Source organism: Aegilops tauschii, chromosome 4 (genome assembly GCF_002575655.3).
Source record: "Aegilops tauschii subsp. strangulata cultivar AL8/78 chromosome 4, Aet v6.0, whole genome shotgun sequence".
In the NCBI taxonomy this organism is placed as follows: Eukaryota; Viridiplantae; Streptophyta; class Magnoliopsida; order Poales; family Poaceae; genus Aegilops; species Aegilops tauschii.
In genome coordinates this window covers 219,842,715-219,986,893 of record NC_053038.3, presented here as the reverse complement: position 1 = coordinate 219,986,893, position 144,179 = coordinate 219,842,715, and the positions used below count along the sequence as shown (strand labels likewise).

Here is a 144,179-nt window from a genome sequence, read left to right as displayed (position 1 = left end):
CCGTGCCACGTGCCTACCGCATCACAGCCCACCCCTCGGGTCAGCGCTGCGCACGGCCTACAGCATACTACAAACACCAGAAACTACTTGCAACTCCCGGACAGAGGACATGGGCGGTTAATAACTCGAGAGGGTCCATTGGTTTCGGGCCCAACGCGTGGTAGTAGCTGTTCATGGATCACAAATACAGAACTCAGCTCCTGAGGACGGTTTCAATGAGACAACCCACCATGTACTCCTACATGGCCTCTCACCGCTACCTTCACCAAATCGTGTTCACACACTTAGCTCACACACAGTAGGACATGTTCATCACCATTCCAATTCATCCCCGATGAATCAGGCCTGACTCAACTCTAAGCAGTAGCAGGTATTGACAAACAAGCATGAATGAGTAGACACATCAGGGCTCAAATAAATCCTACTCATGCTACTGGGTTTCATCTATTTACTGTGGCAATGACAGGTCATGCAGAGGAAAGGGGTTCAACTACCGCAACATGTAACAATTGAATCGTTGTTGTCCTAATGCAGTAAAAGAGTGCAGGAGCGAGAGAGTGGGATTGTATCGGAATGAACAAGGGGGTTTTGCTAGCCTGGCACTCCTGAAGATAGCATTGGGTCGTCATCAGTGTCAACGATCACAGCGTCGGTACAACGTCTACCGAAGGGGAACAACACCGGCAGACAGAGAAGAAACACGATCAATGCAATGCACAATATGATGCATGATCATGACATATCAATATGCTGTGATTGAGCTAATGCAGCTAGCAACAGGTTAAATGGAGTTGGTTTGAATCCAAGATTCAAATTCAAACTCCATATATGAAATTTAAATGCCATTTATATGATTTGTCCTAAATAGCATCCATAAGTTGTTCTAACATGCATCAAAACTACATAAACAGATTCTTTGGATTTTTATGATCATTTTTCATATGTAATTTATTTCATTTGGAGTTACGGTTTAATTTCTATGATTTTTAGAAGTTTTAAACATTTCCTGCAATTTCCAAAATAGAACTAATCCAGAAAATCATTTATCGCGTCAGCACTGTGTCATGCCTGCGTTGGTAGTCAATACGGTCAGCCAGGTTAAACCTGACCAGTGGGGCCCACTAGTCAGTGTCGCAAGCTGGCTTGGGTCACTAACGGGTGGGGGCGCTCAAGGGCCACGTCAGCCAGGTCAACGCTGACGCGTGGGGCCATGGTGATTAGTTAAAACTAACAGGATCTAAACTGTGGTTAACTAAGGGCATGGGGCCCGTGTGTCAGTGGGTCAGGGGTAATTAATTCGGGTAATTAGCCCCTAATGACAGTGCCACATCATCACCACCGGCGTGTGAACGCCGGCGACCAAATCCGCGACGGAGGGCCTCGGGATTTTGCTACGGGGTCCTGTTTGGCACGCGGGAAGCATCTACGGGGAGCTGGCGGAGTGGCGCATCCAGTGGTGGAGGCTGCTGGAGCTGGGGTGGCCTGTAGAGGCACCGACGACGAGCTTTGCGGCGGACGGAACTCGGGAGCACGCGGGGATGGCATTGTGGTGGGTAAACGAGCGAGGCGAAGAGCTAGCGGGGCGCTACGCATTGCGGGGAGCAGGTTGGGCATGCCAGGGTGACCGTTTGCTCACCGGAGTTGTGTCGTCGACGAGCTCAGGCGGCAACGGCTACTGTTGGCAGTGGGGCAGTGTCTACGGCTCGAAATCGAAGGGGGGAAGGAGGGAAAAAACGCAGGTGCTCACGGCGCGTGCAGGGGGCGTCGAAGCGGGCTCGAGGACGGCTTGGAGTAGGCGGAGTGGCGAACGCGATCTCCGGCGTCCGAGCTTGAACGCGATGATGATGAGGACGTTGCGGCGCGTCCGGCGGCGTGCGGTTCGTCGAGGAGGTCGAGGGAGTCGCGGCAGAGGTAATGGACAGCACGCGGAGGCGAGGGAGCATGGTGGCTGCGTCTACGGCGAGCGGCGGCGACGGGCGCACTCGGGTGCGTGCGAGGGAGAGAGCAGAGGAGGGGGAGAGAGAGAGGGAGGGAGAGTGAGAGAGGGTCCAGGGGTCGCGTGGCATTGAGAAGGGGCTTCGAGGCGCCCGATGAGGCAGGCGAGCAGGGAGGAGGTGTGGCGCCTGGCGCGCGCGTGCGCTTTCTCCCTCCTCTGCCTACTGGCAAAGGTAGGTGATGACTGGCATGGGCCAGATGGGCCGGCCCAGTCCAGGTAAGTGGCCTCTGGCCTTTCTCTCTCTCCATTTTCTATTTAGTTTCTGTTTTCTATTTTCTGCATTTGTTTTAGCTTTAAATAAAATGCCGGGGCATTGTCAAAAACCCTGAAAATAATTGTGGGCCCTGTTTGGAATATATCCAAGAGCCCTCACTTAAGTTCAGAATTATTTGGACATTTAGATTATTTAATAGTGTTTAAATGTCCAAATTCCAAATACTTATGATTTAATTCAGTGACCCAATGTTGTCCTAGAAAAATGTGAGCCATTTTTGACAGAGGTTCTAGACCAAGGCAAATATGATGAACATTTTAGAAGGGCATATTAGGTTCATTGAAAAAGCATTTCAGTAACCCTAGTTGGATTAAGTGGTGCTGGGGTTTCTTTCATCCCCATTTCATGTTTCTGAGAAATTTAAACATGATGCACACATGAAGGGCTAGCCTAGTGTATACCAGAACTAGGGATGTGACAAGGACTTAGGTGTGGAGCCATCGCTGTCGGATTCGGGGCTCTGCAGACCCAAGAGCGCGAAGAACTCAATCTCTCCAGCCAACCAGCTCGTCGCCCCACGGCTTAGCTCAATGAACAAGGAAGAAGATGAACACGACAGTTTACCCAGGTTCCGGCCACCTTGCGGTGTAAAACCCTACTCCTGCTTTGTGATGGATTGGCCTCACGAGGGTCTGGGGATGAACTAGTACAAGGGATGAACAACCTCGCGATGTCTGCTCTGGTGAGGGAATGAGTCAACCCCTTCTACGGTGGTGGCTAACCTATACTTATAGTGGCCTTGGTCCTCTTCCCCCAAAACGTAGGCGGGAAGGGATTCCACAGCGGTGAATTTCAAAGGGGACAAGTAGTACATCTTATCTTGATGAATGGTGGTCTTCGCCTGCAAAGCCTCTGGTCGTGACCTTTGCCAGATTCCTCGGGAACCCACGCCTACGCTTGCCTCCTAGCACCAAAGAGGAAACTGCTCCTCTTATGCCTGTTGACGCCCGACTGCCCTTGGTCGTCATGGCTTGAGTCATCGCAACCTCAGGAGGTTGGGCACCTGCATAGGAATCTCCGCTCCTCGGGAGGTAGCCTGGGGAGGCCGCTCCCTCTGGAGGTCTTGGTGTCGTCCGCCTCGCGAGGCCTGGCCCCTCGTGAGGGTATTGTCTTGGCAATCTGGTAGATGGGTCAAACCAGGCTGTTAGTGGAGCCACGCCGTGGGCCGCAGGAAGGCAAGTCTGAGTGCCCTAGTTCCCAGAACACCGACAATAGCCCCCGGGCCCAAGGCGCGCTTGAACAATGCTTTGAGGCGAAGCCAAAGGGCAAGGGCGAAGTGCTGCGGGCCCCAATCACCTGCGGGCCGGGCTGACGCATGGCACTTGATGGGACGTGGGCGTCTCCACTTGCCCACGCCGCCTCGGCAACTGCCCGACTTGACAACTGCCTGGTGCATTGAGGGAGTCCTTGACTAAGGGGTCCTCGGGCGTCCGGCCTGTTGGACATGGGCCGGACTAATGGGCTATGAAGATACAAGACCGAAGACTCTCTTCCGTGTCCGGATGGGACTCTCCTTGGCGTGGAAGGCAAGCTTGGTGGCCAAATATGAAGATTCCTTTCACTATAACCGACTTTGTACAACCCTAGTCCCCTCGGTGTCTATATAAACCGGAGGGCTTAGTCCGGAAAGATGGACATTTATACAGGCTAGACTTCTAGGGTTTTAGCCATTAACGATCTCGTGGTAGATCAACTCTTGTAATACTCATATTCATTAAGATCAATCAAGCAGGAAGTAGGGTATTACCTCCATAGAGAGGGCCCAATCCTGGGTAAACATTGTGTCCCCCGTCTCCTGTTACCATCGACCTTAGACGCACAGTTCGGGACCCCCTACCCGAGATCCGCCGGTTTTCACACCGACATTGGTGCTTTCATTGAGAGTTCCACTGTGCCATCCTCAAAAGGTTTGATGGCTCCTTCAATCGTCAACAACGATGCTGTCCAAGGGGAAACCTTCCTCCCCGGACAGATCTTCGTTTTTGGCGGCTTCGCGCTGCAGGCCAACTCGCTTGGCCATCTGGAGCAGATCGATAGCTTCGCCCTTGGCCATCAGGTCAGATTTGGGGGCTTGAACTACATCGTGGATATCCATGGAGACATGATCTTCGACGGCTTCGAGACCATGGCAGCCGCTCCCTGTCCCTACGATGAACATGTCCTAAATCCGTCATCGGACCATGCTCAGGAAATTGCACCTGTAACTACTCTGGCCTTAGATCCAGAGCAGATCGCGCCATCCGAGGACGGGAAGCTCAATCCCGCCACGGAGGCCGCAGATTCCATGGCGTTGGAACCGCACACAGACCTAACCTCAGGTGATATCCGTGTCTTCGGAATCTCAGATCCATTTCCGGCCATAAGTTCCGAACCATGTGTGTCCGCACATGTCGAGCTGGATCGGTCGTCGATCGTCGAATTCAGTGCCGCGAACATCTTCCGACACTCGCCTTTAGGCGACATATTAAACTCATTAAAAAATCAATCATTAGCGGAGGGCTCACAGCCGAACTATGTCCGGTTCGAACTGGAGGCTGATGACGGGGAATTTCGCTTCCCACCCGCCACCCACTACATAGCCACTGTCGAGGACTTGACCGACATGCTCGATTATGGCTCCGAAGACATCGACGGTATGGACGCGATGTAGATGAGGAGCATGGCCAAAACCCACCGTTTACCGGGCGCTGGACGGCCACCTCTTCGTACGACGTATACATGGTGGATACTGTAACGCCCCGAGACCGACGCTCCAGACGGCTTTCATGTTTTTCGTTGTCGCCGTGTGATTTATTTGTGTGTTGCATTCATCATCGCATCATTTGCATTGCATCGGCACTTCGTTGCCGCCATGCTTTAAAACTTGCATCCCCTCGTAGTGGCCGCGCCCCCCTTGCTTCCGCTGACCCTTCCGAGACCAACCTCGTTCTTCGTTTTCCCTCTTGCTTAAACCGGAGTCCCTCTTTGCATAGTGCATCGCCCCCTCGCGCGCGTCCGAAATTTGTCCCGAACCCGAACCGGACTTTCGTTACCGTTGGGTCCGGATCATCCCCTAACATCTACAAAACATCACCGTTTTCTTTGTTGGACGCTCTACCCTACTTATTCTCGACCGCCCGATTATAATCGGAGGGCCCGAGTAGCCCCTAAACTAATCTACCTGCTATATAATCAGACCAAACCCTATTTTCTAGGGATCCTCCCCTGTCCCATCCATCTCACCGCCGCCGCCACTGTTCTCTCGGGATCCATCCCGAGCCAACCACCGTTCCTCCTGCCTGATCCATCCATCCAGCACTCCCCACTGCTCCTCCTCGATCTAGGTGCCCGTGCCCCCGATCCAAACTCCCTCTCGAGCTCTCCCTGCCAACTAGTGCCTCCCCTGGATCCCGTCTTCTTCGCGTGCCATGCTGGAGTTCCACCTCGCCGGAGCACAGGACCCCTCTGCCGCCGGTGAGATGCCCTGCTGCTGCTCCTCCGTTTTCCCCTGCACCTCCCATGCCTCACATCTCCCTCTCGACCTCCTAATGCAGCGCCATGGATGGCTGCAGCCCAAGCCGCGTCCACGCCGGGTCTCTCGCGCGCCCGAGCTCCACCTTGCGTGTCCGCCTCCTCGTCCTCATGGCCGAAGCAACCGAACAGGAGGCCGAGCGCCCAAGCCCAGCAGCCGTGCGCCTCCTCCCTCGACCAGCCGGAGCTTCTTCCAGCCTCGCGCACCCGAGCCCCCGAGCTCCTCTGGTCGCGCACGAGCTTCGTGACCCCCAACGGCCACTTCGTCAGCCTCGTCGCCGTCACGTGCCCCCTCCTCCCGTCCTTCTCCTGCTCGTCTTCCCCTCTGTCTCTCATCCCTCTCGTTTCCTCTCTGACCAGGAGAACTAGCTGCCGCCAACATCGCCGGAGATGGACCCCCGACGCCCAGATCCGCTCGCCTTCACTGCCTCGGCGCCGTCCCTGTCGCCGTCGTCTTCATCGGTTCCTGACGAGGACGGCGCCCCTCCAGTTCGTCTCGAGCGCCAGTCTTTGCCCGATCTGGTCCCCGTTGACCGTGAGCATTGGCTGGGTCACAACTGCGCAGGCCCAGCTCCCTTCGCCCGCGAGCCCAGCTCCGCGCGTCCCTGCAGGCCCAATGTGAGCCATAGCCCAGTCCCTGGCCCAGCAGTGTGCTAACTCAGCCCATGTTGTGTTTTTTTCCTTTGGACGAATTTGTCTATTTATACAGGGAATTACTGTTTTACAGAAAACCCCTTGCACTTCATGCATTTAATAACTCCACAACCGTGCATCGGATTAAAACAAATTAAATATGTAAAATGCTTAGAATTTTGTGTAGTTTAATAATATGCCACTTTCACCCATGTTAAAATTGTTTAAAATGTTGTTTGATTAAATTTGCTCGAATAATATGTTAAAATGATTTATTTCATAACTAAATAACCGTAGCTCGGATTTTAATAAACTTCATATGTAAATGGGATAGAAAAATGCCTAGTTTAACATGGTGCACTTTATTTTGCTTTTTAACAACATTAAAATATGGGTTTAGGCAGAACAGTACCAAATCTAAATTATGGACATGAGGATTTTTTGGGAATTGTTGTTTGTCATTCCGGCCTCATTTAAATTTCCTAAAATGTGTAGTTTACTTATGTCTCACCTCTTGCCATGGTAATCAACATTTAACATTGTTGGGTACATAAATGAGAGAGAACTAAATAATTGTTGTGGTGTTTCGTCAATATGCAACTCGTTGCATATGGAGCTCCATTTAATTTGTAGTATTGTTTATGCACTTTGCCATGCCATGCCTCATTAAACCGGACATGCATCATACTTGATTGTGCATCATGCCATGTTTCTGTGGTGGTTGTTTACTATGTTGTTTGTTTCTTTCCGGGTTGCTTCTCTCGTTAGCTTCGGTTTCGTTCCGGAGTTGTGAGGATTCGTTCGACTCCGTCCGCTTGTCTTCTTCATGGACTCGTTCTTCTTTCTTGTGGGATCTCAGGCAAGATGACCACCCCTCGAAATCACTTCTATCTTTGCTTTGCTAGTTGCTCGTTCTATTGCCATGCTGCGCTACCTACCACTTGCTATATCATGCCTCCCATACTGCCATGTCAGCCCCTAACCTTTTCACCCTTCCTAGCAAACCATTGTTTGGCTATGTTACCGCTTTTGCTCAGCCCCTCTTATAGCGTTGCTAGTTGCAGGAGAAGATGAAGATTGCTCCATGTTGGATTCTATTTATGTTGGGATATCACAATATCTCTTATCTTATTTAATGCATCTATATACTTGGTAAAGGGTGGAAGGCTCGGCCTTATGCCTGGTGTTTTGTTCCACTCTTGCCGCCCTAGTTTCCGTCATACCGGTGTTATGTTCCTTGATTTTTGCGTTCCTTACGCGGTTGGGTGGTTTATGGGACCCCCTTGACAGTTCGCTTTGAATAAAACTCCTCCAGCAAGGCCCAACCTTGGTTTTACCATTTGCTACCACCTATCCCCTTTTCCCTTGGGTTCTGCAGACTCAAGGGTCATCTTTATTTTAGACCCCCCCGGGCCAGTGCTCCTTCGAGTGTTGGTCCGAACCGAGCAGCCTGCGGGGCCACCTCGGGGAAACTCGAGGTCTGGTTTTACTCGTAGCTTGACTTATCCGGTGTGCCCTGAGAACGAGATATGTGCAGCTCCTATCGGGATTTATCGGCACATCCGGGCGGCTTTGCTGGTCTTGTTTTACCATTGTCGAAATGTCTTGTAAACCGGGATTCCGAGACTGATCGGGTCTTCCCGGGAGAAGGTTTATCCTTCGTTGACCATGAGAGCTTATAATGGGCTACGTTGGGACAACCCTGCAGGGTATTATCATTCGAAAGCTGTGCCCGCGGTTATGAGGCAGATGGGAATTTGTTAATATCCGGTTGTAGAGAACTTGACACTTGACCTTAATTAAAACGCATCAACCGCGTGTGTAGCCGTGATGGTCTCTTCTCGGCGGAGTCCGGGAAGTGAACACGGTTTCTGGGTTATGTTTTACGTAAGTAGGAGTTCAGGATCACTTCTTGATCATTGCTAATTCACGACCGTTCCGTTGCTTCTCTTCTCGCTCTCATTTGCGTATGTTAGCCACCATATATGCTTAGTGCTTGCTGCAGCTCCACCTTATTACACCATCCTTTCCTATAAGCTTAAATAGTCTTGACCTCGCGGGAGTGAGATTGCTGAGTCCTCGTGACTCACAGATACTTCCAAAACAGTTGCAGGTGCGGATGAGACCAGTGCAGGTGACGCAACTGAGCTCAAGTGGGAGCTCGATGAAGATCTTGTTCGTTGTGTTGTTTCTTTTCATATTGATCAGTAGTGGTGCCCAGTTGGGACGATCAGTGATCTAGCAGTTGGGTTGGCTTCTTTTATCTTGGTTCCGTAGTCGGACCTATGTGTGTATCTTGAATGATGTATGATTTATTTATGTATTGTGTGAAGTGGCGATTGTAAGCCAACTCTTTATCCCATTCTTGTTCATTACATGGGATCGTGTGAAGATGACCCTTCTTGCGACAAAACCACAATGCGGTTATGCCTCTAAGTCGTCACAATTTTATCATTGCAGTTCTGGAATACCTGAGTTTCGCCGACATCGAAATCTCTTTTATGCAGTTGTTGGTGAGATCACCTAGACGCCACCCAGTACTGGGGCGGGAGTTCGGGAGTATTGCCATAACTAGTATAACGGATGCTTTTCGAAGGTTGAGGTAAACGATTTCCGGAGTCTTCTTGGTTATGTGTTGACGGATGGATACAGCTGGATCTAGGTATTGTTAGTTTGGGTGATATATTTTGTGTCCCCTGTATCCCCAACACCAGATTGCATAACCAGAAAGTTTCGGGAGTTTATAAGTGGGAATTCAAGTAGCCTTAGGATATCTTTCCGATAGATGCATGATATGAGATTGGGGTTCGACGTCTAGTGGTCCGCCTGTACACGATTGGTTTTACAGTGGTCTCGTAGTGTCTTAAAGAGTCCTTGGCTATGCCGACTCGGGGATGCTTCGTATGTCATGTGCACTGCCTTGTACATGATGGTGCTGTACGATCGAGCCCGTGTGGGCCCCACCACAAAAACATCGGACGAAATCTCTATCATATGTTTGTTCCGGCTTATTCTGCGAGCCAATCCTTTGTTTTGTTTTTATTTGTGGTATTCGAGTTGCTTCGAAGTCAAATGTTGAATCCATACTTTTCCTAAACGGTGTTCTCATATTTCTATGCGGATGATAATCCTTCTTGATCATCGAGATCGTCATGTTAATTCTTTTCCAACCGGCGTGTTTCTCTTCAAGTGCATCCAGTCATTCCAACGTTCGCAAGATCAATTCTAAGCTTTTCTCAACGGTGTTTGTTTCATCTGCCCCAAGTTGCCTTTGTTTTCCCATCCTCCCACCCTTTTTTTCAAGGACTCAGATTCTTAACCAAGTATCCATTTTATTCACGTGAAGTCTCTTCATTCTTTTCAATCAATGTTCTTACCCGGTGGTTCTCATGAAGATGTTCTTCAAGTTTACTATTCTTCGTTCTTTTTCATCTCCGGTGGATTCAATTCAAGCTTTGTCGATCATGTCCTTTCCTCGTTTCAAATGTTTTCTCATGCCGGTGCAACTCTTAATCATTCCCCGCTTGCTATTCAATTGTTCCGGAGTGTACAAGATATCTCAGAAGATTTGTGTCTCCATTATCAATCTGTTCAAGCTATTTTGAGGTTGTTATCTCATTAAAGCCATTTAATTCAACCGGTGTATTCTATCTTTCAAGCAATCTTTCCAACGGTGTTTCTTTTGAGTGGGCCCTAACCCACAGGTCTTTTTTCCAGGATCTTACCTGACTCTTCTAATTCTTTCCGGAGTTATTCTCAAATTCATTGCAAAGTTTGACGTAAGAATGAATTTCCATCAGTCATATTTCTTTCTCCAAGATCTTTCAAATTCTTTTCATCGTTGGTTCAACCTTTCTAATTTTTCATCCCGGAGTACCTCAATAATTCATGGTGGTGTTTCTCATCATCATTCTCCACATTTGAAGACCGAAGGAGAATTTCTCCTAAATCTTGATCCGTTCTCTTCAAGATTCATAGTTATAGCTTATGCCATCCTCTCATAATTGTTTTCGATTAAGAGAATTCTTTTCACCCATACGGAGCATTTCATGAGTTGTTTTCGCTTCTTGATCATCCAAAGGCCATCATTTCAGAAGATTTCTTTGTTCTCAGCTTTCAGCTCTCGTTCTCCAAATCTTACCGGTGCATCATTCAAATATCCTCTATTCAGTTCGTGTTCTCTTCGTTCTCATAGATTTATATTCCGTCAAGTATCTTTATTCATTTTTCTAAATCTTCTCGGTGAATTGTGCCTTTGCTACTTTCATTTTCAATTCTTACGGTGGTTCCATCAAGACCTTCCCAAGTGTGCGCAATATCTATGTTAATCCTTTCTACGAGAATAAGTAGTATGCCAAATCCATTGCTTGTCATCAATTTATATTGGTGAAGGATACGCATAACATAATTCTTATTATTGTTTCATCCAAGTGATCTAATTTCTTCTTTCCGGAGTTGTTCATCTTTTCTTTCCGGAGCTTCAAGTTATTTCAATTATATCATTTCAAAGCTTCATCTAATCATTGCAAGGCTTCTCCCGGAGTTCTTTTTAAGTTTCCATTTCGTTTGATCATTCTTATATTACCGGAGTTCTTCATGGAAGCTCTACATGGGGGTTCATCAAGGATTCTTTTCATTCTTCAATTGTTCTTCAAGATTTCTCTTGGAGTCAAGATCCGCCAAGCTATACTCAAAAATAAACATGGTGCTCAACACATGTGTTGTTTTGAGGAGTTTAAACATTCTTCATCTTGCATTCCGAAGTGCAATTCTCTCTACCTTATCTTTTGGGATGGTGTTATGTCATTTTGACAATTTCCTTCATGTTTCATGATTCACAAGTTGTCAGGAATGAGATAATTAAATCCATCATTTTCTGTTTCGTTCAAGAGATCTTTTCGACCAATCAATCTTTTGTTGGAGTTATATTGGGTTATAATTCACCTAAAGCCTTCCCTAAGGAATGTAGCTATTTGTGGTGGTTATCAATGATCCAAATTTTCTCCTTCTCATCTCGGTGTAGAAGTTTTCATCTCCTTGCTGATATCAATCCAATCATTTGTTTCCGTTAGTGGCGGGTTGTCACCTCATAATTTTGAGAAGTTTTCCATAAGCCCACTACAAGCTTATTCTTTTCGTTGTTGATTTTCCAACAATTCCGTTCTAACCTTCTTGGAAGGAAGCTTTCCAAGCTCATTTGTGGAAGGTGTTGTCATTTCCTTCTCCGTATCTTATTCTGACGATCTATCTTCTATTCGTTCGTCCCGGAGGCATTGTGATGTTGCTCTCTTCGATCAATCATCTTGTTTTGTCAAGAACATGTAATTTTTCCCTTTCTTATCCATTTAGCCGGAGTGTCGTGTTTTCACTCGAGTTCTCTCATCTTATCAAGTTTTGCCTCCCTTCTCAACCGGACTGCTGTCTGAAATCTTTCTTACCCCTTGTGCCATTCTTTCTTTAGTTCCGGAGGCAATGTGTTGTTAATTTCATCGAGTATCCTCTCATCTTGTCAAGATCATGTTCAATTCCTTCCATTTACCGGCGGAGTGCAGCCCAAATTATATCATTCTTATCCCTTCCCTATCTTGTTTTAACCGGAGTGTTGGTGTCTATCATTCCTCTTCTAACAGGAGTCTCATCCAAGTGCTTTCATTTTGCCAAGTCCATATTGTACCCCCTTCCATTTTCCAACCGGAGCGTTTTCGTAATTGATCATTATCGTTCCTTGTACATCTCGTTTCAACCGGAGTGCTCGCATGTACTTCTCATCCATTGTTCTCGTCATTCATAGCATTGCAAACTCCAAAGTTCACATGGTGTTCCTTGTTCTCTTTTCTACCGGAGTCTTCTCAATTTTGTTCAACTCTGTCGTATTCTTCTTTCAAGTTTTCAACCTCTCAAGGTTCTTTGGTTTCACTCGTTTGTCAAAGAAGCAATTTAGTTTTACCTCTTCTCCTCATCTTCCGTTTCCCTCCGGTGCCATCCTAGATCTCGGGACGAGATCCTCTTGTAGTGGTGGAGTGTTGTAACGCCCCGAGACCGACGCTCCAGACGGCTTCCATGTTTTTCGTTGTCGCCGTGTGATTTATTTGTGTGTTGCATTCATCATCGCATCATTTGCATTGCATCGGCACTTTGTTGCCGCCATGCTTTAAAACTTGCATCCCCTCGTAGTGGCCGCGCCCCCCCTTGCTTCCCCTGACCCTTCCGAGACCAACCTCTTCGTTTTCCCTCTTGCTTAAACCGGAGTCCCTCTTTGCACAGTGCATCGCCCCCTCGCGCGCGTCCGAAATTTGTCCCGAACCCGAACCGGACTTTCGTTACCGTTGGGTCCGGATCATCCCCTAACATCTACAAAACATCACCGTTTTCTTTGTTGGACGCTCTAGCCTACTTATTCTCGACCGCCCGATTATAATCGGAGGGCCCGAGTAGCCCCTAAACTAATCTACCTGCTATATAATCAGACCAAACCCTATTTTCTAGGGATCCTCCCCTGTCCCATCCATCTCACCGCCGCCGCCACTGTTCTCTCAGGATCCATCCCGAGCCAACCACCGTTCCTCCTGCCTGATCCATCCATCCAGCGCTCCCCACTGCTCCTCCTAGATCTAGGTGCCCGTGCCCCCGATCCAAACTCCCTCTCGAGCTCTCCCTGCCAACTAGTGCCTCCCCTAGATCCCGTCGTCTTCGCGTGCCACGCTGGAGGTCCACCTCGCTGGAGCACGGGACCCCTCTGCCACCGGTGAGATGCCCTGCTGCTGCTCCTCCGTTTTCCCCTGCACCTCCCGTGCCTCACATCTCCCTCTCAACCTCCTAATGCAGCGCCATGGATGGCTGCAGCCCAAGCCGCGTCCACGCCGGGTCTCTCGCGCGCCCGAGCTCCACCTTGCGTGTCCGCCTCCTCGTCCTCATGGCCGAAGCAACCGAACAGGAGGCCGAGCGCCCAAGCCCAGCAGCCGTGCGCCTCCTCCCTCGACCAGCCGGAGCTTCTTCCAGCCTCGCGCACCCGAGCCCCCGAGCTCCTCTGGTCGCGCACGAGCTTCGTGACCCCCAACGGCCACTTCGTCAGCCTCGTCGCCATCACGTGCCCCCTCCTCCGGTCCTTCTCCTGCTCGTCTTCCTCTCTGTCTCTCATCCCTCTCGTTTTCTCTCTGACCAGGAGAACTAGCTGCCGCCAACATCGCCGGAGATGGACCCCCGACGCCCAGATCCGCTCGCCTTCACTGCCTCGGCGCCGTCCCTGTCGCCGTCGTCTTCATCGGTTCCTGACGAGGACGGCGCCCCTCCAGTTCGTCTGGAGCGCCAGTCTTTGCCCGATCTGGTCCCCGTTGACCGCGAGCATTGGCTGGGTCACAGCTGCGCAGGCCCAGCTCCCTTCGCCCGCGAGCCCAGCTCCGCGCGTCCCGCAGGCCCAATGTGAGCCACAGCCCAGTCCCTGGCCCAGCAGTGTGCTAACTCAGCCCATGTTGTGTTTTTTTCCTCTGGACGAATTTGTCTATTTATCCAGGGAATTACTGTTTTACAGAAAACCCCTTGCACTTCATGCATTTAATAACTCCACAACCGTGCATCGGATTAAAACAAACTAAATATGTAAAATGCTTAGAATTTTGTGTAGTTTAATAATATGCCACTTTCACCCATGTTAAAATTGTTTAAAATGTTGTTTGATTAAATTTGCTCGAATAATATGTTAAAATGATTTATTTCATAACTAAATAACCGTAGCTCGGATTTTAATAAACTTCATATGTAAATGGGGTAGAAAAATGCCTAGTTTAACATGGTGCACATTATTTTGCTTTTTAACAACATTAAAATATGGGTTTAGGCAGAACAGTACCAAATCTAAATTATGGACATGAGGATTTTTCGGGAATTGTTGTTTGTCATTCCGGCCTCATTTAAATTGCCTAAAATGTGTAGTTTACTTATGTCTCACCTCTTGCCATGGTAATCAACATTTAACATTGTTGGGTACATAAACGAGAGAGAACTAAATAATTGTTGTGGTGTTTCGTCAATATGCAACTCGTTGCATATGGAGCTCCATTTAATTTGTAGTATTGTTTATGCACTTTGCCATGCCATGCCTCATTAAACCGGACATGCATCATACTTGATTGTGCATCATGCCATGTTTCTGTGGTGGTTGTTTACTATGTTGTTTGTTTCTTTCCGGGTTGCTTCTCTCGTTAGCTTCGGTTTCGTTCCGGAGTTGTGAGGTTTCGTTCGACTCCGTCCGCTTGTCTTCTTCATGGACTCGTTCTTCTTCCTTGCGGGATCTCAGGCAAGATGACCACCCCTCGAAATCACTTCTATCTTTGCTTTGCTAGTTGCTCGCTCTATTTCCATGCTGCGCTACCTACCACTTGCTATATCATGCCTCCCATACTGCCATGTCAGCCCCTAACCTTTTCACCCTTCCTAGCAAACCATTGTTTGGCTATGTTAACGCTTTTGCTCAGCCCCTCTTATAGCGTTGCTCGTTGCAGGAGAAGATGAAGATTGCTCCATGTTGGATTCTATTTATGTTGGGATATCACAATATCTCTTATCTTATTTAATGCATCTATATACTTGGTAAAGGGTGGAAGGCTCGGCCTTATGCCTGGTGTTTTGTTCCACTCTTGCCGCCCTAGTTTCCGTCATACCGGTGTTATGTTCCTTGATTTTTGCGTTCCTTACGCGGTTGGGTGATTTATGGGACCCCCTTGACAGTTCGCTTTGAATAAAACTCCTCCAGCAAGGCCCAACCTTGGTTTTACCATTTGCTACCACCTATCCCCTTTTCCCTTGGGTTCTGCAGACTCAATGGTCATCTTTATTTTAGACCCCCCCGGGCCAGTGCTCCTTCGAGTGTTGGTCCGAACCGAGCAGCCTGCGGGGCCACCTCAGGCAAACTCGAGGTCTGGTTTTACTCGTAGCTTGACTTATCCGGTGTGCCCTGAGAACGAGATATGTGCAGCTCCTATCGGGATTTGTCGGCACATCCGGGCGGCTTTGCTGGTCTTGTTTTACCATTGTCGAAATGTCTTGTAAACCGGGATTCCGAGACTGATCGGGTCTTCCCGGGAGAAGGTTTATCCTTCATTGACCGTGAGAGCTTATAATGGGCTAAGTTGGGACACCCCTGTAGGGTATTATCATTCGAAAGCCGTGCCCGCGGTTATGAGGCAGATGGGAATTTGTTAACATCCGGTTGTAGAGAACTTGACACTTGACCTTAATTAAAACGCATCAACCGCGTGTGTAGCCGTGATGGTCTCTTCTCGGCGGAGTCCGGGAAGTGAACACGGTTTCTGGGTTATGTTTGACGTAAGTAGGAGTTCAGGATCACTTCTTGATCATTGCTAATTCACGACCGTTCCGTTGCTTCTCTTCTCGCTCTCATTTGCGTATGTTAGCCACCATATATGCTTAGTGCTTGCTGCAGCTCCACCTTATTACACCATCCTTTCCTATAAGCTTAAATAGTCTTGACCTCGCGGGAGTGAGATTGTTGAGTCCTTGTGACTCACAGATACTTCCAAAACAGTTGCAAGTGCCGATGAGACCAGTGCAGGTGACGCAACTGAGCTCAAGTGGGAGCTCGATGAAGATCTTGTTCGTTGTGTTGTTTCTTTTCATATTGATCAGTAGTGGTGCCCAGTTGGGACGATCAGGGATCTAGCAGTTGGGTTGTCTTCTTTTATCTTGGTTCCGTAGTCGGACCTATGTGTGTATCTTGAATGATGTATGATTTATTTATGTATTGTGTGAAGTGGCGATTGTAAGCCAACTCTTTATCCCATTCTTGTTCATTACATGGGATTGTGTGAAGATGACCCTTCTTGCGACAAAACCACAATGCGGTTATGCCTCTAAGTCGTGCCTCGACACGTGGGAGATATAGCCGCATCGTGGGTGTTACAGATACACCCAAAGAGAATAACGGCGAGGACAAGGAAAATCCATCTGAGGATGAGCCTCCTAAGACACAACCAAAGCGCCGGCGTCAGTGGCACCGCTCTAAATCCCGCCGCAGCAAGGACAGCAACACCGGCACAGGAGACGATCACACTCCGGACGGCGCCGAAGACAGAGAAGACCCCAACAAACAAACGGCCGAACAGGACGGACGGGATGATGGGCAAGTTAGCCCCGATGAACAGGCCATAGACAACGACTCAGAGGGCAGCACTTATCTTGCACCCTCCGAGGATGAGACAAGCCTTGGCAACGAGGATTTCATCATGCCTGAGGAACCTCTCGAGCAGGAGCGCTTTAAGTGCCAGCTAATAGCCACTGCAAGGAGCCTGAAAAAGAAGCAGCAGCAGCTTCAAGCTGATGAAGATCTGCTCAACGATAGATGGACTGACGTCCTAGCAGCCGAAGAATACGGCCTTAAGTGCCCAGCCAAAAGTTACCTGAAGCACAAATTGCTACCCCAGTTCGATGACGAGGCGCCAGAGCCCGTACCATCATGCGGTCGGGATAAAGCGGCAACTCAAGCCGAACACCAGACTGCCCCACCTCGCCGTAAAGGTAGGGATAAAACAGCTCGGGGTTATACATATGACCTTCGGCAGGACCTGGACAGTAGAGCAGGAGATACAAGATCGATCTATGGATCGCGAGGAGGCGCCTCGACATGCGACGACGGCTATCTATTCGGACGTGACAATCCTAGTCACGCCCGGGCCGAAAACCGCAGACGGACTCCATCGGAGCTACGTTGTGATGCGACCCGGTATAGAGGCGCCGCACACCCTCTTTGCTTCACTGACGAAGTAATGGATCATGAATTCCCGAAAGGGTTTAAACCCATAAATATCGAATCATACGATGGAACAACCGATCCTGCGGTATGGATCGAGGATTTTATTCTCCACATCCATATGGCCCACGGAGATGATCTGCATGCCATCAAATACCTCCCACTAAAACTCAAAGGGCCAGCTCGGCACTGGTTAAACAGTCTGCCTGAAAATTCTATTGGCAGCTGGGAGGACTTGGAAGAAGCCTTCCTCGACAACTTCCAAGGTACATATGTTTGGCCACCAGATGCCGACGACTTAAGTCACATAGTCCAATAGCCTGGAGAGTCAGCCAGGAAATTCTGGACAAGGTTCCTCACCAAAAAGAACCAGATCGTCGACTGTCCGAATGCCGAAGCCCTAGCGGCCTTTAAACATAGCATCCGGGACGAATGGCTCGCACGCCACCTCGGCCAAGAAAAGCCAAAATCCATGGCAGCCCTCACGGCACTCATGACCCGCTTTTGTGCGGGTGAGGATAGTTGGCTGGCTCGTAGCAAAAATATGGCCAGTGAAGCAGGCACCTCCGAGGCAAAAAACAGCAACGGCAAGCTCCGACGCAGCAGACACAAACGCTGAAGCAATGGAGACAACACCAATGACACGACAGTCAACACCGGATTCAGTGCTCCAAGTCCGGTTAGCGGAAGAAGCCATATAAAAGAAACAATCAGGGACCATCCAGCTTGGACCTGATACTCGATCGTCCGTGCCAGATCCATGGCACCCCAGACAAAGCAGCCAATCATACCAACATAGATTGTTGGGTTTTCAAACAGGCCGGCAATTTAAATGCCGAGAACAAGGAAAAGGGATCGCAAAGCGAGGATGATCACGAGGAGCCCCGGCAACCGAACACAGGGGGACAAAAGAAATCTCCCCCTTAGGTCAAAACGGTGAACATGATATATGCTACACACATCCCCAAAAAGGGGGCGCAAGCGCGTGCTCAAGGACGTCTATGAGATAGAGCCAGTCGCCCCAAAATTTAATCCTTGGTCGTCATGCCCGATCACTTTTGATCGTTGGGATCATCCGACCAGTATCCGTCATGGCGGTTCAGCCGCACTGGTTCTCGGTCCAATCATTGACGGATTCCACCTGACGTGAGTCCTCATGGACGGTGGCAGCAGCCTCAATCTGCTCTATCAGGATACAGTGTGCAAAATGGGCATTAACCCATCACGGATCAAGCCCACAAAGAGCACCTTTAAAGGAGTCATACCAGGTGTAGAGGCCCGCTGTACGGGCTCAATAACGCTAGAAGTCGTCTTCGGATCTCCGGACAAATTCCGAAGCGAAGAGTTAATCTTTGATATAGTCCCTTTTCGCAGTGGCTATCACGCACTGCTCAGACGAACCACATTTGCTCGATTCAATGCGGTGCCACATTATGCTTATCCCAAGCTCAAGATGCCCGGACCGCGCAGCGTCATAACAGTTAATGGAAACACGGAACGCTCCCTCCGCACTGAGGAGCACACCACTGCCTTAGCAGCAGAAGTACAGAGCAGCCTTCTCAAGCAGAACCTCAATTCAGCGGCCGAACTCTCGGACACCGTCATGAGGGTTCGGACTATTCTGCAGCAGGATAGCTCGGCTCGTCGAGAGCTCGACTAGTAATTCGGCCTCCGTCACAATCCCGATCAAGTGGTGGGATTCGCACCGCGCGTACATAACTACGCACTCAAAATACCATGGGCGCAGACGAAGGCATACCTACCTTATGATCCACAATACGGCTCGACCGCTCTCGGACACATATACATTCACTGTTTCTTTTTCCCTTTTCAGGTTGCTTTTCCATAGGCCTTCCCTGATGGCTTGATCGTAGTTCATTTCGAAGGACAAATACACCAAGACGGCAGTCAGCCTGGACGTAGAGGGGAATTTCTAGGTGGTTTCTTTAACGACCACTCTACCTGTTTTCAGGGCCCACACACAGCTCTCCCTTGGTGATGGCATGCTAAATAGCCTATTTCTTATCGCACTATTTGTATCAATGCACTTTGATGTAATAATCAAATTATAACGGAAACAGATTGCGGCCCATATTTTAAGGCCCATGCTCATTACCTTTGCTCCTTTTCTATTTTCCTTTTTCTATTAATACCTTTATCAGATAGCACCCGTACGCTATGGTACGTTTCAATTTGCCAGGGGCTTCATAGCGCCCCGCACTATGGCAACAAAGTCCGAACACTGTTTATAGTATAGTTCGGCACCCCGAATTTAGCACTATATGCATTGGTTCCGAATCATGTCTTTGGTCAATAGTTGGGTTGCCCGGCTCCTGTGCTTGCTACCTTACGTTCCGCTATATCGGCTAAGGTAGTAAAGGGAGAACTACTGCGATTGTGCCCTGGTTTACCCAAAGGAGCACCTCAGTAGAGAAAGCCGAAAACTGACTGTCATGATGCGGCGAGAGCCGGTCAGCTCTTCGGAGGTCTCAAATCGTTAGAGATTTTTTCCGCATTATGCGAGGGATCGGCACTTACCCGATCAGGTGATTTCAGCATACTAAGTTCAGAAATTAGGGGTTGTGCCTACATTTTTTATTGTCAAACTCCTATGGCTAAGTGAGGGTGCTAAAGCCGCGTAGTCTGATTGCCTGGTTCGTTGCGCTAAACACCTCCTTCAAGGACCAAACAATTGGATCAAGAGTGTTTAGATTCCATCCCGAACACCCACGTACTACCTACGTGGGGGCAGAAGCTGACGACTGGCCAACTCTCAGATTTCATACAACACGGCCGCACCGGAGGTAAAATTCTTAAAAAAAACATAAACACATTATATTACATAACAACTTTGTTTCATCATACAAGGCAGAGACAACATGAATGTATTCATTCAAAGATAATGTCTTTCACACATTGCGTCGCCACAATGCGAGACCCCGCCAGGACTTCTTCAAAATATCGCTCGGGCGTACGGTGCTCCTTGCCCTCAGGCGGCCCCTCGGTCACAAGTTTGACGGCGTCCATCTTCGTCCACCACACCTTGACACGGGCGAAGGCCATGCATGCGCCCTCGATGCAGACCGACCGCTTGATGGTATCCAGCTGAGGGCAGGCATCTACCAGCCGCTTCACGAAACCGAAGTAGCTATCGGGTATAGCTTCGGCAGGCCACAGCCAGATTATCAAATCCTTCATGGCCAGTTCGGCCACCCTGTGCAGCTCGACCAGCTGTTTTAGCTGATCGCTGAAGGGCACCGGATGTTCTGGCGCAAGATATTGCGACCAGAACAGCTTCTCCGTGGAGCTCCCTTCTTCGGCTCGGACGAACTCCGCAGCGTCGGACACACTGCGCGGCAGATCAGCAAACGCCCCAAGAGAACTTCGAATCTGGGTTAGTAAGAAATATTTCTTCTTCACATATTTTCTTTGCATACTAAGCGCCTTACCCGCCGTGATCTTCCTGGCCTCCTGGATCTCCTGGAGGGCACCCTACACCTCAACCCGGGATTCTTTCGTGATTTGGCGAGCCTTGGCGAGTTCGGTCTCTCGAGCCGAAACATCGCACTCCAAGGCCTCGCATTTCTTCACAGCGTCCTAGAGCTTTTGGTGGACCTTGTTAAGCCTGGCCTTGACCTTCTTACGGGCGGGTTGCTCCTTGGCACCTTTTTCCTCGGCTTCGGCCAGAGCCTTTTTAAGGGCCTCGACCTCGGTCGTCACTCCTACACATATCATGACACTACGGTGAAAACACATCATTTATTCTTTCTAAATATATAGCAAGTCATTAGGTACCTTGCTGGTCCTCTAGCTGCTTCCTCGCTTGGCCGAGCTCGACCTCGGCCCGCTCTAGTCTCTGCTTTAGTCCGTAGACTTCGGCAGTGTGTGAGGTCGCAGCCAGTAGCGATGCCTGCTTATTCACATACGACACATTTAGTTAGTTTCCTGCGAAACTTAATTGATCCTCTATCCGGCTTCTCTTTCCGAACACCGGACAGTGTCTCAGGGGCTACTGTCTATATTGGGACTTTTCTCTTTTGTGTCGCTTACCTCAAAGCCTGTCAGCAGGGCGCTACAGGCTTCGGTCAGTCCGCTCTTGACGGACTGAACCTTCTCAATCACCGTACCCATAAGGATACGGTGTTCCTCCACAATGGAAAAGCTTCGTAGCGCTTCTAGAAGATTTTCCGATGCCCCTGGTTGGACAGAGGCCACCGGTGGGATAGGCACACCTCCTTCTTTCAAAGGAGGCTGCACGTCGGACTCCGGAGCTGTATGGGTCTCCAGAACCGTATCCGGATGTGGGCCGAACTGAACATGGCCCCCATCGCCAGTCTCCATGGGGATCTGCTCCCCCATGTGTCCGGCGGTCGAGTTGTCGCCCTCTGGCGCCGCCCTGACGGCCTCCTGAGACTCCCCCTGGCCTGGGAGAGTCCTTCACGACAACACCTCGGCATCGCCCTTGGCCATGGGAGAGTAAGCGGCTGGCGGTGACTCGCTGGCCATCGCCTTGGAATCCAATGAACCTCTTGATGAGGATCGCTAGGAGATGTCGTGGGCCGGATTGCAATAACGTGATTAACCATATTAATATCATAAAGAAGAGAGGCCGGATACAGTGATGCATCTGGGCTTTATTAATACTTACGATGCGGCCAGGGGCTTTCTTCGGGGGGGTCGCTCTGGGCTGCTGTCGACATCCCACGCGGAGTTATCCGCGAGGGGGCCCTTCCCCCTCTTGGGCGCCTCGGCCTCCAGATTTGTGGAGGCCGCCCTCTTCTTCCTCCCCCCATCAGGGGGAGAGTTGCTTTCCTCCTCCTCGTCATCATCTTCAGCGGAGGAGGAGTGAGTCTTGTCTTCGGACATTACGTCCGAAGTGCCCTTTCGGCGGGGGCCACCTAGGCCCCACTTGGCCTTCTTCTCTGGCTGCTAATAGGGCGCCGGGACCAGCATCTTCGCCAGGAGCGGGATGACTGGTTCTTCGGGCAGCGGAGCCGAATAGTGAATCCGCTCCGCTTTCTCTGCCCATACCTGAAAGAATAAATTAGTAGAGTTTAGTTACCCTCCCTGGACAAGCAAGTAGAGGGTACGCCTTGAGATGTGAAGGACTTACCGCATTGGCGGTGTGGGCAAGATCGTGCCCACAGTCCGAGTCTATGGCCGGCAACTTCTCATCGCCCTTGAAGAGCAGCTTCTAGGCATCTTCGTGGGTGGTTCCGAAGAGCCTCTCCAAGGTCTGGTGCTTCTCCGGATCGAACTCCCATAAAGGGGAAGTTCGGCTTTGGCAGGTGAGGATCCGGCGAACTACCATCACCTGGATTACGTCGACGAGCTTGATGTTTCTGTCCACCATGCTTTGGATGCGCGTTTGCAGTGCCATCAGCTCGTCCGATGAAGACCAATTCGGGCCCTTCTCCATCCAGGAGGTCAGCCGCATTGGAGCTCCGGACTTGAATTCGGAAGCCGCGGCCCAGGTGGCGTCGCGGGGCTCTGTGATGTAGAACCACAGCTTCTCCACAAACGTGCCTTTGGGCCATGTGACATTGGGCATCTTGCTCACCATGGCTCCTCCGCACTCTGCGTGTTGGCCATCCACCACCTTCGGCTTCACATTGAAGATCTTGAGCCACAGTCCGAAGTGGAGCTGGATGCGGAGGAAAGCCTCACACACGACACTGAACGCTGAGATGTTGAGGAAAGAGTTCGGGGCTAGATCATGGAAATCTAGCCCGTAATAGAACATAAGTCCGCGGAAGAAAGGGTGGAGTGGAAACCCTAACCTGCGGACGCAATGAGGGAGGAACACCACCCTCTCGTTGGGCTTCGGTGTGGGGATGACTTGCCCCTTGGTCCGAAGCCGGTGGGTGATTTCCTTCGCCAGATACCGGGCCTCCCGAAGCTCGGCGATGTCCTTCTCCTTAACGGAGGAGGCCATCCACTTGCCTTGCCCTCCAGATCTGGACATGGTTGAGTGCTTTCTTGAGGTGGAAGAGACGAGAACTTGGGCACTGGAGCTCGAGAATTGAAGGGCAGAGGAAGAAAGAAGGCGTGGGTGAAAAAAGGGAATCCTTATCCCCTTATAAAGGCAGTGAATATCGAATTCCTCCCCACTCGCCTTAAAACTCGCCTATTCCCAAGGGTTGTGCGAATGGCACGGTTGGATTACCCACGCCGGTATTGATGAGAATCCTGCAATAAGGGGACACGATCTCTGCTTTGACAAGATGTGCCAATGGAAATCACGTCTCGAAATGTGGAACGGCAGAAGAAAACGGTTCGAAATAATGACCGGGCAGACGTGATGTCATCTTGCGAAAAATTGTCTGCCAATGGGACTCGTGAAATATTATACTCTACGGCTGTGTGTGTGGTACTTATGTTGCAGATCGGGACACGTTCGTTGCGTCCGAGACTATCTTGGGGTATTCGAAAGGAGGAACCCGCCTTGCAATGCCGAAGACAATCTGCACGCCGGACACCTCGTCATTGAAGCCTGGTTCAGGGGCTACTGAGGGAGTCCTGGACTAAGGGGTCCTCGGGAGTCCGGCCTGTTGGACATGGGCCGGACTAATGGACTGTGAAGATACAAGACCGAAGACTCTCTTCCGTGTCCGGATGGGACTCTCCTTGGCATGGAAGGCAAGCTTGGCGGCCAAATATGAAGATTCCTTTCTCTGTAACCGACTTTGTACAACCCTAGTCCCCTCCGGTGTCTATATAAACCGGAGGGCTTAGTCCGGAAAGATAGACAGTCATACATGCTAGACTTCTAGGGTTTTAGCCATTAACGATCTCATAGTAGATCAACTCTTGTACTACTCATATTCATCAAGATCAATCAAGCAGGAAGTAGGGTATTACCTCCATAGAGAGGGCCCAAACCTGGGTAAACATTGTGTCCCCCGTCTCCTGTTACCATCGACCTTAGACGCACAGTTCGTGACCCCCTACCCGAGATCCGCTGGTTTTGACACCGACCTGCATGTAGAAAGGCCATCATTGCTTGGAGCGTGGGAGGTCGGCGGTTAGCCTTCCTTCGGCTATAAATGGGGAGGGGGTGGAGCCCCTAGCTGATCTCCATCTTCTCACTGCTCGTTCTTTCTTCTTCGTGGTCCCTCCATCTTGCCAAAGCATCCATGGCGCCAGTGAGGAGGTTCTCGGCCACCAAGAAGGGAAAGGCTCCCAAGGAGGGACCAGGTTCGCCACAGCCCAAGAGGGGTCGCGGCCGTCCCCGTAAGTACTTCGTGATGCCAGCGGTGGCTTCCCGAGGGCGTGAGCACACCCCCTCGAAGGCTGGCACCGCCTCCGGCAGTCATGTGGGTGCTCCCTCCCACGGCGGAGGCTCTCACGGCCGGGGTGACCGCGGCCAAGGAGGAAGGCATGTGGCAGCCATTCGGCCACCGCGCCTGCGGTCCCATTCGGCCGATGCGTCCTCAGAGTCCGTGGTGTGGGCGGAGAGGCCCATAGGTGTCTGGTTCCAGCTTCCGTGCTTCTTGGCGGGCGCGCTGCCGGCCGGAGACGTAGCAGCCTCTGGCTGCAGGCCGATGGTTGCTACAGCAGGGCCCCGTGGGTGGAGGTCGAGGTCACCCTCGCCGGCAACGTGTTCCTGAACCACGGGTGGCAGTCGTTCGCCCGTGCATGCAGCCTGCAGGGGAGGTTGAGGGAGTCCTGGATTAAGGGGTGCTTAGGCGTCCGACCTGTTGGACATGGGCCGGACTGATGGGCCGTGAAGATACAAGACAGAAGACTCTCTCCTGTGTCTGGATATGACTCTCCTTGGCGTTGATGGCAAGCTTAGCGTTCGGATTTGAAGATTCCTTTCTCTGTAACCGACTTTGTACAACCCTAGGTCCCTCCGGTGTCTATATAAATCGGAGGGTTTAGTCCGTAGAGGCAATCATAATCATATAGGCTAGACTTCTAGGGTTTTAGCCATTACGATCTCGTGGTAGATCAACTCTTGTAATACTCATATTCATCAAGATCAATCAAGCCGGAAGTAGGGTATTACCTCCATAGAGAGGGCCCAAACCTGGCTAAACATCGTGTCCCCTGTCTCCTGTTACCATCGACCTTACATGCACAGTTCGGGACCCCCTACCCGAGATCCGCCGGTTTTGACACCGGCATTGGTGCTTTCATTGAGAGTTCTGCTGAGACGTTGAAGACAAGTTTGATGGCTCGCCCTGTTATCAAGGATAGTATCACCTCCGGAGGAGCCCTGGCCTCAGGCCAAACCCTCTAGTTGGGCGGCTTTACCATGACCACCCGTCCGACCGTTAAGCCGACGATGACTTCTCGGGTCATCGAAAATCGCCTCCGTGTTGACTCCGAATACTCCAAACAGATGGATCCGACGGAGTTGTTGTCCTTGAACGAACTACTGGATTGCATCACCGCCTTGGGGGCCGCTACGGACTACAATCGGATTGGGCTTAAAACCAATCAGAGAGAAATCAAATCTCCGCCGATCACCCATCAGATAGCGGTAGTAGAGTAGCAAAACAACAACTCTCCCTCTATATTGAGGACGAACTATGTTTGGATTACCGAGCTCGAAGAGCCGGATACCTACCCGCGGAACGACATGCCCTGTCCTCCGAACCTGGAATCGGACGGTGAACCTAAAAAATTGGTTGATATCCCGGAGCCCGAACTATTAAGCTCGGAAGTTTCTCAAACTTCGAATCCCAAATTGGGTCTGGGTTCGGATTTAAGTCCACCCACCCACCCAGATATACGCGATCTCATGCACCTACGGCAGCAGTCTCAGGAAACAGTACATCACTTTTGGGCCAGATTCCTCCTTGTCAAAGACAAGATTAAAGATTGCCGCGACAAGGACGCGATCTCAGTATTCTGCAATAATTGCACGGACGGAGGAATCCTCAACGCCATCAACCGCCGTCGCGTATTGCACTTTGCTGACTTGGCAACCATAGTATAGAAGTACTGCGCAATGGAAAGCGCCTGGAAAACTCAAGCAGTTCATTGGGAACCACCGGTTTCCACTCAACCCCTCGTCCGGGGAAAAAGGACGTACCCTCACGGGGCGCCCGACCCAACAATAAAGATATCTAAGCCCATTACGGGGCGTGGAACCGTTCTGGAGGGATGGCTCGATAGGCCATGTAAAATATACACAACACCGGATACCATACCAACCCACAGCCTTAGAGCATGTTGGATACTCCGGCAAGTGGCCAAGAGCGGCGAGGATATCCTCACAAAAAATACCCCAGAGCAACACCACCTGGAAGATGAAGACCTCAGCGTATTGATAGTATTTGAGACCTTTGCTTCAAAAAATCGGCGCAAAAGGGCCTTCCGCGACCTCGCCGAAGTCTGCCAAGTCGCAGCAATAAACCCCTGGAACGACACGGCCATAACTTTCAATGCCAGTGACGAACCAAAATTTCGGACAGTCCGGGCACCAGCCGCCTTGGTCCTCAATGCAATTGTGGACGGTTTTCGGCTCACCAAAGTGCTCATGGACGGCGGTAGTGGACTAAACCTCATCTACGAGGATACACTCAACAAAATGGAAATAGGCAGGAGCCGCATCGAACACAGTAGCACGACCTTAAGATGAATCATTCGTAGTCGGGAGGCGCGATGCGCGGGAAAAATCACACTCGACGTGGTATTCGGTACGCCAGAGAATTATCGGACCGAAGAGATAACCTTCCAAGTGGGCCCTTTCAACAGTGGATATCACGCCCTATTGGGGCGAGATGCATTTACACGCTTCCAAGCTATACCTCATTACGGGTAGATGAAGCTCAAGATGCCTGGGCCCAATGGCATCATCACTCTTGCTAGTGATCCGGACATATCACTCTCCGCCGAAAACAAAACTGTATCCCTGGCCCTCGAGGCACTGTCTGAAGCCCTCGCGGCCGAAGAGTTAACCGCACTACGCTCCACAGTGGATAGGGACGACGTAATCCTGGACAAGCGACCCAAATCCACCTCCTTTAAACCAGCAGATGAAATAGTCAAATTTCAAGTCCACCCGACGGACACCAAGAAGACAGAATCCATCGGGGCACAACTGGACCCAACGGTCGACGCCGTGCTACGAGAGTTCCTGCGCGAGAACTGGGACATATTCGCCTGGCACCCTTCCGATATGCCAGGAATCCCACGCAGGCTGGCCGAACACAGCCTCAATATATTGGAGGGATATAAACCGGTCAAGCAAACACTGCGGCGCTTTTCCGAACCCAAACGACAAGCTATGGGGGAGGAGCTAGCCAAGTTATTCGATGCTGGATTCATCAGAGAAATAAAACACCCGAACTGGCTAGCAAACCAGGTGATGGTACCAAAGAAGGATAAATCCTGGCGCCTATGCGTCGATTTCAAACACCTCAACAAGGCCTGCCCTAAGGATCCCTTCCCCCTCCCTCGCATCTATCAGATTACTGATGCCACTGCAGGACACGACTCACTGTGTTTCCTCGACGCATACTCCGGATACCATCAAATCAAAATGAAGGAGTCCAACCAAGCCGCAACGGCATCATTACCACACATGGGCCATTCTGCTTCAACACTATGCCCTTCGGACTGAAAAAACGCTGGCGCCACCTACCAACGCATGATTCAAACATGTCTAGAGAAACAAATCAGCAAGACAGTTGAAGCATATGTAGATGACGTAGTCATCAAGACTAGGCACGTCGAGTCACGAATAGACGACTTGTGTCTCACATTTGACAACCTCTCTACATATGACATCAAGCTCAATCCGGAAAAGTGTGTTTTCGGTGTTCCCGCCGGAAAACTGCTGGCCTTCATCGTTTCCAATAGAGGAATTGAGGCAAATCCAGCCAAAATCCGAGCTTTGTCACAACTGGCCACACCAACAGACCTTAAACAGGTCCAAAAACTAGCCGGATGTGTGGCACCTTTAAGCCGCTTTATCTCCAGACTAGCAGAAAAAGCATTGCCGCTTTATTGCCTTCTCTGACGCACCGACCACTTCGAGTGGACGGGTGCGGCAACGACCAGACTGGAAGAGATAAAGGCTCTTTTAGCGAGCAACCCAATCCTGGCTGCGCCGAACGTCGGTGAACCCATGTTATTATACATCTCGGCAACACACCAGGTGGTGAGCGCGGTACTCGTCGTTGAGCGAGAGGAGGACAGACACAAATTCCCACTTCAGAAGCCGGTATACTACGTATCCACTGTGCTCACACCATGCAAATCCCGGTACCCTCATTACCAAAAGATAGAATACGCGGTCTTCATGGCATCCCGGAAGCTATGACACTACTTTCAAGAGTGCTCAATCACGGTGGCTTTCGAAGTACCACTCAATGACATAATAAACAACCGCGATGCTACGGGCTGGATTGCCAAGTGGGCCATTGAGCTCCTTCCGTTCGACATAACATACAAACCGCGTCGTGCCATTAAATCCCAAGTACTGGCCGATTTCATCGCCGAATGGACAGAGGCCGAACTCCCTAAAGAGTACGGCACATATTCCAACTAGGTCATGCACTTCGATGGTTCCAAAATGCTGGCGGGCTTAGGAGCGAGCGTTGTCTTAACGTCCCGCACTAGAGACACGGTTCAGTACGTACTCCAAATATTGTACATAGACTCCAACAATGCAGCCAAAAATGAGGCCTTATTGCATGGTCTTCGGATGGCCACCTCCATGGGCATACAATGCCTCGAGGTGCGCGGGGATTAAAATCTTGCAATATCCCAAATAAATGGAGACTTCTACGCCAAGCATCCGAAGAGGGCGGCCTATCGTAATGCCATACTCAAAATATCAGCTCGATTCAAGGGACTCGAGTTTCATCATGTGGCTCGAGAAAGCAATCAAGCGGCGGACGTCCTTGCTCGCATGGGCGCCAAGCGTGACCCCGTCCCGCCTAACATCTTTTTGGAAAGGATATTCAAGCCATCCGTGGTGTGGCAGGATGAGAGAGGCAATACTAGTCTGGATCCGATGACATCCCCAGATTCCGAACACAATACCAATACCATCGGGGGCTCAGCCACCGAGATAACACCATCGGCCCATCTAATAATGGCAGTAATTGCCCCATGGACCGAGCCCTTCTTGGCCTACGTTAATAGGCGAGAGCTCCCTAAGGATCAGAATGAGGCTCGCTGCATTGTCCGGTGCTCGAAAGCCTACAAGGTCCATGACGGAGAGCTCTATAAGAAAAGCGCTACCGGAGTACTTCAAAGATGCATCTCCGAAGAAGAGGGACGATAGCTCTTGGCCGAAATTCATGCCGGTCTCGGTGGTCACCACGCCGCGGCTCGGGCCCTTGTAAGTAAGGCCTTCTGTACAGGTTTCTATTGGCCGACGGCCCGAGCAGATGCACAGGACCTTGTCCAACATTGTGTCGGATGCCAGCTTTTCGCCAACCAAAGCCATATGCCACCCAGCGCTTTACAAACAATCCCCATTACTTGGCCTTTTGCGGTCTGGGGGCTTGATATGGTCGGACCCCTTAAAGGAGGAAGCCACAAGAAAAAATACCTGCTGGTCATGGTAGATAAATTCACCAAGTGGATAGAGGCCAAACCGGTTAAAACGGCCGAAGCCAGACCAGTGATAGACTTCATATCCGGTGTTGTGCACCATTATGGTCTCCCACACAATATCATCACCGATAACGGCTCCAATTTTACAGCCGATGAGGTCAAATCCTGGTGTGCTAACCTAGGCATTAAGCTCGATTACGCCTCCGTCTATCATCCACAAACAAACAGTCAAGTCGAACGAGCTAATGGTCTTATTATGAGAGACATTAAGCCTAGACTAGTGCGGTCTTTGAAAGAATCAGACAAGCACTGGGTTGAGGAGCTCGACTCCGTACTCTGGGGGCTGCGGACCACACCCAATCGCACTACCGGATATACACCTTTCTTCATGGTGTACGGCGCAGAGGCTGTGTTGCCCTGCGACATTATTCATGACTCACGTCGAGTGCGCATGTATGAAGAGAGAGAGAGGCTGAGCTTGCTAGACAGGACAACTTAGATGCCCTAGAGGAGGAGTGCGACGTCGCAAAAGCCCGTTCCGCATTTTATCAACAGCAGGCTTGCAGATACCAAAGCAGAGAAGTGCGGGCCAAGACTTATAACGTTGGCGAATTCGTTCTACGCTTACAAGGGAAGAAAAAGGACAAACTCAAGCTCAAGTGGGAGAGTCCCTTCATCATAGATGAAGTTCTCACTGGAGGAGCATACCGCGTGCGTGACGCATCGGACAACCGCTTAGAGCCGAACCCGTGGAATGCCGCCGGACTCCGAAGATTCTACGCCTAGGGCCGGACTCTTTGTTCGTCTTCTTCTCCCTTTGTTTCCATTATTTTTTCCTCTCTTTACCTTTTCTTTTAGCTTTAAGCTCTGGTGGTTAAACCACACACCTATGACGTACACATCCTTAAATATGTACGCCCATAATACCTGGGGGCTTTTTGTACAGAAGCTTATTATTATTTTTCGAGCATCAAGCTCACCACACATGTGTCTTTTTCCTCATGTGTACCTTTTCTTCGCCATTATATGCATCGTTATGACTTAAGTTTTGGCCAAGCTGGGTTGCCTGGCTCCTGTGCTTATGCCCCACGTTCCCGTTTGTTCGGCTAGGGCATAAAGGTTGCACCTCTCCGATTGTTACTGCTGGGTCATCCAGACGTGTACCTCAGACTGGGTGAAGCCAAAAGCTAGCATTCTTAAGGGAATATTCGGTCGGCGGACTAAAGGCATGTTACACTCATTACACTATAAACCCCTAGATGTCACGCACACTACGATTTTTTCAATCACAGTTCGGGCATGCACACTAACACATGTTCACCCAGGGAAAGGAACCCTTAACGGAACTATTTTCTCTGGAAGATGTTTCATACAATTACAATGTAATATAACATAGCTAGCTGGATACAACTTGTCTGTTCAAGCAACTATGACCCCTACGCCTAGTTTCCACGCATACCCCGGTCTATATTGCCGCTTTGGTATTCGGAAACACTCCGCACATTCGGGTCCACAGGTCGAAGCGAAAAGGTCTGCCATGACAAACGTTTTACAATCCGGCTAGGGACAATTATGTCAATTGAAGTACATAGTCACTTGGACTCAAAAACTTCTTCCTCTATACTGTCTAACAGGCTGTCTAACTTACAATCCTGTTGGGAATATTTGGCGGCCACCTTTACTTGGTCATATACTAAACTAACTGGAATTTCTTTTCTATCTGACCCTTTAGGCCCGACCCGGGCCATATGATTCGGATCAAGCTTGGTGTACCGTGTCTTCACCATGGCCTAGGCCTCTCGCACACCTTCTCGGCAGGCTGATATCTTCCATAATCGAATACGCCGCCGTGCTCCTTTGAATAGCTCCACAAGCTCCGCCATACTTCCTGGAGGGGAGGCAGATCGCCATAAAGCCTTGGCAACACTCCGCATTGCTTGCCGAACTCGCTCATGCATTTGGGAAAACTCTTGTATCAGGTCGCCTTGAGATCCGGACATTTCCTTTTCGGGACGGCCAGTCAGCATACCTGCAGACATAAATCTGTCAATTTCTGCCCTCGCCGAATTATAGGGAGGCAAGTTCAAAAAGAATACTGAATATGCCGCCTCGTAGTCTCTTATTCTCCTTCATGGAGTCGGCTAGCTGGGCTCGCACGTCTTTTAGTTCTTCGCCCAGCAGGGTTATGGAATCTTGCAGCTTATTTTTCTCATCCCCGACCCGTGTCAGCACACGCTCGCCCACGGCTAGTTGCCTTTTCGCCTCTTGTTCACCCGCTTGTGCGACTTTCAGGGCCTCCTTTGGTTGATCCGACGAACCTGCCATGGGGAATACAAACATTATTAATATTGCTAGTATATGATTATATTTTCTCGATGGAGGGGAACATTACCAGGCGATGCCTTCTTGGATTTCTCCAGTTCGGCGGTAGCAGCAGCTAGCTGGGTCTGACACTTTTCCAGCTCTTGAGACAACAGGTTGTTCTTCTCTGTGAGCACCTGGTAATACAATGATCCTTAAATCAGTTGTATCAACTACTTCAAGTCTCGGGGGCTACTGGTATATAATTATCAGATTTGTACAAATATGTACTTACCCGCATATCTTTCAAACACTGGTCTGTGGCTCTCGTAAGCCTGTCTCGAGCAGCTCGGATGTTTGCATCAGCTGAGCTGAAGGCGTTGAATGCCTCTTTTGTAAAGCCGAGGTCACGAAGAGCGGCCCGCGGGCGGTGATGATTCATAGCGCTTTCCACTTCAGAATTTGTGACAGATACATCATCCGAATCCTCTGCAGAAGGACAATCCGGCATCACTCTTGCATCAGCCCTCGCCTTTAAGGCAGGGCCTGGAGCCTGACTCGTTGAGGCGCGGCCGGCAGGATCCCCGGACGTAGTCTGGCGAACATTTTTCCTGATAAGACACAGTGGGTAATGTCACAGTTTGATGTGACTGCCAGGGGACATGATTAAAAAACCATACCTCTTTGATGAAGGCTCTGCCATGTTGTCGTTCGCATTCCTCTTCGAAGATTTGCTTGGTGCGGGCGCCGCTCTCTCAGGAGATGCCTCTGGTGCACGTTGAGGCATCGGGCGCCTCCCCTTTAGAGCACAAAATAGTGCGGTGGGTGAGGCGTAATGGGGAAAATCTTTCGAAGAAGGTGTCTCTTGATTACTTACATGCGAGGCAGCAAGGAGGCCGGGATAGTCGGCGATGATGGCCACTTCCGTGCCATCATAGCTCGCCTGGTAGAATACTCCATCCTCAAGCTCCACAAATATATCCGGATCCTCTTCAAATCCGGGGTTAAGGTCCCGGTTGTGATCCTCTGGCTGTTTGGCGGGCTATGAATCCCCACGGTAACCTTCCGCCATTCCTGTTACAAATGGATGGGTTGATGCTCATTAAAAAGTGACTCAGGGAGAGAATTGAGTAAAGTGGTGGGATTAGAACTCACCCAGCTAGGAGGACTGTACATGGAAAATCCATCTCGACGTTTAATACGAGTGAACTCCTCTTTCTCCCCTTTTTACTGTTCGGCCAATATTTTGGCCAAAGCGTCGGGGGTATCCGGACCCTTCCGACCGCAGAGTGAGGCGTCATCTTCTCCATTATAGTGCCACATGGGAAGCCCTCTGTATTGGAGTGGCTGGACCCCCCGCACTGTGGAAGTCGCCATTACCTCGATTATTGATAGTCCGGACTTGGCAAGTGTCCTTATCTTGCCCATCAATTGATGGACTTCCGCGCTATCTTCCTCCTCGAGGCTCCGAGGGCACCAGCTGTGGCGTTTCTTCAGCGGAGCATTTGAAAATTCGGGAAGACCCATTCGAACTGGGTCAGCGAGAGCGACATCCTCAATATAGAACCATTCTGAGGGCCATTCTTTGGGCGCCTTCTTCAGAGTGCCGGGCAGGTATCCGGTCCCGGCTGTGCGCCATACTTCGACCCCTCTTGGTTGCGAGGGACGAGGCAGATTAGCTTCCTCCACAAATCAAAGTGGGCTTCATAGCCCAGGAAAAGCTCGCAAAGGGCAACAAAACCCGCGATGTGCAGGAGAGAGGCGGGCGTAAGGTTGTGCAGTTGGAGGCCGTAATACTCCAGGAGTCCTCGGAGGAAAGGGTGGATTGGAAACCCGACGCCTCTCAACAAGTAGGGTACGAAGCACACCCGTTCCCCCCTAGTAGGATTGGGGAAGTTTTCCGCCAGAACTTCGCCTGTGAAGGAGGTCAATCCTGCTCGGACAGGGACCAGATCCGCGGGGGGGAGGAATCCCTGTGTTTGGAGCTTGACCAACTGCTCGTGGGATACCGAACATCTCTCCCAATCGCCTTTTTCGAAGCTGTGAGGGCGGGAGGAAGAACTGGGTATGCTGGTCATATTGAAAGGTTCCCCTGGCAAGACTCTATGGATTTTCCGCTGGATGTGGAATGGATCTGAGATCCAATCCCTTTAAATAGAGGCCTTTCTTGCATGGCCGGGGGGGTTATGTGTAAAAAAATACCCCGACCTCTCGTATTCACTCGACACGTGGAAGCAGAAGGTGTGGAGGCACAGAAGCCGATGGGTGCGACATTAAATGGAAAGCCGAATAGAACTCTCTAAGTCAGGTACATTTAAGTGATCGGAGGAGGAACCCGCCTTGCAATGTCGAAGACAATCTGTGCGCCGGACACCTCGTCATTGAAGCCTGGTTCAGGGGCTACTGAGGGAGTACTGGATTAAGGGGTCCTCGGGTGTCCGACCTGTTGGACATGGGCCGGACTGATGGGCCATGAAGATACAAGATAGAAGACTCTCTCCCGTGTCCGGATAGGACTCTCCTTGGTGTGGATGGCAAGCTTGGCATTCGGATATGAAGATTCCTTTCTCTGTAACCAACTTTGTACAACCCTAGTTCCCTCCGGTGTCTACATAAACCGGAGGGTTTAGTCCGTAGAGGCAGTCATAATCATACAGGCTAGACTTCTAGGGTTTTAGCCATTACGATCTCGTGGTAGATCAACTCTTGTAATACTCATATTCATCAAGATCAATCAAGCAGGAAGTATGGGTATTACCTCCATAGAGAGGGCCCGAACCTGGGTAAACATCGTGTCCCCTGTCTCCTGTTACCATCGACCTTAGACGCACAGTTCGGGACCCCCTACCCGAGATCCGCCGGTTTTGACACCGACAGAGGTGTACCCTCCACTTCAGGCACGACGACACTGCGACCCTCTACGTTAGGGTCTTCGGGGAGGACCGTAGGCGCCTGAGGTGCTGCCCGGAGAGCGACAGTGATGACGACGACATCCACCCCTCCGACGACGATGGCCAGAGGGGCGGTAGCATCTCCGGTGGTGAACTTGCCCTTGGCGACGATCGTGATGCCTCCAGCAGCAGCGGCTCCTCCTCTAGGGAGAGCACGAGCGACGGTGACTACGACGAGCCACCACACCGCCGAGCTCGGACTAGGGAGGGTGACGAGCCGCCTCGCTGCCATGCCCCAGTGAAGCGGGAGGAGGACTCTGACTGAGCGTGGGCATTGCTGGAGCCGAGTCTCTGGAGCTACGGTGGTCGCGCGGCCGCTTTTGCTTCTCTCTTTTTTTGCACCAAAAAAGTAGAAAGCCCTACCATGGCCTGTAATGAACAATGGCGCCTGCACCGTTATATTATCTTTTTATATTGCATCCTGACATCCGTGTTGCTACTAACTGACGAGTTCTTGGTGATCGTGATTGGGATGACCTAGCTTAGTGTGCTTGCGGTAGATTCCCGTGTCGCGAGAGCATGCTTATCTGGAGCTTGTACCTCCTGCGCGCCCCTCATTCCAGAGAGGTCCTACCAGAGGTTTCCTTCTTGAGGATTCGAAGGTCCTCAAGCCTCAGGAGGCACCTGGTGGCTGCGGGGTTAGGGGACCTCCGGAGGTGCCGTGCCCCGCGCGAGCCCCCGAGCATGGGCCGGTCGCCGCTGGTACGTCGTGTCGCGATGCCCGGAGGCACGGACTCAGGAGGGCGGGCGTGCCAGTTGGCTCATTTCAGAGCGTCGCGCAAGGATTAAGACGCCAAAGGACACCAAGTCTTTAGCGAGGTGTGTTCGCGGGCGGGCCCAAGCGCACACACCGTGCCCTGCCCCCACGCGCGAGACGCGCGAGGAAGAGTGACAGGCAACTGTCACTCTCCCTAAAGCGAGATCTGAAAGAGTGAATGTTGTGAGGAGAAAAGAGGAAACTCCAAACCCTTTCAAATAAAGACGCGAGTACAACAAATTCCATTCCAAGAAGTGGCAAATCAGCTATAGAAAGCAAGCAAAAGAACAGCCGCGTCCGGCACCTACACTAGTCTTCTGTTTTTCCCGCCAGCGCGGAGCATGGGGCTTCCACTAGGAGATGGGTGGGAGCCCCCGTGAGGTCCAGGGGCGGCACTCAGGAGACTCCAGGTTGTGTATGTCGGATGTGGAGATCCAGCAAACCCTTAAGGTTCGAACACTGGGGTGCGCGCGAAGTCTTCCCTCCCACCGATCTACGCTCTAGCTCGCTAAGATCTTGCGGACGAACTCGACGAACTCGCCACACAGAGGGACACGAGGTTTATACTGGTTCGGGCCACCGTTGTGGTGTAATACCCTACTCCAGTGTGGTGGTGGTGGATTGCCTCTTGGGCTGATGATGAACAGTGCAAGGGAAGAACAGCCTCCTGAGGTTGAGGTGTTCTTATGAGTAGGCTCTCTATCGGGTTGGATCGAGCTAAGATCATATCAGATCAGATGCCCCTACTATGGTGGCTAGCTCTACTTATATACGCCCTGGTCCTCTTCCTAAATGTCGAGCGGGAAGAGAGCCAACAACGGCGGGCAAATTTGAAGGGGGTCAGCTAGTACAAGCTATCCTGACAAAAGCGGTCTTCGCCTGCGAAAAGCTCTGGTGGTCACGCTGTCTTGGGCTCCATGATGACCTCCGTCTTGCCGTCTTCTTGGCCTTGGTCTCGTTGCACCAATATAGCAACCTTTGCCTGACGCCTCGGTACTCTTCGCCTGCGCTGGCCTCCTTAGCAACAAAGAGTAAATAAGGACGCTGCGCGCGCTGGCGCCCGCCTCGTGCCGTTCGTCATGGCTTACGTCACGAGAGCCTCGTGAGGTTTGCCCCGCCTTGATATCTCCGCTTCTCGTGAGCCTGCCTGGCTAGGCCACTCCAGAGGAGGTCTTGCGTCGTCCGCCTCGCGAGGCTTGGACCCTCGAGAGGGTCTTGGATGCCTTGTTGATGAAGATGGGCCGCACGCTGTGGGCCACAGGCCGGCAGGTCTGGGGACCCCCGTTCCCAGAATGCCGACAGTAGCCCCCGGGCCCAAGGTGCGCTCGGGCTTGGCTTCGCGGCGAAGCCAAGGGTCAAGTTCGGAGCACCGCGGGCCCCAAAAGCCTGCGGCCTTGGTTGACGCGTGGCGGTTGATTGGACGTGGGCGTCTCCGCTTCCCCACGCTGCCTCGGCAACTGCACGACTTGACAAGTCCCGGCGACATGCAAGGAAAACCATCATTACCTATGATCGTGGGAGACGCCGGTTGGCCTCCTTCCGCTATAAATGGGGAGGGGAGCGGAGCCCCCGTCGCCCATCCTTTCTAGCTTGCTTGCTCCTTCCTCCTTGCTCCACTGCTGACAACAATGGCGCCTATCAAAAGGTTTTCTGCCGAAGAGAAAGGAAAGGCTCCCCGTGATGATCCGGGGCCACTTCCGCCGAAGAAGAGGTTGATCCATCGCCGTGATGAAGCGGCGATGCAGGTGGTGACGTGGCCTTGGTGCGAGCGGCCTCCTCCGGGGTAACCGCAACCCTTGGCCTGAGCTGAGGGCTCGGGAGGACGGAGTGAAGAGCAGCGCCGCCCGCGCCGCGTCAACGCGTGCCGCTGCCCCTAGGATCCACGCCGCGGACTCCTCGCGCGAGTTGGTGCTGTGGGCGCCGATGCCTCCAAGCTCATGGATCCGCTTCCCGCGGTTCTTCTCTGACGTGATGCCCCCGAGGGGGCCTCTCGAGCTCTGGTTGTAGCACGCCGACTGCAGCGCTCCGGCGACCGGAGCGGAGATCGAAGCGGTTCCCACCGGCAAGATCTTCATGACCCGCGGCTGGGGGGAGATCGCCCGGGTCTTCCGTGCGAGGGGCGCCCTCGCGATCCACTTCGAGTACGACGGCGCTTCCACGATCTTCTTCAAGGTCTTCGATGGCGAGGGCCGCCGCCTGGAGTGCTGCCCCATAGAGGAGCGCCAAGCGGACACGCGCTCCGCTCGCGGCTACTCCAGTAGCGGTAGCCCTTGGGAGTCCAACAGCTCTCCTGAGCTTTACGAGACTCCCGAGACGAGCGACGACAGCTACGTGCCCCCGAGCTCTCGCCGCGCTAGGAGCAAAGTCGCGGTGTCTGGCCGTCGCCGCCGCTGATCTGGATGGGGTTGGCACCGGCCCTCCGTGGCCCACTGTTTATGATGGCATCCGCCACGGAAGGGTGTAGATAGGATTCCCCTTAGTATTATCTTTTGTTTCCTGTGAACAATCATGAATCACCCCGTGGGGGCATTGTAACGCCCATGATGCTGCTATATCGCCCATGTGTTGAGGCACGACTTAGAGGCATAACCGCATTGTAGGTATTGTCGCAAGAAGGGTCATCTTCACACAATCCCATGTAATGAACAAGAATGGGATAACGAGAGTTGGCTTACAATCGCCACTTCAAACAATACATAAATTAATTCATACATCATCCAAAATCCACACATAGACCGACTACGGTCAAATCCAAATGAAAATAAGATAACCCCAAATCCTAGATCCCCGATCGTCCCAACTGGGCTCCACTACTGATCATCAGGAAACGAAACATAGTAACGACCATGTTCCTCGTCGAACTCCCACTTGAGCTCGGTTGCGTCACCTGCACTGGTATCGTCGGCACCTGCAACTGTTTTGGTAGAATCTGTGAGTCATGAGGACTCATCAATCTCACACCCGCGAGATCAAGACTATTTAAGCTTATCAGAAAGGATGGGGTAATGAGGTGGAGCTGCAGCAAGCACTAAGCATATATGGTGGCTAACATACGCAAATGAGAGTGAGAAGAGAAGCAACGCAACGGTCGTGAAGCTAGAAATGATCAAGAAGTGATCCTGAAACTACTTACGTTCATGCATAACTCAAACCGTGTTTACTTCCCGGACTCCGCCGAAAAGAGACCATCACGGCTACACACGCGGTTGATGTATTTTAATTAAGTCAAGTGTCAAGTTCTCTACAACCGGACATTAACAAATTCCCATCTGCCTCATAACCGCGGGCACGGCTTTCGAAATATAATACCCTGCAGGGGTGTCCCAACTTAGCCCATTATAAGCTCTCACGGTCAACGAAGGATAAACCTTCTCCCGGGAAGACCCGATCAGTCTCGGAATCCCGGTTTACAAGACATTTCGACAATGGTAAAACAAGACCAGCAAAGCCGCCCGAATGTGCCGACAATCCCGATGGGAGCTGCACATATCTCGTTCTCAGGGCACATCGGATGAGCCAAACGTCGAGTTGGCATAGACCCTGGTTGCCCAGGGGGCGCCGGACATCGCTCGGTTTGGTCCAGCACTCGAAGGAGCACTGGTCCGGGGGTTTAAAATAAAGATGACCCTCGGGCTCGCGAAAACCCAAGGGAAAAAGGCTTAGGTGGCAAATGGTAAAACCAAGGTTGGGCCTTGTTGGAGGAGTTTTATTCAAGGCGAACTGTCAAGGGGGTCCCATAAATCACCCAACCGCGTAAGGAACGCAAACTCAAGGAACATAATACCGGTATGACGGAAACTAGGGCGGCAAGAGTGGAACAAAACACCAGGCATAAGGCCGAGCCTTCCACCCTTTACCAAATATATAGATGCATTAATTAAATAAGAGATATTGTGATATTCCAAAAATATCGATGTTCCAACATGGAACCAACTTCAACTTCACCTGCAACTAGCAACGCTATAAGAAGGGCTGAGCAAAAGCGGTAACTTAGCCAAACAACGGTTTGCTAGGAAAGGATGGTTAGAGGCTTGACATGGCAATATGGGAGGCATGATATAGCAAGTGGTAGGTAGCGCAGCATAGCAATAGAACGAAGAACTAGCAAAGCAAAGATAGAAGTGATTTCGAGGGTATGGTCATCTTGCCTGCAAGGTTCTCAGAGTTGTCGAAAAAGCTTGATCCTCGTAAGCGTACTCAACAGGTTCCTCATTCACGAACTCGTTTCCTGGCTCTACCCACAGCAAGAACACAAGCAATGGTACCACAATCAATCACGGGAAATGCACAAGCAACATGATGCAATACATGCATGATATGCGAGATGTGAAATGCGATGCACATGCGTGCTCTGGAAGAAAAAGGATGAACAAGGCAGCAACTGGGCAAACCAAGTTTGCCACTAGAAAGATGAGATGATTTCGGTCGAAATCGATATAAAGATCACCGGAAACGGATGCACGGTTTGCAAATGGCAAGCAAAACAAGAATGACACGATTCTGCAATTAACAGCATGATAGCACTTAGAATACATCAAGTAACTATGCTACAGCACCCCAACATCGCAACAAAGCATACGGCAGTGATCTACAGGAGATGCTTGACAAAAGATGAACACTGAGCTATGGCTAGATCACAATATAACAGGTTCAAACAAGCATGGCAATAGTGCAAAAGATATCAGCTTCACAGACTTGGTGAGAATAATGAACAAGGATGAAACAGCATCAGGTAGCAATGTTCAGAGCAAGCAAAACAAATGCTACAGGAACTTATCATAGAAATACAAGGCATGGAATGAATCTACTAAATGCATAGAACAAAACTCCCTTACTGACCATGAGCCAAAAAGGCACAGAAGATATGATGGCACTCATGTAAACATAGCAAGTTTCGTTAACAGGTTTCAGACAGCAGAAAACAGAGCATGGCGTTAACAGAATTATGAAGGCATCTTGGTGATCTCGATTGACTCATCACAAAGCAATGCATGACAAAACAAGCATACCTACAGCAAGAGAAAGTTCATAGCATGTATGGATCAACTACAACAACCTTGGCAAAATTGAATATCATGTTAACATTCTGCCAGGAACATTTTATAGCGGAAGTAGAGCAAGATTAAGACATGCTAGGGCACTCCATAATTGCAAACAGGGGCATGGATCGATAGAGCACAACTATATCTACAAAACATCCTTACTGAACATACTCAAAATAAGCATGGATCTCACTGTAGCCACATGGATACATGGCAACAAAATAACAGCAGGTAAAAGAGCAAAATCCTGTCCCTGAAAACAGAAACATCACGAAGCCTAGTTTGCATGCTTGTGCTAGTCACCACATAGATCACAAAAATACATGGCATACACCCCTGTAAAGATGGCATGGCATAGATCAAAACACCTGTAGAGCTCATGCCCATAAGATGCACACATCAAATGCAACAAAAATAACAGAACATCAAGTTCTGATAAGTAACAGCAGTAAACATCATATAGCACTCTTGCACCAGAGATTTGGGCCTCAAGATGGACTCAAACGAGCATGGCATAATGGAACAAAATGAAGAGCATCTCGTGATGAACATTTCGATATACTATATTCACAAATCGGAGGAACGAGCATGAAGTTATGATGCGAAGAACGGGGCACCAGAAAGTAAATATCTCGGGACTTGGACGAAAAAACGGGGGTTAACTTGTCAGATCCAGATCTGGCGCGGAGTTCGAGGTTCACCGGGGCGCTCGCCGGAGATGGGGAAGGAGGAGGGCGGCGAGCTCGGATCCGGCCCGTCGGATCCACTGGGAGGCGGAGCTCACCAGCGCTGGGGCGGAGGGGCACCAGAGCGCGGGCGGGCGGTGGCGGAGGTGGGCGACCGCGGGGCGGAGGGGGGCGCGGCGGCCGGCGGGAAGCGCGTGGCGCGGGAGGCGCGCGGGCCAGGAGGGCCCGATCCGGGCCCCGGCGGGCCTGCGGCGGCGGGGAGCGGGCAGGGCGACGTGGCAGCCACCCGTTGGCTGCGGGCGCGGCGGCGGACACGTCTGGTGTAGCGGGGCGATGTGTCCGGTGGCATGGAGGAAGGGGAGACTAGGGGTTGGACCCGAAATTTGGGAGGGGGAGGTGTTTATATAGGTAGAAGGAGCTAGGAGAGTCTAAATGAGGTGTGGTTTTCGCCCACATGATCGTGATCGAACGACCGAGAGCATGGAGGGGGCTTAGGTGGGTTATTCGGCTGTTTTGGAGGGGTGTTGGGCTGCAACAATCAAAAGGCCTTTGCGGTTACCCAGTTAACCGTTGGAGCATCAAACGACCTCCAAATGGAACGAAACTTGACAGGTGGCCTACCGGTGGTGTACCAAGGCCACTTGGCAAACCTCGGTCCATTCCGAGAACGTTTAACACCCGCTCACGAAAAGAGACAAGAGGGGTGTGCCGGTGCGTGTGGGAGTGTCGGATTGCAAAACGGACAACGGGGAAAATGCTCGGATGCATGAGACGAACACGTATGCAAATGAGATGCACATGATGACATTATATGAGATGCATGACATGAACAAAATGCAAAACGAACGACAAAACCCGAGCACAAAGGGAATATCATAACACATAGCCGAAAATGGAAAAAGTTGGAGTTACAAATATGGAAAGTTACATCCGGGGTGTTACAGGCATGTAAGGGTCTGTAATGTCTGTTGTGCCTATCTTCCATGTTATGAGAATTTGGTGAACGCACGTACCGTTAAGGCTCGGTCCCCCCTTTCTTTCCTCGCGATAGCTTGTTGCTCTATGCTGACAGGTCCCGGTCCCTAGGAAGGCTACAGTTCTCACTGGTATGCCAGGTTGCGTGCCGTGGTCAAGGCCAGGAGGTGTGCGACCCGAGGTCCAGTAAGAGCCCCTGAGGCGCGATGCTCAGGAGGTCTCCCTTAGCGCTCAAGCAGCCATGGTAAGGCGAGAAAGGGAGTCGACGTGGCCGCAACAGGGTTGCGGCAAGGCGTGAGTGACCATTAGGCCCAAACATTTAGCCGATCCGAGTGCGGGACTTATCTTTTTGATTTCGTGGCGACTCCTGACGTTGCGCCCGGGCTGCGCGCCTACTTGTGCGGCATAGCTAGACCGGCCCATACGAGTTCCTCTCCCCTCATGCTCTCCTTAGTGCTCTACGTCCTCAGGTCCCGGCCCTCGACCGAGCTCAGCCGCCGCTGGTATGCCAGGTCGCGATGCCGTGGTCAACGCCAGGGGGTGAGGGCTAGAGAGCCAGTAAGAGCTCCTGAGTCGCGATAATCAGGAGCCCCCCTTTTAACGCGCAAGCGAATCACATGAGAGAAAAGGAGACTCGCGGTGCCGCCTGCTATCCTTCCCACGGGATCCCTGTGAACAGGCACAAGAAGAAACACGGTTTGCCGTTACAGCTGTCAGCCTACCGCTGGATGCTCTGGATGAGATGAAGGCACTAAGGGCCTGGTGAGGTGACATGCGCAGGGCGTGCCACGAGCCAGAGCTCGACCGCTCAGGTTTGTCTACGTGACAGGGACGGACCCATGCACCAGTGCCGTGCCTGTGTGGAGGCCCCGGGGGAGGCGATGATCGAGCAGATGATAGCAGTTGGCAGGTTAAGCATGGAGAGCAGGTCAACTTGGATAAATGCAGGAAGATACATGCCACCGGGTCCGGCCCGAGTGGCTTGGGGATGATGCAACCCGAGGGGCGCCCCCAACAAGGTAAGCTAAAGACATAAGCAAAAGGGATACATGCCACAGGGACGGACCCATGTGGCCTGGGAATGATGCTACACGAGGGGCGCTCCCAGCTTAAATGAGCTTGGAAGATGTCACCTGGTTCTGTAGATGAGGTAGAGTTGGTGCAGCTGAAGGCGTGCGTTGAAGAAACGACTCCTCATGAGCCACCGGGACCCTGAGCCTCGGGAGGCTCTGGGGGCTCGGGAGGTTCCCTGAAGACCGTCTCCATCTCCTCCAGGACGGCGTGGTACCTGGACTCCTGAGCCGCCAGGACACGCCGCATGTTGCGCTGATAGGCCGGTGCCACGCTCGGCAAGCTGAAGGGCATGCGAACGTAGTTGTGCGGCGGGCCCTCGCAGCAGCCCACACGCGAACGCCAGAAACGCTCCTGAGATGCGGCCCTGTTGAGCCCTGGGAGGTCGACGCAGACACGTAGCTCGGCATCCTCGCCTGGATGGGGAGCTGCGCCCTGCGAGCGGCAGTCACCGCGCATGGCTCTTGCGTCTTGCAGTTCCTGTGTGGTCTTGGTGATGAATTCTTGGGTGGTGGGCACTCCTTGCCCTGTGCTCTCCTGAGGGACACGCGCCGCGAAGCATGCCTCCAAGTGGTGCCCAAGCGCCTCCCTCGTGAGGTTGGCAAGGTCTGAGGCCCTACAGAAGAGAGCCCCCAAGCCCTGCCCGAGGAGGGCGCCAGGCGCGCTTTCCTATGCGATGAAGGGAGGCGCCCCTGGGACGGGCACTGATCCTGATGAGGCTCCTGCCGCGACGCCAACCTCCTGAGGTCCTGCACGGCGCGGCCGCTTCTTCTTGGGGATGGCCTCCAGAGGGCCTTCATTTCTGCTGTCGGGGTTATCGATTGCTGCGGCTTGAAAGGCGCGCTCGAGGGAACACACCGCCTCCCTCTCTTCACATGGAACTGTGATGATTCCTCCGCTTCCTGGCATCTTGAGAACGTTGTAGCCGTGATGAGTGACTGCCATGAACTTGGCCAGGGCTGGATGCCCAAGGATGGCATTGTACGGCAGGCGGATGTGCGCGACGTCGAAGTCGATGAGCTCAGTGCGGTAGTTCTTGCCCTCCCCGAAGGTGACAGGCAGGCGGACCTGCCCTATCGGTCTGGTGGAACCATCGGTCACTCCTGAGAAAGGCTTGGTGGGCTGGAGTCGAACGTGTCGACGGACAGGATGTTGAGCCCTGCGCCGCCGTCGATGAGGGTCTTGGTGACCTGCACATTGCTGATGACTGGGGAACACAACATAGGGAGGGCGCCAGCGGTGGCTGCGCACTTGAGCTGATCTGCTGAGTTGAAAGTGATGGCACATTGGGACCACTTGAGCGGGCGCGTGGCCTCGAGCTTGGGGAGCACCGCGTTCACCTCGCGAGTGAACTGTTTGAAGATGCGCTGAAAGGCTGGGGCCTGGGCGCCGCCCAAGATGCAGGCGATCGCACGCGGCTCCTGGAAGCCCCCAGCCCCCTCGTCCTGGTGGTGGTCGTCGGTCCTTCTTGGTGGCGGTAGTGGGGGAAGACCGGTGTTGCCCTGGGGGCGATCCTCACGAGGCGGGTCCCTCCAGGCGCCCTCGCGTGGTTGGTCCTGCCAGCGGTCCTCACGAGGCCTGTCGCGCCACTCCTGGCGCGGGCCACGGTCGTCCCAGCATCCGCCTCCTCGTCCTCCTCCGCGGCCATAGCCCTGGTCGTTCCGCTAGGGGCGTCGACCGTAGCGTCCTTCCCGTATGGCTCTTAGCTCTTGACAGTCGCTGGTGTTGTGGCTGTTCAGGTTGTGGAAGGCGCAGAACGGTCAGCCGTTCTTGGATGACTCGGGCTGATCTCTGACCCGCTTGGTGTCGGGCTCCGCTGCGAGCACAGCTGACTCCTTGCGCTTCACATCCTTGGCCTTGGCCATCTTCTCCTCCGCTCCTGCAGCTGGCAGCTCAAGGAGAGAGCGGCGCCCTTCCTCAGCTCTTGCGCACTTAGTCGCCAGGTTGAACAACTCCTGAGAGGTGCAGAGCTCCTCGTGGATGGCGAGCTCTTCCTTCATCTTGACGTCACGGACGCCGTCGGAAAACGCGGAGACTATGGCCTCGTACGTGACCTTGGGAATCTTGAGGCGGGTGTTGTTGAAGCGCTGGATGTACTTCTGGAGGGTCTCTTCTGGTTGTTGCTTGATGCGGCGCAGATCACCCGTGGCCGGTGGACGGTCGCGAGTGCCCTAGAAGTTGGGGACGAAGCGGTCGCGCATCTCGTCCTAGGAGGAGATCGAGCCGTGCTACAGGTTCAGGAGCCAGGAGCGAGCTCCATCCTTGAGAGCCATGGGAAACTAGTTCGCCACGACTTTTTCGTCGCCGTTGGCCACTCCGATGCTCAGCTCATAGAGCTGCAGGAACTCTGCGGGGTCGGCGGTGCCGTCGTAGCGAGGAGGCAGATCCGGCTTGAACTTGCCTGGCCAGGCGACGCTACGCAGCTCGGGGGTGAAGGCGCGGCAGCCAGCCGTGGTTGCCGGGGGCCGCTTCGGAGGTGGAGCTTGGTCTTGACGAGGTCTGCGCTGCGCCGCTGCAGGCGGTGCGCGGTCTTGACGAGGTGGCGCGGGGAGCGCAGGTGCAGCCTCTCGCGGCCGCGGGATTTCTTGGCAGCTTCTCTCTTCGCGCGCAGGCACCGGGCGTGGTGGATCATGCCGCGGGGGCGCGCGCCTTGGTGCCAAGGCACCGTCTTGGGGCAGAGGTGGTGGAGGCACGCCATGAGCCTCGTCGCCCATGGCTGGTTGTGGGGGAGGTAGAGAGAGGGACGGCGCCGGAGAGCCCCCTGCGGCGCGGAAGAGCTCAGTGACATGGTCAAGCCACCCCTCATAGAGGTCGTCAACGAGGTGGTAGCACAGGATTTCGTTCACTGCGAGGAGCGCGGCCCGCGCCTCCATGGGAGCGCGGCGCGCATGGGATGAAGAACCTGCAGGGGTTAGCGATGGAGTGGCGGTGCGGCCGTCCTGCCGCACCGAAGGATGCAGCGAGGACGCGTGCTGCTCGTTCCCCACCGGGCCGGTGGCAGCGTTGGTGGCAGGAGACGGAGAACAGCGAGGTGGCCCGCTGACAGGAGCCGTCTGAGCGACACGGGCGGTGAGGGCAGCCCGACGCTCAGCCCGAGCATGGCGAGCGTCCGCCATGGAGACGACGGAGCGACGGAGCGATGAACTGATGGAAGGGAAGCTACGGCGCACCCCTACCTCGCGCACCAAATGTCGGATGTGGGGTTCCGGCAAACCCTTAAGGTTCGAACACTGGGGTGCGCGCGAAGTCTTTCCCTCCTACCGATCTACGCTCTAGCTCGCTAAGATCTCGCGGACGAACTCGATGAACTCGCAACACAGAGGGACACGATGTTTATACTGGTTCGGGCCACCGTTGTGGTTTAATACCCTACTCCAGTGTGGTGGTGGTGGATTGCCTCTTGGGCTGATGATGAACAGTACAAGGGAAGAACAGCCTCCTGAGGTTGAGGTGTTCTTGTGAGTAGGCTCTCGATCGGGTTGGATCGAGCTAAGATCAGATCAGATCAGGTGCCCCTACTTATATAGGCCCTGGTCCTCTTCCCAAATATCGAGCGGGAAGAGAGCCAACAACGGCGGGCAAATTTGAAGGGGGACAGCTAGTACAAGCTATCCTGACAAAAGTGGTCTTCGCCTGCGAAAAGCTCTGGTGGTGACGCTGTCTTGGGCTCCACGATGACCTCCGTCTTGCCGTCCTCTTGGTCTTGGTCTCATTGCACCAATATAGCAACCTTTGCCTGATGCCTCGGTACTCTTCGCCTGTGCTGGCCTCCTTAGCACGAAAGAGGAAATAAGGACGTTGCACGGGCTGGCGCCCACCTGGTGCCGTTCGTCATGGCTCACGTCACGAGAGCCTCGTGAGGTTTGCCCCGCCTTGATAACTCCGCTCCTCGCGAGCCTGCCTGGCTCGGCCACTCCAGAGGAGGTCTTGCGTCGTCTGCCTCGCGAGGCTGGGACCCTCGCGAGGGTCATGGATGCCTTGTTGATGAAGATGGGCCGCACGGCCTGCTGGCTTAGCCATGCTGTGGGCCGCAGGCAGGCAGGTCTGGGGACCCCCGTTCCCATAACACCGACAGTGTACAACCCCACTCATTATTACGTGAGAGTGTTACGGGCGGAGACTTGAGAGGCGCATGGCGCTCGCTGGTCATGGATAGAACTTTCGGACGTGCTAGATGTTCCAGGCATTCTGGATGGGGACCCCGTCATGTGTCTCCAGGCGCGCGGTGCCAGGCCTGGAGACACGGGTGATCCTGAACGGGCCCTCCCACATAGGCGAGAGCTTGTGAAGCCCCTCCCTAGAGAGCACCCGTCTCAGGACGAGATCACCCACCTCGAGGGTCCTGGAGCGGACATTACGACAGTGATACCGCTGCAACGCCTGCTGGTACATCACGGCATGGAGCGAGGCTTGGTGGCGGCCCTCCTCCCCGAGAACGAGGTCCATCCCCCGCGAGGCGTCCTGGCATTCCTTGTCAAACGCCAAGACCCGCGGGGAGCAATGTTTGACCTCATGAGGGAGGACCGCCTCATCCCCATAGACGAGGAAGAACGGGGTCTCGCCGGTTGATAACCAACAAGTATAGGGTATCGCAATAGTTTTTGAGGGTAGAGTATTCAACCCAAATTTATAGATTAGACACAAGGGGAGCCAAAGAATATTTGCAAGTATTATCAGCTGAGTTGTCAATTCAACCACACTTGGAGATTAACTATCTGCAGCAAGCAATCAGTAGCAAAGTAATATGATAGTTTTGATAGAAGTGATAGCAGCAATAGTAATGGTAACAGTGATAGCAGTATTTTTGTAGCAAGTGCAATAGTAACAATAGCAGTAGTAACTTAGCAAGAACAATATAAGATAAATTCGTAGGCATTGGATCGGCAATTTGTTGGAGGATATTCATCATGTAACAGTCATAACCTAGGGCAATATGACACTAGCTCTAGTTCATAAATATAATGTAGGCATGTATTCCGTAAATAGTCATACGTGCTTATGGAAAGAACTTGCATGATATCTTTTGTCCTACCCTCCCGTGGCAGCGGGGTCCATATTGGAAACTAAAGGATATTAAGGCCTCCTTTTAATAGAGAATCGGAACAAAGCATTAACACACGATGAATACATGAACTCCTCAAACTACGGTCATCACCGGGAGTGGTCCCAACTATTGTCACTCCGGGGTTGCCGGATCATAACACGTAGTAGGTGACTATAACTTGCAAGATCGGATCTAGAACATGGATATAATGGTGATAACATAAACGGTTCAGATCTGTAATCATGGCACCCGGGCCCAAAGTGACAAGCATTAAGCATGGCAAAGTCATAGCAACATCAATCTCAGAACATAGTGAACATAGTGGTGTGAAGGGATAAGTGTGGGACTTGAGAGCCAAAGGGAAGTAGTTGGTGAACACCTTCTCATCTCTTCCCCCGGCCGCTTGAACAACGATGGTGTAGATGCTGAGAAACTCTGCCGGGTTTACCCTCCCATCATATTTCTCGGGTGTCTCTGGCTTGAACGTGCGGACGGACAGCCAACGGACTTGCCGCAACTCACGAGTAAAGGCAGGGCACCCAACCTCGAAAGGTAGGCACCCGCCAATACGGAGCGCAGGATCGTTGACATCGGGAACGTCGCACCCATCGGTCCGGCGGTGGTCGTCGTGTCGTTGTTCAACAGCAACACACACGTCTCCCCTCCACCCATTCTCCGGGGCACGCTGTGTGCCTGGACGCGCTTGATGGTCAGAAGAGGCCATCGAGACATCATCAGGTTCTTGATTCCGTTGCGCTCGCGCTTGCTGTTGTGCTGGGGATTGCACCTGAATGGCGTGGTGGCGCGGTGAAGGCGCTTGAGGGCCAGCGGCTCCGTCGGGCGCAACGACTTGGTCGACTCGACTCGGGGGAGGAGCATGCACTATGTTCGCTCCCGTGAAAGGGGCGGCCAGAGGGCGGCGATTAGCCCTGGACCGATTGCCATCGCTGCTGCTGTGCCTGTCGGCGAGAGGAAGGGGTATGTACGGAGTAACCCCTTCACCCGTACCTTGTGGAGCGTGGCCATCGGGGTGTCAATGATGTTGTTCTCCTCCGGTGTCTCCCGCGCCTGCTTCGGCCGCAGGATAAGTGGTGACGGTGACGCCTGCTCCGACCACATCCCCAGAAACGTCCACATCCCCGCGCACCTCCGCACCTCCCGTAGCACTGGTGGCTACGGCTGGTGGAGGCTTCGAGGTGGACGGGTGAGCCGAAGCACCAGGTTTCTTCTTCGGCGCCATGGTTGATGGCGCCGTCGAAGACGAAGATGGCAATGAAGATGACACGCTGCACATGCTTTCAGGTTCGCTCAAGTGACCCCCCTACCTGGCGCGCCAAAGATGTCGTGGGAATCCATGGCCACCTATGGGGCCAAGGGCCCCTTGCAGGTTCGGCAGGGGGATGTCATGTTGCACAAATAGCAGTGGAGCGTGGGCAGCACGACAGAGATCACGCGGACAATTTTACCCAGGTTCGGGCCACCGCGAGGCATAAGACCCTACTCCTGCTTTGGTGGATTGATGGTGGAAGAATGGTGGTGGAGCGTAGTACACTTACCTGGCAGGGACGATAGTGGCTACGCGCGTATGAATGTGTGGGTGTCCAACCTTCTAACACTTTCTACGATTGCCATGGGCCTCCTTTTATAGGTTAAGTGGTCACCACAATGGCAAAGTAGTCATTGTGCACTGATAAGATAGCAAACAGTGCTATCATACCTAACCCTGCAGGCTGACAGGGCGCATTAAATGCACTGCTCAACGTCACATCATTGTTTGCCAGGAAAGGCTTGTTGGACTTGTCTTGCCAGCTCCATGCCTGCTCGCTTGACACATCGCGAGACGGGTGTCGTCTGTTTGTACCCCTTGTAGAAAGAGGCCGCCATGTGGGGAATGGCTGCCACTTAATAACTTTGCAGCTTGACACCACACTGATTGACGACTGGGGTCGTGGCGGAATGGTTGGGTGAGGTGTTTTTGCCTTCGTAAGTACCGGCAAACCCTGCCGGGATATCTTGGATGCTTTCTTCCGGGGGTGGCCCTGCCCTTGCCGAGCTCGTCTGCCCGGCAAGGGAGGCTTTTCTCCTGGTGGTGTCTTGCTTCTCTGGCTTGATCTTGATCCTCTTGGTATGCAAGTTTGTCCTTTGATGATCTTGGTATCTTATACTCTGGCATGGCTTGGTGCCACAATCTTGTTCCCGTTTCTGTGCACAGTCTGGGCAACGGACCCACGGTCTGTTGCACCGGTAGGGTCTAATGTTGGGAATATAACCCCGAGGTGTGACCCACAAGGAGGGGCCGGGTTACACCATTGGCGGTTTCATATGCAGAAGGCCGAAGAGGCCCAAGAAGACAAAGTGAGAAGACGGTGGCTCACAAAGGTGGGTCTGATGGTGGCCCAAGACCCGGACGTATGAACCGCCGTATGATAGCTTGTCTGTTAAGGCAGACAATTTAGAAACCAGGTCGGTCACATTGTGTGATCCGGCTCGGAGTCTTGTAAGCCTCGGGTCTCGACCTGCGTATATAAAGGTGAGACCCGGCGGTGGGTTAGGCGAAGAAATGATCAACCAAGAGCTAGGTCAATCGTATTCGCTCCCTTGTTATCGAAACTCAAGCAATATAACCAGAAGAAGGACGTAGGCTTTTACCTCGTTGTGAGGGGCAGAACCTGGGTAAATCCTTTGTGTCCTTTGTTCCATACAACCCCTTCAAGCTAACCTACGTCACGATGGCTGTCGGTGACAAAACTGGCGGATCTCGGGTAGGGGGTCCCGAACTGTGCGTCTAAGGCTGATGGTAACAGAAGGCGGGGGACACAATGTTTACCCAGGTTCGGGCCCTCTCGATGGAGGTAATACCCGACTTCCTGCTTGATTGATCTTGATGATATGAGTATTACAAGAGTTGATCTACCACGAGATCATAGAGGCTAAACCCTAGAAGCTAGCCTATGATTATGATTGTTGTTGTCCTACGGACTAAAGCCTCCGGTTTATATAGACACCGGAGGGGGCTAGGGTTACACAGAGGTTGTTACAAGGGAGGAGATCTACATATCCGAATTGCCAAGCTTGCCTTCCACGCAAAGGAGAGTCCCACCCGGACACGGGACAAAGTCTTCAATCTTGTATCTTCATAGTCCAACAGTCCCGCCAAAGTATATAGTCCGGCTGTCCGAGGACCCCCTAATCCAGGACTCCCTCAGTAGCCCCTGAACCAGGCTTCAATGATGATGAGTCCGGCGCGCAGATTGTCTTCGGCATTGCAAGGCAGGTTCCTCCTCCGAATAATCCATCGAAGATTTTGAACACAAGGATCGTGTCCGGCTCTGCAAAACAAATTCCACACACCACCGCAGAGAGTATATTATTCCACTAATCTAATCTGCTAACAACTTTTCATAACGTGACGTTCTGCCGTGGCCCGGTCATTACGAACCATTTTCCCTGCCTGCCACTACCCGTGTTGCGAGGCGGTTTTATTGGCACGTCTTGTCGAAGCAGAGATCGTGCTCCCCTTATCACGGGATTCTCATCAATACGGATATGGGTAACCCAACCGCGCCATCAATCGCGGCGCTGGGGGAATAAGTGATTTTATGGGGCAAGTAGGGAGGCGCACAGTTTCTACTGCCTTTATAAAGGGACAAGGACTCCTCTTTTTCACCCACGCCTTCCCCCCTGCCCATCCATTCTCGCGCACTTGAGCTCCTGCGCCCAAGTTCTCATTTTCTCCGCACAGCCATTCCAAACATGTCCGGAGCGGGAGGCAAGTGGATGGTCTCCTCCATTATGGAGGAGAACATTACGAAGCTCCGGGAAGCCGGATACCTAGCCATAGACATCGCGCACAGGCTCCCAGACGCGGGGCAGATCGTCCCTACTCTAGAACCCCATGAGAGGGTTGTATTCCTTACCCACTTCGTCCGTGGGCTAGGATTTCCCCTCCACCCATTTGTCCGCGGGCTCATGTTCTACTACGGGCTGGACTTCCATGATCTGGCCCCCAATTTCATCCTCAACATCTCAGCGTTTATCGTCGTGTGCAAGGCCTTCCTCCGCATCAAGCCCCAGTTCGGCCTGTGGCTGAAGACCTTCAACGTGAAACCGAATGTGCTGGTCGGCCAGCAAGCGGAGTGCGGAGGCGCCATGGTGGGCAAAATGCCCAACGTCACCTGGCTCGAAAGCTCCTATGTGGAGACCGTGAAGGGGTGGCAATCGGGGTGGTTCTACATCACCGAGCCGCGCGACACCAACTGGGTGGCGGCTCACGAATTTCGATCCGGCATCCCCATGCGGCTCACCTCCTCTAAAGAGAAGGGCCAATCCTGGGGTTCATCGGTGGAGCCGACCGGACTCCAGAACTGTGTTAAAAACATGATAAGCAAGAAAATCAAGCTTGTCAACGTGGTCGAGGTCATGCTCTTTCGCCGGATCCTTCCATGTCAAAGACGGGCATTCAATATGTGGGAGTTCAACCCGGCAAGCACCAGACGCTGCGAGAGCTTTTCTACACGACGCACTAAGACGTCTGGAAGGTGTTGTTCAAGGCCGCCGAGGTACCTCCTCCCCTTACCGAGGATCGCGGACTCAGCGCAAAGCGCCCTGCCAATCCGGTAAGCTCTTTATATCTCATAAGATGTTCCTTTCCCCAGTATAATCATGTGAGGGATTTGAGCCTCCACGCCATTTTAACAGGACTAGGTAGCGACAGCGGAGCCGATCGATTGTCCGGCGTCACTACCCGAAGATCCAGCAGGGGCTCTCTTAATGGAGATGCTGGTTCCGGCCCCCTATGAGGCGCCGGAGAAGAAGGCCAAGAAGAAGGCCGCGGGGACCAGGAAAGGTCTCCGGCGCAAGGTTGTATCGGACTCATCGTCCGATAACACCGAGGCGCCCTCCTCCCACAAAAACAAGGAGGAAGAAGTGGAAAGTTCTCCCCCCCCCAAGCCGGGGGAGAAAAGGAAGGCCGCCCCATCCAGGGAGGCCGAAGGGTCCAAGAAGGGAAGTACCCTCCTTCCGGACTACTCCACCACAGCCGCTTACAGCAACGAGAAGTGGTTGCCCAGGGACAAGCCCCTGGCGAAGTCGTAAGTATCCGAATACCATAATAGTTCTGGTATGTTTTGTTTTATTGCTTCTGATCATGCCAAACATGATCATGCAGTCCATCCAAAGCCCATATCGACGTATCCTCTTCGGATGAGTCTTTGGGCCAGTCGGCGATGAACAGTGATTCAATCCCGACCGCCACCTCCCCCCGCCCTACGGATGACATCGAGGTGTTGTCTCAAAGGGCACTAGACCAAGGGGAGATAGTTCTGGAGGCGCCCCAAGGCGACGTCCCAGACGCTGGGTGCATGGGGGGCAAGACTCCCGTGGGCTCTAATGACGGGGGCAGCAAGTTTGGCCCCCAGCTGGGTACTGCACCGGAACCTCCAGTGCTTCCGGATTCTGTCAGGCGACCCCTCGCTAAGGGGGGCGATCCGTCTGTGCTGACGGCCTTTGTCCATCCAGAGGCATCGGACAACTTGTTGGGAGCGCTTCGCGGCGCTTCCATTGACGAAGAGCACCGCACTATAATGAGTGCGGTGGTCGAGAAGGTTCGGTCCGCCAAAAGCAGACTGACTGAAGCCTGTGCCAGCCTCCTAACAGGCTTTGAGGTAAGTAATCAAATTACGAGAATATGTTACAGCATAGACAGTAGCCCTTGATGCTCTGTTTGCTGTTCGCAAAGAAAGGACGAACAGAGGATCAAATAATAATCACAGGAGTCTAATCAGAATATGTCTATGTGAATAAGCTGGCTTCGCTGCTGGCCGCTGCCGCTCGTACTGCGGAGGTCTCCGGACTGAAGCGGGACCTCGAGCGGTCCGAGGAAGAGCTCGGCCTTACCAAGAGAGAGCTCGAAGAGAACAAAGGTAAGTGATACCCTGTCTGTATATTGATAAAGATAAAAGAAGGTGGTTGTTAGATCATAGGATCATCATGAATTTTGCTAGGGGCCACGACTGAAGTGGCGGCCCTGAAGAAGGCACTGTCCGAGGTCGAAGACAAAGCAGCCAAGGAGCACACCGAGCGCGAGAAGCAAGAGGCCCGAGTCGGCGAGGTTCAGCAAAAGCTCCAGGATTTTGTCAAGAAATAAGAGTCCTTGGAGCGTGACTCTAAGACGCAGGGGTCCAAGCTTGCTAAGGCCCTCGAGAACGCACAAAATGCCAAGGCCAAAGCCCAAAAGGCCCTCCAGGAGATTCAGGCGGTCAAGAAGATAGCGGCGGGTAAGGCATTCATTATGCAAAGCAAGCATGTGAAGGAAACTTTCCTTTTACTTGCCCGAATTCGGAGCTCTCCAGGAGCGTTCATAGATCTACCCAGCAGCGTATGGATGCCGCGGAGTTCTACCGGGTCGAGCAAGGGAGGTCGACAGAGAAGTTGTTCTGGTCTTAGTATACTGGGAGCGAACATCCGATGCCCTTGAGCGACCAGTTGAAGTAACTGGTCGAGCTTCACAAGGCGGCCAAACTGGCCATGAAGGGTCTCATAGTCCGGATGTGGCCTGGCGAGCACCTGCCTGGCAGCTACTTCGGCCTGGTAAAGCGGCTTGTGAATACCTGCCCACGGCTTGAAGTCATAACGCGGTCCGTCAGCATTGAAAGTGCACTCGGCGAAGATGGACGCCGAAAAGCTGGTGAAGGAGGGGCCGCCGGAGGGCAAGGAGCATCGCCACCCCGAAAAGTATTATGACAGTGTCCTGAAGGGTGCTCGCCTTGTGGCGGAGGAATGTGCCAAGGATGTAATATTTGAATGAATGTACTCATGTGATCCTGTAATATGAAAACGAGTTCATGTGCGCTATATAACGCTTGTTGATATAAAATATTACCTTCTGTGCGGCCGTTTATAAAATCTGAGAGTTGGCTAGTCATCGGCTTCTGCCCCCATGTAACTAGTACTATGGTGTTCGGGATGGATCCTAAACACTCTTTATCCAAAAAAATTGGTCCTTTAAGGAGGTGTTTAGCGCAACAAACAAGGCAATCGGACTATACAGCTTTATCACTGTCACTTAGCCATAGAAATCTACAATTTTAAATTTTGGTGAAGCCCCTAGTATTCGGAAGGCCGAACTTGGGGCGCAATGTACGCCTAAATCGGACAAGGCCAACTCCTCGCCCGAAGCGGAAAAAATCTTTAAGGATTTGAGACCTCTCGAACAGCGACCAGCTCTCGCTGCATCATGACAGTCAGTTTTTGGCTTTCTCTACTAAGGTGCTCGTCTGGAAGAACCGGGACACAATCGCAGTAGTTCTCCTAGTGCTACCTTAGCCGATATAGCGGAACGTAAGGTACCAAAACATGGGAGCTGGGGTAACCCAACTATTGACCCAAGACATGATTCGGAGCTGATGCATATAATGCTATAAGTTCGGGGTGCCGCACTATCGAAAGTGTTCGGACTTTTCTTGCCGTGTTATGGGGTACAATGAAGCCCCTGGCGCACTGGATGTATCAGAATGTACGGGTGCAATTTGTCGTAAATAAGTAGACAGGGAAAAAAGATGAAGGAATGCAATAATGAGCTAATGTTGTACATTGTTATTTAAATGATACGTCAAAGCGTATGTATACAAGTAGTGCAATAAGTAAAAATAGGACTATTTGACATGTCCTATCCAAGGGCAAGCTGCGTGTGGGTATGTAAAATAGGTATAGCGATCGTTATCAGAGACCACCTGGGGATTCCCTTGTACGTCAAAGCTTCTTGCTTCCTTGGTGTTTCCTTCCTGTGACGGGTCCGATAATCCGGCGATCGGAGTGGGCCTTCAGAGAATAGGGGCCTGAGAGGAAGTAAATGTTAAAGATATACGGGTCCTGAGGCGGTTGAGCCGCATTGTGGGCCATGCCATAGCCGTGCCTCCGCCTATGCCCATGGTATCTTGAGTGCGTAATTATGTACGCGCGGCGCAAATTTCGCCGCTTGACTGGGACTAGGACGGAGGCCGAATTGCTAGGCCAGCTCTGAACGTGCCGGGCGATCCTGTTGCAGGGTACTCCGGACTCGCTTGAAGGTGTCCGGGGGCTTTTTCGCCGAATTGGCGGTTTGTCTCGGAAGGCTGCTTTGCACTTCTGCTGCGAGGGCCGCAGTGTGCTCCTCCGTATGGAGTGAGCGTTCTATGTTTCCATTAACTGTTATAACCCCGCGAGGTCCTGGCATTTTGAGCTTGAGGTATGCATAATGTGGTACCGCATTGAATCTGGCGAATGCGGTTCGTCCGAGCAGTGCGTGATAGCCACTACGGAAGGGGATGATATCAAAGATTAACTCCTTGCTTTGGAAGTTGTCCAGAGATCCGAAGACCACTTTCAGTGTGATTGAGCCCGTGGAACTGGCCTCTACACCTGGTATGACACCTTTAAAGGTGGTTTTTGTGGGTTTGATCCTCGAGGGGTCTATACCCATTTTGCGCACTGTATCCTAATAGAGCAGGTTCAGGCTGCTGCCACCGTCCATAAGGACTCGAGTGAGGTGAAATCCGTCAATGATGGGGTCAAGGACCAATGCGGTAGAACCACCATGACGGATACTTGTGGGGTGGTCCCTGCGATCGAAAGTGATCGGACAAGAAGACCATGGGTTGAACTTTGGGGCGACTGGCTCGATCGCATAGACGTCCCTTAGTGCACGCTTTCGTTCCCGCTTGGGAACATGGGTTGCGTATATCATGTTCACCGTTTTCACTTGGGGAGGAAATTTCTTCTGTCCTCCTATGTTCGACAGCCGGGGCTCCTCGTCGTTGTCGCTATGCAGGACCTTTTCCTTTTTTCCGGCACTCAACTTGTCGGCCTGTTTGAACACCCAGCATTCTCTATTGGTGTGGTTGGCTGGTTTATCGGGGGTGCTGTGAATTTGACATGAGCGATCGAGTATGCGGTCCAAACTGGACGAGCCTGGATTGCTTCTTTTGAACGGCTTTTTCCGCTGACCGGATTTAGAGCCACTGAATCCGGCATTGACTGTCGTGTCTTCGGCGTTGTCATCGTTGTTGCGGCGCTTGTGTCTGTTGCGACCTTGCCCGTTGTTGCTATCTTTGGCATCTGAATTGCCAGGATTTCTTGATGTGTTGTTGCTGCGAGCCAGCCAGCTGTCCTCGCTCGCACAAAAGCTGGTCATGAGTGTCGTGTGGGATGTCATGGACTTCGGCTTCTCTTGGCCGAGGTGTCGGGCGAGCCACTCGTCGCGGATGTTATGCTTAAATGCCGCTAAGGCCTCGGCATCTGGACAGTCGACAATTTGGTTCTTTTTAGTTAGGAACCGAGTCCAGAATTTTCTGGCTGATTCCCCTGGCTGTTGGGTTATGTGACTCAAGTCATCAGTATCCGATGGTCGCACATAAGTGCCCTAGAAGTTGTCAAGGAATGCGTCTTCCAAATTCTCCCAACTGCCAATGGAGTTTGCCGGCAGGCTATTCAGCCAATGCCGAGCCGGCCCTTTGAGTTTTAGTGGGAGGTACTTGATGGCATGTAGATCATCACCGCGGGCCATGTGGATGTGGAGGAGGAAATCTTCAATCCATACCGCGGGGTCCGTTGTACCATCATATGATTCAATGTTCACGGGTTTAAATCCTTCAGTGAATTCGTGATCCATTACTTCGTCAGTGAAGCATAGGGGGTGTGCGGCGCCTCTGTGCCGGGCTATGTGACGACGCAGTTCATACGACTCTTGTCTGCTGTATTCAGCCTGGCCGGATTTGCTTTTAGAATATCTGACATGACGGTCGTCGTGACGCATTGGGGCGCGCCCCCGTGATCCGTGGATCGATCTTGTATGTCCTGCTTTGTTTTCCAATACGTCTCTCAGGTCCTGCGTGTTGCCCCGGGCCTTGGTGTTTTTTTTTGACTGCCGATGGGGTGTGGGCTGGACTTCGGGCTGATATGCCGCTTTGTCTCGGCCACGAGGTGGCCGGTCAGCCGCATCATACGTTGGTAGTGTAAGCTTTAATGCTTCCTCCTCGAGTTGGGGTAGCAACCTGCGCTTTGGGTAACTTCTGGTTGGGCGCTCGAGTTCATATTCCTCGGCTGCCAGGACCTCAGTCCATCTATCCGCTAGCAGATCTTGGTCAGCTTGAAGCTGTTGTTGCTTTTTCTTCAGGCTTTTTGTTGTGGCTATAAGCCGGCGCTTGAAGCGCTCCTGCTCAATGGGATCCTCAGGCATGATAAATTCTTCGTCGCCGAGGCTCACATCGTCTTCGGAGAGGGGCATGTAATTGTCATCCTCTAATTCTCCGTCTGCTGCCTGTTCCTTAGGTCAACTTGCCCATCCTCCCGCTCGAAGCCTGGCTGGAGGGGATTGCCTTCGTCTTCGGCACTATCCGCAGCGTTATTGTCTCTTGTGCCGGTATCGCTGCTTTTGCTATGGCGGGGCTTAGAGCGGCGCCGATGACGCCAGTGCTTAGATTGCTTCTCCAGGGGATTATCCTCTGTTGCCTTATTGCCATCGCTTTCTTTGGGGGTGTCCACCATGTATATATCATATGATGAGGTGGCAGTCCAGCGCCCTGTGGGCGGTGGTTCCTGCTCTTCTGCTGCATCGTCGTCCATACCGTCGATGTCTTCGGAGCCGAAATCAAGCATGTCGGTTAAGTCGTCGACAGTGGCTATTAAGTGGGTGGTGGGTGGGGAATGAATTTCTTCGTCGTCCTCTTCCCACTCAAGCCGGACATAGTTCGGCCAAGGGCCTGCTAACAAGGAGAGATACCTTAATGAATTTAGCACGTCGCCTAGGGGCGAGTGCTGAAAGATATTCGCGAAGGTAAACTCCCTGATCGGTGCCCAATCAGATTCGATAGGCACGGACGCAGACAGTTTGGAGCCTGTGGCCGGGGATGAATCCAAGGGTTCGGCAACACAGGTCTCATAGGAGGTGAAGTCAGTATTCGGCTCTATCGCCGCTGAGTGTGCGGCCTCCGTGGCGGGGTCCATCCACCCGTCCTCAGACGACACGATCTGCTCCGAATTGAGGGTCGGAGTAGCCACATGTGTGATCTTCCGAACACTGTCCGGTGGCAGAGCCAAGTCATGCTCGTCGTGACTGTGTGGCGCACCTGACATGGGCTCGAATCCGTCGAAGATCAAGTCTCCGCGGATGTCGGCAGTATAGTTCAAGCTTCCAAACCTGACCTGATGGCCAGGGGCGTAGCTCTCGATCTGCTCTAGATGGCCAAGCGAGTTGGCCCATAGTACGAAGCCGCCGAATACGAAAATCTATCCGGGGAGAAAAACCTCACCCTGGATCGCATTGTTGTCGATGATCGAAGGATCCATCAAGCCTTTACGTGACAGCACAGTGGAACTCTCAATGAAAGCACCAATGTCGGTGTCAAAACCGTCGGATCTCGGGTAGGGGGTCCCGAACTGTGCGTCTAAGGCTGATGGTAACAGGAGGCGGGGGACACAATGTTTACCCAGGTTCGGGCCCTCTCAATGGAGGTAATACCCTACTTCCTGCTTGATTGATCTCGATGATATGAGTATTACAAGAGTTGATCTACCACGAGATCATAGAGGCTAAACCCTAGAAGCTAGCCTATGATTATGATTGTGGTTGTCCTACGGACTAAACCCTTCGGTTTATATAGACACCAGAGGGGGCTAGGGTTACACAGAGTCGGTTACAAGGGAGGAGATCTACATATCCGAATTGCCAAGCTTGCCTTCCACGCAAAGGAGAGTCCCACCCGGACACGGGACGAAGTCTTCAATCTTGTATCTTCATAGTCCAATAGTCCGGCCAAAGTATATAGTCCGGCTGTCCGAGGACCCCCTAATCTAGGACTCCCTCAATGGCTCCACCCCAAAGTTCTTTCACAAGGGCATCTATCGTGAAAAAGCCACGACAAAAGGTAAAAAACGGCTGTTCCACACATGAACAATCTCTTTACTGATGCTCAATCACTTTGGGTTTTAGGTGTTGGTGTTTTGGGTTTTTCCTCACTGGCAATTTTCTCTCAAAGTCCTCGGAGGATGGGTTGCTCTAAATGACACTTTTCAAAATCTCTTGGAGCAGCCAACCAGCTAGTGGTTGAAGGGGGCGGCTATTTATAGCCAGGGTGCAACCCTACATGATAAGACATAAATGCCCCTAATGATATGACTGTTGGATGGATAAGATATTTTGGACAGCTCGCACGAAGCACATCAATGGTCGAAATTCAAACTATGAAAGTCCTCAGGGCTATCATGTTCCTCATCGTAGATAATTTGCACTGGCGAAATCTAAACTCCTCAGCCAGAGCAAATTCCTCAAAGACTGGAAGAACTTTGTCTGTGTCACTGAAGAGCTTGACTGAACTGCAAGAGATTTCCAAAGTCTTGACTCGAAGGATTGGGTATTGTATAGGCTTTGGGATGAGCATCACTTGGAAATTTTTCATTAGTATTACATTGACCCCCTTTAACAGTATGATGTTTCCTATGACTCAAAAGAAGGAAAGGAAACTACGAAAACAAAAGTCTTCACACTTCATAGTCCTCGCATCCATATCTTCGAGGTCACACCAATTTCCTCATTTTCAAAGTTTTCAAGAAAACCACAGAGTCCTTAGATGAAGACAGTCATATTTAGGGGTCGACATTCTTCGGGTATACAAAACTCCTTAGAGACTTATAAGACATGTGTACACTCACAAACACATTAGTCCCTTAACCTATAAGTCTTCAATACACTAAAATCACTAAGGGGAACTAGGTGCACTTATGGTAAATACACACTTTAAATAGTGGCTACAGTGCCAAAATACCTAACTCTTGCGGGTTAGGGCAAACACATTTATTGTGCTATGAGGTGATCTGTGGATGGAACTCCCCAGTAAGGATGGTCTGTCCTTCTGTGCCATTCACCCATCTACCTTTTATTTCCTTGACAACATCATTTGGACAGGTGTCATTAAAGTTGTATCTTCAGAGGCGAGCTGCCACCTTCTGAGACAAAACTCACCAAGCTACCTGCCCACTCGACACATAATCGACAAGTTACAACCTGACCGAAGAGGTGGAGCGGTGGCAAGGTAGTGGGATTCTTTCTAAGCTTGGAGCTTGGCGGGCTGTCCCCCGCAAGGATCTTGTCGGGTCCTCGAGTTATATCTTTAGCATTTCTGATCTCTGTCTTCGGAGATCTTGTTTGTATTCTTGTAATCTAGTCATGAGTTTTGGCTTTAGTTATCCTCCGGCAAGACTTGCCATCAAGAAGGCTTCCACTGCCTGTGCATAATCTGCGGTATTAAAAGCCCAATTCTTAAAACACCGACAGGACCCCCGGGCCTGGGCCATACACGCATGCGAGGCGTCATTGGGCGAGGCCCAAACAATGCACAGGCACGCATGGCAGGGAATAACTGCCACAATCTATCATAATCTTCACTTTTATTGCGCCCTCCCACCACACGCATTAAATGTGAAACGTGGGAGAGGTGGATGAAAACGGTTGTTGTCGTAATGCGCCTGCAAAAGCGCATCCATGTTAGATCGTAAACAGGTAGCCCACTCTTTCCCCATAAAAAGGAATCCTTGGGAGAGTTGCCCATTTACTTCACCTCCTTCCCATCTAGCAGTTGCCATCGTCTTCTTCCTTGCACCGTCAGAACAGTGCACTCTGCACCCGTCCGCTGCTCCACACTCCCTCTCCTCCTCAATCCTTACTTCGAGAGCTGCCATGGCGCCGAAAGTGAGAAAGGAGAAGGTGGAGAGGATCCACAACACCGGCACGGAGGCCATGGGGGAAGTACGAAAGTAGCACGTCGTCTTCGATCCAGTTCTGGACAAGAGTGATCTTGTGGAACGGTACATCTACATGTGGGGGAAAGAGACGAGAGCTCACTCCGCCCTGCATGTTCTTCCTCGCTCCACCAAGAGCAACACAAGCAAATATTGCTTCTTTATTTCTTATTTCTACTGTGGGCTCTGTCCCCTTTATCTGATTTCTTCAACGGCATCATGCATACATATGGCTACCATCTACATGATTTCATGGCAAATGCAATCACTTGCATGTCAGTTTTTGCACACCTTTACGAAAACTTTGCTGGGGTGATTCCAAACACCTTACTCTTCCACAACTATTTCATTGCCCATATTGAATCTGGAGATGTCCTTTCTGGCTCCATCACTTGGATTCCTAGGCCTGGGACCAAGGAAATATATCTTGAAGGAGAAGGGCATAAGAAATAGGAAGAATGGCGGGGCAAGTGGTGCTGGATCAAGGATGATGATTCCCCCAATTTTTGTTTGCCCCGGTAGATCAAACCTGTTCGCGGAAAGATTGGAGCGACCTTGACAAGGATGACTAGAAGCTCGCAATTTCCATCACCAGGATCCATTGTCTCAGGTTTGCCAAGCTCACCATTGAAGCAGTTGGTGCAGACTCCCTTCGCCGCCGAATTGCCCCTCTGCAGAATAGGAAACGACACAGCTTGGGAATACAAGAATGATGTCGATGCCATGAGGCTGCACCACAGATTGAACAACAATTTGATTTTTTTATACTACAGCACGATCCTCTGTGCCACACGCTGTTTAGGTCAGACGACAAGATCAAATTGCCGGCAAGCGTCATCCCTGGTGCAACAACTCATCCTTGAGTGCAATCATTGCCATGATGCCATAATGCAATGCACATGGAGTTCTTGAAGATTGGGCGGAGCCGCCCAAAGAGCGCATGCATGAATTGTTTGATACCGTTGTGGAGAGAGAGCTGTCAGAGAAGAAACATATCTCATCCACAACACCACCGATGAGGAGGTTGCCTATATTGCGAGCAGAGGAAGCTCAGCTTGATGCGGCGGCCAGTGACTTTGGTCATTTGGTGGCCGAAACTGGCGAAGAAGAAGAAGTATTGATGCCTGAAGAGGATCTTGCTGATGAGGATATGGTCGCCGGGGAACAGGGTGATGAAGTTGCTGGGAGTTCCAACGGCAAGAGGACAACGAAAGAGCAACAACACGGAGAGCCCCCTTGCTCCGCCAAGGAAGCAACGCGTCCTCCATAAGACTGGTTCTAGTGATCTTCGGGTGGTAAACCTGCCGACAAGGGCCAGCCGGCAACACTTTGCAGCGGGAGGGAGCTCAACAGCAACCTGCTCGGTGCACAAGACAGACCGCCACGTCAACAGCTGGAGCGTCAAGGTCGTCGAGTGCAACCGCCCAACAACCGGAGCTGCAAGATCGTATCGATCTGCTGCTACTACCAAGCGCACAAGAACTCCCCCTCCTCCTCCTAGCACAACCACTGAAGCCGATGTCAATTTTGACCTTTTTTGCTTTCAGCGGTGGCGAAGAAGAGTAAGAATTCTTGTCATCCCCTTTAGTTCTTGACTTGTTGATCTGAGTTGTCTTGATTTGATTTCTGCAGAGACGCAAAAACCTTGGTGTAGAGGCGGGTGAAGAGGGTGAAGACCTTGACGGGTGACGAGCCCCCGACAAGCACCGTGGTAGGTCCAGAGACCATCATCATCAGTACTGGGCCCAGTCCTCGAACCCCTAGCCTACACTACAAAAAAAAGACACACCTGTGACATTTTGGGTTGAACGATTTTTTTCTGTCATGCTTATGACACTTCTATGATGATAATTGTGACAAAACCCGATATCATCATAGATGTGGTGAGTTCCTACTTCTATGACAAAAAATCATGACAGAAAATGGGCTGTTCGTCCTGGGAGGGCCGGAGAAGCACCTGCATGACATTCTTTAGGCCGTACATGACAGAAAAAATCTTGGTAGAAGCGAGGGCGAGGAAAATTTCGGGGAGTTTCCGGTTATGGTGTGTCGTGGTTTAGTCACGGCAGATGTCCTAGTGAAAGGACTTAGTCGTGGAGCCATCGCAACGGGTTAGCTTAAAGAGGTTAAAGCGGACAAAGGACGTAGGGAGTTTATACTGGTTCGGCCCCTTGCGGTGAAGGTAAAGTCCTAATCCAGTTCATGTTGAATTGCTAGGGTTTCGATGACCAGGGAGCGAATCCGCTATGCCTGGCTCTCGAGTTGTTGTTTCTTGTCCCAAACCGCCGCCGGGTCGTCCCTTTATATACATAGGTTGACGCCCGTCGGTTTATAGAATCCCGAGGCCGGCTCATAAACCTGTCCGGCTCGGTTTCTATCCTTTCCTATCTTACAACACAAGTTACATATCATATGGCCGGCCTCGGGATTCTGTAAAGTGCCATACTCCTTGTCTTCATGGGCTTCAATATGAATAATTCATTATGGGTATAACCCGGCCCCTCATGGCAGGTTTATCTCAGTAGTAATATCCCCAAGATTAGGCCACAGATTGATTTGAACCTGTTCATGTGAATCTTCAACACTTGTAAAATTCCTCCTTCAGCACCTTCACGTAAATCTTGTAAACCGCCATGACATCATCCTCCAAGGTCACAATAAGCCGCCATGACGTCACCTGTTATAAAAAATGGTATATACCTCACCTTCATTAATGGGCCTCCGACAATCGAGGCGACAGCTCTGTCACATATCCAACTTTTGGGCTCCTCGATTTTCGCGCCTGTCACTTATCCCTTCGCCTTATTAATAAGACCGGGGGGTCCTTTTCATTCCCCCCCCCCCCCGTGCCCCGTCACTTCTTCTTCCTCCGTGCGCCGACTTGACACTCACGTGCGGCCGCCGTCGTCAAGCTCCGCCCTCAACCTCATCTCCGGCCGCTGCATCAACCTGAACGTACCAGAGAAACGCGGCACGCCTTCGCTGTTCCGTCAGCAACAGTAAGTCTCCCCTTTCCTTGTTCTAGATCCTCCATTAGGGTTTCGGTGTTCATCAAAACTCGAAGCTGTTCTTCTCTGTTCATCTCCGTAGTGCAAGCGGCGACCTCAGATCCGATATTTTCTTACGCTGTCGCAGTCATAATCCCCTTTTTCCTCCTTAAAACATCCTCTTCATATAGAAAAAACTCATCTGGACCTGATGAACTACTTAAACATCTGTATTTTATGTCTGAATATTTTTTGATTTATTGATACGCTGTAGATCTGAAATTACCGTATCAATCTGTGAAACTTGTTTTTTCCCTTACTTAGATATTTGAGATCTGTACCTTCCACACCAATGTAGGCGGTTTAACTTTTAGAAAATAATAATCCGGCAGGTACAATTAGTCCCCTCTTAAACCACCAATTCGTTTATCCTTGTAACCCCTCCAATATCAGACTCCGGTTTAACAATGTGTATATGCCTCTGTCTTCTCCTTCTGATCTTGCGTCGCTTTATGCTTGTCCATCATAAATCTTAAACCGACATTCAATCTTTCAGCTTTTCCTTGAAATGGCCAAGCAATTTTATTCCTGCAATTTGGTTCGATCCCGGGTTACCGAGGAACAATTGAACAACTTAGTCAACATGGGCGCTTTAGCAAAAAAGGAGCCCATCCACTGGAGGGTCCCTGGCCCGGAAAATCCTCCTGAGCCTAAGGATGGAGAAGTGATTGTGTTCGTTGATCATTTGGGTCGAGGGTTTAGCCCTCCCGGATCAAAAAATTCTGAGATGTGCTTGCTAGCTTCCAACTCCATCCTCAAGACATTGGACCAGACTCTGTGTCCAATATTTGCAACTTCCAAGTATTTTGCGAGGCTTATCTTCAAGAGGAGCCCACAGTTGAACAGTTTAGGGATTTCTTCCACTTGAACCGTCGCACAGAATTTACAGATGGACCCAATACTGAACTTGGCGGGATGGAAATTCAGAAGAGGAAAGATGTCAGCTTCCCTCACGCCAAGCATCACAGTCACCCAAAGGACTGGAATCAGACCTGGTTTTACTGCCAAGATACGTCTCCAACAGACGAAAATCCTTTGCCGGGTTATCGTCCTTACCGGCTTGGCAATACACATCCATTTCCCCAACGTCTTAATGCCAAGGAATGATCCAAGTACGCACCACAGCTTTCAAAGCATCGGGCCTTCGTTGCAAACGGTTTAACAGGCGTCGACTTTGTTCGTTGCTGGATCTCCTCAAGCATTCTGCCTTTAAGCCGACGCCCGGTTTAATGTGTGAGTACACAGGGGATTTGAAAGATCCTCAATGGCATATCGACATTCAACTAACAGAAGATGAAGTTACTGAAGCCGTTAGGAAGATATTGGATGAATCGGCGGCTGTCTGCAGCAAAACAGGGCTGAACCCCTTCTGTACCTCCAATAAACCGCCAGCTATAAGAATCATATAACTCTTGCTTTAACTTGGTCCCTTTAAATATTCCCTCAAAATTGTGTTAATCTTTGACAGTGTGATGACCCGTTCTAGAAGAAAAAATCACAGGATAAACCGGCCAAGACATCTCGCCCCAAGACCAAGGTTACTAAAAAACCTGCCAAGAAGAAAACCACTGAGTCCTCTGAACCAAATGCTGATGATGATCTGGATAATCCGGATTCAGAGGTAGAACTTGACTCTCTTGGTTCATTTTTAATACACCTCATTGACAATGACTATTATCAGGATGACGCTGAAGGCAGCCATGCTGACGATGTAGAGGTAATTATTCTTTCCTCCGGTTCAGATCCTCTACCAACACAGAAAATTCATCAAGCAAACCGGAAAGTAAGATTTTCTCACCCCCTAGCTCACTTGGACCCAAACTTTCTTTTGAAGAAACAGCAACACAAAGCTCGCCGCACAACCCGGCACAGTGGCTAGGTAGTTACCTCCGCCGGTTTACCAAACACTCCAGTCTAGAAACGTCGATCAGAGGTCTCTTATATTCCTGATACTTCTTGCCCCAAGGCGGGTTGTTTCCGACAGCCTCTTAACCCGTCTGATTCGAATTATCAGAGAACCCCTCATTCATCCTCTGGCGAGTCAACGGCCACACAACTTCCACCCCTCAAGACGGTTCCTGGGTGAGTTATGTTTTAATTTTATCCTTGATATATTATATTTGTCCGATTTATTGACCTTTATGTTTGTTCTCTTCAGTGCCAAACCTAGACCCAGCAAGAAGGTCCGGTTAAATAAACCGGCTGACGACAATGTAGCTATTGAACCGGGAAAACTCCAGATCCGGAGGATACAAATGCTGACGCCATGCTTAATGAGCCGCTGCCGCAAGATTATGATTTTGTTGTTGAACAAGTGGAGGTTGACCCAACAGGCCAGCTGATAAACCAACAAGCCCGGTCCGAGACACTGATAAATCGTCAAGCCCAGTTAAGGCTGCTGATAAACCGTCAAGTCCAGTGAAGGCTGCTGATGACAAGGCGGATGATGTCATGATTACCGGCTTCGGTCATACCACCCCTGGCAATCCTGTCGCTTTATCAAAGCATAGTGCCAAGGAAGAAGCTTATGTCCTAAACAAAGGCAAGTGGAATACAGATCTGTCAAGCTACGCCCATCTCAACGCCCAAGATATTCACTCTGGCTTCTTGAACCGTCTGTACACAAGCCGCGACTATGAAGCCGGCTTAATGAACTTGATGAAAGAACGATATGAGGTAACTGTCGCTGAACTCTGCATATATGTTTCTCTTTTGTCCAAATGTTAACTCCAGTAGCCCCCAAGGGCCGGTTTATGATATCAATCTAAGCTGGGACTTGTAGAATACTTCAACTTTGCTTGTGTAGCCCTCAAGGGTCGGTTTAACTTATTAAGATGAACCGAGACTTTAGAATAATAATCTTGTCACTTTCACCTGTGTAATCTTTCCGAGCTGAACCAGGACTTTTACCACTGTTTACTTTGAGCAAATATACATTAGCCCCGAAGTGCCAAGAATAATACTTGTATTGTGCTTGGGACTTTGTAAAAATTTCTGATAACAAGCAAATAGGCATTAGCCCCCAAGTACCAAGTGTATAACTTGTTATGTGCTTGCTACTTCAAATATGTATTGTCAACTCATGATATGTTGGTCTCTTATAGGCTGAGCTGAGCAAAAAAGAAGCCCAAACCGCTGATCTTCAAGAAAACATCAAGTCCCAGCAAGCAGAAACCTCCAAAGCCAAAGATGAGCTGACCAGTGCCTTATCAGCCATGGAGAAGCTGAAGGAAAATTTCAAGAAGGAGCGGGCGGATTGGGATATAGAGAAATCCACTTTGCAGAAAAGGGCTGAGGATGCAGAAGCAGCCTTAAACCGATGACAGAAGAACTGAACGGCTTGAAGCGGCAGATAAATGATATGACCACTGCTGTGTTTGGTAAGTATCCTCACTTTAGGTTTTTAATATATATTAACCTATCAACTGCCAGTTTACTGATGCTCGTAATGATGCAGGAACTCGCATTACCCATCTGGGTGCTGACATGCGGAAGAAATTGATGGCTGCCTATACTCTGATAGAACAATTATATACCGGCGCGCAACGGATCATCTGCACTGCTTCTCACAACAAGCTACCCCCAACCTTAATCAAGGAAACCTTAGAACGGTTGTCAATGCTGCCTGCCCGGGTTGAACAGTTAAAAAGATCGGCTACAAGGGCAGGTACTGTGACCGCGCTAACCCGGGCTAAAGCATGGGTGCCTGATCTTGATCCGGTGGATGTGGGTAAAGGATATCCAAGCTTAAAGGAAGACGGATCAGATTTTGACAATGATGCCCTCCGAGCCATAACCAAAGAAGTGCGTCCACTGGCTTGCCAATTGGTTGAAGAAACTGATCTGTCATACTATCATGTGATTTATGACGTCAACAACAAACGGGTTGCTGCACCAACTCCGGACGCTCAAAATCTTATCCCGCCAATCCGTAAGCATACCTATGCCCCTGACGTTGAACCGTCCACACTTATAAGCGATGAAGATGTATTCCAAGCCCTAACTGGGATCGATTGGGCAACCATTGACTTCCAGCGACTGGGTAGAGAGGAGGAGGATGAACCGGCGCAAGGTGATCCGCAGCCGTCAAGTCAGCCTGGTGATGAGTCATGATCCGGAGGCCGGTTTAGCCTTCTGCGTACTGCAAGACTTGCTGAAAATAATTATCCTTTTGGGCATTAAAGCACCTTGTAATAGGCTAGTTCAAACACTTGGTCTGCTATGCCATCGTGCATACTTATTTTGCCTGACACTGTTAATCCGCCATGCTTAGGATATATTATGTTCCTAATCCATAGCGGTTTATTCAAGCTGTTCCTGTATACAAGAAGTTGAAAGTGTCCTGGCGGTTTACCGCCGGACGGGTCATGATGCCCAAATATACAGCCAGGGTTTATAACTCTGTATGTGAAAATAATCAAATATGAAATAGATGATACCTGTGACATTGAATCACATCGTTGGTTTGCCAACTTTATTGTAGTAAGGGTGATAACCCCAATCTTGAATACTGATAACTCCTTCCATATTGTGCCGGTTAATGATAAAACCGTACCAGGTTGTGATAAACACCGGATTAACCATATATAATACTGGCGACTTATAGTCGAAACCAGACATGGTTAATAAACGCCGGATTATAATTGATCATGTACTGACAACTTGTAGTTGAAAGCCAAGCCGGGTCAATAAACGCCGGTCTATCATAAAATATTATAAACCTCATCAAAGGAGAAAAAACTTGGCAAATAAAGCAAAAAAAGAGCATGTGAGGCTTTTCATGGGCTGCCAGGCCCAAATTCGAGGCTTTTCATGGGCTGCCAGACCACTGAGTTAAACCATTTTACAAAGCCTTTTAAGATGGACCTCACATTAACTAATCGTCGTTTTAACTTTGACAAGTTCAGGGTCTATGAGATTGACTTGTCAAACGTTCGGCGGGTGATACCAGGATTACCTGGACGGAGTGGCTTACTTAAAGAGGCACCACCAGCTGAGCCTCCGGATCAGGAACAACCAAATCCTCCTCTGTAGGTAGCTTGACCGACGGGTTATGTAAAACATCCAGGAAAACATTGGGTGGAACCGGTTTACGTTGGGAACCCAAACGGCTTAAAGCGTCCGCCGCTTCGTTTTTTCGCCGGTCCACATGGTCAACCTGATAACCTTTGAAGTGACTAGCAACAATATCCACCTCTCGACGATATGCTGCCATGAGCGGGTCCTTGGAATCCCAAGTACCAGATACTTGTTGAGCCACCAGGTCCGAGTCACCGAAGCACTTAACCCGGCTTAAGTTCATCTCCTTAGCCATCCAAAGACCATGGAGCAAGGCCTCATATTCAGCTGCGTTGTTAGTGCAAGGTAACATTAAATAGAGAACATAACAAAACTTATCACCTCGTGGGGAAGTTAACACGACTCCAGCCCCCGAGCCCTCCAATTGCCTGGACCCATCAAAATGAATAGTCCAATAAGTATGATCCGGCTTCTCTTGTGGCACCTGTAACTCTGTCCAGTCATTGATGAAATCCACCAACGCTTGGGACTTGATTGCGGTTCGAGGCATATATTTCAACCCATGAGGTCCAAGCTCAATGGCCCACTTGGCAACCCGGCCAGTTGCTTCCCTGTTCTGGATTATATCCCCCAAAGGGGCAGAGCTGACCACAGTGATAGGATGAACCTGGAAGTACTGTTTAAGCTTCTGGCTCGCCATAAAAACTCCATACACCAGCTTCTGCCAATGTGGGTACCTCTGCTTAGACTCAATAAGCACCTCACTGATATAATAAACCGTTCGTTGAACCGGATATTCCTTTCCAGCCTCCTTGCGCTCCACCACAATCGCCACACTAACAGCCCGGGCATTAGCAGCCAGATATAACAACAAGGGCTCTTTATCAACAGGAGCAGCAAGGACAGGCGGCGCAGCTAACTGCCGCTTTAGATCCTCAAATGCTTCATTGGCGGCATCACTCCAGACGAAATCATCCGTCTTCTTCAGCATCTGATACAAAGGGATAGCCTTCTGTCACGCCCAATATGCGACCCTATCCTAAAGGAACTCAAAGGTCCCACCAAGGGTAGAAGCGCAAATTGGAGACACTTTTGCAAGGTGGATATCATTACATCATACCATTACATAAAAGTTGGGAATACATACAAAAGGCATACACAAGAGCAACATCCGACTACGGATGAAACACAAACAGAAACTCAAACGACATCCACCCTGCTAGCCCAGGCTGCCGACCTGGAACCTATCCCCTGAACGACGAAGCAGAAGAAGAACTCAAAGCAAGCAAGCATCGCTCTCGCGTCATGATCATCGCATAACCTGCACCTGCAACTGTTGTTGTAGAAATCTGTGAGCCACAAGGACTCAGCAATCTCACACCTGCGAGATCAAGACTTTTTAAGCTTATAGGAAAGGATGGGGTAATGAGGAGGAGCTGCAGCAAGCACTAAGCATATATGGTGGCTAACATATGCAAATAAGAGCGAGAAGAGGAGCAACGCAACGGTCGAGAAGCTAGAAATGATCAAGAGGTGATCCTGAACTCCTACTTACGTCAACATAACCCAAGAACCGTGTTCACTTCCTGGACTCCGCCGAAAAGAGACCATCACGGCTACACACGCGGTTGATGCATTTTAATTAAGTCAAGTGTCAAGTTCTCTACAATCGGACATTAACAAATTCCCATCTGCCTCATAACCGCGGGCACGGCTTTCAAAAGATATTACCCTGCAGGGGTGTCCCAACTTAGCCCATTATAAGCTCTCACGGTCAACGAAGGATATTCCTTCTCCCGGGAAGACCCGATCAGTCTCGGAATCCCGGTTTACAAGACATTTCGACAATGTTAAAACAAGACCAGCAAAGCCGCCCGATGTGCCGACAAATCCCGATAGGAGCTGCACATATCTCGTTCTCAGGGCACACCGGATAAGTGAAGCTACGAGTAAAACCAGCCCTCAAGTTGCCCCGAGGTGGCCCCACAGGCCGCTTGGTTCGGACCAACACTCGAAGGAGCACTGGCCCGGGGGGGTTAAATAAAGATGACCCTCGGGCTCCGGAAACCCAAGGGAAAAAGGCTTAGGTGGCAAATGGTAAAACCAAGGTTGGGCCTTGCTGGAGGAGTTTCAACCAAAGCGAACTGTCAAGGGGGTCCCATAAATCACCCAACCGCGTAAGGAACACAAAATCAAGGAACATAACACCGGTATGACAGAAACTAGGGAGGCAAGAGTGGAACAAAACACCAGGCATAAGGCCGAGCCTTCCACCCTTTACCAAGTATATAGGTGCATTAATTAAAATAAGAGATATTGTGATATCCCAACATATCCATGTTCCAACATGGAACCAACTTCAACTTCACCTACAACTAGCAACGCTATAAGAGGGGCTGAGCAAAAGGGTAACATAGCCAAACAACAGTTTGCTAGGAAAGGTGGGTTAGAGGCTTGACATGGCAATATGGGAGGCATGATATAGCAAGTGGTAGGTAGCGCGGCATAGCAATAGAGCGAACAAATAGCAAGCAAAGATAGAAGTGATTTCGAGGGTATGGCCATCTTGCCTGAGATCCCGCAAGGAAGAAGAACGAGTCCATGAGGAAGACAAACGGACGAAGTCGAACGAATCCTCACAAACGCGACGTTATCGGAACTAACCCGAAGAATTAACACCGGAAAGAAGCAAACAACATGGTAAACAACCATCACATAAACATGGCATGATGCACAATCAAGTATGATGCATGTCCAATTTAATGAGCATGGCATGGCAAAGTGCAACAAACAAGACTACAAACTAAGTGGAGCTCAATATGCAACAAGTTGCATATTGACGAAACACCACATCAATTATTTAGTTCCCTCTCATTTATGTACCCAACAAAGTTAAATGTTGTTAAACATGGCAAGAGGGTGAAGCATAAATAAACTGACTATTTAGGCAAGTTTAAATGAGGCCGGAACAACAAACAACAATTCCGGAAAATCCTCATGTGCATATTTTATATTTGGTACTGTTCTGCCATAAACACAATTTTAATGTTGTTAAACATCAAAATAAAGTGCACCACGTTAAACTAGGCATTATTCTACCCTATTTACATATAAAGTTTATTAAATTCCGAGTTACGGTTAATTAGTTATGAAATAAAACATTTTAGCATGTGCTTTATGCAAATTAATGCAACCAGCAATTTTAAATATTTTTAACAGGGATGAAAGTTGCCTATAGTGAAAGAACATGAAAAACTGAGCAAGAAGCATATATGACATGTTTCATTTGGATGCATGGATATTTAAATATGAGCATTTTAAAATGATGGCATTCCTGTAATTATGCATGCACTGAAAATAGAGAAAAATCTCTGAGATGGAAAAAAACAAACGCGGGCCAGATTGCAGCAACCTGCAGCGGCCCAGGAAGATTTGGCCCAAGTGACAGTGTGTGTGCAGTGGAAATAAAGAAAAAAAGGGCAAAAATTAGGAGCACCTAGGAATCGAACCCAGGACCTGTTGATTCGTTGCACACTCTGAAGACCACTAGGATAGCAGTGTGTTGGTGCTATGATAGGGGATAGGCGCAAGATGAAGAAGACCAAGGACTTGATCTGGGTGAGCCAAAATTGGTGCAAAAAGATGTTGTCGTGGGGATTTGATCCCTGGTTGCCTGGGTGCAAACTTGCTAGTCTAACCAGTAGCAACAAAAGTGCACCTGAGATAATTCGCAGACAAACTGTAACTGAACCAACAGTTCGAGCAAACCTGACTGGAAAAAAAAACAGAAACAAGATGAAAAAGAATCAGGGGCGCCTGGGATTTGATCCCTGGATCCCTTGGATACGTGCATGCGCTGTTAACCAGATGGGCTACTATAGAAGTCTGCTATGAAGTGCCTTATGCTCGAGATGAATGCCCTGGCGTTGATCTGACGAAACTGAAAACGGAATCAGAGATGGCTCGAACGCATGGTGGACATGGCCGGCGCCGGGAGCCAACACCAGCGGCTGCAGGTCGTCGGCGGGGCTGTGGAAACAGGTGGGGGTGCTGCCGTACAAGCGGCGGTGGCTGCGGGTGTGGCGTGCGGAATCCCTGAGAGAGTTCATTGAAGAAGGATGTGCACGTGCGTGCAAAGAAACCGAGGAGGCAGAGCCACCTCACCGGACTTGCCTTCCGACGTGCTCGGGAAGCAAGGGCCAGCCATGTCAAGTGGCGGCACGGAGCTGCTGCTCCCTGGATGGATCATACAGGGCGATGGGTTGTGATGCATGTGTGTGAGCACGTGTGTACACGAGCGGGGCGAGCTCCAGGAACTCGTCCATGGCGGACATGGCGTCGGCTTGCTCGGGAAGAGGACTACGGCGAGGGAAATGATTTGGAGAGGGAATGGGAGGAGCGGCTGCTCACCGAGGGGTTGCTGCTGGAGTTGCACGTGGTCGACGGTGGCCTGGGACGGCGAGAAGACTCGCTAATCAGGGCAGCGTCCTCGGTTCCGTGAAGCAGAGGAAGCAGGGGAGGAAGACGTCGATGGACTTGGCGTCTCCGGCCTTGGATCATAGAGGAACGGGGTCGTGGCGGCGTCTCGATGCGCGTGGATGGAGAAAGGGTCGACGACGAGCTTGCTACGCCGGAGGAAAGCTTGAGCATGAGCCGGCCATGGCGTCGGGCGGCGGTGATGGGGCGAGGTGGAGCTACCCTTACCTGGCTGGCGGTGCGGAGGAGGAAGGGAGGAGGAAGGGGAAACTCTAGAGAGGGGCCGCTGGTTAAAAAGGAGGGGCGTGGGCGCCGTGGTAGCCACGGTGGCCATGTGCCCCTGAATATTACTGTGGGAGGAGAGGTGATCGGGAGGAGGAAGAAAAGTAGGAGTAGAGAGACTGCCAGGTGGGTCCGGATGGGTATCCAGCGTGGATTCACCACGGGAGAGAGCGAGGGGGGCTGCGGTGAGGCTACTGCTGGACCGGCCTGGGAGGAGGAGGCCCAGGTACGCCGCTCTTGCTGCTGTCTCTTTTCTTTTTCATTTTCCTCAGGCAGAAAATAAACAGAAAAGCACAGGGATAAAAGAGGGGTGTATGAGAGATATAAGAATATCCCCACGAAGCTGGAATTATGCACTAATTGAAATAATTGGTTTGGGAATTTTTAGAGAAACAAAATTATCGCAAGTTTAAACTAAATTCAAACTTGAGGCAATTTTGATTCCAACCAAATCAAGTCCAAAAGAGCTTAAAATTGGCAGAGATGGTTTAGGCATGGTGAAATAGCATCAGGAAAAGAATGAACATTAATGGAGGAGGAAATAATGTCGCTTGATATGAAAGCCAAAATTGATATAAAGGAAGAAGTGGATAGGTTGTGCACTTGGGGGAAAATGTCGATGGAAAATGTGAAGATGGATAGAACACCAACAACACATCACCATGAAGAAAGCAACCCACATGGTGATCATAATGCAATAAAATGACACAAGGCATATCAAATCATATAGCATAGCAAAGCAAGATGATCATGGCAACAACAAGGTTGGCATACTATAATCAATAATGAACATGATGCAAGAAGCAAAATATGACAAGGCACTCAACATGATCATGGCATAAACATGTAGGAATGGAATATGCAAAACAATTATGATAATGAAACAAGCAAAATAAACACACGACAACAACGCAAAATAAATGGAAGGCAACTCGAGCATCGGTCTCGGGGCGTTACACCTTCTCCCCAAGGCGACTGATAAACCGGCTTAATGCTGCAATCCGGCCTGCCAAGTGTTGAACATCATTGACACACTTCGGTTTAGCCAGTGAGGTAATAGCCTTGATCTTCTCCGGATTAGCTTCAATGCCCCTGTTAGACACCAGAAAATCCAAGAGCTTGCCCGCCGGTACACCAAACACACACTTAGCCGGATTAAGCATCATCTTATAAACCCGAAGGTTATCAAAGGTTTCCTTCAAATCATCTATCAATGTCTCCTCTTTTCTGGACTTCACCACAATATCATCCACATAAGCATGAACATTGCGCCCGAGCTGATTATGAAGACAATTCTGCACACAGCCCTGATAAGTCGCCTGGGCACTCTTAAGCCCAAAAGGCATAGACACATAGCAGAAGGCTCCAAAGGGAGTTATAAAAGTTGTCTTCTCCTGGTCCTTAACTGCCATTTTGATCTGATGATAACCGGAGTAAGCATCTAGAAAGCTCAAACGCTCACAACCCGCCGTAGCATCAATGATTTGATCAATACGAGGGAGAGCAAAAGGATCTGCTGGACAAGCCTTCTTCAAATCTGTGTAGTCCACACACATACGCCAAGTGTCATTCTTCTTGAGTACTAGCACCGGATTAGCCAACCACTTAGGATGAAATACTTCAATGATAAACCCAGTCGCCAAGAGCCTGGCTACCTCCTCACCAATAGCCTTCCGCCTTTCTTCATTGAAGCGGCAGAGAAACTGCTTGATCGGTTAAACTTGGGATCAACATTAAGTGTGTGCTCAGCGAGTTCCCTCGGTACACCTGGCATGTCAGAAGGTTTCCATGCAAAGATGTCCCAGTTCTCACGGATGAACTCGATGAGCGCACTTTCCAATTTCGGGTCCAAGTTAGCGCTGATGCTAAACTGTTGGGATGAATCGCCAGGAACAAAATCAAGCAGCTTAGTCTCATCAGGCGATTTAAACTTTAAGGCCGGATCATGCTCTGTAGTTGGCTTCTTCAAGGAAGTCATATCCGCCGGATCAACATTGTCTTTGTAGAACTTCAACTCCTCTGTTGCACAAACCGATGCAGCATAAGCCGCACCACCTTCTTCACATTCCAAAGCGATATTACGGCTCCCATGTACCGTGATGGTCCCCTTATGACCCGGCATCTTGAGCTGCAGATAGACATAACAGGGCCTTGCCATAAACTTAGCATAAGCCGGCCATCCAAACAAGGCATGATACGGACTCTTGATTTTTACCACTTCAAAGGTCAATGTCTCTGATCTTGAATCATGATCGTCCCCAAAAGCAACCTCCAGAGCTATCTTACCAACTCGATACGCCGATTTACCCGGCACCACACCATGAAAAACGGTGTTCGACGGTTTAAGATTTTTATCTGTTAACCCCATGCGACGGAAGGTTTCATAATAAAGGATGTTGATACTACTCCCCCAATCTATGAGTAGTTTGGTGAACTTATATCCTCCGATCTGAGGCACCACCACCAAAGCCAGATGACCCGGATTATCAACCCGGGGTGGATGATCCTCTCGACTCTACACAATGGCCTGTTCAGACCAGCGCAAGTAACGGGGCACCGCCGGTTCAACGGAGTTCACTGCCCTTTTATGAAGCTTCTGATCGCGTTTGCTTAGGCTAGTGGTGAAGACATGATACTGCCCACTATTCAACTGCTTCGGGTTGCTCTGGAAACCCGACTGTTGCTGCTGCTGACTCCCCTGGTGATTATAGCCACCTTGGTTGCCCTGACTGCCTTGATTGTCGTGTCCGCTTTGATTACCTTGAAATCCTGAGCCAGAATTGCTTCCACCATAACCCGGCCCACGAGAACTGGGTCCTGAACCACCGGACAGTCCATGATCATATCGGAAAAGATCTGAGTTTTTTAACTCCCGCATAATAAAGAAGTCCTTACAGAGGTGCGTGGCTAGCCTTTCTGGCGACCTGTGCTTTGGGCAAGGCTGGTTTAACAGGTGCTCAAGGTTGAGACCTGATCCCCCACCCCGCGGGGGCGGTTTACCCTTACGACGCTGACCATTATCCTTCGTATCGGTGTTAGGCAGAAAATCTAAACTGTTATCCGCTTTATGCTTACCGTTATTTCCATGACCCGTTAGGTTATGTTGCTGCCCCTTGGTACTGCCGCTCTTCTTTCCCTTTCCTGTCTTTTCTTCGTCAGACTCAGGGTCCTTGGTACTATGAAAGTCGGCATACTTAACTAGAGCTGCCATAAGCGTCCCCATGTCATTGCAATGATGTTTGAGTCGTCCCAACTTCAGCTTCAGAGGTGCGAACCGGCAATTGCCTTCCAATGTTAATACTGCTATATCAGCGTTGATGCGGTCAGATGAATGCAAGATTTCTGAAACCCGGCGCACCCAATGGGTTGTTGATTCTCCTTCCTCCTGGACATAGGCAGCTAAGTCCACAATTGACATGGGTTGCTTGCACGTGTCCTTGAAATTCTGGATAAACCGGGCCCTTAACTCGGCCCATGACCCAATGGAGTTAGCTAGCAGGTTTTTCAACCATGTGCGAGCTGTTCTCTCCAACATCATGGTGAAATATTTAGCACATGCCGCATCATCCACATCCAGCATCTCCATTGCCATCTCATAGCTTTCGACCGATGACTCGGGGGATAAATCGGCAGTGTAATTTGGCACTTTACGTGGGCCCTTGAAATCCTTGGGCAGCCGTACATTGCGTAGCACCGGGATGAGACACGGAACCCCCCAAGAACTGGAGGTAACCCCTGGTTCCACCGAAGTTGTTGGACGAACCGGAGTAAGCTGACGGGCCGCGTACTGCGCCGCTAACTCGGCCTCTCGACGTGCCCTAGCACGATCCACCACGCCCTGAGCATCAACACCGCCACCCGCCGGGTTATGGCCACGAGGCGGATTACGATTCCACGCACTGCTCGACACGGCCGGTTCATCCATATGCCTACTGTAACTCCGGCTTGGGTGGGGAGTGGAATGAATCCTCTCGCGACTGTATGAATAAGCCTACTACTGAGTCAAGGCTGTGTGAAGGAGCTCTCTAGCCCGTCGTGTCTCGACCGCTACTGGGGACTCGCCTTTGATTGGGAGAGCTTCCAATCATGAAGTGGCGGCAACAATGTTATCCAACGGGTTAGAGTAATGACCTGGTGGTGTTGGGACGTGCTGTGGCAAGACATTGTTCTGACGAGGTGGATCCATCGGGCGCGGCTGAACCGGCGCCCCCGTTCCAGGTGCCTCCACCCAGTTTACCACTGGCTGATTACTAGTTCCTGCTCCTGGTGTGTTAAAGAGAATCCTTGCCTCATAAACCGGAGGCAGGTGAGATCGGTACCTTCTCCTCATGACATCATTTGACGCGCTCTGATCTAACATAAGCCGGTAAGCCTGTGCATCCAACTCGGTCCGTTCTGCAGCCATCCTGGTATCCTCAGCTGCCAGGTCTGCCTTGGCTTGAGTTATCTGATCCTTCACCTTCGCGATTTCCGTGTTATGCTCATCCTGATTCGCCGGGTTAGCTTCCGCCAGCAGCGCTGCCAAAGCGTCAAATAAGTCGGATAAAACCTCAGCCGGCGGTCGCGCAGGGCCTCCTGCCCCGGCTGCTGTCGCCGCTGCTGATCCGGAAACTATTGCCGCTGCAGTCGAGGAGTGCTGCGCAGGTTGTGTACCGGCCATGAAGATCGCAACCCGTCTCGATGGATCGGAGGGGTCCGGAATACTATCGCCATCGGAACAGCCCCCAAACCAGCCATCTTGCAGCTGGTACAATGACTCGCTCTCTCCAGTAGATGACTCGTCATGAGAGTAAATGATGGTTTCACCACCAGATGCCGATCTATCCTCAGATTCCACTCCGTGGATGACTCCCATGAAGGCACGCTTCATGGCGGGCTGAGCCCGGGCAGGTCTCACACACTGAGCCATTTCAACAATGTCGGTGCAGATGTCCGGCTCAGGACCCGGCTCGCCAATCTTGCCAATGAAGACGTGAATACCACCGAAGGGGACCCGGTACCCGTACTCGATTGAGCCGGCCTTGGGGCCCCAGCCTGTGTTGTCGATGTAGAGCTTGCCGCGACAACTCGTGGTCATCCGGCCCACAGTGTATCCCTTGAGCCCTTCGAAGCTGCCCTCTAAGAACTCGAAACCATCGTGCGATAGCCCCACGGTAGGCACCAACTGTCGTGGTTTTGTCACGGCAGATGTCCTAGTGAAAGGACTTAGTCGTGGAGCCATCGCAATGGGTTAGCTTAAAGGGGTTAAAGCGGACAAAGGATGCAGGGAGTTTATACTGGTTCGGCCCCTTGTGGTGAAGGTAAAGGCCTAATCCAGTTGATGTCGAATTGCTAGGGTTTCGATGACCAGGGAGCGAATCCGCTATGCCTGGCTCTCGAGTTGTTGTTTCTTGTCCCAAACTGCTGCCGGGTCGTCCCTTTATATACATAGGTTGACGCCCGTCGATTTACAGAATCCCGAGGCCGGCTCATAAACGTGTCCGGCTCGGTTTCTATCCTTTCCTATCTTACAACACAAGTTACATATCATATGGCGGTTTACATCTACAGGCCCTAATCCACCTTTGGGCCCTAGGCCTCCGTGTCAGCTCTCCTCCGTAAAGCGCCATACTCCTTGTCTTCATGGGCTTTAATATGAATAATTGTTTACGGGTATAACCCGGCCCCTCATGGCCGGTTTATACTGAGTAGTAATATCCCCAACACGGTGGGTGGTCGGGCCGAGCGATGCAAGGAGGTTTGCGCGTTTCTCTCGTACACGTACACGTACACGCGTGTGTGCGAGGCGTTGCATTCTAGCTGAACCCGAGCGATTGCACTAGCTACGTTACTAAACCCCGATCGGTCCCTTACTCTTAATTGAACCCGAGTGATTCCTTCGCTACTGCTGCTAATTCAAGCTGATCGAAGCTACCTCTTGGTGAACAGTTCCTGGTGGGGGTTGGATGAATAGTTCCCTGTAAGGGTTGAATGAATAGGATCCGTGGTAGTAGAGGCCGTTGCCGCTGGATGAACAGGACCCCGATCGAGGTGGTGGGTGTGGATGAACAGTAGCCGGTGGAGGGACCCCGTGGAGGGCTGGTTGAATAGGACCCCGTGGAGGGCTGGTTGAACAGTAGCCAGTGGAGGCTGGATGAACAGGACCCCGTGGAGGGCTGGATGAACAGGACCCCGTGGAGGGCTGGATGAACAGTAGCTAGTGGAGGCTGGATGAACAGGACCCCCGTGGATAAACAGTAGCTAGTGGAGGCTGGAGGAAGTCGATGGTGGACGAACAGTAGTAGGTGGAGGCTGGAGGAAGTGGACGGTGGATGAACAGTAGCCCGTGGAGTCCAGTTTTGCGGTACGACACACCCCTCCCGATGAACATGTAACACCCAATATGCGGCTATACTCCATACGCATCGAGGCATGACTTGGGGCATAAGCGCATATTGGTATGGTCGCAAGAGTGGTTATATCTTTGCTCATCTCATGTACTGAATAGATAGAATACGAGCTTTGGCTTACAATCGCCACAATGTCACACAATATCATCAAGTTATACAATCATTCAAGATGAACACAAAGTCTGACTACGGACGAAATCAAACGAGTATAAGACAACCACCCATGCTAAGTCCCGATCGACCCTACTGGGCACCACTACTGATCATCCGGAAATGAAACATGGTAACGGCCACGGTCATTGTCGAACTCCCACTTGAGTTCAGTGGCATCACCTGCATCAGTCTCGTCGGTACCTGCAACAATGTTCGTAGTATTTGGTGAGCCACGAGGACTCAGCAATCTCAAAACCGGTGATAGAAAGACTATTTAAGCTTAAGGGTAAGGTGTGGGTATATGGTGGAGTTGCAGCAACACTAAGCATTGTATGGTGGCTAGCTTACGAATACAAGAATAAATGAGAAACTATGCAACTATCGCAAACTAGTAATGATCAAGAAGTGATCCTAAACTACTTACGTTCAAACATAACCCCACCGTTCTCTATTCCCGAACCTCGTCGAAAAGAGACCATCACTGTTACACACGTGGTTGGTGTATTTTAATTGAGTCTGGTTTCAAGTTCACTACAACCAGATATTAAAAACTCCCATCTGCCACATAACCACGGGCACGGCTCTCGAAAGTTTAAAACCCTGCAGGGGTGTCCAAACTTAGCCCATGACAAGCTCACGATCCACAGAGACAATCCTCCATCGCGGGACCCTCCGATCAGACTCGGAATCCCGGTGCACAAGACATTTCGACAATGGTAAAACAAAACCAGCAAGACCTCCCGACGTGCCGACCCTGATAGTAGCCACGCGTATCTCGTCTCAGGCCATGACGGGTAAGCTAAGCGTACAGGTACCAAAATACCCCAAGTTGCCAAGGGGCGGTCCCGCACGGTGCTCTAGTTTGGACCAACACTCATGAGGTGCATTGGCCCGGGGGGGTTGATTAAGAATCCTTGGGTTAATTATTCCCTATGCAAATTTTAGTTGTTATTAGGCACATGGTAAAACCAATGTTGGGTCTTGCTGGAAGAGTTTTATTCAAAGCGAACTGTCAAGAGGGGCCCATAAACCCTCACCGTGTTAGGGATGGAAAATTCAAGGAACGTAACACGGTATGAGGGAAACTAGGGCGACTAGAGTGGAACAAAACATCGAGAAAAAGGCTAAGCCTTCTACCTTTTGCCAAGTATATAGATGCATTAATTAAATAACAGATATTGTGATATCCCAACATATCCATGTTCCAACATGGAATAACATGCACTGCACCTGCAACTACCAACGCTATGAGAGGGGCTTAGCAAAAGCGGTAACATAGCCAAACAACAGTTTGCTGGGAAGGTGGGTTAGAGGCTTGACATGGAAATATGGGAGGCTTGATAAACAAGTGGTAGGTAGCGCGACATAGCTATAGAACGAACAACTAGCAAGCAAAGATAGAAGTGATATTGGGGGTAATGATCATCTTGCCTGCAATGTTTTCAGAGGTATCGAATCCTTGCTCGTCGTGAACGTACTCGACAGAGTCCTTGAACCCAAACTCGTCTACTGTCTATACCCAAATCAAGAACACAAGCAACGGAACAACAATCAATCACGGTGCAATGCGCAAACAACATGATGCAAAACATGGCATGATATGCAAGATATGATGTGCAATGCATATGGGTACTCCGGAAGGGGAAAGATAAATGTGGCACTAACTTGGCAAGCTATGCATGCCACTGGATAGATTGGGAGATTTCGGTTGAAATCGATATAAAGATCACGAGGAACGGATGCGCGGTTTGCAAATGACGAGCAAAACAAGATACAATGCAATCTGCTCAAAACAGCAACATGGCACAAGAGAGGCAACATAGCAATATGCTACAACACTCAAACAAAATACATGGAAGTGAATTATAGGTGAAGCTCTACAAATCATGAAAACTGAGCTACTGCTAGAAACACCTAGAACATGACTAAAACAGAATGGCAAAAATTCAAATGACAACCGTTTAACAGACTTAGCAGAAATTCACTGATCATGACAGAAACAACATCAGGTTGCAATATTTAGAGCTAGTAAACTACATGTTACAAGAATCTATGATGGAAAAATTGAGCATGGCATGCTAGTATTAAATGCAATTAACAAAACTCCCTTACTGAAATTGTTCCTAAGATCCACAGAAAAGATGATAGCATCAATGCAAACATGGCAAGTGATATGAACAGATTTCAGACACTGTAGAATTTCATTGCATGGTAGAAGCAGATTCATCATATCATGTTTGCAAGCATGTTTAACTCAAAATAAAGCATGTAATGGCATGTAACAAAATCTAGAATGTAGTAGGCATGTTGAAGAGCATGTTCATGTGCAAAACTACCCCATAGCATATTTGCATAATTATCTACATAAAATAGAAAACAGCAACATGATGTAAAATGACATGTTCATGAACTTGCTCAAATACAGAATCTGATGCCACCAATGGATTGGTGGGATTTTCCTACCCCAAAAACATATATAATATGTCTAGGTTACTGTAGAAAAATCATCACAAATATGCAAAACATAACCTGCCTAAAATGGAACCTCAAAGAAATGGTTTTTCCCATTTTGGAAACGTCGAGAAGTGGACTTGCCCGATCTGGAAAGATTCCCTTTCCAGAAATGGAATATTCACAGAAAAGGAATTAATAAAGAAAAGGAGGGAGGTTAGGTGTATGACAGGTGGGGTCCTACCCGTGGGTGTGGCTGACTGGTGGGTCCCGCAGGGCACAGATGGCGGAGGTTCACGGCGGCCTCCAAATAGAGGAAGCAGGGGAGCGGTTGGGCAACGGGCAGCGCATGGCGGGGTCTCGCTAGAGTAGCTCCAGTGGCCTAGCGGAGCGGCGGAAGGGCGCTTCGGGGTCGCAGGAGGATCCCGCGCCCCGGAGTGCCACTAGCCGCACCGCACGACGATGGAGTCGACGCCGCCGACAAGCTATAGAGGCGGCGATGACGTGGACGAACGCGGCGAGGCGGAGGACTACACGAGCATCTGAACATGTAGGTCTTCTCTACACGACAAGGCGAACACCACGGACACGCGAAGAGGGCCTACGGAGGTCGGATCACTCGTCGGCGACGAGGTACAACGGCGGCGCGATCGGGAGAACGGTGTGAACGCGGCTAGAGCATGCAATAGAAGGGGAGAAGGGCACGGGGCTACTCAGAAGATTACAACAAGCACGTGGGTGTGCTCGGCTTGACGAGAGGTGGTCGGAGACGTGTACGGCGGCGATCGAACACCTACGGGCACCGCAGGGAAGAAGAGGAAGAAGATCACGTCGTCTTGGCGTCCTGCAGTGTAGTAGTGGTCGCCTAGGACGTAGACGAGGTCGGGGAAGAAGATGGACACGGTCCTCGAGGCCGTAGTCGACGGAGGGCGCGCCGTTGACGAGGCCGTGCACTCTGCTGCGCTCGAGACGGAATGCGGGTGGTAGATCTGGTGGCCGGAACACACTTAGCGGCGGGAAGGAGGAAGAGGGGAACCCTAGGGGTTCGATGGACACGGAGGGAGGCTTTATGGGAGGCTAAGGCGAGCGGTGGGAGCTCGCGCACTCTCGGCCTCGCGGTCGCCATGGCGACGGCGATAGAAAGACGAAAAGGTGGGTGCGGGGGAACAGGGAGACGCTGACTAACAGGGCCAGGCCGGCCACATGGGCGCGAGGCAGAGGGGGGTGCGCGGGTGCGTGGGTGACAAGAGGCATCGAGGGGGATGTTCCGCGGCTGGCTGGACTGGCGCGCGGGGAGCTAGCTGGGCTGGCCTGGGAGGCCGAGGCCCAGGTGGGTGCTGTCTCTGCTGCTCTTTCTTTTCCTTTTTTTCTTCAGACAGAAAACAAATGGAAAAGTGCAGGGGAAAAGGAGAGGAGCAAAATGAAAACAAGAATATCCTCATGATCCTGAAATAGTGCTCTATTTAATAAAATTGTCCTGGGCATTTTTAGAGGTAGAAAAATAATGCAAGTTTGAATTTAGTTCAAACTGGGGTCAATTTTGAACATGACCAAAACAACTTAGATAAAGCTGAAATTTGGTAGGGAGGTCTTGGGCATGGTGCTAGAATTATGAGGCAAAGATGAACATTAAAAGAGAAGGGAATGTGGCGCTTGCCAAAAGAAGGAAGTAGAGGGAAGGAGAAAGTGATGATGCATAGAACAACATTATGAGCACCTCAAGGCATATGTTGAGCATGTAAAAGACAAGAGGCAAACCAACCACACAATGACCATGATGCCATGACATAGTAAGAATAAAATGCAATATGACAAGGATGACATGAGATTAATATGCACTATATGATGATGACATGGCAACCAACAATAATGCTAGAAAGAAAACAACAAAATTACCCAAAATGAAGGAGCCCAAAATGGAATTGATCATGTTCAAAGTTGGATATATTTCCAAAATGGGACCGTAGGCGCTCCAACACAAGTCTGTTTCCTCCGTTTTGCGGTACGCCACACCCCTCCAGATCAACAGCACCCCGTTTCGACTGTAGGCGCTCGAACAGGAGTCTATTTCCTCTGTTTTGTGGTACGCTAGACCCTTCCCGATGAACAAGACCACGTATCAAACGTATGCGGTCGAACAGAAGGTTGTTTCCTCCATTCTGCGGTACGCCAGACCTAGTTTTGGCTGTTCCGTCCAAGCCAGCTTGCTCTCGATGAATACGCGACGCTGTTTACTCCATTCCGACCCAGCCGGTTGGTTGCCGATGAACATGACGACGTCGATGTACGTGTTAGAGATCCCGCCCGTATGTACGTACGTAGCCATATTTACTATCTTGCAGTGTGGCCATACGTACGTGTACACGATATAGACGGGACTGCATGAGATGCTACTTCGGCGCCTCTACTTTAACATGTGTCACTCCTTACTCGGCCACGGTACATCACTGCAGAGAGACCGATTGACTGCTATGTACGTACACGTTCACGGCCGGACAGATAACGCTACCTTCGCTTCGTGCGAAGATAAAGCCGGTAGGTCCCAGCTGTCAGGCGGGAATGTTTTTTTCACAAAATACAGAGGGCCTTCCGGTAGGTCCAATGTGGGAACCCCGACTCATAAGTCGTGATCACCGAATGCACGTGTACAGTGATCCCAGAGATCAATGCTCACTGAACACACATAAGCTGAATAACAAGACAGTTACATCCATACATGTCGTCTTACACAAATTATGACCATTATGGTCAAGTCATTAGTATATCATCGCAGCGGAAATCTTCCTCGACCCTACAGGCATTCTGACTTGGAAAGTGTCCTAGCTCGCACGATCGTCACCAAAGAACTCTTCTTCATATCAAGATCTTTCATGCCTGGCCAATAAAATAACCAGTGGCAAGCCAATAAGTACTTTGAATGTACTCGCAAGCAACCCAAGAGTGATAGTAGAATAATTATGCAAGGCACTACTGCTAAATTGGCATTTTTGCGGAAAGCTAGTTTTTCTCATGCAAGTATGATCAACATTTATCAAGGACATGAATGCGTCTGCAACAAGTATCAGGAGGTTACATACATCGACATCGAGAAAGAGTTATGAACAACTCATGCTCAAGCTCATCGTGACTTCCTCATGAATCATACCAACAATATTACCAAACCGTGTTGTTTGCCTCAGACACACACCAGGTTTTGTAAACAATGGACATAGCCCAAGAGCGGTTATCCAACTGTCCTTGACCATGGACACGCCTATTCGAATAGTTTTACACTCTGCAGAGGTTGCACACTTTACCCACAAGATCCAGGAAGCCTTCGTTTCATCCACGACCCGCGGTACCTCAAGTACCCGGGGTAAGCACCCGATAACTACTGTCGGATGTGGGGTTTTGGCAAACCCTTAAGGTTCAAACACTGGGGTGCGCGCGAAGTCTTTCCCTCCTACCGATCTACGCCCTAACTCGCTAAGATCTCGCGGACGAACTCGACGAACTCGCAACACAGAAAGACACGAGATTTATACTGGTTCAGGCCATCGTTGTGGTGTAATACCCTACTCCAGTGTGGTGGTGGTGGATTGCCTCTTGGGCTGATGATGAACAGTACAAAGGGAAGAACAGCCTCCTGAGGTTGAGGTGTTCTTGTGCCTGGCTAACTTGTGTGGGTGAGAGCTGGGTGAATTGCTCGATCGGGTTGGATCAAGCTAAGATGGGATGCCTCTACTATGGTGGCTAGCTCTACTTATATAGGCCCTAGTCCTTTTCCCAAATATCGAGCGGGAAGGGAGCCAACAACGGCGGGTAAATTTGAAGGGGGACAGCTAGTACAAGCTGTCCTGACAAAAGCGGTCTTCGCCTGCGAAAAGCTCTGGTGGTGACGCTGCCTTGGGATCCACGATGACCTCCGCCTTGCCGTCCCCCTGGTCTTGGTCTCGTTGCACCAATATAGCAACCTTTGCCTGATGCCTCGGTGCTCTTCGCCTGGGCTGGCCTCCTGAGCACCAAAGAGGAAATAAGGAATAAGGATGCTGCGCGCGCTGTCGCCCGCCTGGTGTCGTGCGTCATGGCTCACGTCACGAGGGCCTCATGAGGTTTGCCCCGCTCCTCGTGAGCCTGCCTGGCTAGGCTACTCCAGAGGAGATCTTGCGTCATCCGCCTCGCGAGGCTTGGACCCTCGCGAGGATCTTTGATGCCTTGTTGATGAAGATGGGTCGTACGGCCTACTTGCTTAGCCACGCTATGGGCCGCAGGTAGGCAAGTCTGGGGAACCCCGTTCCCAGAACGCCGACAGTAGCCCCCTGCCCAAGGTGCGCTCGGGCTTGGCTTCACGGCGACGCCAAGGGTCATGTTCGGAGCACCGTAGGCCCCAAAAGCCTGTGGCCTTGGTTGACGCATGGCGGATGATTGGATGTGGGCGTCTTCGCTTCCCCATGTCGTCCTGGCAACTGCATAACTTGACAAGTCCCTGCGACATGCAAGGAAAACCATCGTTACCTGCGATCGTGAGAGATGCCGGTTGGCCTTCTCTTGCTATAAATGGGGAGGGGGGCGGAGCCCCCGTCGCCCATCTCTTCCTCGCTTGCTTGCTTCTTCTTCCTTGCTCCACTACTGACAACAATGGCGCCTATCAGAAGGTTTTCTGCCGAAGAGAAAGGAAAGGCTCCCCGTGATGATCTAGGGCCACTTCCGCCTTAGAAAAGGTCGATCCGTCGCCGTGATGAAGCGGCGATGCAGGTGGTGACGAGGCCTTGGTGCGAGCGGCCTCCTCCGGGGTACCCGCTACCCTTGTACGCCCGAGCCGAGGGCTCAGGAAGTCGGAGCGACGAGAAGCGCCGCCCGCGCAGCGTCTGGGGTCGCCGCGCCGCGGCAACGCGTGCCGCTGCCCCTGGGATCCACGCCGCGGACTCCTCGCGCGAGTTGGTGTTGTGGGCGCCGATGCCTCCAAGCTCCTGGATCCGCTTCCCTCGGTTCTTTTCCGACGTGATGCCGCCGAGGGGGCCTCTCGAGCTCTGGTTGCAGCACGCCGACTGCCGCGCTCCGGCGACCGGAGCGGAGATCGAAGCGGTTCCCACTGGCAAGATCTTCATGACTCGTGGCTGGGGGGAGATCGCACGGGTCTGCCGTGTGAGGGGCGCCCTCGCGATCCACTTCAAGTACGACGGCACTTCCATGCTCTTCTTCAAGGTCTTCGACGCCGAGGGCCGCCGCCTGGAGTGCTGCCCCGGAGAGGAGCGCCAAACCGACGCGCGCTCCGGTCGCGGCTACTCCAGCAGCAGTAGCCCTTGGGAGTCCAGCAGCTCTCCTGATCTTTACGAGACTCCGGAGACGAGCGACGACAGCTACGTGCCCCCGAGCTCTCGCCTCGCTCGGAGCAGAGCTGCGATGCCCGGCTGTCGTCGCCGCTGATCTGGATGGGGTTGGCGCTGGCCCTTCGTGGCCCACTGTTGATGATGGCGTCCGCCACGGAAGGGCGTAGATAGGATTCCCCTTAGTATCGGCTTTTGTTTCCTGCGAAGAATCATGAATCACCCCGCGGGGGCATGTAAGGATCTGCAATGCCTTTTGTACTTATCTTCCTTGTTATGAAAACTTAGCGAATGAGTGTCCCATTAAGGCTCGGTCCCCCCTTTCTTTCCCCGCGACGGCTTGTTGCTCTGCGCTGACAGGTCCCGGTCCCAAGGCGGCTAGCGGTCGCTGGTATGCCAGGTCGCGTGCCGTGGTCAAGGCCAGGAGGTGTGTGGCCCGAGGTCCGGTAAGAGCCCCTGAGACGCGATGCTCAGGAGGTCCCCCTTAGCGCTCAAGCGGCCATGGTAAGGCAAGAGAGGGAGTTGACGTGGCCGCAACGGGGTCGCGGCAAGGCGAGGGTGATCATCAGGCCCCAATATTTGGCCGATCCGAGAGCGGGACTTATCTTGGCGACTTCGTGGCGACTCCTGATGTTGCGCTGGAGCTGCGCGCCTACTCGTGCGGCATAGCTAGGCCGGCCCGTACGAGTTTCCCTCCCCTCATGCTCTCCTTAGTGCTCTACGTCCTCAGGTCCCGGCCCTCGAGCGAGCTCAGCCGCTGGTATGCCAGGTTGCGATGCCGTGGTTAAGGCCAGGGGGTGAGGGCTGGAGAGCCAGTAAGAGCTCCTGAGTCACGATGCTTAGGAGCCCCACTTTTAACGCGCAAGCGAATCGCACAAGAGAAAAGGAGACTCGCAGTGCCGCATGCTATCCTTCTGCGGGATCCCTGTGAGCAGGCACAAGAAGAAACACGGTTTGCCGTTACAGCTGTCAGCCTGCCGCTGGTTGCTCTGGATGAGATGAAGGCACTGAGGGCCTGGTGAGGTGACGTGCGCGGGGCGTGTCGCGAGCCAGAGCTCGACCGCTCAGGTTTGTTGACGTGACAGGGATGGACCCATGCACCAGCGCCGTGCCTGTGTGGAGGCCCCGGGGGAGGCGATGATTAGGCAGGTGGTAGCAGTTGGCAGGTTAAGCATGGAGAGCAGATCGACTTGGATAAATGCAGGAAGATACATGCCACCGGGTCCGGCCCGAGCGACTTGGGGATGATGCAGCCCGAGGGGCGCCCCCAACAAGGTAAGCTAAAGACATATGCAAAAGGGATATATGCCACAGGGACGGACCCATGTGGCTTGGGAATAATGCAGCCCGAGGGGCGCTCCTAGCTAAACGAGCTTGGAAGATGTCACCTGGTTTGTAGACGAAGTAGAGTTGGTGCAGCTGAAGGCGTGTGTTGAAGAAATGACCCCTCATGAGCCACCGGAGCCTTGAGCCTCGCGAGGCTCTGGGTGCTCGGGAGGTTCCCTGAAGACCATCTCCATCTCCTCCAGGACGGCGTGGTACCTGGCCTCCTGAGCCGCTAGGACACGCCACAGGTCATGTTGATAGGCTGATGCCACGCTCGGCAAGCCGAAGGGCATGCGAACGTAGTTGTGCGGTGGGCCCTCGCAGCGGCCCACGCGCGATGGCCAGAAGCGCTCCTGAGATGCGGCCCTGTTGAGCCCGGGGATGTCGACGCAGACACGCAGCCTGACATCCTCGCCTGGATGGGGAGCTGCACCCTGTGAGTGGCGGTCGCCTCGCATGGCTCTTGCGTCTTGCAGTTCCTGAGTGGTCTTGGTGATGAACTCCTGAGTGGTAGGCACTCCTTACCCTGTGCTCTCCTAGGGTCACGTGCCGTGAAGCACGCCTCCAAGTGGTGCCCAAGCGCCTCCCTCGTGAGGTTGGCAAGGTCTGAGGTCCTCCAGAAGAGAGCTCCCTAGCCCTGCCTGAGGAGGGCGCCGGGCGCGTCTTCCTATGCGATGGAGGGAGGCGCCCCTGGAGCGGGCGCTGATCCTGACGAGGCTCCTGCCGCGACGCCATCCTCCTGAGGTCCTGCACGGTGCGGGTGCTTCTTCTTGGGGATGGCCTCCGGAGGGCCTTCATTTCTGCTGTCGAGGTCGTCGATTGTTGCGGCTTGAAAGGCGCACTTGAGGGAGCACACTGCATCCCTCTCTTCACATGGGACCGTGATGATTCCTCCGCTTCCTGGCATCTTGAGAACATTGTAGCCGTGATGAGTGACTGCCATGAACTTGGCCAGAGCTGGATACTCGAGGATGGCATTGTACGGCAGGCGGATGTGCGCGACGTTGAAGTCGATGAGCTCGGTGCGGTAGTTCTTGCGCTCCCCGAAGGTGACAGGCAGGCAGACCTGCCCTATCGGTGTGGTGGAACCGTCGGTCACTCCTGAGAAAGGCTTGGTGGGCTGGAGCTGTTCATATGGCACTTGGAGGTTGTCGAACGTGTCGACGGATAGGACATTGAGCCCTGCGCCGCCAACGATGAGGGTCTTGGTGACCTGCACATTGCTGTTGACTAGGGAACACAACATAGGGACGGCGCCAGCGGTGGCTGCGCACTTGAGCTGATCTGCCGAGTTGAAAGTGATGGCACATTGGGACCACTTGAGCGGGCACGTGGCTTCGAGCTTGGGGAGCACCGCGTTCACCTCGCGAGCGAACTGTTTGAAGATGCGCTGAGAGGCTAGGGCCTGGGCGCCGCCCAAGATGCAGGCGATCGCACATGGCTCCTGGAAGCCCACAACCCCCTCGTCCTGGTGGTGGTCGTCGTTCCTTCTTGGTGGCGGCAGCGGGGGAAGACCGGTGTTGCCCTGGGGGCGATCCTCACGAGGTGGGTCCCTCCAGGCGCCCTCGCGAGGTTGGTCCTGCCAGCGGTCGTCACGAGGCCGGTCGCGCCACTCCTGGCGTGGGCCACGGTCGTCGCAGCGTCCGCCTCCTTGTCCTCCTCCGCGGCCGTAGCCCCGGTCGCTGCGCTCGGGGCGTCGACCGAAGCATCCTTCTCATATGGCTGTAAGCTCTTGACAGTCCTTGGTGTTGTGGGTGTTCAGGTTGTGGAAGGCGTAGAACAGTCGGCCGTTCTTGGATGACTCAGGCTGATCTCTGCCCCGCTTGGTGTCGGGCTCCGCTGCGAGCACCACCGCCTCCTTGTGCTTCACGTCCTTGGCCTTGGCCTTCTTCTCCTCCGCACCCACGGCTGGCAGCTCAAGGAGAGAGAGGCGCCCCTCCTCAGCTCTTGCACACTTGGTCGCCAGGTTGAACAGCTCCTGAGATGTGCAGAGCTCCTCGTGGATGGCGAGCTCTTCCTTCATCTTGACGTCACGGACGCCGTTGGAAAATGCGGAGATGATGGCCTTGTCCATGACCTTGGGGATCTTGAGGCGGGTGTTGTTGAAGCGCTGGATGTACTTCTAGAGGATCTCTCCTGGTTGTTTCTTGATGCGGCGTAGATCACCCCACTAAAAAAAAGACACATCCGTGACATTTTGGGCCGAACGAATTTTTTTTTCTGTCATACATATGAGACTTCTATGACGATAATTGTGAAAAAAAATCATGACAGAAAATGGGCTTTTCGTCCTGGGCGGGCCGGAGACGCAGCTGCATGACATTCTTTGGGCCGTCCATGACGGAAAAACCGTGTACAAGCGAGGGCGAGGAAAATTTCGGGGAGTTCCCGGTTACGGTGGGAGGTCGGGGCCGAGCGATGCGCATTTCTCTCGTACACATACACGCGTGTGTGCGAGGCGTTGGCTCTAACTGAACCCGAGCGAGGCGTTGGGCTCTAACTGAACCCGAGCGATTGCACTGCAGGCTACGCGTTACTGAACCTGAGCGATCGATCGATGGCTGTTAACTGAACCCGATCGAGCGATTCCTTCGCTACTGCTGCTAACTGAAGCCGATCGATGCTGCCTCTGGGATGAACAGTGAGCGTTGCGGGGGGGGTTTGGATGAACAGTGAGCGGTGGCGTTGCCTCTGGATGAACAGGACCCCGTGGTGTGGTGGAGGGCTGGATGAACAGTAGATGGTGGAGGGGTGCCCGTGGAGGGGTGGTTGAACAGGACCCCGTGGTGTGGAGGGGTGGATGAACAGTAGACGGTGGAGGGGTGCCCGTGGAGGGGTGGTTGAACAGTAGCCGGTGGAGTAGCACGCGGTGGAGGCTGGATGAACAGGAGCCCGTGGAGGCTGGAGGAGGTCCACGGTAGCCCGTGGAGGCTGGAGGAGGTCGACGGTGGTGATGAACAGTATCCCGTGGAGTCCCGTTTTGCGGTACGCTACACCCCTCCCGATGAACAGGACCCCCGTTTCGACCGTAGGAGGACCGTTTCATCCGTTTTGCGGTACGCCGGACCCCTCCGATCAACAGGACCCTCGTTTCGACCGTAGGAGGTCTGTTTCGTCCGTTTTATGGGACACCACACCCCACCCAATCAACAGGACCCCCGTTTCGACCGTAGGAGGTCCGTTTCCTCCGTTTTGTGGTACGCCACACCCCTCCCGATCAACAGGACCCCGTTCTGAACGTAGGAGGTCCATTTCCTCCGTTGTTTAGTACGCCAGGCCTCGTTTCCATCGCATGTTCCGCCCAAGCCCTGCCGATGAACATGACCACGCATTCCGTTCCGACCCAGCCGGTTGGCTCCCACGCGTTCCGTTGCCTCCCGATGAACACGACACATTCCGTTGCCTCCCCATGAACACGACGAGGACGTTGTTTCTCCGTTCCGACCCAGCCATGTACACGAGCCCTGGCCGTACGTATGCGCGAGTAGGCGTTCGAGACCCCGCCCGTATGTACACATACGTGGCCGTATTTTCTTTCCTGCGCCCTGGCCGCTGTACGTACGTGTACATGCTACGTGCGCGCCTCTACTACGACACGTACGCGCCCCTACTACGACCCGTGCGCGCCTCTACATCCACCAGTATATATGTACGTACACGTTCGTGACCAGAATGACAACGCTACGTACGCTTCGACCAGGTGGGTCCCGACTGTCAGGCACTTCCTTGCCTGCGAAGATGTAGCTGGTGGGTTCCAGCAGTCAGGGGGGCGATTCATTTTTTTGCCCAGACGCACTTCCTTGCGTGCGAAGATGTAGCTGGCGGGTCCCAGCAGTCAGGGGCAAATGTTTTTTTGTGAAATACGGTGGCCCATCCGGTGGGTCCCCGCTGTCAGATGGAGGAATAATTATCTTGCACGTAATAAGGAGGCACTTCCTTGCTGCGGCCGTGGACCCAGCTGTCAGCCTCTCCACGTACAGTCCACGTCCGATGGAAGCCGTTCCTTGACCACGTTGACCATGCCGCGCCGAGAGCACCAGGGCGGTGGACGACGGCGAGGCCTAGGAAGGGGACGACGCGGAGCCGGGGAAGACGCGGCAGTGGATGCCCACGCATAGAGGAGTATGAGGGTTCACTGGTTCGCTGCGGTGTGAGGCTGCCGTCGTCGCAGAATAACGGGGCGTGTGGGTGAGTAGAGGGATGGCCTGGCCAGCGGTGGGAGTAGTAGGGGGTGGTGAGGCCTCCGCCGCATCGCAGCTGGCCACGGGAGGTAGGAGCACGAGGCACGACCGGCGCTGGTTTGGGCGGCTGGAGCAAGAAGACCAGAGGTTGAAGAAGCACTACGGCCGTTGGATGGACATCGTACGGTCACTGGAGCTAGAATCGTGCATATTGACTAAGTTGACAAAGCCCTCAGTCCCCGTCAACTTAGTAGGCCCACAAGTCAGCCTGCCACTATACTGGGTCCTAGCTAACATGGGGAGTATTCATTTTTTGTGCGTAATAAGGAGGCACTTCCTTGCGTGCGAAGATATAGCTGGTGGGCCCGAGCTGTCAGCGGCGGTAACGTTTTTTTCGCGAAATACAGAGGCCCTTTCGGTGGGTCCCTCATGTCAGGTGGAGGAATCATTATTTTGCGCGTAATAAGGAGGCATTTCCTTACGTGCGGCCATGGACCCAACTGTCGGCCTCTCCACGTACAGTCCACTTCAGATGCATGTCGGTCGTTGACCACGTTGACTAGGCCACGCCGAGAGCACCAGGGCAGTGGACGATGGCGAGGCCTAGGAAGGGAACGACATGGAGGCAGGGAAGACTTGGCAGTTGTTTCCCACGCGGAGGGGAGTACGACTATACGAGGGTTTACTGGTTTGTTTGCCGTCGCCGGAGAATAACAGCAGGTGTGGGTGAGTAGAGGGATGGCTAGGCCAGCGATGGGAGTACGGTGGGGTGGTGAGGCCTGCACGGCAGCAGAGCCGGCCGCGGGGAAGAGGGAGCAGGCAGTCCCGCTGGCGCTTGTTTGAGCGGCCGGAGCAGGAAGAGCAGAGATTGAAGAAGCACGACGGCCGTTGGATGGCCATCCAACAGTCACTGCTTGTGCGTCAACCTTTTTTTTAGGAAAGCCTCAAATCTGTGGAAAACAGCATACAGCCCATCTGCCATTATTTCTAATAATTTACAGCCCGTTTGCTAATTATTAAGGTTTTTTTGAGCCCATATTCTTTTTGTTAGCATTACAGCCCATACTGTGGCCACGCTTAAAAAATTATACGAAATTTTGCATATTTCGGTGTGGTCCGAACTGTTTTTAATCCTGAAATTTCGACTCACATTCAAACTGATTTTAAAAATAAATGTATATCAATATAAAATCAAACAAATTCTCCACGCATAAAAATTAATGTAATTTAAAATCTCGAAATGAAAAAAAGATATTTGAAACTAATTGCCGGTTTGATGTGTTTTAAAAATGTACAGCCCATTTCTCATTACTGATGGGCCATTTTCTCGGCCAGCCGAATGAAAGCTCTCCTCGTCTTGAAAGATTTGCAGCCCAATAGGCCTGACAAAGCGACTTACTTGGCAAATCACAAAAAAACTGGGCTATGGCCGTGGACCCAGTTGTCAGCCTCTCCACGTACAGTACTCCTCCGATGGAAGTCGTTCCTTGACCACGTTGACCACGCCGCGCGGAGAGCACCACGGCGGTGGATGACGGCGAGGCCTAGGAAGGGGACGACACGGAGCCGGGGAAGACGCGGCAGTGGAAGCCCGTGCAGAGAGGAGTACGAGGGTTCACTTGTTCGGCTGCGGTGCGAGGCTGCCGTCGCCACAGGGCCTGGCTAGCGGTGGGAATAGTAGGGGCGGTGAGGCCTCCGCGGCAGCACAGCCGGCCACGGGAGGCAGGAGCATGCGGCACGACCGGCGCTGCTTTGGGCGGCTGGAGCAAGAAGACCAGAGGTTGAAGAAGCACTACGGCCGTTGGATGGACATCGTACGGTCACTAGAGCTAGAATCGTTCATATTGACTAAGTTGACAAAGCCCTTCGTCCCCGTCAACTTAGTAGGCCCACAAGTCATCCTCCCACCAAGGTGGGTCCCAGCTAGCCAGGGGAGTGTTCATTTTTTTGTGCGTAATAAGGAGGTACTTCCGGTGGGTCCGAGCTGACAGCAGGGGGAACGTTTTTTTTGCGAAATACGGTGGCCCATCAGGTGGGTCCCAGCAGTCAGGGGCAAACGTTTTTTTCGCAAAATACGGTGGCCCGTCCATTGGGTCCCTGCTGTCAGTTGGAGGAATCATTATTTTCCGCGTAATAAGGAGGCACTTACTTGCTGCGGCCGTGGACCCAGCTGAGACTCTCAAGGTACAGTATACTTCCGATGGAAGTCGTTCCTTGACCACGTTGACTTTGCCGCGTTCCGTTGCATGCATGCGTCCATGGGCGTGGTGCGTCCCCACTGTCAGCCTCTCACGTACAGTCATCTTCCGATGACTCTCGGTTGTTAACCACGTTGACCACACCGTGCCGAGCGCACCCAGAGTGGAACGACCTGGAGATGGGGAAGACGGGGCAGTGGAGTCGCAGATGGAGAGGAGTGGGAAACTTCACTGGTTCGGGTGCGCGGCAGCACAGCCACGGTGCCGCCCATGGGAGACAGGAGGAAGAACAGAGGTTGAAGAAGGAGCACGGCTGTTAGATTAACATCCAACGGTCCAACTGCTAGAATCATTTGTTGATTAAGTTGACAAAGCCATGCGTACACGTCCGCTTAGTATGCCCAAAAGTCAGTCACCAAATCTGACGGGTCCCAGCTGTCAACGGGATGAATAATTTTTTTCGCAAAACAATGAGGCACTTCCTTCCGTGCGAAGATACGGCCGGTGGGTCCCAGCTGTCAGGTGGAGGAAACATTTTTGTCAGCTTAATAAGGAGGAACTTTCCTTGTGTGCGACCATGGACCTCGTGGGTCCCAGCCGTCAGGCTCTCCACGTACAGTCCTCTTCCGATGACTCTCGTTTGTTGACCATGCCGCATCGAACGCAGCGAGGCGATGGACGACGGCGAGGCCTCGGACGGGAACGACTCGGAGATGGGAAAACGCGGCAGTGGAGTCGCATATTGAGAGGAGGAGAAGGGTTATAACTGGTTCTGTTGCGGCGTGGGGCTATAGTCTGTGGAGAATAACAGGAGGTGTCGAGGGGTGGAGGGATAGCCTAACCAGCGGTGGGGTAGCGCTTTGTAGTGATGCGTGCTAAGCAGAGCCGCTAGTCGCCGGAGGCCAGACCAGGCGGTCCCGGCGACACTAGAGGAAGAAGGCGAGAGATTGAAGGTGCATGCCGGCCGTTGGATATAAATCCAATGGCTGTGGATGACACAATCATTTGTTGACCAAGTTGACAACGCCCTGCGTAGGCTTCGACCTATTGGCCCACATGTCAGCCTGCAAAAATGTGGCATATATTTAACCCATGTTTTCTAGAATGTACAATCCATTTGCTGGGCTGGGTGAACAAATAATTTCGCGCCAATCAGGCCCATTTATATTTTCTAAGAAATCCCAGCCCATTTGCACTTCCTTGAAATACACGTATTAGGTGGGCTCGTTATATATATAATGTTATGTTAGAAGGAGCAATTAATATCAAAGAATAAATCGGAGAGGCACATTTTTGATATATATAATTAAGAAATTAGCGAGTTATTTCTCAAAATAAAAATGAGCGCGTTATTATTAAATTGGTCCTTAAAATCTTCGCAAGCTTTTGTACGCAATCACCAGGATTTTCCTTGCCAACTTCCGTTAAACATTTACTTTTATAAGTTAATAACACGTGGGATGTTTTTATAATGTATATATAAGTCTCTATAAAATATACGATAATAGTAATAATATAAATATATATAATGTGGTTAGAAGGGAAAACATAAATTGGACACAGCATTACTTTTATAAGAGACCTGCGTTTTATACCCCACAGTAGGCATACTAACAAGTTCACACACAAATACAACAGAAAAGGTAAACATTTATATCAAACTCAGGTTCACAGGACACATTCATATTCATAGCCAACATTCACTATCAACAACTCAAAAGATTCATATATACACAAGCTCAGCATATCTATGCATCCAAATGATGGATAGATCACACGACAATATTCATACATAATTCAAAAAAGATTCAGATATACACCTGTTCAGTATGTTTATGCATCCAAATGATTGAGATCACAGCCAATATGATCCATGGACGAACTTTAATTACCTAGGGTACAGACTGGTAAATGGTGTTCAATCGGAGGTACTTCTTGCTAAAATTAGTTCTTGTACGAGTAAACTTTCGAGTACATAAGAGGCAGCACAGACAATCTGAACTTTGCTTGTAGGTTTATCCTCAAATAGTGGCCTCGCGCCGAGGGAGGTTTGAGCAACTTGGCCACTACTTTCATCCAACTAGTTTACTGGCTCATCTTGGTCCTGTATCTCGCCAAAATTCTACATTGCTGACGAGAAAGGAGGCGGTTGAGAAAATGAACCACCCAAATTTTTTGTGCAGTTCAACTGAAATGGAGCATCCTTGGCGTGCAGACTGATTAAGTGCCAGATGAATATATGCGTCAACCAACTTGTCTGGAATCTTTAGACTCCATGCCATATAGTTCGCTACCATATGTGCCGATAACGAAAAGGCACAAGTTGGGACCAAAGACTGGACTGCGTTTTTCTGGGCTATGCACCAAGCAATATTTTTGGCGTTCACTCTCCTAATACTTGGAGTTTGACAATTGGTTGACGCCGGTTGATACTCGAATGAATATAGGCACTTCTTGTCAACATCGATGCTTGTCTGAGTGAACTTTGGAGTACATAGCAGCAGCATAAGTACCTGTCCATCTGATCATTTTGTGCAGTTCTACTGAAATCACCCGATGTAATGATTTGCCTGCGAGTTCAGGCTCCAAATTACTCCTTTATGAAATCGGCAAACAGTAGCACAATACCAAATTACCAATACATATGACAGGCACAATAATCAGGATAAAGACCTGTACCAAACTGTGTGAGGTAGCATGTCAATTACTATTTCCTTTGACTGGAAGCCGAGATAAGCCAAGCGACTGACAGCAAAGGAAGAAAGCAAGCGGAGATTAGCGACTGACAGGAAAGGACGGAAGCTGTCGAGGCAATGAAGCACCCAAAGTTTTTGTGCAGTTCCACCAAAATCGAGCATCCCTGTTGGCACATATATTGAGAGAGTGAGATTACTGTAATAGTGGGACTAGTTGATGAAACATACACTAACAAATAAAAGCACCCTCATTATCTTAATGGGTAAAGTTAGCAACATAGTAGTCTTGCTTAAAGAGAGGTATTAGTTTATTTAATCAGTGCCAATTAGCTCAACTCAACACTCAAAGCATTGCCATTTATCATAGGTTGCAAAACTTTAACGTGCAAAGATAAAGGAGTTTCTCATGACAGTAGCACGATACAAATAGAGATGACAGCAAACTAATATGGATGAAGGCCTTAGGCCCGTACCAACCTGAGAAAAAAAGCTTATTCATGTAGTCCCATAAGAGATGATAAAGCACTCACTGGAATCACACAATAGTATATATTTTTGTGCACTTCAAATGTATGGTTGAAATCACTCTTGTTTACAAGTGCTGAGATTATATCGAAAGATTATCAAGAACTTCCAGCAGATTTAAAGCATTGGCTGGGATACAGTTCATTGTATTGTCTTGTGTAGTTCCACTAAAATGTATGATTGGCACAACATGATCCCTGTTTGCACAAGTAGGAACAAGGTGAAACCTTCATTAGCTTAGTGAGAAAGGATAGGAAGACATTAGCATATTACTCAAACAGTAGCATCAAATTCATGATGGACAATACGCAAAACATTGCCTCATTGAACCAATGGAAATAAATTGACATGCAAAACAATAGCACTATTATGTCATGACACTAATAATATTCCCTCCCTGCTCCACCACATGATTCACCTCCATAGACAAACATACACACGTACATGATTCAGCATAGGGTCCTACTAAAGATTTGTTTAACTCCAACAGGAAAATGAGGCAGTAATAAATTAGTGGTACTTAAGTACTCCTAATTAATTAAGTGAGACAACAGAAGTGGAAGGGCTCCCTGGAGGATCGTCTCACATGTAAGGTAGTCGTTGCCGGAGCCCTTGAATGGCCTCGACTGAGGCCTCTGGTTTTAGCAAGATCGCCTTGGCACTGTTTATTCTTCTTCTTCCTCTTCATGCTCTGTTTCTCTTTCTCCTCACCAGTTGGTGAAACCAAGTACATGATTGGCCTTCTAATTCAGAATTGGTTTTGTCAGTGAGGGAGTACAAGTGTACTAGTAAAAACAGCATTATTTTCTCATGGCAGTCGGAAAATAGAGATGAACACATGCATTAAATATCATTCTTACCTAAAGGAAGGTTATGGCGCCAATATGGATGAGGAGGATTGGAACACAGATCTCCCTTTGTGCAGTTCCACCAAAATGAACCAACTGTTCCATTCTGACATTCCAGTTAAATAGCACAAAAGTTACTTCTTTTAAGAAGAGTTTTGTGCAGTGCACCAAAAGGTCAAAACAGCAACCAGGTGAATTGGATATCCCTGTTTGCACAAAAAGGCATAGAGGAAACAGTCAGAGTCTCAAACAATTACAGGCAAAAACATTTGGCTAAACTTGTCATGGCTTATAACAGTGGCCTGGCTTCATTTTTACCAAGGACATTAGATTAAGAACAGCTAAGGCTGCGTTCGGTTCACAGGTTTGGTGCAGGATTTTCGTAGGAACACAATTCCTACGGTATTCTTTCCCTTCCAACCGTTCGGGACATGGGAAAGGTGAATAGTGTTTCATAGGAAAGCTGGTCTGGTAGTACTGATTCCATAGGATTAGAAACATCCACGCGCTGCTCATTTTTTGGGCGGAAGCCCGAGGAAGGCGCTCGCTACCATGCGTTAGACAGGTTGATGTGCTGTGTTGCCGGAATAAAAAAAATCAACCTATGTGTGGTACGTGAGGTGAGGACAAGAGTAGTCACTGTGCAGCTGAATAAACAAATAGCATCTCATACTGCCAAGCATGCTACTCTAAAAAAACAAATATGTACATTTCGTAGTCCATCCGAACACATTCTCTTGAGATTTTCCTCCGGTTCGCTGTTCCATAGTTTTATACCTACATTCCTTTCCTATTCCTCTATTTTCATCAAGACCAATGTTTTTTGCCCCTTTATTCCGAACGGAGCCTAAATATTTGGTATAAGGGCATGGGACAGTGGGTGCACCAGCAGTCCAGCACCATGTACGTAAACAAGGGCATAAAGTGGTGATTCATAGTTTGTTGCCCCAAGAAACAAACATCCAAAAAACATATCTGGGTTGGTCCCATTTTTCTTCACTCTAGCCACCTACTCCTATTTGTGGATAGCAAATCTAGTCCTGGTCATACCACTGTGTACAGCGTTACCCCTATATTTCCCATTTCGACCAAGAGACCGGTTGGATGACCAGTCTGTACTACTTTCACCCCCTTTCCTTCCTGTTTGTACCAAGTCCGATGTACATACTAAATTCCCGCACCCCCACTGTATTTCTTGTTTGAACCAAGTACTCCCTCCGTCCGGAATTACTTGTCATCAAAATGGATGTGTCTAGAACTAAAATACATCTAGATACATCCATTTCAATGACAAGTATTTTCGGACGGAGGGAGTACAAGATTCGACTCCATGAAGTAGCTTTACCTCTAACAATAGAAGGAAAAAAATATGTGACGTTGTACCATCCGATCGAGAGGGGCTGAGAGGTAGAAAATGATGCACATGCAGCGACTTAGCGAGCTGGGGAAGTAGAGCTAAGGCGGTTTCGAACGAAGATATACCTGAAGGTCGTCGGGATGTGGATAGGTGGGCGGCGGGAGGTCGGATCCACCCACAGGCAACGATGAAGGGATCGGAGGACCTCCCGCGCCGGCACTTGGCCAGAGATAACGGTGCGGCCGACAGTGGGTCTCCTCCCTCGCTGTCGACGACGGCCTAAACGCTGCCCCTCCTCCCCTTCACCGGCGGAGGGGGATACGTCCAGATCTGTAACCAGCGGTGAGGATAGAAAGCCAGTGTTTTTTGAAGGGAGAAAGATAGTGTTACTACCCCTATCTTGTTTAGATCTGGAGAGGATGAGAGTGTGTGAATAGAGCAACCATAGCAAGCAAGCGCGGAGGCTCCGGCCTATATATACTTAGTGGGGTAGTTTTCATTTTTCACTCCATCAAAACAATCGTTTAAAATTGTGTACTACTACATGCCAGGTCGCGGTTTTTTTAGTTGTTGATTGTTTTTTGAGATAGCTACCCGCTTGTTCCAAGTGGTGTTACAGTGTGCCAGGTCGCACATTGTATCATTCAAGTCTGGTACTACAAGTCCCTCCATTAAATGAACAACCACCCCCTCGTAAAAATTGTGAACAAGCCCACGGCTAAATTAGCGGAAACGTGGGTTGCCCCAACATGCATTATTATTTATATTTTATACTCCCTCCGTTCCTAAATATAAGTCTTTTTTATAAGCCACACCTAAGACAAGAATTTTTTTATTAGCAGTGAACCCCACATGTCATAGACACGAAAATTGTGGCAAGTTTCCCTTAGGCAAGCCAAAGTGTGTCTAACAATTTGAGCAACTCAGGTTATGCAAGTGTGGCAAGTGTGGGAAAAATAATGTGGCAACATAAGACAAACATAGTCACAATCCAAACAGCCCCGTAATTTTTTGTGACATGCATGAAAATTTGGTTAGTTAAATTTATAGTCAAAATTTGGCAAGGTGCATCAAATCAACTCATGCAAGTATCAAAAGGAAAGTCACGGCATGCATGCATGTGTTGTACTCCCTTTGTTTCCAAATATAAGTCATTTTAGAGATTGCAACAAGTGACTACATACGAAGCCGAATATGTCTACTCCTACATACGAAGTAGCCCATTTGAAATGTGTAAAAAGACTTGTATCGAGTGCAGTGCTTTGATGTGTCGCGTCAACTCATACAAGACCTCGAAATTAGATTACTACAGCGCCCTCTCCCTCGCGGACTGAGCTCCGGTGCCTTAACCGCACCTGCCTTTGGCTGCATGACAGGAGGGCCAACCACCTGTTGGGCCCACCTGTCATAGACGCAAAGGCAAGAGCAGTAAGTAGAAGCTTTCGCTACACGCTATCCCTCCCGCATGAGGTGGACGAACATGCAGCAGTGGATTCGATACTGTAGAAGTAGGAGTAACATCATTGTTCGTCTTCTCGAAGAGGCGAAGAGCCAAGCGCAACCCAAACGTGGCAGTTGCGAACGCTCGCGTGGTGCGGTTCCTTGGAGTACTAGCCAGGCTCTTGCATGAGACAAAATTGTTATTGTTTAACAATTAAACTCCATTATCCATAGGTTGATACTCATTCTGCATAGGTCCACGCGCTTAGCACCGTTTCCTCCTGGGGTCACCAATGTTTATTTGCTAATTAATAGCATTGCATGCAATGAACTAGCCATTGCAAGTCATTAAAAGCATGCACACCTCTCATCTCTTATTGGTTGATATGTCAAGAAACAAGAAACAAGGTAGAAGTTAATGCACCGCGCCGAAGTGTTTTGGGACTATTTTGTTTTCGTAAGATGACTTACACACCTAGACGGAGGGAGTAGTATAGCCCTGTAAACCGGAAAGGAGTATTTGCCTTTCTAGAGATTTCAACAAGTGACTAGACTACACCGTGTGCAGTACTCCCTCCCTTCCGGTTTATAGGGCTCAAATCTCAAATCTCATGAACCAAGGCATTTTGCGATTGGAGGAATGTATCTCGTACTTTACAAAACTACCCTAATTAAACTCATGCATTAATTACGTAGTTCTCTTGTTTTCCTCTCCGCCTTGGTCGCGGTGCACAATATTGAGCACTCCTATATGACTAGCCGCTCTATCTACATGCGGGACATTTCAAAGCATTCGGGCCCGCGTGCCATCCACAAAATCACAGCGAGGTGCTACAGTCGAGACTCACCTGTCACCCCGGTGTGGCCGTCATGACCCGTCATATCACAAAACCCACACCTTTACCAGCAGTGGTAAGGTGGCCTCCAAGTTGGACTGGACGAAGAAACCATCATTTCACTGGAACGCTCGTTCAAGCCCTTTCTTCCCTTTCTTGAAGAAAACCTCACTCAAGGCTACTCACTTCTGCCATTTTTCTTCTGTACCGACGAAGGAAAGGTGGGCGAATCAGTTATGCTGCTATATTTTCATTCCAAGAATCTTCTTTTGCGAAGCACCGACCGATTCTCACATCCTATTCTTTTCCCGTTTTCATTGCGATTGTGGTTTCCTTTCAATTGCTTTTTGTTTGTCAGTTCATTGATGGATCCTGGAGCACTAGGCAAAGAGTTGCCGGCGGACAACCCACTGGAGACAGCGATCTCCAGGAAGCGAGCACCGACCAACGAGTTGACCATGTTGGCGGGCCAACCCATGGAGACGAAGAACTCCAAGAAACAAGCACTGGCCAAAGAGTTGAGGACGTTGGCGGATGAACTCCTCAAAGAAAGTTGGAAGAACAACAAGGGCCCCACCATGCCTACCCCAGGAACTCTGATTGCCACCTATGTGAGGCTCAAGACCGAGTTTGAGGAGATAGTCGCCGTTGAGAAGCAGTATTCCCCTGGCAAGGTGATGGCCCCCATCGAGGACGAGGAGATGGCCCCCGGAGGGATGAGATCCCCCGGTGAGCTGCACAAGGTAAAAAATAATGGCTTATTCCCATAGTTGTGGTTTTTGATTATTTGCAATGTGCTTGCTAATATGTTAGGGTTGTGCAGGTGCCGGTGGACGTCCTTGATGATTCCGATGTCGTGGCCCGTCCTGTTGGCATCGTCGTGGAGATCGATTCCGATGCCGCTGTCCATCCTGTGGACATCGCCCTAGAGATCGATTCCGATGTCGCGGTCAGTCCTGTGGACATCGCCCCAGAAGTCGATTCCCATGCCGCTGTCCGTGCTGTGGTCATTGCCCGAGAGATCGATGACAAGAAATAGTTGGTCGCGCTAATCCTTCAGGGTCGTTTGCATTGCCCTGTGTTTAATTACCAGAACGATGCGTGTTATCAAACCATCTTAGGGCTAGTGCACTGTCTTGTGTGGGCGGATCTTGCTATTGTGTTTGATAGTGAATCGTGCGATGAATCATGCGAACCCTCTCCGAGTTATGGAAACAGATGTATCCTCACCAGCTTTTGATGTAATATATGGCATGCTTAGATGTATGTTTGAATTGTTTATCATATCAGCAGGGCTTGTTTGATGATTCTTGTTGTTAGTAGGCTAGCTACTGTGCGAGCTATAGTACTTGCAAAACACTCACCGAAGAGAAACGTTGGCGCTGATGAGCTCGTGGTACGCTTATACTTATCCCCCGTCGATTGACCAATAGCCCTAGATCCTAAAATTGTAGGCTTAGCGATCGATCAGACAATAGTCGACATACATTCCGGCCTCATTTGGTTCATAGGGTAGGAAAATCATAGCAAAAGTACAGAGAACGGCAACACAAAATCATAGCAGTGCAGAGACGTACTCCCTCCGTTCCAAAATAGATGACCTAGGCGGGCTAGTTTGGCCTAGTGGGTTTCAGTGATATGACGTGGTACAGTAACGTCCAGTCTTCGTGTGTGGTAGCAGTATTGCGGGTACAGTAAGTTTTCTTGAAGAAGAGGAATTCAACGAAGTCATGATGGTTCCTTCATCCGAACAACTTACAGTGGGAAAGGTTGGACCTGCGATATGACCGGGGTAGACCAGGATAATTTTGTGCATGGCAGGTGGACCAGGATGGTCGACGTCCCACATGTCGGCGAATGAAAGTATTCTTTCCGATATAGAGGACGAGCAACGAGTATTCATTGTTTATTTTTGATGAAAGCTATTGTCTCCACTGTTACGACGGAGGAGTGTGAAACACGGCAGCCCAGTGAACTTGGCATGTGCACCACTCCCTCCTTCCTCATGTAATGCCCTGGTTATAGCTTTTTCTCACTTTCTCTCTATCTATTTCCTCTCAAATGTTTTTTACCTTTCTTTTTTTAAGACACAATTGTTTTTTATGCCTTTTTTTAGAATTATTTTTTTATACCTAGGAGCACGTGTAGAGACGGACTCTTGCAGAGCCCACTCCTTGACTTTGTCAATGCCTCTCTATAACACCCCGCATGTAACTTGCCATATTTGTAACTCCGACTCTTGCCATTTCCGGCTATGTGATATGATTTTCCCTCCGTTGTCGGGTTTTGTCTTTCGTTTTGTATTTTGTCATGTCTTGCATTTTCATATCATGTCATCATGTGCATTGCATTTGCATACGTGTTCGTCTCATGCATCCGAGCATTTTCCCCGTTGTCCGTTTTTCAATCCGGCGGTCCTATCTCCTCCGGTGCACCCCTCTTGTTTTCTTTCGTGTGCGTGTGTCAAACTTTCTCAGAATGGACCGAGGCTTGTCATGTGGTCTTAATATACCACCCGGAAACCACCGGTCAAGTTTGGTTCCATTTGGAGGTCGTTTGGTACTCCAACGGTTAACCGGGCATCCGCAAAGTCCATTTGAGTGTCCAGCAAAAACCCACCAAACTCTCTTCCATGCTCTAGGTCGTTCGATCACGATCGTGTGGGCGAAAATCGCACCTCATTTGGAGTCTCCTAGCTCCCTCTACCTATAAATAGACATCCCCTCCCGTATACGAAATCACAAACGAAACCCTAACCCTCTCCCTCCGCGCCGCGCCGGACGCGTCCGATCCGGCCGGACAACGTCCGCCGCGTGGCCCGGCCAATCAGAGCGCGACACGTGTCGCCGCCGCCTCCTCCACCACGCCGGCCCGCGAGCCCGCCGCGGGCCCGCCGGCCCGTTTCCCGCCGCCGCCGCCGCGCTCGCCCGCCCCGCCGCCGTGCCCGCGCGCCGCCGCCTGTTCGCGCCGCCCCGCGCCGCCAGCCTCCTCCTCCGACGCCGCCGGCTCCGCCGGCTCCTCCCTCCGGCCTCGCCTCCGGCTGCCCGCGCCGGCGCCGCTCCTTCCTCCGCCGGCGAGCAGCGCACCGGCCACCGCGAGCCCGTGCCCGAGCCGGCCCCAATCCGATCTGGGTCAACGGGGAAGGTTGACCCGAGCCCCCTCTTTATTTTTCTAAGTCATGGAATTTTCTCTGCATATGCCTCTGTTCATAGCTCCGTAACTCCGTGCTTGTAGCTCTGATTCGCGCGTGTAATATGTCAGATTGTTCGTCTCGTGATGCTCTTCATTTTGTTCAATTGCAGCATGTTCATTTGAGGTCATCTTGATGCCCAAATCTTCGTTGGAAGAAGGCTAGTTGCTGTTATTCTCTGGTTCTTAGCAGAACTTAGAGATTTGTCATTTTTGTATCATTTAATCTGTGCATCTTTTGGGCATGAGCTCTAGATGTGTTTTGAAGTATGCCATGCCATATTTCCAGTGGTGTAGTCCATGTATTTTTGTGATCTATGTGGTGACTAGCACAAGCTCGCAAAGTAGGCCCCGTAATATTTCTGATTTCAGGGACAGTGATTTCTGTAAGTCCTTGTCTGCTGTAATTTTGTTGCCATGTAATCTTGATGCTACATAGAGATCCATGCATATTTTGGAGATGTTCAGTAAGGATGTTTTGTAGCTATAGTTGTAATTGATCCATTCCTGCAATTGTTTGCAATTATGGAGTGCCATAGCATGACTCAATCTTACTCTACTTTTGCTATAAAATATTTCTGGCAGATTCTTAACATGATTTGCAATTTTGCTAAGCTTATTGTAGTTGATCCATACATGCTATGCTTGTGTTCTTGCCATGATTAGCTTCATAAACATGCCATCTTGCTGTAGGTATTCTTGTTTTGTCATGCATTTTTCTGTAGTGAGTGTACCAAGCTCACAAAGAGGCCTACATATTAATATTTCTGCCATGCTCTGTTTTCTGCTAAGTCTGAAACCTGATAACGAAACTTGCTATGTTTACATGCTTGCCATCATATCTTCTGGTTCTTTTTGGCTTATGGTCAGTAAGGGACTTTTTTCATGTGCTTTCAGTAGAATCACTTCCATCCCTTGTTTTGCTATAATAAGTTCTTGTAACATGTTGATTTCGTGCTCTGAACATTGCTACCTGATGCTGATTTCTGCCATGTCCAGTTTTTTCACCAAGTCTGTGAACCTGTAATCTTTTGCACTTTTGCCATGCTTGTTTGAGCTTGATATGTTGTGAACTAGCTGTAGCTCAGTGTTCATCTTTTGTCAAGCATCTCCTGCTGTTTACTTGCATGTGCTTTGTTGCTATGTTGGGGTGCTATAGCATTGTTGTTTGTTGCATTTTAAGTGCTATCTTGCTGTTTATCGCAGATTAGTGTCATTCTTGTTTTGCTTGCCATTTGCAAACCGTGCATCCGATTCCGGTGATCTTTATATCGATTTCGACCGAAATCATCTCATCTTTCCAATGGCATGCTTGGTTTGCCAAGTTACTGCTATGTTCATCATTTTCCCTTCCGGAGCACGCATATGCATTGCATACCATATCTCGCATATCATACATGTTTTGCATCATGTTGCTTGTGCATTTCTCGTTGTTGATTGTGGTTCCGTTTGTTTGTGTTCTTGTCTTGGGTAGAGCCGGGAGACGAGTTCGTGAACGAGGAACCTGTCGAGTATGCTTACGAGGATCAAGCTTTCGACAACTCTTAGAACCTTGCAGGCAAGATGACCACCCCTCGAAATCACTTCTATCTTTGCTATGCTAGTTGTTCGCTCTATTGCCATGCTCCGCTACCTATCACTTGCTATATCATGTCTCCCATTTTAGCCATGTCAGCCCTAACCATCCTTTCCTAGCAAACCGTTGTTTGGCTATGTTACCGCTTTTGCTCAGCCCCTCTTATAGCGTTGCTAGTTGCAGATGAAGTTGAAGTTTGTTCCATGTCGGAACATGAATATGTTGGGATATCACAATATCTCTTATTTAATTAATGCATCTATATATTTTGGTAAAGGGTGGAAGGCTCGGCCTTATGCCTGGTGTTTTGTTCCACTCTTGCCACCCTAGTTACTGTTGTACCGGGATTATGTTCCTTGAGTTTGTGTTCCTTACACGGTCGGGTGATTTATGGGACCCCCTTGACAGTTCGCCTTGAATAAAACTCCTCCAGCAAGGCCCAACTTTGGTTTTACCATTTGCACCAAAGCCTTTTTCCCCCGGGTTTTCGCGAGCCCGAGGGTCATCTTATTTTAACCCCCCGGGCCAGTGCTCCTTCGGGTGTTGGTCCGAACTGAGCAGACTGCGGGGCCCCCTCTTGGAAACTCGAGGTCTGGTTTTACTCGTAGGATGTCTCATCCGGTGTGCCCTGAGAAAGAGATATGTGCAGCTCGTATCGGGATTTGTCGGCACATTCGGGTGGCTTTGCTGGTCTTGTTTTACCATTGTCGAGATGTCTTGTAAACCGGGATTCCGAGACTGATCGGGTCTTTCCGGGAGAAGGTTTATCCTTCGTTGACCGTGAGAGCTTATGATGGGCTAAGTTGGGACACCCCTGCAGGGTATTATCTTTCGAAAGCCGTGCCCGCGGTTATGAGGCAGATGGGAATTTGTTAATGTCCGGTTGTAGATAACTTGTCACTTGACCCAATTAAAATACATCAACTGCGTGTGTAGCCGTGATGGTCTCTTCTCGGCGGAGTCCGGGAAGTGAACACGGTCTGAGTTATGTATGACGTAAGTAGGTGTTCAGGATCACTTCTTGGTCATTGCTAGATGACGTCCGTTCCGTCGGTTCTCTTCTCGCTCTCTTTGCGCAAGTTAGCCACCATATATGCTTTTGCCGTTGCAGCTCCACCTCTTTGCACCTCCCTTTTCCTACAAGCTTAAATAGTCTTGATCTCGCGGGTGTGAGATTGTTGAGTCCCCGTGACTCACAGATTCTACCAAAACAGTTGCAGGTGCCGACGATGCCAGTGCAGATGATGGCGTCGATCTCAAGTGGGAGTTCGACGAGGAACGTGGTCATTACTATGTGTCTTTTCCTGATGATCAGTAGTGGAGCCCAGTTGGGACGATCGGGGATCTAGCATTTGGGGTTGTCTTATTTTTATCTGGATTTTGACCGTAGTCGGTCTATATGATTGTATTTTGGATGATGTATGATGATATTTATGTATTGTGTGAAGTGGCGATTGTAAGCCAACTCTTTATCCCATTCTTGTTCATTACATGGGATTGTGTAAAGATGACCCTTCTTGCGACAAAACCACTATGCGGTTATGCCTCTAAGTCGTGCCTTGACACGTGGGAGATATAGCCGCATCGTGGGCGTTACAAGTTGGTAATCAGAGCCATCCCCGACTTAGGAGCCCCCTGCTTGATCGAATCGCTGGCGTTGTTGAGTCTAGAACAAAATGTTTTGAGTCTTAGGATTATATATATCGGAGAGTAGGATTCTTTTTACTCCTCAGCCCTTCGTCGCTCTGGTGAGGTCTCCTGACGTAGAAGTTTTGACTATTCTCTCCTCAAATTTCACTAAAAAAAATTTAGGATCACGCGGGTATCTTGGAATCGTTCTGATGGTTTTGTGACGAGAACATTGTTCTTGGTGCCTCCTGACATTTAGGGGTTGTGCCAGTGTCCCGGGGAGTTGAGCTCCGAGGTGTTGTCGTCACAATTTTATCGTTGCAGTTCTGGAATACCTGAGTTTCGCCGACATCGAAATCTCTTTTATGCAGTTGTTGGTGAGATCACCATGACGCCACCCAGTACTGGGGCGGGAGTTCGGGAGTACTGCCATAACTTGTATAACAGATGTTTTTCGAAGGTTGAGGTAAACGATTTCCGAAGGTTTCTTGGTTATGTGTTGACGGATGGATACAGCTGGATCTAGGGATTGCTAGTTTGGGTGATATATTTTGTGTCCCCTGTATCCCCTACACCAGATTGCATAACCGGAAAGTTTCGGGAGTTTATAAGTGGGAATTCAAGTAGCCTTAGGATATCTTTCCGACAGACGCATGATATGAGATTGGGGTTCGACGTCTAGTGGTCCGCCTTTCCACGGTTGATTTTACAGTGGTCTCGTTGTGTCTTAAAGAGTCCATGGCTTTGCCGACTCAGGGACGCTTCGTATGTCATGTGCACAGCCTTGTACATGATGGTGCTGTACGATTGAGCCCGTGTGGGCCCCACCACGAAAACTTCGGACGAAATATCTATCATATGTTTGTTCCGGCTTATTCTGCAAGCCAATACTTTGTTTTATTTTTTATTATGGTATTCGAGTTTCTTCGAATTCATTTGTTCATTCCATATCTTTTTCAAGTGGCTTCTCAACTTATGGAAGTGTGATGATTTACTACGGAATTCATTCGTTCATCTTCGTTCGAATGTTTATTGTGAAGACTATATGTTGCAATTTCTATCCGTTGATTCTACTTGTCTATTCGTCTATCAAGATGCTAATGGATGTCACCCTCTTCAGGATGGCTCCGCCAACGCGTCAGAATCCGGATCGCAATGAAGTGAGTCAAGCGAACCCTCCGCCACCACCTCCACCTCCGGAGGCATGGCAAGCAATCATGGCAGCCACCAACGCCAATGCTCAGATGATTCTGCAACTCTTGCAAGAACGTACTCAAGGGCAAGGCAATCAAGGCAATCAAGGCAATCAAGGTCAAGGCAACAATCAGTTTCACTTTGCCACTCTCAACCAGTTTCTCGCAAATCAGCCCAATTCTTTCAGCTACTGTGCCGAGGCCACGGATGCCGATGATTGGCTCGTGGACATCAACAAGCATTTTGAATGTAGCAATGTCAGGCCTGAGGACTATGTCAAGTTCGCTTCTTTCCAGCTCAAGGACCAAGCTGCTGATTGGTATCAACAATACAAAGATTCCAGAGGAGGTCGTGTGATCACTTGGACTGACTTCTGTCGGGACTTCAAAGCGCACCACATTCCACAAAGTGTTGTTGAGAGCAAGCGCGAGGAGTTCCGCAATCTCAAGCAAGGCAACATGTCTGTGTATGAATACAACATTCAGTTTCAGAAACTTGCTCGCTTCGCTAAACAAGACGTTCCTGATGAGAAGAGCATGATCTATCACTTCAGAGGTGGCCTTAAAGAGGATCTGCAGTTAGCTCTCGTTCTTGTTGAGCCTACTCAGTTTGATCAATTCTACAATATGGCACTGAAGCAAGAGGCTGCTCAGCTCAAGTGTGAGGCTTCTAAGAAGAGAGTCAGAGACGCAGTTCAGTCTTCTTCTTCCTCACTTGTGACAGCTAAGCAACAGAAGTTCTGGTTGCCTCCTCCTCCTCCGTTTCGTCAGCCTTATCAGCAGAAGAATAAAGGTGGCCATGGTTCTTCCAACTCTTCCAACTCTGCCTATCAGAACAAGTCTCAGAATCAAGCTCCAAAGTCCAATGCTCCTTATCACCATCCACTCTCAGAGGTGACTTGCAACAAATGTCAGCAGAAAGGTCACTATGCTAACAAGTGCTTCAACCAGAGGCGTCTTCCTCCTCCTCCTCCTCCTATCAGATCTTCCAGCAATGCAGTGGTCAAGCATAATCCAAAGTTTGCAAAGGTGAACATGATGAATGCAGCTCAAGCGGAGGAATCTACTGATGTGATAACGGGTAATCTTCCTGTTAATGATATTCCTGCAAAAGTTCTTTTTGATACTGGTGCATCGCTTTCTTTCATATCAAGACCTTTTGCATCCAAGCATGAATTGCATTTCCAAGGATTGCCTAGGCCGTTAGCAGTTGTCTCTCCGGGAAAATGCATGAATGCAAGTTCCATGGTTCCGAATGTTACCATCAAGATGGGCGACTATAAATTCCAATCTTCTCCAATTGTTCTTGGTGACTCGGATATTGATCTAATTCTCGGGATGGACTGGCTTTCTAAGCACAAGGCTCAACTTGATTGTGCTGCCAGGGAAATTCAATTGACACACTCGTCTGAGGATGTGATTATTTTTGCCACTCGTGATGAAACCATTCGGTTTTTCTCTCTCAATGAGAAGGGCGAATTGAATGCCATTTCTCAAATTCCAGTCGTTTGCGAGTATCAAGATGTCTTTCCAGAAGAGCTTCCGGGTATGCCTCCTCATCGGCCAGTTGAGTTCGTTATCGAACTAGAGCCTGGTACTGAACCCGTTTGCAAGCGTCCATACAAGCTTGGACCTAACGAGCTGAAGGAATTGAAGAAGCAGCTCGATGAACAAGAACATCTGGGTTTGATCAGGCCGAGTTCTTCTCCATGGGGTTGTGGTGTTCTTTTTGTCAAGAAGAAGGATGGCACGGACCGACTTTGTGTCGACTACCGTCCATTGAACAAGAAGACAATCAAGAACAAGTATCCACTTCCCAACATCAATGAGCTTTTTGAGCAACTCAAAGGGGCTAAAGTATTCTCGAAGCTTGACTTTCGTATGGGTTATCATCAGATTCGCATTCATGAAGAAGATATTCCCAAGACAGCATTCAGAACAAGCTTTGGTTCTTATGAATATACTGTCGTGTCTTTCGGCCTTGTCAATGCTCCTCCAGTGTTCTCTCGGATGATGAATTTCATATTCAACCCCTATACCAATGAATTCGTTCTGGTGTATCTTGATGATATCTTGGTCTTCTCCAAGAATAAGCAGGATCATGCCAAACATTTGCGATTGGTGCTCGACAAGCTCATAGAGTATCAATTCTATGCGAAGTTCTCCAAATGTGAGTTTTGGCTCGATGAAGTTCTTTTCCTTGGTCACATCATCTCTGCCAAGGGCATCGCTGTTAACCCCGAGAAGGTGTCCGCAGTTCTGGATTGGGAACCTCCTCAAAATGTCAAGCATCTTCGAAGTTTTCTGGGTCTTCCAAGCTATTGCCGAAGATTCGTTGAGAATTTCTCCAAGATTGCAAAACCTCTTTCCAACCTCCTACAGAAGCATGTGAAGTATGTCTGGTCTCCTGAGTGTGACGTTGCTTTCAACACTCTCAAAGAGAAACTAGTCATAGCTCCTGTCTTGACTCCTCCTGATGAATCCAAGCCGTATGAAGTTTTCTGTGATGCTTCTCTCCAAGGTCTCGGTGCTGTGTTAATGCAAGAGAAGAAAGTTGTGGCCTATACCTCTCGTAGGTTGAAGCCCAACGAGAAGAACTACCCCACTCACGATCTTGAGTTGGTGGCAGTTGTCCATGCATTGATAACGTGGAGACATCTCTTGTTGGGAAGACAAGTGGACATTTTCACTGATCACAAGAGTCTCAAGTATATCTTCACTCAGCCCAACCTCAACCTCAGGCAGACTCGATGGGTCGAAATGATTCAAGAGTACAATCCGAGTATTGAATATACTCCAGGCAAGGCTAATGTCATTGCAGATGCTTTAAGCAGGAAGGCTTATTGCAACAGCTTAATTCTCAAGCCTTTCCAACCGGATCTTTGTGAAGCTTTCCGCAAGCTGAATCTCCAAGTTGTTCCTCAAGGCTTTCTTGCCAACCTCATAGTATCTCCTACTTTGGAAGATCAAATTCGTGAGGCACAACTCCTTGATGCCATGGTGAAGAAGGTGAAACGTGGTATCGACAAGGGTCTTTCCAAATACAAGTGCTATCGCATTGATGACAGAGACACCTTATTCTTCGAGGACCGGATTGTGGTTCCTAAAGGTGACCTAAGGAAAGTCATAATGAATGAGGTGCACAATTCTCTCCTTTCCATTCATCCTGGAAGTACGAAGATGTATCATGACCTCAAGCAGTCGTATTGGTGGACTCGAATGAAGCGAGAAATTGCTCAATTCGTGAATGAATGTGATGTCTGCCGGAGAGTGAAAGCAGAACACCAACGACCAGCTGGTCTCCTCCAACCTCTTGCTATCCCAGAATGGAAGTTTGATCATATCGAAATGGACTTCGTGACTGGATTTCCAAAGTCCAAGCGCGGAAATGATGCTATCTTCGTTGTCATCGACAAGCTTTCTAAAGTGGCTCATTTCCTTCCAATCAAAGAATCCATCACAGCAGCTCAGCTGGCAGAGCTCTACACCTCCAGAATTGTCTCCTTGCACGGCATTCCACAATTGATTTCTTCTGATCGTGGAAGCATCTTCACCTCTAAGTTCTGGGACTCCTTCCAGAAGGCCATGGGCACTAACATTCGCTTCAGGACAGCTTTCCATCCTCAAACTAGTGGCCAAGTCGAGCGAGTCAATCAAATTCTTGAAGATATGCTCAGGTCTTGTGTCATTTCTTTTGGCATGAAATGGGAAGATTGTCTTCCTTATGCTGAATTCTCCTACAACAACAGCTTCCAAGCGAGTTCGGGCAAGGCCCCATTCGAGATTCTCTATGGCAGAAAGTGTCGTACTCCTCTCAATTGGTCAGAGACTGGTGAACGCCAACTTCTTGGCAATGACTTAATCACTGAAGCTGAAGAAATGTGTAAAGTCATCCGTGATAATCTCAAAGCCGCGCAATCGCGCCAGAAGAGTTACTATGATAGTAAGCATCGTGATTTGGCTTTCGAGATCGGAGACCATGTCTACCTCCGTGTCTCTCCAATGAAAGGCACTCGTCGCTTCAGTATCAAAGGGAAGCTTGCCCCTAGATACGTGGGTCCTTTCAAGATCATTGGTAAAAGAGGCGACCTCGCCTATCAACTTGAGCTTCCTTCCAACTTCGCGAACGTGCACGATGTGTTCCATGTGTCACAGCTCCGCAAGTGCTTCAAGACGCCTGAGCGCACTATCAACTTCGAAGAGATTGACCTCCAAGAAGATTTGTCTTATCATGAGCACCCCGTTGCTATTCTTGAAGAAACTGAGTGCAAGACTCGCAACAAGTCAATCAAATTCCTGAAAGTGAAGTGGTCGCACCATTCCGACCGGGAAGCCACCTGGGAACACGAGGACCATATCCGTTCCGAATACCCAGAGTTCTTTCAGTCCTAGATCTCGGGACGAGATCCTCTCGTAGTGGTGGAGTGTTGTAACACCCCGCATGTAACTTGCCATATTTGTAACTCCGACTCTTGCCATTTCCGGCTATGTGATATGATTTTCCCTCCATTGTCGGGTTTTGTCTTTCGTTTTGTATTTTGTCATGTCATGCATTTTCATATCATGTCATCATGTGCATTGCATTTGCATACGTGTTCGTCTCATGCATCCGAGCATTTTCCCTGTTGTCCGTTTTCCAATCCGGCGCTCCTATCTCCTCCGGTGCACCCCTCTTGTTTTCTTTCGTGTGCATGTGTCAAACTTTCTCGGAATGGACCGAGGCTTGTCATGTGGTCTTAATATACCACCCGGAAACCACCGGTCAAGTTTCGTTCCATTTGGAGGTCGTTTGTTACTCCAACGGTTAACCGGGCATCCGCAAAGTCCATTTGAGTGTCCAGCAAAAACCCCCTCTAAAACCAGCCCAAAAACCACCAAACTCTCTTCCATGCTCTAGGTCATTCGATCACGATCGTGTGGGCACAAACCGCACCTCATTTGGAGTCTCCTAGCTCCCTCTACCTATAAATAGACATCTCCTCCCGTATACGAAATCACAGACGAAACCCTAACCCTCTCCCTCCGCGCCGCGCCGGACGCGTCCGCTCCGGCCGGACAACGTCCGCCGCGCCGCCCGGCCAATCAGAGCGCGACACGTGTCGCCGCCGCCTCCTCCACCGCGCCGGCCCGCAAGCCCGCCGGCCCGTTCCCCGCCGCCCGCGCCCGCGCGCCGCCGCCGCCTCGCCTCCCGCGCCGCCGCCGCGCTCGCCCGCCCCGCCGCCGTGCCCGCGCGCCGCCGCCGTGCCGCGCCGCCGCCGCCGTGCCGCGCCGCCGCCGCCTGTTCGCGCCGCCCCGCGCCGCCGCCAGCGCGCCGCCAGCCTCCTCCTCCGACGCCGCCAGCCCCGCCGCCTCCTCCCTCCGGCCTCGCCTCCGGCTGCCCGCGTCGGCGCCGCTCCTTCCTCCGCCGGCGAGCAGCGCACCGGCCACCGCGAGCCCGTGCCCGAGCCGGCCCCGATCCGATCTGGGTCAACGGGGAAGGTTGACCCGAGCCCCCTCTTTATTTTTCTAAGTCGTGGAATTTTCTCTGCATATGCCTCTGTTCATAGCTCCGGAACTCCGTGCTTGTAGCTCCGATTCACGCGTGCAATATGTCAAATTGTTCGCCTCGTGATGCTCCTCATTTTGTTCAATTGCACCATGTTCATTTGAGGTCATCTTGATGCCCAAATCTTCGTTGGAAAAGGGCTAGTTGCTATTATTCTCTGGTTCCTAGCAGAACTTGGAGATTTGTCATTTTTGTATCATTTAATCTGTGCATCTTTTGGGCATGAGCTCTACATCTGTTTTGAAGTATGCCATGCCATATTTCCAGTGGAGTAGTCCATGTATTTTTTTGATCTCTGTGGTGACTAGCACAAGCTTGCAAAGTAGGCCCCGTAATATTTCTGATTTCAGGGACAGTGATTTCTCCAAGTCCTTGTCTGCTGTAATTTTGTTGCCATGTAATCTTGATGCTACAGAGAGATCCATGCATATTTTGGAGATGTTCATTAAGGATGTTTTGTAGCTATAGTTGTAATTGATCCATTCCTGCAATTGTTTGCAATTATGGAGTGCCATAGCATGACTCAATCTTGCTTCACTTTTACTATAAAATATTCCTGGCAGATTCTTAACATGATTTGTAATTTTGCTAAGCTTATTGTAGTTGATACATACATGCTATGCTTGTGTTCTTGCTATGATTAGCTTTATAAACATGCCATCATGCTGTAGGTATGCTTGGTTTGTCATGCGTTCTTCTGTAGTGAGTGTATCAAGCTCACAAAGAGGCCTACATATTAATATTTCTGCCATGCTCTGTTTTCTGCTAAGTCTGAAACCTGATAACGAAACTTGCTATGTTTACATGCTTGCCATCATATCTTCTGGTCCTTTTTGGCTTATGGTCAGTAAGGGACTTTTTTCATGTGCTTTTAGTAGAATCACTGCCATGCCTAGTTTTGCTATGTTAAGTTCCTGTAGCATGTTGATTTCTTGCTCTGAACATTGCTACCTGATGCTGATTTCTGCCATGTCCAGTTTTTTCACCAAGTCTGTGAACCTGTAATCTTTTGCACTTTTGCCATGCTTGTTTGAGCTTGATATGTTGTGAACTAGCCGTAGCTCAGTATTTATATTTTGTCAAGCATCTCCTGTTGTTTACTTTCATGTGCTTTGTTGCTATGTTGGGGTGCTATAGCATTGTTTTTGTTGCATTTTAAGTGCTATCTTGCTGTTTATCGCAGATTAGTGTCATTCTTGTTTTGCTTGCCATTTGCAAACCGTGCATCCGATTCCGGTGATCTTTATATCGATTTCGACCAAAATCATCTCATCTTTCCAGTGGCATGCTTGGTTTGCCAAGTTACTGCCATGTTCATCATTTTCCCTTCCGGAGCACGCATATGCATTGCATACCTATCTCGCATATCATACATGTTTTGCATCATGTTGCTTGTGCATTTCTCGTTGTTGATTGTGGTTCCGTTTGTTTGTGTTCTTGTCTTGGGTAGAGCCGGGAGACGAGTTCGTGAACGAGGAACCTGTCGAGTACGCTTACGAGGATCAAGCTTTCGACAATTTTGAGAACCTTGCAGGCAAGATGACCACCCCTCGAAATCACATTTATCTTTGCTATGCTAGTTGTTCGCTCTATTGCCATGCTCCGCTACCTATCACTTGCTATATCATGTCTCCCATTTTAGCAATGTCAGCCCTAACCATCCTTTCCTAGCAAACCGTTGTTTGGCTATGTTACCGCTTTTGCTCAGCCCCTCTTATAGCGTTGCTAGTTGCAGGTGAAGTTAAAGTTTGTTCCATGTCGGAACATGGATATGTTGGAATATCAAAATATCTCTTATTTAATTAATGCATCTATATATTTTGGTAAAGGGTGGAAGGCTCGGCCTTATGCCTGGTGTTTTGTTCCACTCTTGCCACCCTAGTTACTGTTGTACCGGGATTATGTTCCTTGAGTTTGCGTTCCTTACACGGTCGGGTGATTTATGGGACCCCCTTGACAGTTCGCCTTGAATAAAACTCCTCCAGCAAGGCCCAACTTTGGTTTTACCATTTGCAGCTAAGCCTTTTTCCCCCGGGTTTTCGCGAGCCCGAGGGTCATCTTATTTTAACCCCCCGGGCCAGTGCTCCTTCGAGTGTTGGTCCGAACTGAGCAGACTGCGGGGCCCCCTCTTGGAAACTCGAGGTCTGGTTTTACTCGTAGGATGTCTCATCCGGTGTGCCCTGAGAACGAGATATGTGCAGCTCCTATCGGGATTTGTCGGCACATTCGGGTGGCTTTGCTGGTCTTGTTTTACCATTGTCGAGATGTCTTGTAAACCGGGATTCCGAGACTGATCGGGTCTTTCCGGGAGAAGGTTTATCCTTCGTTGACCGTGAGAGCTTATGATGGGCTAAGTTGGGACACCCCTGCAGGGTATTATCTTTCGAAAGCCGTGCCCGCGGTTATGAGGCAGATGGGAATTTGTTAATGTCCGGTTGTAGATAACTTGTCACTTGACCCAATTAAAATACATCAACTGCGTGTGTAGCCGTGATGGTCTCTTCTCGGCGGAGTCCGGGAAGTGAACACGGTCTGAGTTATGTATGACGTAAGTAGGTGTTCAGGATCACTTCTTGGTCATTGCAAGATGACGTCCGTTCCGTTGCTTCTCTTCTCGCTCTCTTTGCGCAAGTTAGCCACCATATATGCTTTTGCCGCTGCAGCTCCACCTCTTTGCACCTCGCTTTTCCTACAAGCTTAAATAGTCTTGATCTCGCGGGTGTGAGATTGCTGAGTCCCCGTGACTCATAGATTCTACCAAAACAGTTGCAGGTGCCGACGATGCCAGTGCAGATGATGGCGTCGATCTCAAGTGGGAGTTCGACGAGGAACGTGGTCGTTACTATGTGTCTTTTCCTGATGATCAGTAGTGGAGCCCAGTTGGGACGATCGGGGATCTAGCATTTGGGGTTGTCTTATTTTTATCTGGATTTTGACCGTAGTCGGTCTATATGATTGTATTTTGGATGATGTATGATGATATTTATGTATTGTGTGAAGTGGCGATTGTAAGCCAACTCTTTATCCCATTCTTGTTCATTACATGGGATTGTGTAAAGATGACCCTTCTTGCGACAAAACCACTATGCGGTTATGCCCCTAAGTCGTGCCTCGACACGTGGGAGATATAGCCGCATCGTGGGCGTTACACTCTCTCTCCTCCACATAAGGAGTACTACTTGCTATGCATGCATGCGGCGGGCAGCTGGCGTCTTGAGGGGCCAGGGCGGTGAGAGCGCGCTCCGGAAGTGGTCCGGACTCCAGCATGGCCCACCTCACATTGTCACCATATATTTCTTGGAGTCCGTGTGCGGCAGGCGGGCGATCTCTTCTCCCTCCCCCGTTTCTCTCTTCTCAGCCGACGCCCGCCGAGCGATTAGATTTCGGCTATCGACGGTTTATTCAATTACGGTCCCACATGTCAGTGAAATTGCAAGACAACGTGTGTCCCCTATGGTGAGCGGCGTGCGAGCCGGACTGTCGGGGTTGCGACGTGTACGAGTCGTAAGTGTGCCGCCTTTTCCTTTCGAACTTGCGAAGCGTAACATTTTTGCGCAATCGATCGATAGAAATCCAGAACAAAATGACGAGGGCGGTGCCTTCCCGCTCGTTAGGCGGGCTAGTTCGAGTGATATGACGTGCTACAGTGCCGTCCACTTGCTCCATTTTTATGTAAGCAAGAGTTTACACTCTTACGCGGGAGGAGTGCGAAATACCGCGGATCTGATTTTGATCGAGGGATAACTTTTCCCTGCCAAATAATGGAGGATTGTTAGCGATTATAGCATGATAGTTAGGGCATCTCCAGCGCTGGCCCACAAATTTACACCGGCATCTGTCCGTGGACACTGATGGATGCCATCCGATGCTGCCCGCATACCTTTCGACAACTATATGAACTAACCGGACGAAATTCATGCAAACAAAGCAAATTTCAAATTAACCGGATGAAATTCATTACATTTCGAAAAAATTTCCTACAAACTGGACGAAATTCATTACATATTTCGCACAAACCATACTAAACCTACTATAAATCTAATCTAAACGATCGCCGGCGCCCGACCACCATGTCCGGCCATGAACCCGAGAAAGTCGGCCATTGCCTTTGCCTCCTCCTCATCCGCCTCGATAACCTCCTCCTCTGGAGCACAAGGTTCTGAAGATTTCCGCCTCCACGTCGCCGTCAAGCGGCTAATTGGCCGCCGATGTTTACCCCACCAAGCTTGGCATCGACTGAGTGGAGTAGCGGTGGCCTTCCCGGGACCAGAGCGGCAGCGACCTACCGTGTACTACTCCTTCTCGCTGCTGGCTGCGCCCGCGCACGCGCGCCGGCTTCGTGGTCGTGGCGGCGGAGGGCGGCCGGGGGGGTGCCGGTGATCTCCTTCGTTTGCTCCTGCGACAGTACGTCGAAGAGAGCTTTGGAGCGCGCCCGGAGCGGAGCCGCCGATGTCCCTCGTCTGCTCCTGTGACAATACGTCCAAGAGAACTTCGGAGAGCCAGGAGGCCATGGTTGAAGTGGTGCCGACAGAAGGAAGGGACCGGAGGAGAATAAGAGCATAATTTGTTTGATGCCAACATTCGGCATTGCCAACATTTGGCAAAATCAAAAGTTACCAGTATTTGGCAATTTTTTGTGAGATTGACAAAAAAAGTTGGCAGCCAACCAATCACTAGCCAACATTTGGCATTTGCCAAATATTGGCATGCCAACTTTTGGCATCTAACCAATTATGCTCTAAGTGTGGGTCTTTGGCTATGGCTGGGAGCTGGGGCTCAAGTTGATATAGCGGGCAAATGGCAATGAGCCGCGGCAGACGGATGGACAACTGGCGCCGGAGTAGGTTCGTCGGGCGTGAATGCGGACGCTGCTTCAGTGTCTTAACTGCAGATGCGTTTGGGTTACTAACATGTGGGCCCAACGGGCATCTGGCCCGCATGTAAGTGACACACCAATTGCACCTGCAGTTAAGTCCGGTGAATGTGGCATTGACATTCTGGAGAGACGGTGACCATTTCAGGCGGGAAGCGCGCGCTAGCGATGGAAGGGGTTTCGGTGTGCAGTGGCACTAAGATCGGTCGCTCACGATAGTACATACTCCGTACCATACTACCATAGTACCCTCTCTAGCTTAGGCTGTTTTATAGATTGTCGTTGTGATGGACGATATACATGAGCAAGGCGGTCCGAATATGACCGTTGGTGTTGAGCCAGGTGAATACATGCTCGGCGTTCGCGTAGGCCTCCATCAAACGTCTAAACAGTAATGTCAGGCACCGCCGGGGCGCGTAGGTGATGGGCTCGCCATTTGCGTTGCGCCATGAGCAGGACTTTAATTTAGAGGGCGACGTGCATGCATTAGCATGCTTTGACAGCGTGAGCGTGAGTGTCTGACGCGAAGTATTTCATTTTCATTTGGCTGACGAGGGTGCGTTGCAGTGACGAGTCCATGGTTTGATTCCCCACATATGCATAATTTTGGTTTTTACAGTATTTCTTTCTCCATTGACACGTAGGCCCGCGTAGATAGATAAAGAACACGAGCTGATGAGGCGCATGCGGACTGTTTGACTGGTCAACCAGACAAATACGGAGCTATACGCTGAGCTAGTGATCGTATAATCACCATATCTCGTATACAATGATCAAAGTGAGCTATCAAGACAAGTTCGATGACCGCCAATGCAAGTTACTCGGTAATAAATGACCAGGATTGAAGGGGAATCCAAATTTGCTTCGTATTCTGTCCTTGAGCTCTTGACAAACCAATGCACTATACAGTTGTCCGGCCACTCCACCCCAGAGCTCTCACCAAGCGTCGTTCATGCCACCGCGCCGCACACTAACCGGTAAGGCAGCGATGGCATCCCGCCGCGCCGAGTCCCTCGCCGCCCACGACCGCACACAAAATGGTAGGGAAGCGATGGCATCCCGCCGTGCCGAGTTCATCGCCGCTCGCGACCTCACAACTATGTGGGAGGAATTTGAAGATGCCAAGGCCGAATGGGCGGTAGAGCAAGAGGCGGCCAGAGCCGCACAGAGGGAGTGGAAAAGTCAGAAAGCACTCAAGAAAAGAGAGGCCCGCCGCCACAAGAAAGAAAAGGACGCACGCGCTGCTCCGGAGAGGTTGGCGGAGATCCAAGCACGGTGGGGTGTCGCCGACAAAGCCTGGAAGGAGAACGACGGTGTCTGGCCAGCATGTGAGAAGTAGTAGTACTAGTAGTTAGTGTGTGTGTCTGTGTCTGAGTACGAGCATGTACCAATACTACTAGTTACTACTGTAGTTTTTAGAGCAAATTACCAGTACATTAGCCTAGACTAAATGGAAAAATTCCTATCCTAAGAATCAAATGGCATCTCTTTCTCTATAGGAATTGAGATGCATGTCATCTCACTTCCTATGATTTTCATATTCCTATCCTATGAACGAAAGGAGGCCTGTGTTGGAGTAACTACTGTAGCTAGAAGTACTGCTGGTACAGTAGTTTTCTTCAAGAAGCAGAATTCAACGAAGTCATGATGGTTCCTTCGTCCGAGCAACTTCAAAGTGGGAAGTGGGCCTGTGATTTGACGGCTCATTAGTCATTGTTACTGCGGCGCGACGACCTGGGTGACTGTCCCTTGGAGTTCTGAGTGCATGGCAAGTGGATCAGGATGGTCGACGTCCCACATGTTGGCGAACGGAAGTATTCTTTCCGATATCGAGGAGCAAGGAAACCGCGTGGTACAGTATCACTGCTGATTGGTTCGCAAAAAAAAATAGTATCACTGCCGATTTATAATTATTTTTTATTTCTGATGAATGCTAGGTTTCAACTCTTACGACGAGGGGTGCCAAACACGGCACGTGCTGGATGTCCCACACGTCAGCGAAAGGAGTGGGACATGAACAGCGTGGTAGAGCCCAGCGTAAAAAATAGCGTGGTAGAGCGTCTCCACTACTTCCACTTCTCGGTCGGAGACCACACGTAGTAGTACTTAGTGGTATGAACAATACAAAGTGCGACCTGGAGAGAAAGACACGTCTAGTTGGAAGGTCTCGGGGCATACACGTAAACAAATATAAAAGTTAATATGTGTCTCCAACTAATATAGTAGTAGTAGAGTACTTAAGCACGTACTCCATAACATCACTGTGCATTGCACATACAACATTTAGTGGTAGTACGTAGTAAGAGACAAATGCCGCCCAAGAGTTCCCTTCTCGACCTACTTTTGGGTGTTTGGTAGAGTGTATGGAGGGTGCATGAGTCCACACTAGTTTAGCACAAATACGCTAGAAGCATGCATGAAGAGAGCATTCATGAAGAGGGGTGTTGAATTGAGCATGCATGAAGAGGGAACAACTATGCTGAGACAAGAACGCAACCAAACACACCCTATATGCCACGCATGTTCATACCATTTGTGCCTTTCTACTTCACTTACTGCGCTACATTACTCAGGTTCGTACGTCCACTCCTGGGTACATGTCCGTCTCGTAGTTCCAGTCCCACGTGTTCTTCATATAGATGGAACGATCCTTGCATAACACGTGCACCGTGATGCTAGATGTCTCACGTGTTGGCAAAAGGATGAACAAAGCTCACGTAAAAAAATAGTGGAAGAACATAGATTCTGGACGACCGAGAAGGAGCAAGGAACCTCGTGGTGGAGCGTCTGCACTCATAATATTTAATATTATTCAGCGATATAAAATTAACCAATCATCTCCACAGTGGACTGGAAGAGTACGAAACAAGGCAGCCCGGTGTAGTTACATCATACTAGTACATGGCTAACCCACACTATCACCATATTTCTTGGTTTCCGTGCGACACCTATCTCTATTAATCCAGCAGCCTGTATCGCTTCTCCCTCCTCGTCTCTATCAAAGTGCGGCGGGCTGGCGTTTCTGCCGTCTATTGAGGTCGGTTAACTTTTTTTTTTTGAAACGGAGGCAAAAGATTTGCCTCATCTATTAAATAAGGGAGAGTAGATTAGAGTTTTACAGCGACCACCTCAAACACTGTATGCGAACTACTCACGAAATACAATACGCCCTGGTTTCTTTGCACCAGCTGTAACCCAAAGCTTGGCCTCCTCAAGGATTGTGTTAAGAAGAATAGGCGGCGGAGCACTTTTGTGTCGGAACACCCTAGCATTACGTTCATTCCAGATGGTCCAGGAAACGAGGAGGGTGAGGGAGGCCAAGGCACTCCTGTTGGGGACGTGTCTCCCAGTACCATCTTCCAAGAGCATTCTAAAAAAAATTCATTTCATGTTCCATTTTCAAAAAGAAAAAAATCCTTTCACGTACGAATTTGCCTGTATGCTTTGAGCAACTTGCATGTCCTATACTGCTCCTGTTTGATACTCTAACTTAGCTAGAGGTTAGACTAACTCATGACTAACCCTGAACGAACTGTAGCCAAAGAGGTGTTTGGGTGACAGGGTTAGATTGACAATAAATGCACTTCATGGAGAGAGAAAAGTGATTTTTCAGTGGTCCCAATGAGAACTATCTCCAGTTAGCACCTCTTGGGTGGGATAGTTTTTTTTTTGGTGGGTTCGGTGCAACTTGCTCCAATTGAAACCCTCATGCTTGGATACTTTAGGGCTATTTGAGCCCCAACTAGCTCAAACTAACTCTAACCCATGGATCCAAACAGGGCCTATGGCCAGTCTCGACGCGGAGCAGTCGCGTGCACCGGGAAGCGGCGCTCTCTCGGCCGTCGCGCCACTTCAAAGCCGGCGCCAGTGAGAGGTCGCCTCCGCTCTGGCCGGGCACTAATGCGGCACTGACGCTCCAGGGTGACGCTAACCGTTTCACGCGGGAAGCGCGCGCTGGCAAGGGAGTATAGTTTTTGAACCGTTTCAGGTGTAGTACTGGTAGTTTGCAAAACTACTCAATTATTGCACTCAGTTTCCTAAGAAATTGTGGTAAAAAATGTTACTCCACAGCCCGCTTCCCTTCTCCTTCCTCTTCCACCGCCCGCGCACGTCCGCGGGAAGCGACGGGTCAACCCTTATATAGGAGTGCTAGCACAAAAAGATGCATGCATGACCACTAAAATTTCCATATTAAAGCGTCCCTCCGGCGGGAGTATGGCGTATGTTGTTACCTCCGGCCGGCCCATGGCTACCGGGCGACGGCGACCAGAGAAGAGGCGGCGGGAGGGGAATGAATGCTGCTACTATTTTGGTTCGCCTTCCGGCTTAAATAGATGCGCAGCATCACGTGTACCCGCGGGTGCACAAATTGTAACATACGTGTCTGCTTAAGTGGGCGTCACGTAACTGGTGTGTGTGTGAGAGAGATTCTGAGAGACAGAGTGCATGTGTACGACTCTACACTTCAGACATGTACTCAACCTTTTGCATCGGAATATAAGTATAATGGTATTTACTTTAGCTAGTGATTTATGTGGCCATGTTAACGTGGTTGTGTCAAAAAAATGTCACTTCCTGCTCATGATTTGCGTTATATAATTACAAGCAAGATTCTCGTGCATTGCACGGAACATCAATATGCATTTTTTTACAGAACACCTGTTGTGATTGACCCATGCAGGAGTAATCCCATGTGTAAAAACTAATGATATCTCGAGAATTTTATCAGAAAGCTGGTATCTCGAGAATGTCATCGAAAAAATGAAAGATGAGAGATAAGGCGAGGAGGAGTGGAGCATGGTGGTGACTGGTGGTCTGAATGGGCGGAGGCATGGCGATGGACGGCACCAGCAGGCGGCAGCGGCCACCATGCATGCTAGATTGTTCCAGAGACTTATTCCTTTTTTAATTGCTGAGCAGTGAGGTTGCAGGAGATAATGATGTGGAGAGAGGTGCGGGTATCTTTTGTAAAATTATCATAGTTTGCTTTCTATCCTCAGATATAGATCATACAGTCTGTATTACAAGATGGAAGGCACACCATCACCGCCAAATCGTTTTTTATAAGGGTACAGATGATAAGTTTGCTGACTACTAAAGTAAAGTGGAATTTGTCCATGTTATGCAAGTAAATAAAGGTGATTCTTTATCATACGGGTAAGGTTGGATGAAGGGTGGTAGGAACAAATGCATCACCTAGAGCATGTGTGTGTGAGATGGAGTCTTAGTGTGTGTGTGGGGTGTGTGTGTGTGAGAGAGAGAGAGAGAGGAGAGAGAGAGATATGGAGTCTTAGTTTGTGTGTGTGTGTGTGAGAGAGAGAGAGAGAGATGGAGTCTTAGTGTGTGTGTGGGGGGGGGTGCGTGCGTGCGTGTGTGTTTGTGTTTGTGTGTGTGTGTGTGTGAGAGAGAGAGATGGAGTCTTAGTGTGCGTGTGTGTGGGGGGTGCGTGCGTGTGTGTGTGTGTGTGTGTGTGTGCATGTGTGTGTGTGTGTGTCGCGGGGTCCTCTATGGAGGATGTAATTTAAGTGTGCATGGCTTCATCATAGAGAGGTGATGTGTATGGTAGAGGCCACCAACGATGGGGTGCGAGAGAGAAAATGCCCGTAGAGAGGGAAGAGAAGGTGTGTGCGCGTGAGAGGAGTCGACATCGAGAGAACGTGTTTGTTCGAGAGACACCGAGGAAGACTACTATATATCGATGGTGCATGTAGGCGGGAATTAAACAAAGGGATGGTCTTATTGGTTTCGGGGATATAGGGGAAGAGTGAGAGGCGGGGGGGGTAGCTAGAAGGAGATTGTTAAGTGTGAGTGTGTGTTTTACCCATCCAGGCGGAAGTTATGTGCACAAAAGAGGAGAACGATTCGATGTGGCGTTAGGATTGAGGGTAATTAAACGTATGGAGACATAGAGACCTTGAACGTGCATGTGTGAGAGGTATACATGTATATGTGGGATGTGTGTGTGTGCGCGCGCGCATGATCGAGATAAAAGAAAGAAGACATAAGTCATAAGATCAACGACATGGGAGAGACGGATCGGTATGACAATATGCATGCATGTGAGAATGCAGGGAAGAAGGCCCGACAATTGAGCATGTGTTTTTGTCTTTAAGAGATAGTGGCGTGGGCTGGAGCATGCATCTATGGCGAGCAGAGGGAGTGAGGCGCAACGATTGTGCAAAAGAGACCAACCTATAAATGCATATGTATGGAGAGACATATATAGTGTGGGTGATAGGAAGCAAGACTTCGTGCGAGAAAGAAATGTTGACAGAGAAACTACAGATAGATACAAAGATGGAGATGCTAGCTAGAGGGACATCCGCTAGTTTGGGTGTTGGAGATGACCGTCGGGTGGTTCAAAGGGTGAAGTTATATATGTGTGTGAGAGGGCACTTGACTGCATGTAGAGAGAAAGATATGTAGTGTGCGTGATAGGAATCAAGAGTGAGGGCGAGAAAGAAGGTTGATGGAGAAACAGATAAATAGAAAGATAAAGATGCTAGCTAGTGTGCGTTAGAGATAGGAGTCGAGTGGATCAGAAGGCTGGGTTATGTGTGTGGGTGTGAGAGAGATAGAGAGAGGGTGCATGTGAGTCACATACAAACAGATATCAGAGAGAAATGAGATCCAGAGAGACGGAGTTTTGTGTCTGTGAGAGAGAAAGATATTTCACAACGAGAGTGATAGCTAGAGAGACATACGAGGGAACGCAAGATATCTCTAGGGAGAGAGGGTGTGTGTGAGCGACATACAAGAGAACAGTGGAGAAATATGAGACCCCGGGAGACAGAGTTTGTGTTTGTGTGTGAGAAAGAGATATTGAAGAGGAAGAGTCATAGGTTCTCATATCTAAGGAGCAAAAGACATCTCTGTATGAGGGGTGTGCGAGTGGCACACATGGGAATAGTAGAGAGAAATGAGATCCCGGGAGACAAAGTTTTGTGTTTGTGTGAGAGAAAGAGATTCCACATGGAGAATCATAGTTAGAGACACACAGCAGGTAGCGACATATACTTAGAGAGAGATAGAGTGATGAAGGTCGAGGGAGAGAGTATCGTCAGTGTGTTACGAAGATAAAAGATCATCGTCGACATACAGGTAGCACGAGAGATACCTGAGAGACGATGAACGCGTATAGGTCCAGAGAGATAGTCCTATATAAGCATGAGTGATAGCTATATGAGACGAATATCTGGATTAAAGGGGATTCAAATATTTAAACAGGAGATCACGACATCGATAATATCATAACGCAAATTGGTGTATCAAACATGCATATTCATTTGAATTTGGGCACACGTGTAATATTATATAGTTTATCAATATTGGTGATCCATAGATTCTTCAATTACAAACAATGCATGGTTTATATGCAATTAATGTCTAAACGGGATTACACTACATGTTGCGTGTGTGAAACACATTATACATGTTTGAGAAGTAAAAAAACCCGCATGAAACACACATTAATTGGAGACAGTTAGCGAGGAATGCATACATTGGATTTCAACATAAAGTGGTTTCAAATATTTGAAAATCCAAATTTATAGATACAACCTTATGAATCTGAGATCATGCCATTTGTAAACCATATTTATGTATAAATGGTGTTGTGCTTTTGAAAGTATATATAAAAAATGATGTATATAGAATGTAATTCCAATTGAAAATGGATCCCGCCCGAAAAAAATAGAATACAAACGGGATTCGAATTGAGTTGGCACGGTAAACGTGCACTCTGCAAAATTTGAACGAAGCGGGGAAAGTCGCAGTAACCGCCCGAAACCAAAATCTGCGAGATGGAAATCACTACTGCCTATCCCTGCCACGCAAAGCCTATCTGCTGGATATAGGTTTCGATAGGGGTAGGTTTCTAATTTCACCCAAACGTGACGTAACTGCCTCTCACCCGGATTCATACACGGTGGGCGCCAAAACACAGTGTGTCCTCGGCCGAAATTGACTCCCTCCCCGATTCATATTCATACACGGTGGGCGCCAAAAAAAACTCTCGTCGGCAAATATTCGGTGTATGCGAGATTACTGTCCTATCCGCAACCGACTAATGTTGCTGTGATGTAGTACAAATTTGAAACGTGGGCTAAGTTTGTAAATTTTCTCGCATTTGAGACAAGCGCGCCCTGAATACATGGTTCCCCCCTTCCTCTCTACCTCCCTTTTCCCCATTCGTACTCCGTGGGCGCCAAAACACCCTCTCCACCCCACACTCCTCCGTCCGCCGCCGTCCGCCACCCCATCCACCGCCGTCCTCCTCCACCATGCCGGAGCTGATACCCCGACGTCGCCGTCCATTACAAGAGATCGACCTCTCTCATCCACGGCTTCGGACCGGCATCCTTGCATCCCGTCCTCTCTCTTCATCCCCGCCGTCGTCCACCTTGCCGGCGCCGCTCCTATGACCGTCTCGTCCACCGCGCCCCGCCGCCACCGTCTACCCTCCTAGATCTGCTTCCACGCCGCCGACAGCCATCGCTACCGCATCACCGTCAAATTCTCAGCAGATGCGTACACGACGCCGCACCAGAGGTGGTACTCTTTCGTATCTGCTCAACTTATTTATCGCAGCAAGAAAATAGATCGCCACTGCTTTACTCTGATTTCTTGTCTTGGTTGCGAGGTTGCCTTTGTCCAGTTTGCACCTTCAGATCTGCCATGGCACGCTCAACACTATACTCCCAATGCTTATGGTTTTCCCCTTTTATATTCCACACTAGTTAAATCACAGTAGACTAAATTTCAAAATTGGGTCAGTCGATTTTTCAGAGCTCGCCGGAGTTCGCCGGTGCGATCGAAGGGGCTCGGGTGGTTGTGGGGCCTCGCCGAACGAAGTAAACTCGACGCGGGTGGGGGTTGGGGCGGGGTGGTGGTGGCGGTGGAACACAGGCGGTGGGGGCCGGTGGTCCGGCCGGCGGCCCGTGCGGTGTTCTGTATGGGAAGAATCAGAGACAAGGAAGAAGAAGGGTTAGGAGACATAGGATCTTCATCCAACCGCCTGAAATGGTCGAGAGACAGCTGGGAGTTGCATTCTTAATGCGCTCTGGTTCATCATGTGTGGGCACTACACAACCAACATTTTATTATCCAAAATCTTCTTGCTCTTTTTTACCATGTTCCTCTTCCGTTCTTCTTTAATATGTACTCTCTCTGTTCCTAAATACAAGTCTTTGTATAGATTCCACCATGGACTGCATATGGAGCAAAATGAGTGAATCTACACTCTAAAATGTATCTGGATACATCTGTATGTGATCCATAGTGGAAATCTCTACCAAGACTTATATTTTGGAACGGAGGGAGTATGATAGTAGTACACTATGTTCCTTGTACTGAAGATGAGCAGGGACATTTGCAGTGTAGAGGTCTATACGGTCGGTTGTGATGGACACTTTGAGCCTCTTTGATTCATAGGATCTTGTAAACATAGGAATAGGATTTGTAGTGGCCTGCCCACTTAAATCCTATAAGAATAGCAAGGAAATGCGGGGAGCTGTGTCGCCTTTGAGAGTTACACTGATATTAACAGTACCGCACCTTCACTTAAAGAGAGCTGGTATCCGAAGCCTTTCTAGCCGTACCGGTAATACTAGCACATATATTCCAGCAAGTTCCACTTTGCTGATTGTACTCTGATGCTTAAGGTTTTCCAGTTATATCTACACTATGATCTGTGTAGCTGCTTTGTGTCGCACTAGTAGCAGTCCACTCTTGAAGCTAAACACTGCAATGACTTACAAAATTGGCACCAAGGCATTGAGTGCCATTCTGGATGCAATGAAACTCATATGCTCCCCACCTGTTGATTCTTGTTCAGAATATGATCCTAATGACTATTCTAACCTCGAGGAGTCAAAGGCAGATGGCCTATCCTGTTCACCCATCAAGGTGCCTGTTCTAATTTGGCAATGTTTTATTGATTGCGGGTATCTTGCATTTCTTCTACTTTGTTGCACCGCCATCTGCTTAGTTTACTCATCATATATGTCGAGATGCCATGCCCATCCATTATCAATACATATTCCATCTGTCATCATACCATGTTTTTTCACTCAAATGATGTTCTTGTGCATCAGACATCAAAAAGGAAGAGGGTGATTGCCAAACCTGAAGGAGCATCAGCAAAGTCCTTGAAAAACGTGGTGGTGTCGGAGAAATCAGACAGCACCCCACTTATATTGGCTGTACAACCAGTGACACAAAACATAGGACCGACTCCAGCAGACTGTACCCATACTTCACTGGCCACACCACTATTCCCACCACACAGGACCTGCACTCCAGCAAAAGGTATATCGATTTCATTTGCCATAGCATCAGCTGTACCACAGAAAAATCCCACTCCAGCAAAAAGTACAGCAAGTCCACCGGCCGAAGACCTATCCCAACTGCAGAGACGGCCAATTCCTGCAGATTGGAACCCCATTCCATTTATTCCCAGTTTAAAAGACAATGCTTTCAATGTTGTTAGGGACTACGTGCATATATTCCCATCATGGGAAGATTATTGTGAAGACAAACACCATTTTCACATCTTCCTGTCCAACTTACGTGTAAGTGCTATTATTCATGGTTATTATTTTCCTGTTTTCTGCTGATTGAACACATCAATGATTTACATTACATTGTTGTAACTAGGCGAGGGTCAATCTGGATAGTCATGACGAGCAAAGCTTGCTTGTGCTTTTCAGGGAAGCATTGCAGCAGTATCGGTGTTACCTGAGGAAATCACACTTTGATGGCAAGTCTATAAACGAATTTCCGGTGAAGTCTTCTGTGCTAAATTTAGAAGACATTGAATGGAAAAACCTTGTTATGCACTGGTCTCGTTCCCAGGATGAGGTACTGTCTATGAAATCACATGACAATTTGAACTTCTACTTTTCTGCATGTGCCTTACGGATCTTTTTTGCAGGAAATCTGCTCGAACAAGAATTCCCGTTTGACAAGAACGACAGGATATCACAAATATGCTGCCCGCTGCTTTGCTCTTGTTAGTACCTATTGTCCTGTATCACTCTACTTGCATACATACCTGGTTCATTATGTGACAGCAGTATGCATGATAGCTTGCTTATCAATTGTTCGCTCCAAATTATCTGATCTGTATGAATGGTTACATTAGTGTAGAATATATCCAATGCCAATTTTTTTAGCTCTGCATTGTTCTTGTAAGTACATGCTGTCCTTTATCAGTGTACTTATAATGACAGGTAGTTGTTCATGTACCATCACTCTGCAGCTTATTTTCCTTTGCCCTCCATTTTCTACACATCAGATCTATATTTACTCTTACCATAAGGTTGGTACTGAAGAAGTTTAGCTGTGCATTGCTCTTGGCTGTACCTTTTGCCTGTATCGTTGCACTTACATTTATAGCTACTTGGTTATGTAGCATCACTCTTCATCTTATCTTAAATATTCTCCATTTTTTCATTATCACATCTATATTTACTCTTAACAAAATGTAGAATAAAGGCAATGCTTTTGAAGAAGATTCTGTGGTAAACTTCTTGAATTGCCCCCCATCAGCATGGACAAGGCCTTTATAGAGCCTGTCTTCACCAATAATGTAAGTTTGTCCATCTCAAGCCTTCAAACTTTGTTGTATATATTTGGTTAGGCATGACTGCAACAACTGTTTATTTTTGGTGTTTGCATCAAATTGCTTGTTTAAAGTTTATTATGTAGTTCATAAACAGAAGTTTGTCCTTTCTCAATTTAAGTTTTCAGTTGTACAACCAAGTTCCTTCTTCATACCATGTAAATTAAACTATACAGAGCAAGTGATCTTCTTTTGCACTGCATGTATGCTTCTGTTCTTCATCCGTAATCCAGTGGTGTGGTGAACCTACCCACTACAGCACAATGTCATATTCTACAATGTCTTAACTATAAACAATGTCATAACATTCTACTATTATTTAAACCATCTCTTTATTTGCCAATCTGAAATGGTATAAATTGATAGCACACTAACCATTGATACTTATGAGTTCTTGATCTGTAATCCAGTGGTGTCGTGAACCTGCCAACTCCTTCACAATGTCATTTCCTGCCATGTCTTGACCTGAACAATACCATATTGTGTTAATGCAATTTTAAACTGTGTCACTTTATTCGTCAGTAAGAAATGTGATGAATTGTCAGCACTAATACTTCTATGTGCAAAACCTGTCATCTGTCTTCTTGTTTATCTTTTAGAGTGAGGAAGATATAAGTGTTGAACAAGCGCAGTCTCATCATCTTGCTCAGCTGCTTGTGCTGCAGCTCCCCAGCAGGGCTAACCTTTCTTGAACTCTATTGAAGTGCTGTCGATTTTGTATATTATTTTGTCGGCGTGTTTATTTGCACTGGTGGCGATCTTTGATGCCCAGTGTATGTAATCTGCTGTCTGCTTGTGCTTTATTATCATAGTGGCGAACTTTGATGCCCAGTGGATGTAATATGCCGTAATTTCTTTATTGTATAGTCTAGGGTTTTTTCTTATTCACGATGCTGCAGTTATTTTACTGTATATATATCATGTCTTCGAAGTAAACCGGCCAAACCGTAAAATTACGGTACATAATCGGGCCGTCATGCAATCACGATGTAGGTTGGGCCTGAAACGTGCCGAACAGCTCACGGGCCGGCAGCAGCCCGAAATGAACCCCGGCCCATGATTGTGTGAATCAAATCACGGGCTTTTAATAGGCCAAAATTATCTCGGTCCTTGTTTGGCCCAATCAGATAACGGCTGCGAGCAGGCCGGATGCAAACCGGGCCGTAGTTAGGCCCAACTATATGACGGGCTTTTAACAGGCCGAAATTAATATAGGGCCGAAATGTTAAACGGGCCTTTAACGGGCCAAAACTAATATCAGGCCGAATTACTAAGTGGGCCTTTAGCAAGTGGGCCCAAAAGCATAGTGTCCAGTTGACGGGCCGAATCTGATATGGGCCATAATTGAGCCCAAAGCCTCTTAAAGGGCCGGACCTGATCTGGGCCGTAATTTGGCCCAGAACATGGTAGGCTTTTAACGGGCCAGATCTCATATGGGCCACTATTAGGCCCGGAGCGTGGCAGGCCATTAATGGACCGGATCAAATATGGGTCGGCATTTGGCCCAAAACATGGCAGCCAGTTAATGGGCCGGCCTAATAGGGTCCTCAAAATCTTGTGGGCCTACAGCTGGGCCGACCCATTAATGTCGGCAAAATCTCGTGGGCCTTTAGCGGGGCCGGCCCATTATGATCCGCAAGAATCTTGTGGGCCTTTACCTGGGTCGGCCCATTATGGCACACAAAAATCTTGTGGGCCTTTACCTGGGCCGGCCCATTATGGCCCGCAAAATCTTGTGGGCCTTTAGCTGGGCCAACCCATTATGGTCCGCAAAATCTCGTGGGCCTTTAGCTGGGCCGGCTCATTATGGTCCGCAAAATCTTGTGGGCCTTCAGTTGGGCCGGCCCATTTAAACTTGATGGGCCGGTCCACGTGTCAACATATCATAGGCGCGTCTCCCCCATTGGATGAGTGACACCTGTGCCAACGCGGACTTGACACGTGTCTCCTCCAGCCAAAGATGATTTTACATGTGGAAAATCCCCATTGGTCGGGGCTGTTAACGGGTTATCGGATCCGAAACCCGACCTGATAGCTTAACGGCGTTCCGTTACGGTGGATGCCACGTGTCGGTCACCCTTGACGAAAGCACTTCTGTGACATGCGATTTATCGTCATGGAAGTGGACACTTCCGTGATGATAATTTTGGTAATGTCATGGAACACTTCTATGACAGCACAGGTATGACTATCTTGATTCTGTCATAAATTTGTCATGGATGTACATGCATGACAAAAAACGCGACCTACTGTGACAAACACGTATCATCACGGAAGTGTATTTTTTTGTAGTGCCCGCGGCCGGCGAGCGATCGCGAGTGCCCTGGAAGTTGGCGACGAAGCGGCCACGCATCTCGTCCCAAGAGGAGATCGAGCCCTGCTGCAGGTTCAGGAGCCAGGAGCGAGCCCCATCCTTGAGAGCCATGGGAAACCAGTTCGCCATGACCTTTTCGTCGCCGTTGGCCTCTTCGATGCTCAGCTCATAGATCTGCAGGAACTCCGCGGGGTCGGCGGTGCCGTCGTAGCGAGGAGGCAGATCCGGCTTGAACTTGCCTGGCCAAGCGACGCTACGCAGCTCGGGGGTGAAGGCGCGGCAGTCGGCCGTGGTCTTGACGAGGTCCGCGCTGCGCTGCTACGAGCGGTGCGTGGTCTTGATGAGGTGGCGCAGGGAGCGCAGGTGCAGCTTCTCGCGGCCGCGGGATTTCTTGGCAGCTTCTCCCTTCACGCACGGGCGCCGGGCGCGGCGGATCACGCCGCGGAGCCGCGCGCCTTGGTGCCAAGGCGCCGTCTTGGGGCTGAGGTGGTGGAGGCACGCCATGAGCTCCGTCGCCCGCGGCTGGTTCAGGGGGAGGCAGAGAGTGGGACGACGCCGGAGAGCCCCTTGCGGCGCGGACGAGCTCGGCGACGCGGTTGAGCCACTCCTCGTAGAGGTCGTCGATGGGGCGGTAGCGCAGAAGCTCGTTCGCCACAAGGAGCGCGGCCCATGCCTCCATGGGAGCGCGGTGCGCGTGAGACGAAGAACCGGTAGGGGTCAGTGATGGAGTAGCGGTGCGGCCGTCCTGCCGCACCGAAGGATGCAGCGAGGACGCCGGCTGCTCGTTCCCCGTCGGGCCGGTGGCAGCGTTGGCGGCGGGAGACGGAGAACGATGATGTGGCCCGCCAACGGGAGCCGTCTGAGCGACGCGGGCGGTGAGGGCAGCCCGACGCTCAGCTCGAGCACGGCGAGCGTCCACCATGGAGACGACGGGGCGACGAACTGATGGAAGTGAAGCTACGGCGCACCCCTACCTAGCGTGTGAAATGTCGGATGTGGGGTTCCGGCAAACCCTTAAGGTTCGAACACTGGGATGCGCGCGAAGTCTTTCCCTCCTACCGATCTACGCCCTAACTCGCTAAGATCTCGCGGACGAACTCGACGAACTAGCGACACAGAAAGACACGAGATTTATACTAGTTCGGGCCACCGTTGTGGTGTAATACCCTACTCCAGTGTGGTGGTGGTGGATTGCCTCTTGGGCTGATGATGAACAGTACAAAGGGAAGAACAGCCTACTGAGGTTGAGGTGTTCTTGTGCCTGGCTAACTTGTGTGGGTGAGAGCTGGGTGAATTGCTCGATCGGGTTGGATCAAGCTAAGATGAGATGCCTCTACTATGGTGGCTAGCTCTACTTATATAGGCCCTGGTCCTCTTCCCAAATATCGAGCGGGAAGGGAGCCAACAACGGCGGGCAAATTTGAAGGGGGACAACTAGTACAAGCTATCCTGACAAAAGCGGTCTTCGCCTGCGAAAAGCTCTGGTGGTGGCGCTGCCTTGGGCTCCACGATGACCTCCGCCTTGCCGTCCTCCTGGTCTTGGTCTCATTGCACCAATATAGAAACCTTTGTCTGATGCCTCGGTACTCTTCGCCTGCGCTGGCCTCCTTAGCACCAAAGAGGAAATAAGGACGCTGCGCGCGCTGGCGCCCGCCTGGTGTCGTGCGTCATGGCTCATGTCATGAGGGCCTCGTGAGGTTTGACCTGCCTTGATATCTCCGCTCCTCGTGAGCCTGCCTGGCTAGGCTACTCTAGAGGAGGTCTTGCGTTGTCCGCCTCGCGAGGCTTGGACCCTCGCGAGGGTCTTTGATGCCTTGTTGATGAAGATGGGCCATACGGCCTACTTGCTTAGCCACGCTGTGGGCCGCAGGCAGGCAAGTCTGGGGACCCCCGTTCCCAGAACGCCGACAACTACCATTCCCTAGATGCCACCAACATGGAGTCCACTCGATTGATATCAACCCCCCGTGCCCCAATCGTGCTCACATGTTTAATTTGGTGGAGCCACGCTCCCATATTCAACACATAGCACAAGCACGGGGGTACCAACGGTGTGTCCGGTGCCCTGTGAAAATAGTCATGGCCGCCTATCCAAGCACGACCTCGTCCCGGGAGTAACCACACCACTCTCGTCACTAGTAATGCGTCCTCCATGCTAGCGCGGACTAGCTAATCAATAATGCCCTTTCCCATATAAGGGTATAGTGGTTACGCATGTAAGGTTGGAGTAACGGTCGCAACTTAAACCAATCCGCTCTCAAAAACAACCCACTCACTTGCCTCGGTACACCACTTCTTTATCAAGTAGTTACCTAACTCAACATCTCCCTCGGGCATTAGTGGCACCCAGCGGGGTTTTTGAAAAGCCTTTAAAATACTATTGTTCCCATCACCATGCATACACCCATCCCATTTGCGTAGCCACTACTTTAGCATCCTTTCTACTCCCACCCGCACAACCCTCTCATCGCATTTGTAATGCGAGGGTCATCGGTTCAAATCCGATAGGAAGGTAGGGTCATGCACAATGCAAGTATCAACAAGGAAGTAACGGAGGCAACCGACCAAAGTGGTTACCACCTCATCATGATCCGATGCAACAATAAAAAGGTGCTATATGACATGCATAAAAAGGGTTTCATAGGCATGGTCAAAGGGTTGCTTGCCTGGCTCCTCAAGATCTTCAATCCTACTGGTCCATCTCCGAGTATTCTGTCTACCTCGTCAACTAACGTCGGAAACAATCCCAATAAGCAACACAACAAGGCAAAAACAAAAGTGCTCTAAAAATGTGAGTTGGAATTTTCTAGGATACCTCTGGTCATACAAAAAACGACCAAAGTGGTTTCATTGGAAGTGGATCAATGGATACATTTCCACATTTCAATATGATGGAATAAAGGGATTAATGTATTTGCAAGAAGTGTACAGAAACAATATTTTGAAAAATGAGCAAAGGCACCCATTTAACAAAGCATGATTTTAGAAGTACCTAGGAGTTGGTTTCACTGGATTTGGAGTTGTAATGATTTTCCTAGGGATTTGCAAGGTTAACAAAAATGAAGAAATGGCACATTATTTTGTGTGGCACACAAAGTATTAAGAAAAATGTTCACAACCTAAGTTATGAACTTAGATGCATCTAGGAATTCGAATCACTGTATTTGGACCTAGTATGGGCTTTGTTGGAATTTCTAAGGCTCATCTCAGAATAGGAAAATGGAGTTTTATTAAATATGTGTGAAGGAAAGTATTCTGGAAAATGCGCAAATGGCACCATATGATAGATCATAAATTTAGGAACAACTAGAAATTTGAAACATCAAATTTGGATTCCATTTGAATTGTTTATGGAGTTACAACATTTCTGGAAAAAGAAAAGGAGGAAAGAAGTCAACCTTATAACGCGTGCCGAGCGAATAGCAGCTAAGCGGTGCCTACTGGGCTTAGCCTAGTGGCTCAGCTGCGCGGGCACTAGCGCGACGTTGAAGGCGTACTTAGGGACCACGCCTTCCCGCATGGTGTTGGAAATATGCCCTAGAGGCAATAATACATTGGTTATTATTATATTTCCTTGTTCATGATAATCGTTTATTATCCATGCTAGAATTGTATTGATAGGAAACTCAGATACATGTGTGGATACATAGACAACACCATGTCCCTAGTAAGCCTCTAGTTGACTAGCTCGTTGATCAATAGATGGTTACGGTTTCCTGACCATGGACATTGGATGTCGTTGATAACGGGATCACATCATTAGGAGAATGATGTGATGGACGAGACCCAATCCTAAGCCTAGCACAAGATCGTGTAGTTCGTTTGCTCGGAGCTTTTCTAATGTCAAGTATCAGTTCCTTAGACCATGAGATTGTGCAACTCCCGGATACCGTAGGAATGGTTTGGGTGTACCAAACGTCACAACGTAACTGGGTGGCTATAAAGGTGCACTACAGGTATCTCCGAAAGTGTCTGTTGGGTTGGCACAAATCGAGACTGGGATTTGTCGCTCCGTGTAAACGGAGAGGTACCTCTAGGCCCACTCGGTAGGACATCATCAAAATGTGCACAATGTGACCAAGGAGTTGATCACGGGATGATGTGTTACAGAACGAGTAAAGAGACTTGCCGGTAACGAGATTGAACAAGGTATCGGGATACCGACGATCGAATCTCGGGCAAGTACTATACCGGTAGACAAAGGGAATTGTATACGGGATTGATTGAATCCTCGACATCGTGGTTCATCCGATCAGATCATCGAGGAGCATGTGGGAGCCAACATGGGTATCCAGATCCCGCTTTTGGTTATTGGCCGGAGAGGTGTCTCGGTCATGTCTACATGTCTCCCGAACCCGTTGGGTCTACACACTTAAGGTTCGGTGACGCTAGGGTTATAGAGATATTAGTATGCGGTAACCCGAAAGTTTTTCGGAGTCCCGGATGAGATCCCGGATGTCACGAGGAGTTCCGGAATGGTCCGGAGGTAAAGATTTATATATGGGAAGTCTTATTTTGGTCGCCGGAAAAGTTTCGCACTTTATCGGTATTGTACCGGGAGTGCCGAAAGGGATCCGGGGGTCCACCAAAGGGGGTCCACCAGCCCTGAGGGGCCACATGGGCTGTAGGGGGTGCGCCTTGGCCTATATGGGCCAAGGGCACCAGCCCCAAGAGGCCCATGCGCCAAGAGATAAGGAAAAGTGAGAGTCCTAAAGGGGGAAGGCACCTCCGAGGTGCCTTGGGGGGGAAGGACTCCTCCTTGGCCGCACCCTTCCTTGGAGGAAGGGCCAAGGCTGCGCCCCCCCTCTCCCTTGGCCCTATATATAGTGGAGGGAAGGGAGGGCAGCAATATCTAAGCCCTGGCGCCTCCCTCTCCCTCCCGTGACACCTCTTCCTCCCCGGTTGCGCTTGGCGAAGCCCTGCCGGGATCCCGCTACTTCCATCACCACGCCGTCGTGCTGCTGGATCTCCATCAACCTCTCCTCCCCTTGCTAGATCAAGAAGGAGGAGACATCGCTGCTCCGTACGTGTGTTGAACGCGGAGGTGCCGTCCGTTCGGCGCTAGGATCATCGGTGATTTGGATCACGACGAGTACGACTCCATCAACCTCGTTCTCTAGAACGCTTCCGCTCGCGATCTACAATGGTATGTAGATGCACTCCCCTTCCCCTTGTTGATAGATTACTCCATATATTGATCTTGGTGATGCGTAGAAAATTTTGAATTTCTGCTACGTTCCCCGACCAGTGGCATCATGAGCTAGGTCTATGCGTAGTTTCTATGCACGAGTAGAACACAAAGCAGTTGTGGGCGTAGATGTTGCCAATTCTTCTTGCCGCTACTAGTCTTATCTTGTTTCGGCGGCATTGTGGGATGAAGCGGCCCGGACCGACCTTACACGTACGCTGACGTGAGACAGGTTCCACCGACTGACGTGCACTAGTTGCATAAGGTGGCTAGCGGGTGTCTGTCTCTCCCACTTTAGTCGGAATGGATTCGATGAAAAGGGTCCTTATGAAGGGTAAATAGAAATTGGCATATCACGTTGTGGTCTTACGTAGGTAAGAAACGTTCTTGCTAGAAACCTATACAAGCCACGTAAAACTTGCAACAACTATTAGAGGGCGTCTAACTTGTTTTTGCAGCATGTGCTATGTGATGTGATATGGCCAGAAGATGTGATGAATGATATATGTGATGTATGAGATTGATCATATTCTTGTAATAGGAATCACGACTTGCATGTCGATGAGTATGACAACCGGCAGGAGCCATAGGAGTTGTATTTATTTTTTGTATGACCTGCGTGTCATTGAATAACGCCATGTAAATTACTTTACTTTATTGCTAAGCGCGTTAGCCATAGAAGTAGAAGTAATCGTTGGCGTGACAACTTCATGAAGACACAATGATGGAGATCATGATGATGGAGATCATGGTGTCGTGCCGGTGACAAAGATGATCATGGTGCCCCGAAGATGGAGATCAAAGGAGCAAAATGATATTGGCCATATCATGTCACTATTTGATTGCATGTGATGTTTATCATGTTATGCATCTTATTTGCTTAGAACGACGATAGTAAGTAAGATGATCCCTCACTAAAATTTCAAGAGACGTGTTCCCCCTAACCGTGCACCGTTGCGAAGGTTCGTTGTTTCGAAGCACCACGTGATGATCGGGTGTGATAGATTCTAACGTTCGAATACAACGGGTGTTGACGAGCCTAGCATGTATAGACATGGCCTCGGAACACATGCAAAACACTTAGGTTGACTTGACGAGCCTAGCATGTACAGACATGGCCTCGGAACACAAGAGACCGAAAGGTCGAACATGAGTCGTATAGCAGATACGATCAACATGGAGATGTTCACCGATGATGACTAGTCCGTCTCACGTGATGATCGGACACGGCCTAGTTTGACTCGGATCATGTATCACTTAGATGACTAGAGGGGTGTCTATCTGAGTGGGAGTTCAATAATCAGATGAACTTCATTATCATGAACATAGTCAAAAGGTCTTTGCAAATTATGTCATACGCTTTAGTTCTACTGTTTAAGATATGTTCCTAGAGAAAATTTAGTTGAAAGTTAATAGTAGCAATTATGTGGACTGGGTCCGTAAACTGAGGAGTGTCCTCATTGCTGCACAGAGGGCTTATGTCCTTAATGCACCGCTCGGTGTGCTGAACCTCAGCGTCGTCTGTAGATGTTGCGAAACATCTGACATACACGTTTTGATGACTACGTGATAGTTCAGTGAGTAATGCTAACGGTTTAGAATTGAGGCACCAAAGACGGTTTTTTGAAATGTCGCAGAACATATGAGATGTTCCGAAGACTGAAATTGGGATTTCCGACTAGTGCCCACGTCAAGAGGTATGAGACCTCTGACAAGTTTCTTAAGCCTGCAAACTAAGGGAGAAAAGCTCAATCGTTGAGCATGTGCTCAGATTGTCTGAGTACCACAATCGCTTGAATCGAGTGGGATTTAATCTCCCAGATGAGATAGTGATGGTTCTCCATAGTCACTGCCACCAAGCTAGTAGAGCTTTGTGATGAACTATAACATATCAGGGATAGACATGATGATCCTTGAGCAACTCGCGATGTTTGACACCGCGAAAGTAGAAATCAAGAAGGAGCATCAATTGTTGATGGTTAGTAAAACCACTAGTTTCTAGAAGGGCAAGGGCAAAAGGGATACTTCATGAAACAACAAATCATTTGCTGCTCTAGTGAAGAATCCCAAGGTTGAACCCAAACCCGAGACTAAGTGCTTCTGTAATGAGGGGAACGATCACTGAAGCGAAACTACCCTAGATACTTGGTAGATGAGAAGGCAGGCAAGGTCGACAGAAGTATATTGGATATACATTATATGAATGTGTACTTTACTAGTACTCC

At 50.1% G+C, this 144,179-nt stretch overlaps 1 long non-coding RNA gene across 2 annotated transcripts; it reads left to right on the top strand.

Annotated features, from left to right (window-relative positions):
- Positions 1-5,461: 5,461 nt before the first annotated feature.
- LOC120962470 (uncharacterized) lies at positions 5,462-8,867 on the top strand. 2 transcript variants are annotated; one of them, XR_012182809.1, is made up of 4 exons: positions 5,463-5,723; positions 5,804-6,398; positions 7,182-7,272; positions 8,521-8,867. It is a non-coding gene; the product is annotated as an uncharacterized lncRNA (long non-coding RNA). The 2 variants fall into 2 exon arrangements; XR_012182808.1 differs by having other exon boundaries at positions 5,462-6,398.
- The last annotated feature ends 135,312 nt before the right edge of the window (positions 8,868-144,179 follow it).